This window comes from Triturus cristatus, chromosome 7, assembly GCF_964204655.1.
Source record: "Triturus cristatus chromosome 7, aTriCri1.1, whole genome shotgun sequence".
NCBI classification, from domain to species: domain Eukaryota; kingdom Metazoa; phylum Chordata; class Amphibia; order Caudata; family Salamandridae; genus Triturus; species Triturus cristatus.
In genome coordinates this window covers 493,269,775-493,413,953 of record NC_140590.1, presented here as the reverse complement: position 1 = coordinate 493,413,953, position 144,179 = coordinate 493,269,775, and the positions used below count along the sequence as shown (strand labels likewise).

Sequence of the window (144,179 nt, the reverse complement as noted above, 5' to 3'; positions counted from 1 at the left end):
AATGTTTGATTTGCTCTGCATTCCGTCCATCATCTGTGTGTCTCTTGCTTTCTCGCCCTATGATCGCCGGGTATGCCCAGATGAGGGTCCTGGGCTCACTGTCGCTGGATTCAAGCTAGCCTGGTTGATGAGGGGTGATGCCACAAAACCGGTCCCAGAATGCTTGTTTCCCATCCAGGGAGGACCTGGCATGGCAATTCGGGCTGGACTGTTCCCATGAGGCACAGGGTCAAGACTGATTTGCATATGACTGGGTCTAAACTGGGGTGGCATGGTGAGCAAAAGAACGATGGGTTTAACCCAGATCTATTGACTGGGAGGTGAATGTTTGATTTGCTCTGCATTCCGTCCATCATCTGTGTGCCTCTTGCTTTCTCGCGCTATGATCGCCGGGTATGCCCAGATGAGGGTCCTGGGCTCACTGTCACTAGATTCAAGCTAGCCTGGTTGATGAGGGGTGATGCCCCAAAACCGGTCCCAGAATACTTGTTTCTGGTCCAGGGAGGACCTGGCATGGCAATTCGGGCTTGACTGTTTTTGCATATGGCTGGGTCTAAACTGGAGTGGCATGGTGAGCAAAAGAATGATGGATGTAACCAAATATATGGACTGGGGTGTAAATGTTTGATTTGCTCTGCATTCCGTCCATCTGCTGGTTCTTTCACTGACAAGTGCTATTCATGATTTTGTAAGTTGCTCCTCACTAGACTAGACCCTGTTGCATGATGAGGCCAATCTACTTGGTACACCTTTTTTTTTTACACAGATTTCATTAGCACCTCTGTTTATAGTGCCATAGCAGACTAGAGTGAGGGGAACAAATAGGAAAAAACTACCTTTGTCTGATCTCTTACAATACAGCACATTATAAGTCACTCTAACAATGATAGAATTTACTGCCCTCATCACTTTAGTAGCTCTCTGTTGTCTGTTCCACCTTCATACAACGACCCTCCCCAAATAGGAAGGCTTTCTTGAACTCAGTATTTGAACTCCATAGGACTCAAGATTCATAGAAGTAGTGACTATAAAAGGTGGCTTGGAGTATTAAGTGGGGCATGGGGAAGGGTGTAAACTAAGGAGGATGGGTCATGACAGAAAGAAAAAATAGGTTGGATGGGGGAGAGCCAATCATATGATGTCCATCAAAAGTATTTCAGCAGCGAGCCTGAGAATTTGATGAAGCCTGCTAACATACAATGTAGGTCTGAACACCGCAACTAACTCTGGGCAGTTACAATTCTAAGAAGGCAAAGAGCGCTGCAGTGTCAAGCTGAACGCATGTTCTACGCCCACCCTACTGGTGGACTAGACAGTTGGGTCATGAATCAATCAGTGATCTTGGGCAAATGACATCTCATTCAGGAGGGTGCAAGAGAAAGAGTGTGAGGATCCTTATCTTTTCCTAGAATTGATTAGCCTTCCAGTGCCTCCCACTCCCAATCAAAGCTTTTTCAGATAAAAGCAGCATTGCCAATGTTCCCATTACCACAAACTCTTCCCTCAGCAGTTCCATTCCATCAAGTCTTACCTAAGTGGGACAGGACGCATCAGAAACATGGATTGGCAAGGGCAATAGGTCTCGCCTACGTGAGAGCTACTGGCTTTGCCAATGTCTTTTGGCCATATTGTACAGCAGCATAGCTAAAAGTTAGTGGCAAGGTGTAGAGGAGAGTAAGAGTGGTGTGGCAAAGTGGAGCAGACTACAGTGGCATAGAGTGCAGTAGAATAGAGTGGTGTAGAGATAAGTGGCATGGCATAGAGAGGTATTGTGTGAACTGGTGTCGAGTGAGTTAGAGTGGGTTTCAGTAGAGTAAAGTGGCATAGGGTGGGGTGGAGTGGCTTGGCATCGAGTGCTGTAGAAAGACATTGTGTGGAGTGGCACAGAGTGCCATGAACTGGAGTGGGTTAGAGTGGAATAAAGTGGTGTAGAGTGGCATTGTGAGGCGTGCGGTGGCATAGAGAGGAGGGGCATAGAGAGGGGTAGGGTAAAATGGAGTGGTGTGGAGTAGAGTGGCATAGAATAGTAAAGTTGTGGGTTTAAGTAACTACTTCCTTTTAGCCAGGCCACTTCCAGTATTGTCAATTTTAGACCTTCTTTCCTCAAGATCTCTCCCCTTTCAAGGGGCAAGACTGGTAGCTTCACCCTTAAGCATCTTCATGTACCTTCACCGATAGTTTCACGGGGAATTCCAAGGCTCTCTAGCAAGGGTTCCTCCATTCATGAGTAATTCCCTGCCACTAGACTGGACCTCATAAACACCAACAAAAAAAGTTGTACTTTGTTTTAAACATGTTTTGTCCAATTTCCATTTTTATGAATAATTGCATAAAAAGAGCAAAGCAGAGAAAAACAAATCGCTGCAATAGCAACTACTGACAAACGGTCAGGTGATACCCAGAAGGTTGATTCACTCTTTAACAAATATTGAGGGCTTATCTGTGCATCACTTGACGCATTGGGTTGCCCTCATAAAGCACTCTTAGTCTCAAGCTTTTGCAAATGTAGTCCTAGGATCAGCTTGTATTGCCAATCTTCCATCTTAGGGCTTCTTTTCAGCCCACATCCAGGGGAAGAGCTTCAGAGGACAAGAGTGGTTTCTGAGATGGTGTGGTTGGTTTAATTACAGCATAGGAAACTGGCTTCAAATAACAGGAAAAAAATTGGGGCTTATTTACAAGCCCCTTGCGCCACCGGTACGTCACTTTTTTTTTTTTAACTTCAGTTCAGTTCAGCTTTAAGTGTCGGCTACACATCTGTCCTGTCATTCAGCCAATGAGGAACTGTATTATAAAGTAGACGCCTTCACACTTCTTGTTGTTACAATGTGTATTTATTGTAAGTTGAAAACACAGAGGAACACGGAGCTCCCCCACCAGCCTCCGAGTAACTCTCGCTACAGAACTCTCCTATTAGAATGCTCCTTATTAGAATTCTCAGCATGCGCCACATACCGAGAATTCTACAAGTAAAAATAAGTACAAATCATCATTCATGAGCAAGTAACTACTACACTGATCATGTTCAATTTTGGCCCCCTCACTATTTTTACTTTATAAAGCTACCCTCCTTTTGTTCCACCTTTCGCCATCTTCTAACACAACATGAAAGTATGGGCCACGGAATTTCCTAAGTCGTACCCCCCCTCGTCCAGATCTTATCTTCACTAAATCTCCTTTCATTATGCCACCCTCCAGATTTTTCTTCTCAAGAGGTGTTACTGTCGTTACTGTCTCCCTTTCACCATCTAACACTGGAGTCATTCATCCAAGAAGGATGCATTTTAGTGCTCGCTGTCCTTTCCTTTCCTTGTCGCCAATATTATGAAGTACACGCCTTCATGCTTCTTGTTGTTACGATGTATATTTATTGTAAGTTGAAAACACAGAGCTCCCTCAGCAGCCTCCAAGTAACTTTCACTACAGAACTCTCCCGGTAGAAGCTCCCTATTAGAATTCTCGGCATGCCACACATACCGAGGATTCTACAAGTGAATAAGTACAATATACTGCTTCAGTGTCTTAAATCCTAAGGGAGCCAATCAACCTAAACAATGGTGGGATCAGTGACCCCCCCCCCGCCCCCCCAGCACCCCCATTGGGAAGCAGGGTGTAATTCTTTATTACTAATGGCAAAAGTTACCCTAAACTTTAGGATGCTCAAGGTTATAGTTCTGGGGCACAGCCTCAATTTTGTCAGTCACTTAGAACGTTTATTTGTACAAAAAACACTCTCTGTTTTGGCAAGAGGTGGGTTCTTTTCTTCAGAAGTATGTGGTGGAGGACGTTCGGTTTAGTGCTGGTATTTTCTGGTAGACGAGATATAAAAGAAATGGAAGAGACCAATTTTAGAGCTAAGGTAAATAAACTAATTTGTTGCTCAAGAAATGCTAAAGATGGTGACAGTCCTTTGCTCCCTCTCTCATTTGTGGTTTTTGGGCGACTATTACCTTACGATCAGAAGAGCACATGGCAAGAAACTTTGGTTTATGGAAAGGGGTGGGGTGGGGAGTATATTTCCATTTAAGATTGCCCCTTTTGGCTTGAAATCAGCCGAAGATTTCCATAAAGTGCTCAACAGTAGTGACGGATCATCTCCAAAGGGAGAGTATTCACGGTTACCTTTATCTTTATCTGGACCACTGGCTTTTATCAATGACATAAGAAGGTGAGGTCATTCATCCTCTTCAGGCAATTTTGCTTCTACTGCCTCTGATTTTTTTCATTGGGAAAAAGTCATACCTGATACCTTTGATGAGGGTTCACTTTCTAGGGATATGCTGAAAATGGTATAATTCCTTTCCATAGAAAGTTACTTAATTTCAGGGGAAATTTTGGGGGATCTAGCAAGACAGATGGATTTCCCTGTGTGAGCGGATGTTGCCATCCATTTTTGGATCGGTCATGACCTCCTCCATAATCTACTTTTACAAAGATGGATTCAAAAAAGTAAGATACAATTTTATTTATCACTTACTTCTGCAGGCACAGCAACTGTTCAAGTGGCATTCATACCAAAGACTAACATTCTACTCATGCGCTCTCCTGAGGAGACCCTATAATTTACACCGGGCCAAAACACATCACTCACCACTCACCTAAGGGGAACAACAGTAAGACCCACAACTAATCCAAGCCCTGAAAAGTCTATCACATATTAATTAATCATATGGTTCTCTTACTCTGACTGTTTTGGTCTACAGCCTGGCTTCTTATAACGGTGTATGAATTATGAAAGGAAATTAAAAAAAGACCACGCACCACTGTTATTCAAATTCATCATGTACCGCCTGTAAAGACTAACTCATTGAATTACATTGTTTTTTCAGCTGCACGATTATGCACATGGGTGACGTTCCACACACTTTTCACTTGAAGAAAGCCTAGAAATAAATTGATAATGTTTATGAATGATGTTCTCTGTGACATATCATAAGAATATATAACATATTTAGCAACACAAGTGCATCCAGTGATCCTGTTATTTCCTGCTGAGTGTCTGTCAGCGCGGGGATGCCTCCGGGTAACCATGCGCTCTATAAATGCTCTTTCATTTCCCTGGTTCTAAAATGAAAATGGGAGTGTGGGGGAGTCCCTTTTAAAGGACGGTTTCCCTCACCCACACATAGGTGGCATGCTTCCTCAATGGGTAACCTCCTCACACTGCGAACTTAGTCGCAGCGCGGGCTGCAACCCCCTCACTGAGAGGGAGGTGCTCAGGGATGTTTTGTGATATGCCCAAGAGGTATTCTAAAACCTTTAGATGAGCCAGGCGTGGAGGGAGTGAAAAGGGGAGGTGAAAGTGAGTTAAAACTAACTCCGTGGTATGTCAAAATATTATTTAATAGCACATCCAGAGGTCAGGGTTAAAAGAAATGGGCTATGGCAGGAGAATTCAACCTCTCAGACTCTTGCTGGTCGACATGTTTCAGCCTTTATACCCTCCGTAGAGGTGTAATGGCTTTCTTCGGGACCAAAACGTAAAAACTAAAGTGAAGAACCCACACATACCAAACTTAGTAAATGGCTAGGAAGGCATACAGCCAGATAGTAGGTATTTTAACCATTCGAAAATTCTGCTAGCCAGCGTCTAGCATGAAAAGAGACAAGTGTCAAGACAGAGATAACACATTTCACAAGTACTCTTATCAAATGCCACATGCACATATTCTCGGTGTGTGGACATGAGCCTTTTTAGAGGGCCACCGGTGCAGGGGTTCACCCTTATCTGTCCACTGGTTCTTAAACCAACAAAATAGAGATTGGCACGGAAGCTGTAATATCAAAGAAATACGTTTATTAACCTCTCATGAGTGGGGCTACATCAATACAATACCCTCAGGCCACTGTAGGAGGTAGTCCATAGAATACAGAGGCCATGGGCCTTATATATTCTGTTTACAGCTGAGTAAGCATGGAGACTCAAATTGGAGGTACAGGCATATACAGGAATAGTTATTGACTAACATGGGCATACAGAAATTGCTTGGTCAACAAAGTGGGAGGGGAGATGTACTACTTACTTCAGTTGGAATAGCCTGACAGTTACAGTCTAAGACAGGTGCATTCTAGCAGCTACAGGCCTTTCGGTGCATGCGCAGTGCTCTGGCTCAGTACTGAAGGAGTTAACTATAGTTGATGATTCAAGCAGAATAGAAAATCAGGCCACAGTAAAGATGGAAGAAGCACATGGCTAGCACGTGGCTAACTAAAATGGCTGCCACAACCAAAATGGCTTCAGCTTATGCGAACGGTAATTCCTGCAATTTCCACAGGTGCGGATGTGGCCTTACACAGGGTCAGGATAATCCATTTGTAATGCTTACCCGTATTGTCAGGTGAGCTAATGGCGTCTTACCTCAGCAAACACATTCAAAGAGGCATCCAAATCCTATTAGGAAGAAGTGGGGAAAAAGGTTGACTATAACATACAGTGATACAAATACACAGATATTCAGTTGGCTTTATGTTGATGTGTGAGCCGTTACAAGAGCTACCAGAGTCATCAAGTGATGAAAGGCTACTTTTCCAACTCAATTGGTAAACCTGGCTGTACAGTGAGTGGGATCTTTCTAGCCATTCACCAGAGGTCTGTATGCAGAGAGGTGGCCAATAGAGGTGGCTTCCACCTCAAGGGGGTTAAGTGGGCAGTGGAAATTAACATTCAAGGTCTCTCCCTTAAGTATGTGTAGTTACCTGGTGACAAAAAACAACACTCATAATTGACTCTGAAGTATGCCACACTATTTTGAGAATAAGGCACGCAATACGTTGCAAAACAGTGCATCGCTAAAGCTCAAATGGGGATGGGATATCTTGTGGTGAGGGGGGTTCCTGTACCTGATGTGTGCAAGTGCACCTATTGATAGTGCGAAGGGCTGCGGGTCACAGGATCTTGTAAGGTAGTCAGGCGCTCACGGCTCAATAGGGTGAGCGCCCAGCACGCTGGAAGAGTACCAGCAGCCTTGAAGACTTGCAAGTGCAGCAGTTCTATTGAAGTGGTTGGCCGAAGGCGGAAACCACAAGCCCAAAATCTGCGTGTATTCAGAAGGGCAGTATTATAATGTTATGTCCTACGGCGCTCATGGCTTGGTAGAGCTTGTGGGTGCCGTGCACATGGAAAAGTCCCAACAGGCGTAGGGACTGACTAGTCTGGAGGTTCTCGTAATCACATTGATGAAATTAGTCAAAAGGTCGGATTATCAGGATACGAGATACTCGACCCGCTACAGTGCCTATGGGTACCCTTAAAATGTGGCCATGAGTACATGGATACATCAGGCATCCATACTAACTGAAGGACGTTTGCTCGATGGAGTACGAATGTGTAAAGAAGCTAAGAAATACGCCCCGCAGTCAAACGATAGACAAGTCCTACCTTAGAGATGGCTCCCTCCCACCGATTCCATGCACCTTGGAAGGGACGCCGGTAATGGAGTCAGTCTTGTGTTTTGGCCTCAAGACCAAGGCGTGGCTCTGCCCACCCTCTTACCTGGTGGATCGGAAAAAGTGAAGAGATACTTTGCATGGTACCGGTGAAAAGGGCCTCAGTGGCAATGTTTACAAAACAAAAGTAGAGAAGCCCAGATGTAATTAGTAATTAATAATGCAGAGTGTAGGACCCTAGCAATAGTGAAGATATTAAATGTCGGAACCAGTGGCATATGCAAAATGCAAGGTCTCGACTAGTTTTTTTGAATCTCAAAACTATTGTAATACACTAGCAAGGTGGAAGGTCTTAGCTAGAGTTTTTGAATCTCAAAACTTTATTGAGATACACTTCTCAATATACCTATGTTAGATGTGGAGGTACTATTATCAGCAAAAGCAAGAGCCCTATAGACAGGTCTCGAATGTGATAATGACAGCGGTGAACACTACATTGGTGATGTCCCAACGTATAAACGCCTGTTGCCAGGCTCAGGTGTGGAGTGGTCAAAAGGATTCACTCAGTAAATAGACTTATAATGAAAAGAAAGGAGGGTCGCGTCAAAGTCACTGAAGAACATGTGCCACCTGCGGCCTTTGGAAAAACAGGAGCTAAATGAGCCCTGTATAGGAGGAAGAACCTTATCTCATTGTATCAATTAGAAAACCCGAGTGGGAAAGTAAGATATTGTTATACCAGAAGAACTACTCAGGAATCCAAATGGAGCAGGTTAAGACATCAAACTGCATATCCCATTACGGGGGAGTTAGGCTGAACCAGGAATATCGTCATTTAAGCCCCTGCTGTCAGTACGTAGCCTAAAACCCCAGCGCTGTTCCTTTCTAAAGAGGTATTGGGACATTTTTGCAATGGGATACATGATGTTGGGTTTGTCTAAGACAACCCATGTAAAAATCATTTGCATCGTGCCCCTTTTCCAGGAAGTGTGTGGTAACTTTATCTGCTTTTGCAACGTATTGTGCTTTTGTGTTCCAACATCCGCGTCTTGACCTTCCTCGTGGTCATACCAATATACCTCAGTCTACATGTACAGATGGTGGATCAAGCACTCCGAATTACAATTAGTGTGCTGCCTCAGTTCCCGTGGGCCGCCCGTGCCATTGTCTATCTGAGTGGTATGTGTAGTTTGTGCGCAGACACTGCAGCCTCCACATGGGAAATGCAGTTTGACTGGTTGTAGATTCCAAAGGGTATTTTGTTGGGCTGACCGTTTGCCCCGTGGTCTGGTGTTTACTAATTGGTCCCTGAGGTTGGCAATGCATTCAAAAGCAAACCTGGGTTTTGGTAACACACATGAGCCCTTATTAAGGATTTTCCAATTTTTAGTGACACTTCTGCAGCAGACTGGACTTACTGCTAAATGTTCTGACGCACATCATCCTGTCTGTAGGTTGTTTAACGGGGTGGGCCTCATGATGATTATTTCTTGATCTTTTGATTAGGGAATGAGGATACTGGCGATCAAGGAGTTGGCCTGCCAGGATTGATGCATCGCTTTTAAAATATTTACCGGTTGTTGGAACACAAAAGTCCTCCACATGGTAATGGACGTGCACTCCTGCCTTGAGCGTCCCAACTGTACTGATGTTTGGATCCCTAATGCTAATTTTTGTCATCATAGGCAAACGCATGTGTGCGCGCCATGACATAGGCCTGTCTCACAGTCTTGTCGGACTGGGAGGGCCACCCAAAGCGGTACCCTCATGGTGGTGGCAAGGAGTTAAGCATAAGGAGCACAGCAGTGGCAGCGTACCGGGTAGTGATCAGTAGGAGTGATCAGGTCAGTTTTTTCTGTGTCACTGGAGTGATGCTTACAGGCTCACTCAAAGTTACGATGCGGTGTGCTTAACTCACCCGTAGTCTGCATAGTTTGAGTGTAGTGCTGTGCAGTGCATGTGTGATGTACATGTGCTGGGTGTATGTGTGCCTGTGAACGGTAGACTACAGGAATAATGCAGTACTGTGCAGTGCATGTATGTATGCAGGTTATATGCATGTGAATGGTGCAATACATGAATGATGTAGTGCTGTGCAGTGTGTGTATGTTATATGCAAGTTCTGGGTACATGTGTGCCTGTGAATGGTGTAATATGCGTCAGACTCTTGGTTCCATTTTGGAAGACCCAGGACTGCATGGTGAAACATGAGAACAGGCGGTAGTAGAATATCCTCCACCCCCGGACAGATGTGTATTGCTGCATTCCTGCAACACTGGAGAGAGGGAGAGCCTGACTCCCCCAGTACACTTCAAAGGGTGCTCTTTAATTCAGAGAGAGATCTCAAGGAAGGGGCCTGGGCATATCTCTGGAACAAGATGGGGCTGATAAGAGAATCATAAAGAGTAGGACTGAGGCTCTGGGCTACCCTTTTGATACACATCTCACTGTGGCTGACATCCGGGTGTGAACTCATATCCTATTCACTCCCATGGCCTGTGTTGTGGGGCCTTTGGAGTCACTCCTCAAATGACCAACTGGTTTCTGGAGGAAGAGAGATGTAGAGAAGTTTGCACTTCAAAAAGAAGCACACTCTAAATCACATTTGGTGTCTGTAAATGGACTACAAGAAGGGGGGCTTGAGACCCCAGAAATGGTCAACTATCATGCAGCCAGCTGGACTGTGCGAGGATGTGAAGCTCTGCAAGACCAGGACTGGGGGTCCAAAGCCTGCTTATCTCCCAGCTAGGTGAGGGGATATCACCCAGGGAACCCAAGACCACCTGCTCTGGAGCACCAGACCCTGCCTGCTTGCCGAGACCAGTGTGCCGTGTGAGGAAGAGGAGAGGATTGGAGGGAGCAGAGTCCAGTCGGGAATCCTGTTGAGGGTGTTCCCTTAGCAAGGTGTGAGGAGACAGCTGATGCACTGAACAGGTTGTTGCCAGTGTGCAGTGACCAATCGGCAACCATGCATGCCAGGAGGGGCCTCCGCAAGCAGACTGCCATACTGATTGTACCGGAGCCGGTGTGCAGTGGAAAGCTGGCAACCCTGTATGCCAGGAGGGGCCGTTGTGAAGAGAATGCCATGTTGAGTGGGCATAGCCTGTGTGCAGTGGTGAGCCAATGACCCCGTATGCCAGGTGGGGCTGCTGCGACGAAACCTGCTGTGCCGAATGAGTATGAGCCCTTGATGCCAGAGGGGGCCATCGGGACCAGGCAACAAGTGTGACCAGGTTGGGATCGTCATCAGATGAGAGAGGCAGCCATGGTGATCCCTACAGGTGACTGAGGATCAGCATCAGGACTCCCACTCACCGTGGGAAGGACCAAAGAACTTACCCAACTTGGAGGAGCCATGGAGAACCTCTGGTCACTGCGGGTGCACAACCACGTCTGAGGACCGCTGAGCGCAGCCTGCTTGGGGCATGTACAGAGAACTTACCGGTGACAGCTGCTGCAGCATCTATGGAGGGGCCACGCTCAGGGACTCCGGTAGCTCTGACCCTACAGGTGTGGGAAAGACTGATTCTGGGCCAGTTTGCCCCCTGGGAACATGCTAGCGAGATAGCACTACGGTGCTGGAACACTTTTTACTTTAATACAATTGGGGCGAGACTCCCAAGACACCAACTACTAGTGGGGCTTCACCTGAATGTCTACTTCAGTGAATGGGGAATAACCACTACCACTAGATCAAGGACATGCCTAAGAAAAACACATATTTAGAATTGTGAGTTTGTGTTTTGCCCCCTGTATCTACTCTTCCCCTGACCCACCCTGCAAGAAGTCGTGGACTTCTCAACCCACGCTACTCCTGAGAGTCAAGTGCTGAAGGGGTACTTGTGGCAGTTGCTCAGCATCCATAGAAGGTGGGGCCCCAGGACACCAGTAGTAAAAGGCTTCAACCCCCACGGCTGGGCCCAGTAACCCCCTGCTTGAACAGGATTCAGTCACGTGAAACTTCTTTCAAAAATATATGAATCAATGAATACTCGGTAAATCACTTGACTGATTGCTTTGCTAGCAGGCAAGAATTGTAAAATAATTCTCGTGAGGTACTTTTCATTGTGCAGATTACTGTAGTGGTCCGAAGTCAAAACCATAGGCACCTACCCCTCTCCGTACCAAGAGCTCAGGAATAGGTAGCACAGATCTAGCACCATGCCCATACTTTCATTGTGCGCATATCACAGGTATTACTCGACTGTGAACGTATCCTTGTCAAAGAGCAATACATCCTTGGTATTTACAGTAAAACAACCAATAATCTGATTCCAGTACATTACTGCTGGGATGAAGATATGATTAGGCCTGGGCGGTAAATTCCGTTCCGCTTGCGGAATTTGAGTAATTTCGTGTTCTGCGGAGAACGCGGAATTGGCAAAAATTCCACGATCTGCGGCTCTGCGGAATTTTTGCTTGTTCGCGCTTTCAAAATGCGTGTTCGCAAGATATTTCTCCCCGAGCACGCAAACAGCGTTCGTGAACAGGAAAAAAGCATCGCTAACGGGTGGAAAAAGCAATTCCGCGTGTTCGCTGTACTTTTGCGTGCTCGCGGAGCTTTTCGTAGCGCGACTATGCAAATTCCGCCCACCCCTAGATATGATCTGCTTATCAATCAATCAAAATACTTTTATTCGGCTTTTGTATAAAAGCCAGTTAAAAAGTCCAAATTACATTGTAACGGAAGGATCCCATCCATGAATATCAATGTTCAATGGTTACAATTCATAATAAAATACGAAAAAAAGGACATAAAAACATATCCACATAATATATATAAACAAGCATTTGCAATGCAATAGGTCTCGCATTTTCGTGAGTTTGAGCTATTAGTATTGTAAATGGTAATGCCTTTTATTTTTGTTTTGAAACTCAAAACACAAATAAAAGGCATTGTAATTTACAAAGCCAATAGCTCAAACTTGTGAAAACGCGAGACCTATTGCATTGTAAATACTTGTTCTCTCTGGCAGACAAGGACAACAGTAAAACAGGGTATGTATTTTAACAGCCTCTCGTGCAGCACACAGCTTTCTACCTCTTGAAGCCACCTATTCCCAATGCAATTAACCTTGCGGAGCTGGGGAAAGTGACAGAGGCGCTGGCACCGGCCCTTGGCTTTCATAACCGGCCGCAATGACTTCGACCCACTGGGGAAATGCCCGGCGGAACAAAAGGACAATCCGTCCCTGCCCAACTATAAATAGAGCACTGTTAAAGTGATACGTTTTTAGCATGTCCTGCAGTGCTTAGAAATGAAGGAATATGCATCGCTGTATAGAACAGTAGGTAGAGAGCCTAGGATGCCAATATGCCATTTCAAAGCGCTAAGAGCTCTGCTCACTCTAAAGATAGACCTGGGAGGTTTCCCCACTCTAGAATCGGATGCGTTTGTACGCCAATTCTAACGCAACCTGTATTTTAGTGGTCTAGGGCAATGTCAGCCACAGGCCTTCGGGTCACCAGCCTTTTGACAAAGCTCCCTCTTTCCTTTCAGAACGGCCCATCTCCATGTAACAGATGTAAGTAGCTCCCCTAGAATGGATGGCCTTACAAGGAGTCGCAGCAGAGATGGCGAATATTGAATGGGCATGGAACGTGCAAATTCGATCTTTCTGTGGCAAGAGTTAAGCTTTTGCGTCACTGGTCCCAGCCTCGTGGGCCGCTGGGGAGCATTTGTGAGTTACAAGGGCTGCTCCCGCCTCTGAAGCAGAAGCAGCCCGAGGGATTACCCAAGGCTGTAAATTGATTAAATCATGTGCAGCGGAAGGATTAAAATACAATGTAAATAGTAGATTGCCAATCACATCACCCTTACCTTGGTAGGTCTGCAGAGTTATGGCTCGCCAACGCCCACCCCGCTTCCCCTCAATCACACATTATAATGCAACTTTAATAAACACCAACGCTACTTTTGTACTATACTGGTTTTGCAATGTAATATCATTTATATACCTAAACTTCCGTGTGTTCACGCAAGACCCGACGATGCATTTATAGACCTCGCAGCCTCCTGTGATGGTCACGGCCTTGAGATCGGTTACGCTGCAACCCCTTGCCGCCGGTAACAGAATCTGGCCAGCAGAGGGCGCAGCCGGTCAGGGATTTGGGCCTAAGGGAGGGCTGGGAATGGGCCTTAGAGCCAGAACAGCAGAGGCCACTGCAGGCCAGGTGGAGGTGCATCTGCAAAGCGGTGCTAGGACGGACCCTACTGGGCGTTAAAACAGCAGAGGAAGCTTTCGTTCGGGAGTGAGGGACACTGACGGAGCTGTGTGAGGCTGGCAGAGGAGGGAGCGGCCAACGGGACATCGGCAAGCCGTGCGAGGGTATGGAATTAGAAAGCGGGGAGGGGCGCTCAGGAATGAAGCCCACAGAACCGTATGAGGGCAGCAGGGTTAGACCAGCAGAGGGCACCGCTGGAAGCAGCGGGGGTATCAGTAGAGTAGTGTGAGGGCAGAAGGGCTGTTGGAGAAGACGGTGCTACCAGTCCGGTATGATGGCCTGTGGCCTCAGAGTCTCAGAAATAGAAGAGCAGATTAAGTTTGCAAACCCCTCGCGGTCCGGGCCATAAGGACGGCGTCGTCTGCGTATAATAAGGGCAAACCCCGACGTCCCACCTGGGGGAAATCTGCCTGTGTGTCAATTAAAACTTTCTCCAAATTATTAATATATAAATTAAATAAAAAGGGGGCCAAAATGCATCCCTGTCGGATCCCTCTCTCGATTGGAAATTGACGAGTAACCTTTCAATCTCTTGTGTACCGTACTTCCACTTTGGTATCCCTATGAAGCTCACGTAAAAAATTAGACAATCTCTTTATCTACGCCCATAGTCAATAGGGTCTCCCATAACTGGTTTCTATTTACACGATCAAAAGCAGAGGACAGGTCCATGAAGGCCAAATATATCCTACCTGATCGAGCAATGGAATATTAACTGACAATCATGTATAAATTCAAACATTGGTTGACTGTCGACCTCCCTGGATGAAACCCAAACTGGATATCAGTTTAAATGTTGTTAGCATCCTCCCAGCTAGATAACCTATCCAACAGGATGCATCCCACCAATTTAACAGAAGTGTCAAGCAGCGATATCGGCCTGTAACAGAGGGTGCTGTCCCGGTTTTCTTTTTTGAAAACTGGGACGATGGTAGATATGGACCAAGTACTGGGTGGAACATCCCCGATTACTGCATGAATGACAGAAGTAAGGACGGGTACCCACAATTGCGGGTTAGATATAAAAAGGTCTGGGGGATACCATCAGGGCCTGGTGCCTTATTCCTAGATAAGCCTGCAATACCTTTGCTGACTTCCTCTGCTGTAATAACAAGGACCGACCTCCCTCCACTACTGGAAATGTTGGATTCAGATGGGCTTCTAAACATATCCTGAAATGGAGTCACCCATTCCTCTTCAGCGATGTGTGCATCGAGGGCATGTGCGTGTTCCCCCGCCAAAAAAGGACTGTTGACAACACTCCAAAACTGGGTGCTATTTTTCGAGGTACAGGCCTCGGTGGGCTTAATCCATGCCTCATCCTTAAGCTCGGTCTTACGCCTTACTAGTTCAACTTTATATATACTTCTACACTTACCAGGGCACTGGCCCTGGGTCTAGTCCCCAGGGCCCCCCTCAAGTTCATAGCCACGCGGGGACAGCTATGATCAAACCATCTTATCTCTCGAACTTTTGAGTTCCAAGGCGGCGCCTTCAGCTGGTCCCCAATGGAAAGCGAGATAGCCGAGAATGCTTCTAACACCGCCCCTGCCTCTTGCCGCCCCGTAGTACAGATATCGACTTCCCTCTGGCATTTAATCATGAGAGACTTATAGAAGCAGTCGGGGTAATCTGACCCCACCTTAGCCTTCTACCTTGATCTATTGCCCTTAATGACCCCCTTGAGGCTAAAGTTTGGGATTTTCCAAGTCTTGGCCATACAGTCGAAATACACAGTGAATTATGATCACTAAAAATACTATCATCAATGTTAAAATCCAAAAGAAATTGGAAAAAAGGGATTGAAACAAAGAAAATCTATGAATGTAGCACTACCCCTTCCTATGAAAGTCGGATTAAGGGGGTTCCTTCCATTGACCATCCTACTCATGGACATAGTTAGATTGAACTCGTCTAACAGAGAATTCAGCGTATCTCCCTGCAAGGTGTGTTCAACATGCATGCCCGAGATACGTTTCGGTTAAAATTGCTACTGCTGGGTCCCCACACAGATGTATATTGAAGTCTCCTGCAATCATTAAATAACCATTGTAAGTAGCCTTCGAGGTCACTTTCCTTAAAAGAGATCTCATTCTAGAAATGCTACAGACATTTGAAGAAACAGACACAGCATTATAAAAGTTCAACAGCAACAAATTGGAGGACCCCTGAGAAAAGGATAACGCTTGCAAACAGGGATTGTCGGTACCTAACACACTCATACGACAAGATACATCCAGAGATACATAAATTGCCAGCCCACCCTTAGATCTACCCGCGCGTGAAGGAGTGGCTGGAACACTAAATAACTTAAAACCCACCAGAAAAAAGTTATTGGAATTAGACCACGTCTCATACAGGCAAATCACATGAAAACCTTTTATGTAGGTGATCCATCCGGGGTCGGCAAACTTCCTTGCCAATCCAGCTATGTTCCATGAGATGAATTTGCAAGTGATAGAGATCAGGGTATCTAAAATATGCCCACTACCACGGATAGAGTAATCACACAGTTGCACGCACATACATTCATCATACGCTAGGGCCCATTTCACTAACATACGCTCAAATACTCTACCAGCAATAAACCTGTGGAAAGAAAACACCTAAACACCCTGCATCAATATCAGGTCGATCAGATCTGGTTTAGTGACTGTCCTAATCAATAACATAATCTACACAACATATACAATAATGATCAAAAATATAAACCCAATAATTGACAAGAAAGAAAATTCAACACCATGTTTAAAATTATATTGCTTTATCTAAAATTAGTCAAAGTTAAAATCAATCAGAATAAATCATTTCTCATAATTACCTATTCTAACTAAGTGTCAGAACGGGTCAGGACAAGTCTCTCGGTAAAGTCTTTCAAGACGAAGTCCTCAGCACGATCCTCAGCAACGCAACCTCACGCAGCAAAAGTAAAATGGCAAGTGGCAAAGGGGTGGCCGATCCCTCCCTAAGCTAACAGTTTTTATAATGAAAATTACAATGGAAAGACTCATCAAGTTTGCAAGAATACGCTGAATCACTGAGCAGAGCGAGAAGGAAAGGATGCAACATTGCAACATTTGTGAACCTCCGCTCAGGAAAAATACACATAGCGAAGACTACGGAACAGGAACCAAGAAAATAAAACATGTATCACATTTAATCCGGTTTCTCCTCGGCCATCGAGCCATAGTTCAGAGTTTCCCTCTAAGGCTCCTTTGTCTTTCGAGATTGCCAAGGACACTTTCACTTTTCTTGGAGAACTCCCAAAAACTGCTGCTGTCCTCATGGAAAGTTTTATAGAAGGACCATGGTCTGTCAACTTCAAGACCATTTCCAGCAGGGGTCTCCCTCGTCACGTCTTTCACATATTCACTCGAGGCCAGGCTCTCAAAATTAGCCATCATGGATTAGGCCTCCATAGGCCACAATAGACCATCTCAATTAAAAGAAATAAAAACAACGTTACTACAACATAATGATTAAACAGTGTTAACCCCACTAATACCCTTATGTGTATGCATCTATCTAGCTTTTGCGACATAGGAAAGCATTAATTCAGACAGCGTTTTGTGCTCAAAATAAACAGCACACAGCAACGTTTAAACATGAAAACTTGCACGTTATTTTTTAGAAAACAAAAACAGCACACACATGCTAACCCTCGTGTAACTTTCTCTTATGTTAAGACAAACGAATTGATTAATAAATACACACTTGCACAAGACAAATAATTAATTTGTTATTTATTAATATTTAATAAAACGCATAGACATACTAGAGCTTCAAAAGCCCCTGAATTTTCTAAATGAAAACTCTGCTCCAGCAATCCCCCCTTTGGTGATTTTATCACCAAATAAACCCCCCAAAAAAAAAATTAGTGAAAATTTAGTCCCATTTTAGGAGAAATCAGAAATGTCTTTTCCCCTTACACAACATTAAACACCAGTCACTCTTTCATCATCTCTCTTTGTCTCTAAGTAAACACTCTCCCTCAATTCTTCTAATTCAATCTCTTGAGGTTCTCTTTTCAACTTCTTATTTTTCTTTTCCTTATTCAATTTCTTTTTCCCTCCTCTGTTTTTACAACACACACACACCAATCTTATTATTAATAAAGCCACAATTATACAAGACAAAGGAAACAATATTCTACCTATAATTGTACTACCTATTTTTGCAATAAAATCCTTAACAGCTATCATTTTATTAGCTATTTTAGTCCACAAACTCCCAGCTTCAAGTGGTACTAATTCTTCATGTAAATCAGTAATATTTTTGATATAGACCTTCAGGTCTTTACTTTCGTCAGGAATGTAAGTGCAACAATGTTGAACTTTCAATATTCCACAAACTCCACCCTCCTTGGCCAATAGAATATCAAGGGCAAGTCGATTTTGCATAGACATGGCACGTACGGCACTTAATTCCGTATTTACCAAAAGAAACCCTCCTGCGGTATTTGTCGATAAGCGATCAACCACTGTGGACAGTTTCCGAATTCCATAAGCATTTAAAGAAATTCCCACTGCTGGAATCAAAACCCCAAAAATATCACCCACAATTTCAGACCAAGTTTCTCTCTTAAAACGTGTTAATAAGTTAATATCTTCTACATCTCTTATTTTATCTGTATGAAAAATCTTAGGAAAAACCAGGCCCACATAACACGTGCCATACCAATGGTCAGGCAACTTGTAATAAGCCTTGTTCCCACAAACATAGTACACTCCTGGAAAAATCGTATCTTCTCCACCTCTGAAACCCCAACCTGTCGCAATGAAGTATGTATCATGGCACTCACTAGTTCCCACAAAATATGTATCATATTGGGATTTCCTTCTGGTAATACAAAGTTTACCCTTCTGTGGCACATCTAGAGCTAAAGTTGGACTAGCCCCATTCTTCAACTCTTTTCCCATCTCAATGTCCCAAATTGTTTCACTCTCTTCATATTTTCTCCCTTTCTCATGCATGTTCACTCTCCTTTCTTCTACCATATCCAGGAAAGCTCTCTCCTCTTCTTTCAAACTGCAAGTTAAATTATTCTTAAAAATGTAATCTAATGTTAATCCTTTTCCTTCAATAAAAATTTCACCAAAAGTGTTAGCTTCTTTAGCTGGATTCAGCTCTTTGTTCATTGGCAAATGCCCAAAAATACTATCTCTGTTAGACATCTTATAATCTATTTTCCCTAACAAATAAAAAACACTACTTAAAATACTACAAGAAATACCATATGTAGCTGGTAAATGGTGATAAGTAACACCCTCTGAGACAGATGCAGGTAATTGCATACAGACGTAGCAATCCCTTACTTCCATTGTCTTCACATATTCATATAACAGTTTAGAAAAAACATTACTAGAGAAATTATTAATTGACCTATCTTTGTGTATGTAACTACTACTTCTAATTGGAACTACTTTTTGTGAATTCTTCTCTACATTTGTCACATTTTCTATATTCATTCCAAACTCTACTCTAAAAGTAACTAATAAAACTAAAACACCCCATAGAAGCATTAATAATCCAGTACAACAGCAGCACATTCTACACCACCTCTTAAAGAAGGCACATCTATTTCTATTATCCTCTATGTTAGCCATTTTAGTTTAGCCTCTACTACTCCACTACTGTTTGAACTTCTTCAATTCTTCAGCAATTCTTCAGCTTTCAGTTTATCCAAATGATCTCTTCGTTCACTTGATCCAAGTGAATCCTTCTTTCACTCAGTTTGGATACTTGTCATCCTTTACTTCAATTTCTTCAACATCAAATTGTATCAGATCTCCAACATCAAGATCCTCAGTACTCGACTCTTCTCCAATGTCAGTCAAGAGTACTTTCAGAATTTCACCAGTATCTTCCTCAACCACTTCTCTCAAGACCACTTCCGGATTATCTCGAGTCACTGTTTCTTCTTCTCCTTCTTCAGACAGTGCCACATAAGACCATTCCGGTGATCTGTACTTTTGGTTGGGTCTTCTTACTCTTTTTATTTCCACTGGTTCGTTTGACTCCTTTGATTCTTCTCCTTCAGCTTTTGAACTTTGACTCGAAACTTCATTCACTTGTTCAGCTTTCGATGAATTTGTTCTTATTACTCTGTATCTCAGCCTCTTAACTCTGTTGTTAGGCCAACGATCTCCTCTTAACACCTTTTTCGGCTTTATTTCTTTATTACTCCTTTCTCCAATCCAAGTTCTCTTTCTCAGAACTCGACCCTCTGTTTGTTCATCCTCATCATCTGTTTCAAGTGCCTCTTGTTTCCGTTCTCCAGCAGCTTTCTTCTTCTCCACAGATTTTTTCACCACTGTTTGAGACTTCCCTACTCCTGTCCCTCCTCGGGTCTCCGACACGCAATCTTCTTGCTGTCTACTTGTCCCTTCACCTAGCTCCTCATGAATGTTCCCTACACCTCCTCGGGGGTCTTCCGCAATCTGTCCCTCTCTATCTTCTTCTGACCCTACTTCTTCAAGTATAATCTCAAGTGGTTCTTCAATCTCCTCCTCTTCTGATTCAGGAGTAATCTCTGTGTGATTTCTTTTTTCTTTTCTTTTTCCTTCACTGCTGTTTGAAACTTCAGGCTCTCTTACAGAATCTGATCTTCTCTCTGATACTCGCAGTGATTCTCTTGAAGCTCTCTCTGCTTCTTTTCTCACTGATTCCGTATCATCAGTATCTTCATCATCACTGGAATCTGACTCTTCAAAATACTCTTTTACCAGTCCCTTCTTTCGGGTTTGGAACTCTCAGAGTATGACTTGCATGTACCCAGTGCTTCACTCCAGCACACTTTACTGCAGTCGTTGTAGTCAGAATAACTTGTCTCGGCCTTCCCCACCTTGGAATCAAGCAATTTCTTCTCCTGTGAACTTTTATCCTCACCCAATCTCCTGGACTCAGATCATGGGCTTGCTTCTTCTCAAGTGTGGTAGCTTCTTCTCCAACCTGGTGAAACACAGAATGAACTGCGTCAGCCAGGCCTTTACAGTAATCCAAAATCATGTCATCAGTTATTGTAATCAACTTATTGACAGGCACGAATGCATGGCGCATAGCACGTCCCATGATTATTTCATGCGGGCTCAAACCAGTAGTTCTATCTGGAGTAGATCTCATTGTCATCAGAACTAGAGGCAAAACATCTGGCCATTTCATGCCAGTGGCTAAACACATCTTTCCAATCCTGTTCTTGATTGTGCCATTAATCTGCTCAACCACACCAGAAGCCTCTGGTCGGTATGCACAATGTAGCTTCTGCTGTATTTTCAATGCTTCACAAATCAAACCCATGAGTTCATTTTGAAAGTGTCTACCTCCATCAGACTCAACTGTTACTGGAAACCCGTACCTAGGAATCAACTCCCTCAACAGTAACTTTGCCACTGTTAATCCATCATTTCTTCTAGTCGGGTAAGCTTCCACCCACCTTGAAAACAAACAGACTACCACTAGAACATACCCCAGTCTGTTCACTTGGGGCATCTCAATGAAATCAATCTGCATTCTTGTAAAAGGACCTCCTTCTCTGCCTATTGTTCCCAGACTCACCACCGTCTTTTTCCCAGTGTTAAATTGCTGACAAACTAAACACCTCTGACAGATGCTCTCTGCAATTGTCCTGAACTTTGCATTGTACCAGGTCTGCTTAAACGACCTAACCATCGCGTCTCTCCCCAAATGTCCCTGGCCATGATACATCCTTGCCATTGACGACAAGATAGAGTTAGGCATCACTGGTCTGCCATCTCTGTAGACCCAAACATGGTCTGTTTCTCTTGGAGCACATCCTGCCTTAATCCAATCTTGTTTCTCTTCATCTCCTGCCTCATCTTGTAACTGTTTCACTTCATCCCAAGTCTCTAGGACATTAGTAAACATCACAGAAAGAAAAGACATTTCCCTCTCTCTTTCCCTGTTAATGGACTGATTGGTCTTGGCACAGTACTGTGCAACATCATTAGCGTACCTGTTTCCAATCGTTATAAAATCCTCCCCCTGACCATGGGCAGCACACTTTACAACTGCTAACTCCTTAGGCAGCTGTATCGCCTCAAGCAATTTTCCAATCATTTCAGCATTCTTTATTGGAGTTCCACTCGATGTCAAGAAACCTCTTTGTAGCCAAAGTTGGCCAAAATCATGCACCACTCCAAATCCATACTGACTATCAGTCAACACAGTGGTCCTCAAATCTTTCCCAATCTCACAAGCTTTTGTCAATGCTATTAATTCAGCAACCTGCGCAGATTTCACTCCTTTCAATGGTGACGCTTCCATGACCTCTGAAACTTTGCACACCGCATATGCTGCACATAGCACACCCTCATCATTCCTCAAGCATGATCCATCCACAAACAACACATGGTCATTCTCAGGTAAGGGAATATCCCTTATGTCTGGACTCGGTTTTGTACAGTACTCGAGCACATCCAAACAATCATGATCATCTTCCATTTTCACACCCACATTTTCAATATCCGGTAAAAGTGTCGCTGGATTCACATTCACACATCTCTCGAGAGTCACATTTGATGCACCCAGTATCACTTTTTCGTACTTAGTCAACCGACTATGTGACATGTACTGAGTTCTGCTTCTTGTCAAAAGAATTGCCACATTGTGAGGTACGAATACCCTTACAGGATATCCCATTATAATTCCCTCACTCTGTTCCAGACTCCTGCATGTTGCAGCCACAGATTTCAGACAACCTGGTAAACCCACAGCTACAGGGTCAAGTGTCGATGAGAAGTAAGTAATCCATGTTTCTGAATTAACACTGAAAGTGCACATCCATTTCTTTCACTGCAGTACAGCTCAAATTCTTTCTCATAGTCAGGCATACCCAAAGCTGGAGCCTCACACATTTTACTTTTGAGCTCTTCAAATGCTGCCAATTGTTCTGCATCCAGATCTAATGGATCTGTCATTTCACTTTTTGTCAGCTTAATCAGTGGCTTTGCTATCAGAGAAAAATTAATTATCCACTGACGACAATAACCCACCATACCCAGGAACATTCTCACTTCTCTCTGGGTCTTTGGAGCTTTCATTTCTCTAATTATTCTGATCCTGTCAGTAGTCACTTTTCTCCGACCCTTTTCAATATTGTGTCCAAGATAATGAACCTCTTTCTTGCAAAATTGCAATTTGGCTGGAGATACCTTTAATCCTCCATCTGCCAGATGATTCAGTAAAGCTATGGTATCCACTTCACAAGCATCACGTGTCTTTTTTTTTTTTTTTTTTTTTTTGAAAACCTTTATTGACAGTTCAATAAGAACAAGTATGGGCCTACAACCCCCAGGGCCGGCCGCTAAGCAATCAGAGCAATAACAACAAGTATAAACACAGGCAGCACTTCGGGGAGCAAAATCGTACTGCTAATACTGTGAACAGCGTAAGTAGGGCACCAGGAGAAAGAGGTTTTCATTTTATGATGAAACAAGGCAGAAGGATCAGGTGACAAGCAATTTTAAAAACAACGATCACGGATATGCGGAGTAATGAACGTTAGCGATTTACAGCAATCTATTCGGTCAATGGCGCAAACACAAGAACATCAGGATGGGGAAACACATAGTATACAGTTGCGCCCGCAGTCACCCGCCAGAACTCCCCAAGAACACCCCGGAAGTTGTGGACACATGGAACGGCAACGAGGCATAGCAAAAGGAGGTGTATCACGCTGATCCCAGAAAAGAAAACAAAAAGAATCAGAGAAGAAAAAGGAGGCCATGGAAAAAAAAGATGAAAGAATACAGAATCCCCTCCCCCAACCCCCACCCTGCACCTCTGCAGATGAGTACGGCCCCCCCCCCCCAGCAGTGTGCCTGTCGCCCTGGAACCAGACCCGAAATGTAGGAGAATAGGGAAAAAGAAGTAGGAAAGGACCCCCACCAGACGGGGGGGGTAGAGAAAGTATTTATAAACTGGAGGAGGGCCTTCATAACAGACCCCCGGCTTCTCCCTCCCGCACGGTAAGGTTCCCCTAAAGTGAACAAGGAACAGCACAAAAACAATCTTCTCAAACCTCGATGGGGAACATTATGCACCTATTGTGCCAGTAGTCATGTCAGGAGAGCACACCACCCCAAGCCCGCCCGTCCACTAGGCGACCACCCCCGAGGGGCCAGCCTCATCCCTGACCACTCTTTGGAATTCTGCCCATGCCAACCCCTCGACCCAGCACCATACCCAATGTTCCTAGGCAGAGGAATGTCCAACAACAACAGAGAAGCGACGCACACAGGTGGGGTGGAAGTCTCTGAGCATCAACACAGTCCGCCGCTTGAGGAAACAGGCTTCCCAGTGCTGCCCTAGGATCTGCTCTGCACGCAAGGTTCAGGAAGGCAGAAGCAGCCAAAGCAGACATTAGTTGCTGGAGTTGTCTCTGGGTCGCAGGAGGGCATGCACGGGATGAGGCCACCACATCCCACTCAGGTCCGACGCCTCCGGGACAGATCAGGCCCTCAGAAGGTCGAACACACTGTAGCATACTGGCCGGGGCGTCCAGTCGTGTACTAACCTCAGGGGTGGCCGCCACAGCGTCCTCCTGCGCGCAGTGTGGGTAGACTCTGTGTTCGTGCGGACAGGCGGGCCGCCACTGCCCTAACTCCGACGCCACACCATCGAGCTTACTCCCCAAGATCACGAAACCATGAACCAAGGAGGAGTGAAGAGTACCAATAGCCTCGAGGAGGTCGCCGTACCCCAGCTCAGCTCTCTGTGATCTCGCCGCCACACTCCCAAAAATCGTACGCTCACAGGCCCGCTGCGGCCCAGCGGACAGGATGGTAGGCTTCATCGACCCAAGATGGCCGCCAAGTATGCCCGACCCTCACCGGGGCCGGGACCCCGGGACAAGCGTTGCGATGTCCACGTCGCGGGTGACCGGGTTCCGGGGGCAGGCAAAAAACTATCCGTGGTCACGGGCAACAGTCGTCCCCACCACGGACCAGCTCCCGTAGAAATCCGGGGGCGGCCCGCAATGATCGGGGCAGGATACGGACGGCGGCCGGGCAGCTCACCAGCAAGGCAGGGGCAGCCACCGGAGGATCTAAGATTTGCGCCCCCGGTCATGCACTCGGTCAGCTACACTGGGCAGTAGAAGTGACCACGCCGAAATGTAGGCCGAGTTTGGCACCGCTCCGGTGGGCCGACTCCACCCAGTCACCACCAGCCGCTGTTGTCGCACTGCCACCCGGCCACGGCGTCCACTCGATGTCCCGGCTCCAGGGTCGCACAGGCCGCAAGGTTCAGATGCAGTTTTCTCCGGCGATAGCACTGCTAGAAACCTCGGAGTCACACAGTCGGGAGCCCCTCTCCTTCAGAAACACGACCACGTAGCACAGGTTGAGGATCTCAGGCAGGATATCCGTGCGGGATGCGGAGGTTCACGGAGCCGGGAGTCTACGCTGCCGTCCCGGTCGCCATCTTGGCTCCTCCTCTGCTTCACGTGTCTTTGATGCCACTAGTAGGTCATCAATGTACTGCACTAACACTGAGTTTTCGGGCATAATCAAACTCTCCAACGATTTCTTCAATAACTGATTGAATATCGAAGGACTCTCCGTATACCCCTGTGGGATTCGACACCATGCTAAGATACGCTGGCCAAACCTAAATGCAAAAATCGACTGGCTGTCATGATGCAATGGAATTGAAAAGAACGCATGACACAAATCAATCACTGTATACCACTCAGCATCATGTGGAATTTGATACAGAATCACTGATGGATTTGGCACAATAGGACAACATGCCACCACAATTTGATTAACTTTTCTCAGATCTTGCACGATCCTAAATTTCCATTGGGCTTTTTCAGTCCCATTATCGGTGAATTACACGGACTACTCAATAGTTCTCTCAGAACTCCTTGCTGAATCATTTTCTCAATTATAGGAGTTATCCCTTCAATTATTTCTGGTGTCATTTTGTACTGAGGAATGTTAGGATATGTGATTCCCTCTTTCACTGCAATTTTCACTGGATCTACATTATTCATCAATCCCACATCCTCTCCTGTAAAATCCCAAACTGCTCTTTTCACAGTGTTTCTCAGCTCTTGAGGCAAATCCTCCGGATTAAACACAGCAAATGCACCAATTAACTCACTTTCTCTATTTTCTAGAGTCATTCGGTAGAAAACATCATCATCTGGTGTTTCAAAAGCTATTCCATCTGGTGTACAAAAAATTGTGCAATTCATCTTACACAATAAGTCCCTACCTAACAGGTTCACTGGACTCGTATCACAGACAATAAATCTGTGCATGTCTGAAAATTTCCCTATCTGTACTCTTACTGGTTCAGTAAGACGTGTTCTGATTTGTGTATTGGCTACACCAACTACTTGGATTGCTTCATCCGAGAGAGGAAGATTTCTAACATCTGTTGACCTGACAGTTGATCTTGTCGCACCTGTGTCTACCAAAAAAGTAACACTCTCCTCATTTATTTTCCCATCCACAAATGGTCCTGCCTGGTCTATTTCTAGAGTTGCACCAAGTATGCACTCTTCCTCCTCTCTTCGGCACCGTCAATAATCACCCTCAGACTCACTCCCTTCACTCTTTAACAAGTACTGCTGTACTTTGTTAGAACGTCTTGGTTTGTTTACCTGCTCATCATTGTAGAATCCTGAGTCCTGATTATATTTTTGTACCCCTCTATTCTGCGGCAAGGGCGGTTTTGGCTCTTGACTCTGCTGTCTCACAACTTTGTTGTTGCTGTTGATTATTCCCTTCATTCTGGTTCTGCACCTGTTGATTTAAAGGTTTATTCTCATTACTCACTAATGGTGGATTAGGACATTCAGATCTCCAATGTCCCAGCTGGCCACAGTTGTGACAAGGAAACTTTTTCTTTGCTTCCTCAAGACTTCCTTTCCCTTTTCCTGCATATCTGGGTCTATTTCCTGCATTATTTCCTGGATTATTCGCCTGTTCCACTAACTGTGCTTCCTGTCTTTCTGCAACTTTCACTTGTGCCCACATTGCTTTCTCTTTCAGCTTTCTTTGTTTTGCTTCAATTTCATCACTGAAGTATTTTGCATGTCTCAGAATCTCATCTACTTTTTTACTCTGCCAATCCACTGTGTGCTCACGAATTCTCTCACCAATTTCAGGTCTTAGACCATATACAAATCTGTATACAAAGTGACTCAAATCTTTGTCACCCAGGTGTTCATCTCCACTGAATTGTTTAAATGCCAGTATCAGCCTCTCGTAAAAAGCATGAACTGATTCTTTTGCTTCCTGTTGTGTTCGATCTATCTTAACCCAGTCTGTCTCTTTTGGAGGAACTTTACTCTTCAGGTATACCATCACCTGATCATATTTCCTCATTACCTCTGGATCTGGTGCCCCTGTTCTTGAATCTCTTGGATATTCCTCAGTAGGCCAACTCACAACTATTTTACACTCAGTCCACAAGTCTGCTGAACCAATTATATCAAACAGACTATTCAGGTCAACCCACAGCACTTTTGACAATTTCACAAACCTATCTACCTGCCTATACCACTCGACGGGCTTTTCTCTCAATCGAGGGAAATCATTCGTAAATGATAAAATATCCTGTCTGGTCCATGGAACATGTACATATCCTCCTCCAGGTATTTCTCTCATAGGATAATTATCCACTGGTTTCTCTTTTTCTCTCACTGGAAATGCTGAATAAGTTGTTCTATCTACAGATTCCTCTCTTTTCTTATACCACCTATCCTTCCACTTTTCAACATCACCCCATCTTCGCAATAATGCCACCATTTCTTTAATCTGTCCTGTTCTACCAGAAGCATTCAAATTTTCAATGTCCTTCTCTGTAAAATCCATCCTGTAAGTTCTCTGTAAAGCTTTTACTTTATCAATTACAACTCCTTGTTCATTTGCTATTGCTCTTAGCCTGTCATGTGTATTCCTTGCTCTCCAGGTAACACTTTTGCACATAAACAACAGCTCACCATCATGATGACTCTTCAGGATTTCTGCTGGAACTGTTCCTGTCACAAGCTCTTCTAATTCTATACGTAACCTAGCCACATCAATAACTTGTGAATCCTTATCCTTTTTCTGAAGAACCTTCATCCAATCATTTAAATCATCAACTGTTATTTCAGCAGTTTTTCTCACTGGAACCACTCTTTTCTGCGGTTCTAAAATTGGCATCCCTGAACAACCAGGTTCACTAGTATCCAATAGTTCACTACATGTGTCATGTCTTGTTTGTCTCAGGTCACTTCTTTCTGCTCTTTTATCTGAATCTCCTGAAGGACCAACTGAATTGGTCAGATTATTCCCAACATATGGAATCACCAGTCCATTCTCACCTGCTCTCTGTTTGTCAAACACAGGCATAACTGGACCTATTGTTACAGGCACCGTAACAGCTTCCAGATTCTTCGTTAACTCCCTAATTTTCTCAGTCAGTTCTGTTGTCGTTTTTGCTAACTTTCTGGCATTTTCCTCACTACTTCGATTTTCTCTCTCCCTGAAAGAACTACTACTTCTTGATTCAGGTGTCACTTTTTCTTTTTCAATAATACAGACTGTATCTCTTATCGGAGAAACAACTGGTGTACTCTCATCTGGTTCTGGTCTATATGGAGGTGGTCTCTTGTAAATCATGTCATTTAAGACCTCATCATCATACTCATTAACTCCAACTGCTCCTTCTTCAATTGTTCTCATAGGATATAATCCCTCTGACATATTAACATCTCGCCATCTTTTCATCCGATCATGATGTGTTTCACGATCATGTCTCCTCCCAAACATATTCCTGTAATACCCTCCAGATCTTTGTTTTTCTCGCTCATGAACTTCCTCTTCCCATTCCACTAAAGCCTCGAACTGTGTAGGTCTCGGCTTCGGGTCCAAACGTACCATCTTTTCCCGTAAATTTCTCAACACGGCCAAATTAAATGAACCATGTTCTGGAAATGCTAAAACACCATCTTCTTTAGTATACCTAACCCAATTCTGCAACCATATACAGGTATGTAATCCATATTTCGCAACCATGAAGGATGCAGGTGTTTTCGCTGGAGGTAGCAACTCACCCTCTCTCGTTTTAACCTCTTTATCCTTAGTAAACCACTTTTTAACTTTCCCAAAGAATGTCTTTTTTTTTTTCTCCTCTTGATAATACATTTTAGCGTTTACTAAAACTCTCTACTCTCTCCGTATTATAAATATACAATACGAGCTTTTCAACCAATAGCAGCGCGACTCACACTAACGCACCAATCCTGGAGCGTCTACGTCACTAAACAGCTCTTCCAATCCCTGCGCGACTCACACTAACGCACCAATCCTAGCGCGAACCCTATTCTGATCCACTATCCAATCAGAGCGCGGACTTTCTAACGTCAACAGTCGCTGCAGTTTGTCTCTGTCTTCTGTCACTCGTCTACCCCTCCTTTACAAAATCTCTCAGTAGACTTCGTGTCAAGATTTCTACAAAATCTATTAGTTACAACATAAAAACATCTCCATTGTCTGCCTCGCTAACCACAGAATAGTAAAAGAGAGTCTATTTTCAAGAGTCAACAAACTTTCATACATCTAATAACTGTTTCCTCTAGGACTTATCCAAAGAGTCTTACAATCAATAAATGTATATACATTCACGCACATTCATGCAAGAAAAGTATAGTACATACGCACAGAATCCTGTTCTTGGGAAGCAGCGCACAATCTGTCCCACTACAGAATTATAACACACCTTAACTAAGCAACTTCGCCCAGTTCCTCAAACAAGCTCAGAGAATACCTATTACTCCTCCCGCGATAAGCTTTAACGGAAATCCTTACGGATCCCTGGGACTTAAGACCAGAGTTTCAAAGATAACCTTCACTACGATACACACTCCTTACATACCAGAAATATCTCATAGTAACATACGACGATGTCACTGATTCCGAACCCAGACAATGTGAACGCGCAACTTCAATTGTCACACGTTATTCCTTACAATCCCGTCTTTCCCGAGAGCAGCATATACTTCCCTCTGCCCTACTACGGAACTGTTACAACAGCTTCCAAGTTCCAGAAGCACTACATATAACTCAACATGACGACTTCAACATATAGTATTAGTACATATACCAATATCAACAAAATAAAATCAATAATCAATAAGCTAATGTACAAGCAATCTTATCAGATCAAGACAACCATCAAAACCATCCTCTGCTACCAGGAAATTGATAGAGATCAGGGTATCTAAAATATGCCCACTACCACGGATAGAGTAATCACACAGTTGCACGCACATACATTCATCATACGCTAGGGCCCATTTCACTAACATACGCTCAAATACTCTACCAGCAATAAACCTGTGGAAAGAAAACACCTAAACACCCTGCATCAATATCAGGTCGATCAGATCTGGTTTAGTGACTGTCCTAATCAATAACATAATCTACACAACATATACAATAATGATCAAAAATATAAACCCAATAATTGACAAGAAAGAAAATTCAACACCATGTTTAAAATTATATTGCTTTATCTAAAATTAGTCAAAGTTAAAATCAATCAGAATAAATCATTTCTCATAATTACCTATTCTAACTAAGTGTCAGAACGGGTCAGGACAAGTCTCTCGGTAAAGTCTTTCAAGACGAAGTCCTCAGCACGATCCTCAGCAACGCAACCTCACGCAGCAAAAGTAAAATGGCAAGTGGCAAAGGGGTGGCCGATCCCTCCCTAAGCTAACAGTTTTTATAATGAAAATTACAATGGAAAGACTCATCAAGTTTGCAAGAATACGCTGAATCACTGAGCAGAGCGAGAAGGAAAGGATGCAACATTGCAACATTTGTGAACCTCCGCTCAGGAAAAATACACATAGCGAAGACTACGGAACAGGAACCAAGAAAATAAAACATGTATCACATTTAATCCGGTTTCTCCTCGGCCATCGAGCCATAGTTCAGAGTTTCCCTCTAAGGCTCCTTTGTCTTTCGAGATTGCCAAGGACACTTTCACTTTTCTTGGAGAACTCCCAAAAACTGCTGCTGTCCTCATGGAAAGTTTTATAGAAGGACCATGGTCTGTCAACTTCAAGACCATTTCCAGCAGGGGTCTCCCTCGTCACGTCTTTCACATATTCACTCGAGGCCAGGCTCTCAAAATTAGCCATCATGGATTAGGCCTCCATAGGCCACAATAGACCATCTCAATTAAAAGAAATAAAAACAACGTTACTACAACATAATGATTAAACAGTGTTAACCCCACTAATACCCTTATGTGTATGCATCTATCTAGCTTTTGCGACATAGGAAAGCATTAATTCAGACAGCGTTTTGTGCTCAAAATAAACAGCACACAGCAACGTTTAAACATGAAAACTTGCACGTTATTTTTTAGAAAACAAAAACAGCACACACATGCTAACCCTCGTGTAACTTTCTCTTATGTTAAGACAAACGAATTGATTAATAAATACACACTTGCACAAGACAAATAATTAATTTGTTATTTATTAATATTTAATAAAACGCATAGACATACTAGAGCTTCAAAAGCCCCTGAATTTTCTAAATGAAAACTCTGCTCCAGCACAAGCCTTGCTATCCCCATAAACAGAAGGTAGGGGGCCTAGTACCAGGTGATGCGTGGGTACAGACTCTTTGGGTTCTATACCAAAAATGTCAGTCACAGGAGTCCATGGATTCCAAAGTTGTAGAAAAGTTATGGAGGGGTAAATAAGAGGGTAACATCTGCTGATTCAGCACGTGTCGACCATGAGTAGCCAGTATCCTCCAAGAACCCACCCTGTTGGGCCTTGATGTACTGCTAAGAGATCTATAGAAGTACCCAGTGGTAGAGCCACGATAACGGAGCCAGCCCCTCCTAGGTTGCTCTGTGAGGCTTCATGTATGATTCTCTCCACCAAGTGGGATCTGTTAAAATTAACGATTATACAGTCTCCGCTCATGGCTTTTATGGAACTCCCGACCCAAGAAACGCTGCACACCATATTTATAAATTTCTCCAACCTTAGGCCCAGAGATGTTTTACAGTTCAGCCAATGCAGAACCTGGTTCTTCAATTGGACAAAATCTTCAACGGCACCCATAGAGAGCACTGGGACATTACCGAGAACTATTACGTATGGTGAAGATTCTGGGGGAGGTGTATAGTAGGTAACGTCTGCCTCCGTCTCTCCCACATGCGGTCCGCTATGTTGGCTTCTGAAGCAACCCCCCACTTCTCCCTGGCTCCCCATCTGGTGGTCTGACTGGCCCAGGACCAGCTGTAGGGCCCTGTGGTTTCAATGCAACTGCTCTTCCAAGTGTGTCAGCTTCCCTGGAGTTTAAAACCAACCTGGGCCAGGGAGGGAGGTTGGCACTTATTTGCACCAAAGTTGAGGGTAACCTACACCCACTTGAGCCTTGCTCACATAAGATACTGCTTGCTTGCCAGGGTTCACTTGAAATCCCCCCCCCAACAGTGTTTTGAGGATCTACGTTGCCATCTGGCCTGTGGTTGCGAAGCCTCATCATCTCTTGCTCCATGGTGGCTAGATGTTGTCGGATCGGATCAAGTTTGCGGTCAACATTTGTCATCAAAGAGCCCATCCATAGTTCCATCATGACCTCCATATCTTCTTTGGACAACAGTTGCGGTTTGCTACTGCATGGTCAAGTCCCCTCTACCCTTGAGCGCTTAGGTTTGGCCCCCCATCGATGATGCCTTCCTTTTTACTCAAAGCCCTGCCCTTGTCCTCACTCCCACTGGTTGAACTGTACTCCCCAGGACATTTGTTGGAAAAGGTGGAACAATGAGCTGAGGCCCGGTGATGCCTGCTGTACCTATATTTGCGTTATAAGCCCTAACTGACCCCAACGGTGATCATGGAGTTGATGGGGGAACTTGGTCGATCTGGATATCCTGGGAGAGCTGTAAACACCTACCCCTGGGTATACAAGGAGATAGAAATAGTTCAGGGTACTGGTGAATGTGAAAGCGCGCGGGCTACTTGCTCGATTTCCTTGTCTATAATCCCAGCTGCCCTTGATAAGAACACATCCATTGTTGTAATTGGTGGACCTGGAGGTGCTGCTGTTGGACCCTTACATTTTCCCATAATTCCCCCGAGCAGGATAATCAACAGGCAGCGCAATTGTAAGTGTCTGTTACTGTGGCCACGATCGCACTAGACAGCCAAATAAAACCCAAACACCCCTGGCGGGGGTTCAGACAGTACAGAAATACAAGACGACACCTCCTACCTTCCTGTATCAGTTGAACTTTATGGATGACCACAATACTCCCCTAGCAACACCTTCCTTTAAAGTCCCCAATGATACACCAAGCTCGCTGTAACAGGGCCAAAAGCCAAAGGGGGTGGCCGAGCCCAGCCTCCTTCGGGCTCTGACGGACACACCCGTGCACGTCCAGAGCCCGGTCTGGCTTAATAGCGCCGCCTGGCGCTGACCCAGAGACATAAGAGGCTCCTGCTGCTGGGCAATGGGGGGCGCTGGAGTCCTCAGAAGCGAGTAAAGTGCTGTGTGCTGTAGGCCTGACTACCACCATTAAGTCGTGCGACAACAAAACAACAAAACACTACTCTGTCATCTCCTCTACCATCCGCCAGGTAACACCCCCGCATTCGAAGAACACCTCTCCGATCTGATAACTCAGTGCTCACTCAGAGACTCCAACAACATAATTCTAGGCAACCTCAATCTACACTGGAATGAGGAAAACAACTCATAAATCAAAACCTTAAACGATCTTCTAATCAATAACAACTTCACCCAACACTGCACAAAGGGAACCCACAACAGAGGCTCAATCCTGGATGCCATTATCGCTCAAGCAGACACATTCTCCATCGACCACACCCTGCCTGTTGACTGGTCTGATCACCATATCATTCTATTCCACATCAACCAAACAATCCACCGCCAGCCAAATACGCAGGACCCCCCTCGCTGGACAAGAAATCTAAGGCAGATGTCCCTTACAGACCTAGAAGAAAGGGTAAGCTCCCTCCTCCCCATACACAATGAGGAGCTTTCTACAAATGAACTCATCTCCCACTACAACACCACTATGACTTCCATTATGGACCAAATAGCCCCCCTGAAACTAAAAAGGACCAGAAACATACCATCCAGATCGTGGTTCAACACAGAAATAAACTCCGAAAGAAGAGAACTAAGAGCAGCAGAAAGACTGGCGAAACAGCCCGTCCACAATCCTACGAACTAAACTCAAATCAATACGCGGAAAATTAAAAAAAAAAAACACAAAGAATGAAAAAACCTCCTTCTCCAATGCCCTTGGCAACACGAAAAAAAGGCCCAAAGTACTCTTCAATCTTATCAGGCAACAAACCTCCAAGCCCTCTTTGACACAAGTGGCAGCCTCCAAAGTCCTGTGCGATAACTTTGCCAACTTCTTAAATGACAAAATAACCAAGATAGAACTCTCCTTGGACATTCACCGCAATCCCCCAGACTGGAAATCACTCACAGGGACAAAAGATATCATACCCAAGCACCCCTCATACGTATGGAAATCTTTCAATCCCATCACCGAAACAGAGGTCATTAAAATGATTGCCATAGCTCCAAACCCTCAGCACATGTCCTGGATCCCATACCTGCCCAACTGGCAAAAAAGCTCAAGCTTTCCCTAGCCCCCACATAGGACCAAAATTATAAACCGCTCCCTGGGCACTGGAATCATCCCAGATTGCCTCAAAATTGGCCAAGTAACACCTCTACTGAAAAAAACGGGCTCTGATACAAACGACCTGAATAACTTCAGACCCATTTCCAGCTCCCCTCTCCTAGCGAAAATACTGGAAAAATGTGTCCTCCTCCAGCTCACCCAACACCTAGACAACATCAACCTTCTAAACCCCCACCAATCGGGCTTCAGAAAAGGTTGCAGCACAGAGACGGCGATCCTAAATGTAATAGATGATATGCACAAATCTCTTGATACAGGTCAATGCTGCTTACTCATACTTCTGGACCTATCGGCAGCCTTCGACACGGTTGACCACAAACTACTCACCAAGGCACTGCAAGAAAGGGCTGGAGCGAAGAGGTGGTCCTACAATGGTTCACCTCCTTCTTACAGAACCGCACCCAAAGAATACAAATCTAAAACTTCCTATCAGACCTAACACCCGTCAACAGGAGTGTCCCCCAAGGATCAGTACACTCTCCACAACTATTCAACATCTATATGGAACCCCTTGCCGCCACCTCTATGCAGACGATACCCAGATCTATCTGGAAACCTCCTCCATTGAAGACATTCAGAGACTGAACGATACTCTAAGAGAAGTCCAACAATGGCTATTACGCAACCACTTGAAACTAAACCAAGACAAAACAGAAATCCTCCTCATCTTCAAAAAGGAGATGAACCCCCAAATCACAGAATGGCTAAAAGCTATTGACGCTCTCAACTACAACCCCACACTAGCTGACTCTGTAAAATCACTGGGAATTACCCTGGATCCTAAATTAGAAATGAGCAAACACATCAAGAACACTGCAAAGAGCGCCTTTATCAACCTTACTCTACTTAATAAAATAAAACCCTTCATCCCTCAGAACGACCTCAAACAAGCCACTCAATCCCTGGTGTTGCCTAGACTGGACTACGGAACTGCAACCCTCACTGGAGCAGCAAAATCACACCTAGCTCCCCTCAGATCAACTCTAAATGCAGCAGCCAGAATGGTCACTGGAATAAAGAAATATGAACACATTTCACCGGCACTCAAAGAGCTAAAATAGCTCCCAATCGAAATGCGTACCAACTTTAGAACGGCCTGCCACACCCACAAAGCGCTACACACAGGGAAACCCGCCTACCTGGCCTCCAAACTCTAGAAAGCCGGTTAGACAAGAAGCCTAAGGAGTACCAACGCTCTACTCCTCATCCCTCTGAAAACCCACAAACAAAAACACGCATCTCGTTCCTTCACAGGAAATGCACCCAAAATATGGAACTCCATACCAGTCCATATCAGAACCAACCCCTCTTACCTAGAATTCAAAAGACAGCTCAAAGAGCTCCTCATCAACCGATCTCTCATAAATGGATAGCCTTAGCCAAACCACCGAAGCTTACCCACAGTAGCACATAGTCACCTGTGACATCAAGACATCTACCTCACTTGCCTCATGACCACCTCCTTCCCCTTCCCCCCGGTCTCATCCCGTTAAGACTCATTGTGCTATCTACAACAACAGTACATGAAGCAACATGTGTCAATGTACATATCAATATGATACCATATCCTCCTACAAGTGTCATTTTGTTTATGCGATATTGTTTGATGCTTCTTAAATCTCTGTACATTCTAGAGTGTTAATGTTTACCCTACGTGTGACAATGTTGTAAAGCGCTCCGACACCTTCGGGTCTCGCTAGTGCTATAGAAAACTCTTAAAATAAATAAATAAAATAAATGACCAGGGGCTCAACTTAATTGATTCATGGCATACACTGGCGACCTTATTCAAAAGCCATTGGTATCAAGGTAAGAGGAACTCCTGCCTTGTAACTGCAGAGTGAGGAACTCCTGCCTTGTAACTGCATACTATGGATAAGTGCACCCAGTCAATTGGTTCGAGCACATGCAGAATTTGAATTACATAATGTAACTCAATGAGTGGTGTATCTTTTTCGCACTAGCGCAAGTCTTACGATAGTTAGTCACAGTGGAAGCACTTCGCAACCTGTGTTACACGGTCACACATGCATGAAATGTACTGGTTTACGCTGCAGAGATCTTTCGGCAGCAACAACTCCATGAAAATCTATGACGCGTGGCACGTGGTAATTCAAAACCATTAAGAAGTACCCTGGACGTGGGCTGAAAGGCAGAGTCTTCATCTTCCTTGGCCTGCCCCTGGTAATGCAAGCTCCCTGCTCAACAGTCACCAAAGTTACAAAGATGAAATCAAACGTGAGATACAGCTATTGGTTATTTCTAATGCCAGGAAGCAACTGTAGTAACTTGCATGAAGAACAAACCATAACATTCTAATCATGCTCTTACATCATCAGTGAAGTATGGAATTTCTAAGGGAAAGTGAGCAAGGGGCTATATGGAATTTTGCGACACAAACATGAAAATAAGAAAGCAGAAGAACATAACAGGCGCCGCTCCAGGAATGTCTTCAGTTCCAGTGGGACTAAGTGATGGGTCATCGGTTAGACGTCATCTTCTCCAATGTGCTTCAGTCCTAGTCTAGGTGGCTGGATCTGGTGAATACCGGGTAACAGTGGTCACAGATGCCTCACTGGCAAGTGGAAGAGCTCACCTGGGGAACCTCTTGAACCAGGACCTCGGTTCTTCTCATAAGGCTTTGTATCACGAATATTTTGAAGCTCATGGCCACCATATACACTCTGCATGCCTTTCTCGCAATGTTGCAACGCAATGAGAGGCTGGTGAAAACAGACAATATGGCAGGCCTGTTTCATGTTCACAAGCAAGCAGGGCGAGGCTGATTGTCCTGTCGAGAGAGGCCCAACATTTGCAGCACTGTGCAGGTGGGTATGATGTGAGGTTAACGATTCAGCATCTTCAGAGTGTATGTTTGAACAATATATTGTCCCACCATGTAGTTTACCCCTTGAACAGAATGTGGGTAAATCTGCCTGAAGCTGAGCAGATGAACATTAGAAACTGTCGAGTGTAGATAGTAGTTCCTGATTGGTTAGGTTGTTCAGTTCAGACTTATTTACATACTGTAAGTGGAATCAATTGTCATTTTTCTGCACCCATTGTAACTTTGCAGTATGCCAATTTTTAATTTATTTGATTGTTTTAAAGTGCTCTCGGTTGAGGATGTGAGAGGAAGTGAAAGAAAAGGACAGTTGACTTAGATCAACATTTTTCAAGCTCTGGTCTGGAGACCCCTGGGGGTCCATGAAGTCTGCTCAGGAGGTCCACGACTGCAAAGAAAATCAAATATATCTTTTTTTATAGACATCTTTTATAGGTTTTAATACAATAAGAGTCACAAGTACAAAAACAAGAGCCATCTACAACAATGTGACATAAAGGAGTAGTTAGCACAGTTTGTGACATGCAGCAATACGGGAGTATTACTTCCAAATTAAATTCCTCCATGGGAAATATCTACAAATTTGGACAGGAGTTCTGCCCATACTCCCAAATACACCTTTTCATCACGTCTACATTTTTGTAATCGCACCTCTTCAGCCCATTCAGCCACATCCATTGCCCATCTATCCACACTGGGGCCAGTCGGACCCACCCAGGTAATCGCAGCCAGTCTTTTTGCCAGAAGCAACAACAAGTGTAGGTACTTACCATTTTCCGACCCTTCCGTCGTCTGATATCGCTCCACAGGCAAATAACCGGGTCCGCCAAGACTGGTGCTCCCGCCACAGCAGCCACCATAGTCATTCAGCAGGCATGTACCACTAAGCAGGTCCACTCCAGATATGAGAAAGAAGCCACAGGAGCGGCGGCAGTAATATGTGTGTGCGGTGGAGAAAATTGAAGTGGGTAAGTGTAAGACTAGCTGTACAGGAGATGGACTGAGCCAATGTGCATATCTTATTCCACTACGCATCTTCCAGTTGGGCCCCCAATTTAGTGTTGCAGGCCACCTGGGCACGGAATGGGACGCACACACAATTGGCTGTCATGGCTTTGTAGAAATAGGAGACCAAATGGTCGGCCAGACTCATTCTAGCAGTCCCCGGAAAGTGAGTGATGTGGTCAGAGATTCCAGTAATGATTAAGTGGGGGTCCACAGAACAAAATGTTAAGAGCCACTGACTTACATAGAGTTTGTATGCTTTGATTAAGAGACATGGCATTCCATGGAAATATCTAAGCTCGGCTTGCCACTCAACAGCATTCCCTTCTTGGTACTTTGTTGATATCTTGGCTTAACCCACACCCGCTTTTATAATCTACCCTAATAACCTACAAAGAAGAGAAAACACTGAATTATTGTGATCAATGACCATCCAGCACAGTCCTGACATTCATTCATTCAGCATCCACGAAAAGCTCACCTTAGGGGAAAAACGAGACTAGTTTGTTCATAATTTTTATTTCAAATATAAAAGCGAATATACAAAGTATAAAAAACGCTGTATAAATTATGCCACTACACATAAACAACAAGTGTTGTTGGAAGCAGTCGTACCATTTTTGAAGGTGATCTATTTAGACATAGCAGACGCTTGGCACTGCATCAAACGCAGAACAACAAGGCTGACTGACCGCTACAGTCGCACAATCTGCTCCTTACCCCCACAACTATTCTTGGAACACACAAGGTGCATAGCTTTACACTGGTTTACTTAATACAAACATTACCATTGTAATACATTCCTCAGTGAAAACCAGATCTGGGTGCTAATCCGAATCTAACAAGGGCATGTTGACAATGTGTAGCATACAAGGAAAGAACAATTTTACCTGAGTAGCTTTTGAATCAACAACAACTTTCAGGCACTCTATAGAAGTTCGCACTTGCCTCTAGAAGTTTCTAAGTGAGAGGGTTACAAAGGCGGTGGGAAGAGAAGGTGGGCACTTAAGGTCTAAACAAATTTCGATTTAACTTTTCAATGTCAGTCAGTTCTCCGGAAAAAGTGTGTTAAGATTTTATGGTAAATGGATAGGGAATGGGAGGAGGAAATTGAGGAATAAAAGGACACTTTGTAGAATTGTAAACTTTCCAAAGTTTTCATAACTGCTGTAGTGGGAACTAAACTGATAAAATATAAATAACTATTAGTGCTTATCAGTAAAATACCAGAAATCCATTACAACGTACCAAAGCCTAATAAGGTACCAAAAGTGTACAACAATAGCACCTAAACTGTCTAAATGCCAGTCTCCTTAGATTTCTCTATGGAACCTAGTACAGCACTTGGTATTGGCACTGGCTATACAAAGATTTACTGTACAAACCCTTCGTCCACAGAATCCAAAAGAAAGGACAACTTCAGACACAATGCATTACAATACAGCATTCCCACCCAAATGGAGAGTCACTCACTGGTCCTACACATGATCCTTTTTAGATAATTCACGGATTAAAATAGTCTTTCTGAACACTGCTGCAAAATTATATGAATTCGTACCTCCATTTATACTAAACAGAATGGAAATGTATTTGGACAAGTGACCAAAATCCCATGAAAGTTTTGGCATTATGTGAGGAGCAACCGTGATAAAAAATAAAACAATGCACAAGGATTTGACAAGCACCAGAATAAAAATAGATTAGGTCTAAAGCTACAAAATAAGCAAATCAAAGTTAAATTCTTAATGGGGCAGTAAAAATCTGGGAGAAAGAAAAGCAACCCCATGTACCATATTACATTATTCATTTCTTCTAAAAGTACACATCAGATTGAAAGAAGCGTCTTTTACATGGAAAATCAGTGCGTTCACCCAATCTTCCTTATCACGCTTGCCTCCTCTTTGGTGTCCATCTTTGTTGCTTACTGGTTCCCATGAACCATAAACACTAAAACTATGAAAGAGAATGTATTTACATTGCATGCTGGAAAAGGAAGGCCATGGCATGTGACCTTTTGGGCCACAAACTTTAAATACTGAGAGCCATAGGTACATATTTATAAGGTAGCAAGCAAACCTAGAAGTCATGCAATGTTATGTATTCTTCAGTAAAAAGGATTGGTTAAAGGAGTTCACAAGTAGCATGAAGCCACTTGACAGTACAATGTACAGCACACCGGACATCAGCAACCAGTTTTAGGGCTCTTAAACTAGTGAAGAAACAGTCACTAGAAAAACAAAACTGGGAAGAAACTTTGGGGAGAAGAAGACCTAGGAAACTCCTGAACCGTTTAGAAGTCAGTCTGGGCAACGCATGGTATCTGAATACCTGGTAAGGTACTACAAAGGCCTGCCCAGCAGAAGCCCTCTTTCCTACAAGCTGAAAGACAACTTGGCCAAGGTTTAACTAACTCTACGGGCTCTTTCAAGTGTATTTTTGTTAAAACATTTTCAAAGTACTTTAGCCCTTATTTAGATGGAAGACCAGTGCACAGACCATTCTATGGAACATAGTATCTTGAACTGGAAATCTTTTCAAGTACCATATTTTACCAGCAACAGAATTTAAAGATAGTTTATGGGAAACGCTTTCGTGGACTTAAATCCACTTTTCAAGATCAGAAAAAAACAGACGCCAGCAGGGTGTGGCTGACACAGCAAAATTTAGAAAATACATTGATAAAAAAGAAATGGTGTAGAATGAATCCATTACAGAACTGAACAGACCCTACTATAATTGGATTGGACTCAGGATGCAGATGGTCTGCACCAAGAGCATTGTGTTTAATTAGATGTTGTCGCCTACAGTGTTGATATGTTGGACCCTACAACCTGCACAACTTCCTAATGCAGTAAAATTTATTCTCACAGCAAGAGGTTCGAAGGTAGCCCACTAAAAACTGTAGACGTAGCAAGAGACCTTTAATCCGTGTTGGTTCATCTTCAGAACAAGAAGAGACTTTTGTTTACATTCACTCTGATCATAAAAAGCAAACAGTGGTATACTTGCATTCTCCGTGCACGTTCTCTTGCCTAGAGCAACTTCATGGCCTTAATTCACACATAAAAGAATAACAGGAGGGAAAATGAGTGCACTTTAAATGCATACCCCGTTAAGAGAGAGACGTGCCAGCATGTCTGCAGTGGGGGCTAAAGCAGCCGTGGGAAATATTTGAATACTAGCTCACCAGTGCACATTGTATGAGCAAGGCTTTTTTTCTCCAGGAGGATTTTTGCAGAGGAAACTAGATTAGAGTTTTATCTCATACTCACTCACACTGTAGCCACCCTTCAAAAAGGTAGTTATTAAAAGTTACTTATAAAATAGTTCTGTACTTTAGGGGCTGGCAGAGAATAAAGGAGCACTAATTCTCTACTGCGAAAAATCATGTATTTGCATGTAAGAAAAGTGGGTGCTGAACCCACAGTGTTGCTTTCAGGCCTGGATTAGCTGAAAATATCGCAAGCTTTTCACTGCGACCTGTATGGCAAGTCAAATCATAGGTTTAAAAAAAAAAAAAAGCTTGCTGACTCAACATACGAATGATAGGAACTTTAGCCCGTACACTGGCTGGATATTGCCACGTCCCCGACACAGTTTTCTCCAAATCGGTACCTGGGCTGCTTTCAATGCCATGTGATTCCCGCAGCCATGCATACGTTTGCCATCAGCGAATACTGAAATGCCTGATCTACAAAGACATGCTTTCACCAGTGTTGGGGGCGGAAGCTGCAATGGCAATCCCTTCAGACATTTCAAGCACACATCCCACAAAGGATTACAACATCGCGGAGGTCTCCCAAGCCTGGACTTAGAAAGAAAGGTATTACAAGGCATGCAGTTAGGCTCACAAGTCAGAATAACTCATTTCATACATGGTGTGAGCAAATAACATGTTTTGAAGCCTGTGCCACGGCACCCTGCAAAACAGACGGGGAACACGGTGCTGCCTTGACAGAAAGCTATGGCGCTAGGGGGAATGGACTGCAGTTTGATTCCTATACCTCCAGTCAGTACCAGACAGAGATCTTCCTGCTTCAGAGAGGTCCTCTCTCTTCACCAGCAGGAGAGTCAATAACAGGTCAGTATAGATAAGAAGCATGCTGCAAGGAAGCTGTGAGCCATCACGAAGACAGAAGATCTGTTGACCGGGCGGAGCTGCTGAAAGGGTTAGAGGGCATGGCTTGCTCTGTCGTTCACGCTGCCACTGGTGCAAAGGAGCTCTTCTGATTGTGAATACACAGCAGAAGCTTACACGAGCTGCAAATACGAGGATGATCCGGAGTCTGCCTTTTCCTGGGAAATGGAATGTAAAGGAGTCCTATCAGAGAAGCGGCCTCTACTCCTCCGAGGGCCTCTGTTCAGAGTCGTCACTGTCCTCACTGTCTTGCGAGGGCTCCGGATCACACTTGCCCAAGAGGTCCAACTCCAGGAAGCTACAGATGAGCTTGGCAATGGGTTCCACGTCACTAAAATGCAGATGAAATAAAATAATGGACAGAAAATCAGACTCCGACAGGATTTAATGACATCACCAATACCCGATTTACACCTTACTGCCCCTGTACTACAAGCCTTAGAGACACTCCCACCCAGATGTTCCCCAGTTCTCGCAAGCCTTAGATAGGAGGCACTAGGGAGCTTGGGTTTGGAAATAAATCACCTCCAATCAAGTTATCTGACATTCGTTTCCCTTATGCACCATTACAAACACTTGCAGAAACTAATAGGTGGTGTCCCCGTAGTACCACATACCTCCAGCCTCTTACTTTTGAAGGGTTTTCTACTATTAATTGTTAAAACCGTTTTTGCCTACTTTTTTGCAGAAACTCCGAAACATTTCAAGTTTGTCTGAATTGGCTGCTGACAATGCGGAGACAAACAATTTAGGGACCAAGTACACGCATAACTTATATGAGTTTATTTATGGATTGTCTCAAACAGAAATATTGTGAAGAGCACGTGATCAGGTTAGCTTTTTGAACTTTTAAAGTCAAAAAGCCTCCAAAGCCAAACACGAGCCAGGACATCAATGCTTTATGTTGACATTAAATCAGATTGCTTCATTTGTTACCAGTTTGGGCCTTGTTATTTTGGGACCCCTGGATTGCCTCGGGTGCCCTGCCTTCTGTTTCGATCTCGGATATGAAACAAGTTTGGATGATTCTGCCTGGCACGGACTACCTTTTGTCATGGAAGTAATTTACTTCCAAGATTCACAACATGAAACTATTTCGCATTTCTCAGAACGTGAACTGAGTTCTGAATGGTAGACATGGAATGGACTTAACAGACCATTAACTGAAGCCCTAGCAGGAGGTCTTCACTCACTGGTGTTATTCACAAAAATCAAGAGCAACCCATATGTCCTTGTGAACTGGGTGTTGCTAATAAGCAAATACAGTGTTCACAAGGAACTCATTTACCTAGTTAATACAGTTTCTGCAAGAATTGGTATGACTTGCCTGAATCAATCAGGGACAAAATAACATGCAGAATAGGACCTTAATTCAATTCAGTCAATCAATATTGTATAGATTTATAGATATGGAAGCCCACTTGTCAGATATCAAAACTGTACTCACTTCAGCCAAAATCAGTATAAATTATTTTGCCTTCATAGTATTCAAAGAAAAAAGTCATAGCAGAAATATTCAATTATGTACACCATATACATTTTCACATTCCAACGTGATTTTGTGAACAACCAGTGAAGTGACCATAACCAGACAAGTGATATAAATATAGTGCTAAGAAGGGGGAGGTAGTGGTTATTGGTATTTACACAAAGAGGAGCTCTTGGCAATTATAATACAATCAATTGTTATAAGTATTTTGATTTTCTTAGGCTCTCTCTTTCTACTAGATGACGACGTTTCAACCCTCTCGTGATACGTGGTCTCTTCAGGACAGGAGATCTGGGGACTAATGGAGGACAAGTTTTAGATGAAGCAAAGTGGAGTACAGAGTGTGGGCTTGGTCAACGGGCAATCAGCTTACCAGTTAGACCACAAGGGTGCCGGAAAGTATTAAGTTTCCTAGTTAGATTCTGGGACTTCCCAGTGATGACCAGATGGGGGTGTCAATCCTATTAATGACACATTAATTGGAGATTTCCATCTATACGGTGAAGTGGTTGTGGCACAGTGAATGTGAATCACCTGAGGAGCTATCATGCATTCTTAACTCAACGCTATTATTCTGGTTTAGTCTGCACAGACTGAAGCTGGCAATAAAAGCACATTATAATACGTTTCCAGCCAAACCACCCACCTTGCACTCGCTGCTGGTCATGCCTACAAGTCGTAAATTAGTCACCAAGTTGTATAGGGCAGTGAGGGACGAGAAGGTCAGTGGTACGGATAAAAGCCTTGCACGCTAGAATGACACCTACTCCCCCGCTAACACAATCAGAATGGGAGCATACCTGCAAAATCACTAGCGCCCTCACGCCCAACGGTAATCTGTGCATTATTCATTTTAAATATATTCACCAAAGGTACCACACCACTTAAACTACACAAGTTTGGGCTCTGGGACACTAGCAAATGCAAGTGTTACGGACAGGAGAATGCAGACTTCTGGCACCTGGCCTGGGAATGCGGGCTAGTGTTTAAGTTTTGGGAAGAAGTGGTACGGCGCATACAGTCTATGTCAGAAGTCTCTGCGCATTGTACACCAAAGGTCTGCTTGTTATGCTGCATGCCGCAGCTGAAAGGGACTGTGGGCAGATTTGTAAGAATTGCATTGCTGATGGCGAAACACCAGGTGGCACAGACATGGGAGAGTACTCGTGCCCCACGTAGGGACCATTGGGTTAAGGATCTAGTGTACTGTAAAGAAAACCTTGAACTCTATGCGGAAGAGCTCCCATCGTCTTCCAAACCCAAGGGCAGTTGGGAACCTCTGCGTCATTATCTGAGCTTGCAGACCCAAGAAACGTCAATGAATGATGAAGGTTGATGTTAATGTACATGTATACTCCATGAAATAACATTGTCAATGTAAATACTAGTAGCCCGCTACAACATAAGATGAGGTAGTTCAATCACATGTTGTTTGATGTTTGTTTGATCTTTGTACTGCCTTGCAAGGCATTGATGCTGTTCTTGTTGACCTAAAATTCTAATAAAGAGAATTTAAAAATAAAAAATGAAAGGAGGCATTTGGTACCTTCGGCCACCAAGCACTGCGCTCTGCGTCAGGGGATGCGAGAAGCCAGTTACAAACCGCAGCACGATCAGATATCCCTTTCCAAAGTAGCGCACCTTCTCTTCCTCCACATTCACAGCACGTATCTCACTGAGGCGGACCACAGCTGCCAGGAGACATAGCACAACAGAATGAGAATCACCTCTGGTCGAGGGCAAGAGGCAATGAATTCAAACAGTTCAAGGGTACCCCCACAGTAATCCCAATATATAGCTCAGTCCGAGGAGCACATACCAAAGCAGACATGAGGCATTACTGCATTTTTAACCAAAGACATATCATCACAATCCAATACATAACTAACACCTGTCGAAAATAATAAACTTGAGAGGTTTCAGTCGAATAATACACTGTTTTAGTCTAACCAGGCCTCCCTATTCAGGGTGACGAAATGTAAGGCGTATTTACATTTTAAAAAGTTGATAAGCGAGACATCCTTTAGACTGTTTGGAACGTCCAGTTGACAAAAACGATGGAATGGAATGCGGACTGAGTAATTTACCAGTGTATGAGATTAATTAAGCATTTCATCCATCATTTTAAAAACGTTTTCCAAAGACATCCAGCCCGATACCTCAAACAGCAAATTTGGTACAGAGAGCAAATGCCACACTTATTGCCGTAAAGCATACACTTGGTATGGGTAGCCCCGCCGTCTGGTACACAGGACCAGGAGGTAGCTTGTAGAGTGGAGCTTTGCAAAATGCAAGTATGTCCTCAGGAAATGTGGAAGGGTGAAGTGGCAGTCCACTCCCGTCAAAGACAAGATGATAAAAGTTTGCCTTTGCTACTTCAATGAGCGTTTAGAAAATGGGGCTCTAGATACCGCAGGGTTACCCTCTAGTTACCCCACCAAATTTGGAATGAGGTCCGCGGGGCAAGGTAAAGTTCCTTATCCCCTTAGGATAGAGCCCAATGTGAAGCAGCCTATGTCATCCAAACAAGAGTGCAAAAATCTCTCACAATACGGATACAGTGCAGCATCTCAAAATGAGATACAGTGCTTATGTTGTGCCTAGAGCTTTGCTAGTCCTGGTACTCAGGATACATCTCCTCTGCTCCCCCAGAACAGCTGAGGTACCATAACGCATTGCCAACTATCCTTTATTATGAGAAGTTGTATCTGGATGTGTGCACTGCAAACATACAAAGGTAAAAAGGATACTTCTATGGAGGTTGAGGTCCACATTAACTTACGCAGTTAAAGGTCTAGGGTTACAATTGCAGACACGTGCAGAATGACAGTTACACTCATACATTGACACCAACACATGAGGTATAGGGTACTGGGAACCAAGTATTATTATATAAGTGTCCTGCTAGGATCTCTATGCAACTATTATCTTAGCCTGCAGCAATGCCACAGACTTACACACTAGCAAAAAGAGAAAGTCCAGCAGGGCTGGTTTGCAGACCTCTTCTCTCCCTTCACATTATCAGGGAAGCTATAACAGGAATGACAGACTATCATAGGAATTGGGTTATTTTTGTTTTCCACCTTGGACAGCACCAACCCAGAACAAAGAGGTAGAGCACTGTACCTGCGCCAGATGCACCCACAGAGCTGGTGAACCCACTGGTGAACTTTATGTGTGACCCACTTAGCCTTCTTCCCCCTATTCTCTCGGCACCATGTCGCCCCCTTTCAGTCTAGTTGACTGCTAGGTCTGAGGAGGGACTCACAGGCACATGGGTCCCTTCTTTATCTGATTGATATCCCTACTGATATGCGAATTATAACAAAAATAGTGCTCATTAAAACCAAAATGAGTACATTTTGTTTTTCATTAGTAAAACCAACAATGTTAGGAGCAAGTGTAGTAAAGCAAGTTAAATAATCATAGCAGGAAGAAAGTCCTGAACTGCATTTACTGGAGCGCACAACATACCCGTCTCCTGTCCGCCACGCCACATGGTAAGGAGCTTTTTATACAAGTTAAAATTCTTCAATGTGACTTGCCCACTCTTCTTGTCGAATATTACCTCCTGTAACAGAAAACCACAGAATTATGGTGCTTACGTACAAAATTACATACTGGTTCAATCCATGTCCTTTTCATCTGGAAAGCAAAGAAAGCCGTGAGGTTTTGTTGAGGCAGCTCTCTCATCGCATGTGATTACTGTGTGTGTGGGGCCTCGGGTTTCCACAGAGCCCATACCTCAAACCTGTAATTACACTCAAATCCTCTACCATTACTGGATTATGTACTTATCAATAGCTTCTTTCGTACTCTGTATGATCCGAGGAGGCATATTTAAGAGTAGTTACGAATTTCTTGACTAGAGATACCATGAAAGTAGAGAATTGTGAACCTTACTAAAGACAAGTCAAACGTGTCTCCACTAGATATAATTTTCCTTATAGTGTCTTAAAGTTGGAGGAAGCTGTGAATCCCAGGGTCCCTGCTTCCCGCCCCTTTTCTCTTTCACTGTTGAACCAATCATATAAATTCCTTAAGCAAGGCCTGGATAAAAGCGTTTTTGTGCATATTGCAACTCTCGATCAGAAAAGAAAGTCTGATATATAAATGTTATTCATAGGCTAACAGCGGTCAGTTGTGTCAGGTGGGTCTTACAAACTGGTTATGAAATAATTTCCATAAACTATAAATAAAATTAAAAAAAAATTAAAAAATGTAATAGCACCCTTCTAAAATATTATTCCAAAGTCCTTGGTCCTCAACTGTCTGGTTATGATTATGGTCCATGACAAAGGTGGCTGGCCTGGAAAAAAAATCTCACTGTACTTAAGAGCAGGAATAAGCAAGAATAAGAGAGTGGAACCTCCTAAATGAGAGTCCTGTTCATTTGACTGGCCTAGGGCTGTGTCTACGCTCTGATCCTCCTCAACCTCACTTCACTTCAACTGGTTTGGATTTATTTGCAGTATTGGACAACAATCTACTACTGGTTCACCCCCTTTATAAACAGCAGGACTCACTCCATCAAATTACTATTCCACGTCACAACCTCCTGTTGAGACAGATAAAGGGCTGCACTGATGTCAATGTTCTTCAGTGTGTGCATGGTGACACTCGTATAACATATGAAGCTACAATCTGGACTGACCTATAGCTAGCCAGGTTATTCTATTGCAATGTCAATTCATACATAACACTTCTGATCCACATTAATGCAAGTACTATACCAATCAATGGTGGACAGTTAACTGTAGTTCGTGCATGCTGCATAATAAATTCCTTACACTGCTTAATCCTCTTACACTCACATAAGTCATCTGTGCTATAGGTCTTGTCCATCGTCCAGTAATGTACCAGCTCATAAACCAGGAATCACCAATTGAACAAGCATGGAATAACTGAAGAAAATTTGACACAACAATACTTGAGGAGGGTTACCTTATTTTGTTGGATCCTATTACTATCCACAAGACAGAATGTTGTGTTGCCACTCGAGTGTAGGATTGTTCACCCAGGTAAATTGGTGAAAATAACTGTGCCCTTGTGGGATATATTTTAGGGTCCTCACCCACAGGTACCACCTATGACTTGTTCATCATCGGACCCTCGTCCTGTTCACCTAGTGTGGGGGGATGGGTTCAACATGTTTCCAAGTGGAGTTCCTTGGCTTTGTGGTTTTAGGGATTGTGAGAAGAAATAAAAATTACCTGCTGGATCCTACTACTTTAGGCATTGGAATAGCCCGATACAGAATGCGGGGAGCCGAATAGGTAACGACGCGGGCACTGTCCTTTGACGAAAGTGGGACTATAAGGAGTGCTCTCCCCAGATTAACCTTATTGACTAAATAGGCCAACTACGATCAATGCAAAAGGAAAAAGTCCAAAGTACTGGTCTGTATTATTTGCATGCATTCCTTTCTTAAAAACATTTTTTTTTAAAGTCGGATACACAAGGTGATAAAGGCCAGTTACACTTAGAGACTAGTGCAACAAGCATTAAAAATGCAATTGAGATATTGCATTGCCGTGCCTTTCGGTCGATGATAAAGAACTGCTGGACGCGGCGCTTACAAACGATGAGATAGCATCGGCGATTCGCTCGGTCCGTTCAGGAAAGGCTCTCGGCCCCAACGGCCTTCCGATCGAGCTCTACAAGCTTCGTCCCGATAGGTTGGCACCTCATCTCCGCGAGATGTTTATTGCATCCCGAGAGGCCGGCGCCCTGCCGCGTGATCAACGTCTAGCGACCATTGTGGTGCTCCATAAAGAGGGCAAGCCGCGTGATTGCTGTGCGTCTTATAGGCCCATCTCTCTTCTAAACGCTGAACCCAAGATTCTCGCTAAAGTGCTCGCTAATCGTCTGATTAAAGTCATCGGTGACCTGGTACACCCGGACCAGTCTGGTTTTATTCCGCACCGCAACACCGCGCTGAACCTGCGGCGCCTCCATGGAGTCCTCGCGAGAGTGGACTCTATTCGGGAGCCTGCCATTTTGGCGTCTCTTGACGCCACGATGGCGTTTGACACGCTGGAATGGTCATATCTCTGGGCGGCGCTGGCTAGGTTTGGTTTTGGACCTGGATTCATCGGATAGGTGAAGTTGTTATACGTGGAACCACTGGCGCAGGTGGTGGTGAATGGTAGAGTTTCTGCCCCCTTTTTGCTTGGCAGGGGCACGCGGCAGGGTTGCCCCCTGTCCCCGCTTCTTTTTGCTCTTGCCTTGGAGCCCCTGGCGGCGTGGCTCCGGTGGGAACCCTCCATGGCGGGTATTCGGTGGACACCGACGTTTGAGGATCACGTGTCACTCTACGCAGATGATATTTTGCTCTATCTCACCTCTCCGCGGAAATCGTTGATAGTCTTATTTGATGTATTGAACTCTTTTGGTCGCAATTCAGGGCTTGTCATTAATTGGGTGAAATCCTGTGTTTATGTGCTGGTTGGCGACCCCCCTCTCCTCCCGCATGGCTGTCCAAATTCAGATTTCACATTCTGGATTCAAATATCTAGGTATCCACGTATCCCTCGATCCGGCGGTCCGTTATGCTCTGAATCTGTTGCCCCCGCTCCAGCGGCTGCGGGCCGATGTAGCTCGTTGGCGTAAGCTCCCGCTATCACCGCTTGGCCGGGCAGCCTTATTCAAAATGATGTCTCTTCCACGCTTTCTGTATGCATTGCAGAATACGCTGGACGTGGTGCCCGCCCGATATTTTAGTGAGGTAGAGAGCTTGCAGAGGCAGTTAGATTGGGATGGGAGACCGCGCATTGCTCTCGCTAAATTGACCCTACCGTGGTACGACGGTGGCATAGCTCTCCCTGATATTAGACAATATTATTGGGCGTCCCAGTTGGTGGCGGTGAATCATGGGACATACGGCCCTGCGGTGAACCCCGCGTACGAGATGGATAAGCTACTGTTGCCGGGCAGAGATTTCAATAGGGCGCTTTATTCTACGAAGGGAAGTACTAAATTGACCGGTCCTACGAAAAATGCGGTGCGCGCCTGGCGTTGTGCCACCGCTGCTACGGGATGGACGGGCCGTCTGTCTCGTGCGACTCCACTGTATGCGTCGGACGCGTTGGGAGGTTTATGGCGTTCGAAAGGCTTTGAGAAGTGGGACTTGATCGGAATTAGTCGTGTGGGGGATCTTTGGACGAAGGGCGCTTTTAAATCGTTTGAAACTCTTCAGACGGAATATAAGCTGAGCGATAGGGAGTTCTTTCGTTATGCGCAGATGCGCCATGCGTTACTCTCAGCTTTCCCGAATCCTGCAGTTATCCCCGAGGCCTCCCCGTTGGAAGATAGTCTGCTTGATGGTTACCTGCCAGACAGTACTATTTCCCTGATCTACAAAATACTGATTAATACTCGAGCGGACCTTCTCACACATTTGCGAGAGGTCTGGGTCGCTGATGGCCTAGAGTTGGATGACGAGGACTGGGTCGCGGCCGTAGCCTCACCGAGGGAGGTTGCTATACCGGCCCGCCTTCGATTTGTGCAGTTGAAGATACGACATAGGGTCTATGTCACCGGTCCCCGCTTGCTTCACATGGGTTACACAAGTGATGGTTTATGTCGGCGCGGTTGTGGCTTGCTTGGTACTTTTCTTCATATTCTGTGGGAGTGCCCGAAGGTGATACGTTTCTGGACTGGTGTACATGCAGTGATGGAGGAGGTTACGGGTGTGGCGCTGCTCCCTGAGGCTCGGCGATGTGTGTTGAATGTGTGGGAACCGACTGACTGCGATGTGGCACAAGAACGTTGGGTGACTTTGGGCAACATGATCGCTAAAAGGGACATTGCGCAGCTCTGGGGGTCCGGCCGGCCCCCCACGGTTACGAAATGGAAAGAAAACATGGATTGGTGCATGTTCCGAGAGAAGACGGTTTATGTGGCCAGAGGCAAGCCTAGGGCATGGAGTAAGATGTGGGGTCCCTGGAATTCCTATCGGGGGGATATATGCGCCCCCCCCTTGGTGGTCGCACCAGACGTAACGATGTCCCCTTGACTTTGATGTTCCTGGTCGCTTTGCGGGAGGGATGACCGAGCCTCTTCCTGCCCCCCGTGCCCTTTTTCACGCAAATAAATGTGTAATTGGCTTCGTTGTCGCTGTTGTCCCCCGCCCATGAGAGAGCAAGTCCCTGTTAATGGAGTTCTTTTGCCTGGTGTAAGTTTCTTTTTGTTGTTTTATTTGTAAAAAGTTTATAAGAAACCTTTCTGAAATAGAACTTCAGGGGCTGATGTCCGAGACGGGGGCGGAGGGGAGTGGGTCGGACGGGGAAGTGGTAGTGGGGAGCGGGGAGTAGAAGAGGCGAGACGGCGGGCCCTGACCGCCTACACTCTGAGCTGGGCTAGCTGGAAGGTCCTGTTGGTTTAGGGAGAGGCTGGGCCCCTGTATTGTATTGACCAGGGGGAGGGGACACATCGAAAGTGGGACCAGGGTAGAAGATGGGGGCACACTGACAGAGGGAGGGGGGGTAAGGGACCGGGTGGGAAGGTTGAGCCGTCCTTGGGAGAGTCGGAGATGCTGTTACATGTGGGGTATTTCCTGGACGGGCGGGGATTGAGAGTTGATTGTTGTATTGTTGTGTTGGAAAACAATAAAAAATGTTTCAACAAAAAAAAAAAAAAAAGAAACCTTTCTGAAATACTATGTTCAGTTGTGGGCGGCTGCAGCCGTCAGGTGTGCGGTCCGCTTCGGCTCTTCTAAACTGCTGTATTGTTGTTTTCTCTACATTAGCGGCCGGCCCGGGCGGTTGTAGGCCCATGACTGTCAATATTCGATGTGTAAATAAAGGTTTAAAAAAAAAAAAATGCAATAGTTCTCGCATTTACAAGAGTTTAAGCTATTAACATTGCAAATGGCAATGCCTTTTATTTTTGTTTTTAAAAGATAAACAGCATTGTTATTTACAATGCCAATAGTTTAAACTTGCGTAAATGCGAGGCCCATTGCATTGCAAATGCTTGTCTCGTGCTGGAACCGTAATCCTGCCTTCCTGTCCCTGCCTAGAGGGCAGCTAAGGAATGAGTTTCCCAGAGATACGACCTGATTTATTATGAGGTCTGTGAGCTTGACATGAAGGCCCCTTGATGTTTACAATCCCCAGGGGTCGGGGGGGGGGTTATGGCCCTCACAGATGCCTGCCAGAAGCTTTTTAAATGTTAGCTGTATCTGGGTCTGTGCGCACTCATCATAGGGCCTAAACACCACAGGAGTGTGGGATTCCACATCACTGCTCTTTCATCACTTTCACAGCAGATTACTCATAATCCTCTAGTGACTCTATGAACCTCCCCATGTTAGACAACAAGTCACGATACAGCTGCATGCCCATTGTGCTGTCACCAAGGCATATTTGTTCACGTGACTGTGAATGTGTTTTAAATCACGCAGAGTTCGAATAATTGACTGCCCATTCACACCCAACATTGTGCTCCATAACTTCACAGTACAATGCCCCCCAGCAGGAACACGGGAAGCCCCCAACCACTGCCCTCTCACTCGGGATTTAAGTCAGAATCAAACAGCACCTTGAAGGTGAGGCCATGAGCAGACCTATGGAGTTATAACATCCAGAGATACATTTCATCAGCTCCAACTCAGCGGGCTACTTCACGTGACATGTCTGTCATAAAGAATAGTGACATAGATACAGAGTAGACCTGGCATCCATGAGCATGTTGCTGAACCAGGGATAATAGGAATACATGCACAAAACACACCCTGAGATGGGGCACAAACCCCCAATGTCTAGATGTGCTTCTTAAAGAAGGAAAGGTTCACCTTCTCCCCCACCCCAGGACTGCATCAACCTCCCAGTGTGTTCTTCCTATCACCCGCCCCCGAAGGACCTCTGCATAACCCGAAGACATTGCTCCCTGTATAGCGCCTCCTCATCCCTCCCCAGACAGTGCTTCACCCCAAGTCACCCGGGGCCTAAACGCTGCACTCCCCAGCTGTGGGTATAGCGCCCACCAGTGCCTGGCACTGCAAACCCCCATACTCCTCCACTTCCAGATGTGGCAGGAATGCCGAGGGATTCCTCGGAAGCCCACCCCACCCCTTCCACCTGAGGCCGAAGAGAAATGAGGATAGCGGGACGGGAGAAACCCAGATGTAATTAGCCTCCAGGTGCTGTACACCTTGTCTGTGACCATGGCACCTCCCTTCAACATGTAATGAGACTCGACGCTGCCTCTCGCCAAAGAACAAAGGGCAACCCCTAATAGCGTAATATGGGTAGAGATAAAGGGGAACAATGGAACCAAGCAACAACAGAGTAAACTCTACCCTTGCAATTTAGTGATGTACAGTGTATCATACATAAGGTAAACAGAGAATGACACCCAAGTCAGATTGAAGTATTATGGCATACAAACACTTGAGAACACCCAACTAAATAATACAACTCTTTTATTTATTTCATTTGTTAGTGTCACTTTTTATAGTACATAAATAGAATTTGTTGATTTTTTATACAAAAATGGTCACAATGAACAAAACAAGGTGCATTGTAACAAAATATAAATGAATAAAGGTGTTGAACACACACAGTTAATATCAAAATTTTATACAAAAAGGAATATACCACAGGGAGTAATACAAACAACAGGTTCCCAGACGGGGGAGAAAGGTAAAGGAATATTTTTTGATCAGAACTGCATACACTCAAATTCAAACAGCTCACATTCATACAAAATTACAAAATTCATCCAACAACAGACCAAAAGACTCTTGTGGGCCCAACTCAAGGCAGTAACATCAGAGATCCCACGATATTCCGATGGTTTTTCTGGATAAATGTCGAAACACTTATCTAGGGTACATAATCAATGGGGATGGAGAGGGCCCAGCTAAACAACGCCGACGCGCGTTTCGGTGAGAGAACTCCAGTTCTGGAGTACCACCTTCTTCAGGGCGTAAGAAAAACAAAACCCCCACAGAGTGGGACCTGTTGAAAAATAAGAATAAACATAGACATAGACATATAATGAAACTGAACAAAAAGATGAATCAGGGATATATACAAAGACACAAAAATGTATGCCATATAGCGACCAAAGAGTAATAAACTCCAACATGGGTGTCAGACCCTTGAGGATAAATGCATAAACTAATTTATTTAATACTATTTAAATTAGAAAATGATAAACAGGCACCAGAGCGGTAGTTGAAAGAGTGGAGAACAGTTAAAGAAATGGATGGAAGAAAAAAAGAAAGAAAAGATAAAGGAAGAAAAAAACACTAAAAAAAGACGAATCCAGAGGCATCTATCTAAGTTTTATATGAACAAACTATATAGACTGATGAATAGACATAAATTGGCGCAGGGATATAAATACACATAGGAGCTTACCTGCGTAGGAGTAGGAAAAGGAGCTAAATGTTCTAGGAGTGGCTCAATCAGGCAGATATGGGCATAAAGTGGATTAAACGCTGTCCCCACTTGTCCTATTACTTTGTCCTATTTTCGGTTTGGTAAACAGTGAACAAGTCCAAAAGGAGGTCCTACTGGGATCTAAGATAAGGAAAAAGAACCCAGAAAAACAAGGATGTGAATATGAATGCAGACCCGCTGCAGGTCCTTAATTGGCTGTCGATGAAATAGAGTTAATTCTACATCAAGGCAAGTCTACAAAGAATGAAAAGGGAACAAAGCAATTCACTGGAGAGTGATTTGTGCGATTCGTAGTTGGACACAGGACTGATACATACAAGGAGTTTCTAACTTAAAACCAAAAAAGGTAAACCTGATGGACAAAAGAGCAGCTCACCTGAACCCAGATGGCTGTTCCGCGAGCCCGCTTAAAGGTGCAAACAATAACAAGGTTCAAACGGCATTTTCAAGGTAGCAGGGTCATAAAGGTCCACGGGCCCGTTTCGAAAGGCAAACAGTCGCGGGATACAAGTGGCGTTTTCAAAATACCAAGACCATAAATATCTTTTAACTGAAAAATTCAAACAGAGGAAAAACAGAAAACAGAAATAAGTCAAAGCCAAAAAGGATCCCAGACTAATGCACAAAAGGAGCAGTCGAGCTATAAGAGTAGAACTAACCCAGAGGGCCACACTCGAAGAAAAACCCCTGTCAGTATATTCACACAGAAAATACCTTGATAGTAAAGTTCAGAGTCGGAGCTCGATCAGCCGTAAACCAAATGATGCGACCCCCAAAAGGATGGTTGCGAGGGAGAGTCCATCGCCGAAGTCGCATTTGAATTCTCCAGGTGAGCCCCTCCCACACCGTTAGCGAATCAAGGAAGAAGGCGTTACAGGTAGCACGAATCACGCAAGAAAGGTAACGAGGGAGACTATCACAGAAGCCGAATACGAGTTCTCCCGATAAGCCCCTCCCACATCGTTAGCTAATCAAGGTGGAGGGCGTAACAGATAGGACCCGTGAGCAAAGAGAAAATATACCAAAGCAAATAAGCAGACTGATAACGAAGAAGAAAAAGGAGAAATCAATAAGTATAGACAGGCCTACATGGTTTAACTCTATCGTCATGTATCAAAGGATCCAAAGAACAAAATTAAAAAATATAAAAAAATATATAACTAATCTGCAAAAAAAACGGAAAAATCTAAGGGAAAAACAATAACAAGGGACCAGAATCGCGGACCAAAAAATAGAGGGGTTAGAAACATAAATAAAGAAGTACTGGATAAAAAAGACGACGTCAAAGTAAAACAAATAATCGAGGTCAAGGAAATCAAAGGAGAAGGTATGAAAAGGGAATATAATAAGAGAAAAAGCAGATAAATAATAAATATAAAATTATAAACTAAGAAAGTCATATATAAAATATGAAATCAGAAATCACAAAAATTCTTATAGAATAGCATTTTCCCATGGAAGGGATTCGTTGAGGCCTCTGTTCTTAGAATCAAGGACAAAAATCCAGAAAACTTTGCGTTTTCTACGCAGGTTGTCCGAGTTGGTGCCTTTTTGGACATGCATTTTTTCCAAAATAGTCCATCTTAGATCTTCCTCCTTATGATCCTTCTCTGCCCAATGGCCCACCAGAGGAGCCGCATGCTTGAGCCGTCTGATATTAGATTTGTGCTCACCAATGCGAATTCTAACCTCTCTCTCGAGGTTTCGCCGACATAGGTGAGCGGGCAGGGACATTGGATCGCATAGATACAATTAGATGTCCTGCAGTTGGTCATCTCTTTAAGGACCGCAGTGAAGCCATTCACGCAGAATGAAATACCAATTATGGCATTGGCACAGGCATGGCATGTGCCACATTTATGGTTGCCCCTCACCGGTGATGTTCCTTCAATCGACTTTTGCAGCCATGTTTTCTGGTCAGAGATCTTCGCTTTAACCAGTAAATTTCTGAGGTTCTTGTTTCTGCGGAAGGCAAAAACTGGTTTGGGCAGGGCCAATGATTGTTCGCCCAGATTCAAAAGGTGCCACTCAGAGTTTACAATCTGTCTGATCTTATTATTGAAGGGAGAATGTCTGGTGACACAGACAAGTTTATCCTCCGATTTCTGACATTTGCTCTGAAACATGGAGTCTCGATTGTAGAAACGTGCTCTTTTCATCGAGTTTCTGACCAGCCTGGTAGGATACCCTCTGTCAATGAATTTCTGTTTCATGATCTCTGCATTGTGGAGGTAATCCTTGATGGAGGTACAGTTTCTGCGTGACTTCTGGGATGGAAACTTTCGAAGTGAAGAAGGGTATTTCTGGCAGTCGGTTTAGTGTAGAGGGACACCGAAAGCTTGAATTCATGGTGACCCACCCAGACATCAAGGAATTCAAGCTTTGAAGTGCTAAAATGGGCAGTGAACCTGATGTTACAGTCGGCCGCATTTAGCCATTCAATGTACTCCCTTAAGGAGTCCTGGTCTCCCGTCCAAATGAAAAAAACATCGTCAATGTATCGCGACCAATGTCGTACATTCTCAAAAAATGGTGCAACCTCATTGAAGATGTTAGATTTCTCATAGTCGCCCATGTATAGGCAAGCAATGCTCGGTGCGCAGGCTGCCCCCATGCTAACACCTTGCACTTGCTGATATATCTGCCCGTCAAATTCAAAGAAGTTCTCTTCCAAGACAATTTCTAAGCTTTTGATCATAAAAGTCTTATTGGATAGAGATAAATCAGAGTGGATGATGTTGCTAACTGCTCTACATGCCTCCGTCTGGGGAATATTAGAGTACAAGGATTCAACATCAAGAGTTACTAGAATCTCCCGTTCGTGGTTGTAATCAAGACCCTCAATTTTTGAAATGAAATGTCCTGTGTCTTTCACGTAAGATGACAGGTTGCCCACAAGGGGCTGAAGGAACTTATCAAGATATTTAGATAAAGGCTCCGTGGCAGAACCGATCGTAGAGACGATCGGTCTTAGGGGTGGGTCAAATTGATCTTTATGAGTCTTGGGTAGACCGTAGATGATAGGAATACGGGTATGGGTAGGTGTTAAAAAGAGGGCTTCAGACGTACAGATGTCGCCCCTCTCTACTCCTCGTTCTACCTCCTGCAGGATACGTCTTTTGATCCTAGGTTCAGGATTAAGCATAGTTTTACGGTAATGCCTAGAGGAGCCCAGTAACTCGAGCATCTTTTCCTTGTATCTTTCCGTGTCAAAAAGGACAATACCACCGCCCTTGTCACAAGGTTTGATGGTAAGACTGTTGTCATTTTTAAGGGACATAAGAGCAGAGTTTTCCTCCCTGGAGGTGTTAAAGGGAGGGGCAGGAACAAACTTAATGGATTTCTCAATTTTTCTGATGACAGCTTTCTCAAAGAGGTGAACTTCCGTGCCTAACATATCCAAACCTGGGGTGAAGCTCGAAGGGGGTTTTAATCCCGATCGATTTTCATCGTGATTGTTTGAAAATTTATCCAGGTAGAACTTTTTTAGTCTGATTTTACGGAAAAAGGCATGAATTCAAGCTTTCGTTTACGCAGAAACTGTACCTCCATCAAGGATTACCTCCACAATGCAGAGATCATGAAACAGAAATTCATTGACAGAGGGTATCCTACCAGGCTGGTCAGAAACGCGATGAAAAGAGCACGTTTCTACAATCGAGACTCCATGTTTCAGAGCAAATGTCAGAAATCGGAGGATAAACTTGTCTGTGTCACCAGACATTCTCCCTTCAATAATAAGATCAGACCGATTGTAAACTCTGAGTGGCACCTTTTGAATCTGGGCGAACAATCATTGGCCCTGCCCAAACCAGTTTTTGCCTTCCGCAGAAACAAGAACCTCAGAAATTTACTGGTTAAAGCGAAGATCTCTGACCAGAAAACATGGCTGCAAAAGTCGATTGAAGGAACATCACCGGTGAGGGGCAACCATAAATGTGGCACATGCCATGCCTGTGCCAATGCCATAATTGGTATTTCATTCTGCGTGAATGGCTTCACTGCGGTCCTTAAAGAGATGACCAACTGCAGGACATCTAATTGTATCTATGCGATCCAATGTCCCTGCCCGCTCACCTATGTCGGCGAAACCTCGAGAGAGAGGTTAGAATTCGCATTGGTGAGCACAAATCTAATATCAGACGGCTCAAGCATGCGGCTCCTCTGGTGGGCCATTGGGCAGAGAAGGATCATAAGGAGGAAGATCTAAGATGGACTATTTTGGAAAAAATGCATGTCCAAAAAGGCACCAACTCGGACAACCTGCGTAGAAAACGCAAAGTTTTCTGGATTTTTGTCCTTGATTCTAAGAACAGAGGCCTCAACGAATCCCTTCCATGGGAAAATGCTATTCTATAAGAATTTTCGTGATTTCTGATTTCATATTTTATATATGACTTTCTTAGTTTATAATTTTATATTTATTATTTATCTGCTTTTTCTCTTATTATGTTCCCTTTTCATACCTTCTCCTTTGATTTCCTTGACCTCGATTATTTGTTTTACTTTGACGTCGTCTTTTTTATCCAGTACTTCTTTATTTATGTTTCTAACCCCTCTATTTTTTGGTCCGCGATTCTGGTCCCTTGTTATTGTTTTTCCCTTAGATTTTTCCGTTTTATTTGCAGATTAGTTATATATTTTTTTATATTTTTTTAATTTTGTTCTTTGGATCCTTTGATACACGACGATCGAGTTAAACCATGTAGGCCTGTCTATACTTATTGATTTCTCCTTTTTCTTCTTCGTTATCAGTCTCCTTATTTGCTTTGGTATATTTTCTCTTTGCTCACGGGTCCTATCTGTTACGCCCTCCACCTTGATTAGCTAACGATGTGGGAGGGGCTTATCGGGAGAACTCGTATTCGGCTTCTGTGATAGAGTCTCCCTCGTTACCTTTCTTGCGTGATTCGTGCTACCTGTAACGCCTTCTTCCTTGATTCGCTAACGGTGTGGGAGGGGCTCACCTGGAGAATTCAAATGCGACTTCGGCGATGGACTCTCCCTCGCAACCATCCTTTTGGGGGGTCGCATCATTTGGTTTACAGCTGATCGAGCTCCGACTCTGAACTTTACTATCAAGGTATTTTCTGTGTGAATATACTGACAGGGGTTTTTCTTCGAGTGTGGCCCTCTGGGTTAGTTCTACTCTTATAGCTCGACTGCTCCTTTTGTGCATTAGTCTGGGATCCTTTTTGGCTTGGACTTATTTCTGTTTTCTGTTTTTCCTCTGTTTGAATTTTTCAGCTAAAAGATATTTATGGTCTTGGTATTTTGAAAACGCCACTTGCATCCCGCGACTGTTTGCCTTTCGAAACGGGCCCGTGGACCTTTATGACCCTGCTACCTTGAAAATGCCGTTTGAACCTTGTTATTGTTTGCACCTTTAAGCGGGCTCGCGTAACAGCCATCTGGGTTCAGGTGAGCTGCTCTTTTGTCCATCAGGTTTACCTTTTTTGGTTTTAAGTTAGAAACTCCTTGTATGTATCAGTCCTGTGTCCAATTACGAATCGCACAAATCACTCTCCAGTGAATTGCTTTGTTCCCTTTTCATTCTTTGTAGAATTAACTCTATTTCATCGACAGCCAATTAAGGACCTACAGCGGGTCTGCACTCATATTCACATCCTCGTTTTTCTGGGTTCTTTTTCCTTATCTTAGATCCCAGTAGGACCTCCTTTTGGACTTGTTCACTGTTTACCAAACCGAAAATAGGACAAAGTAATAGGACAAGTGGGGACAGCGTTTAATCCACTTTATGCCCATATCTGCCTGATTGAGCCACTCCTAGAACATTTAGCTCCTTTTCCTACTCCTACGCAGGTAAGCTCCTATGTGTATTTATATCCCTGCGCCAATTTATGTCTATTCATCAGTCTATATAGTTTGTTCATATAAAACTTAGATAGATGCCTCTGGATTCGTCTTTTTTTAGTGTTTTTTTCTTCCTTTATCTTTTCTTTCTTTTTTTCTTCCATCCATTTCTTTAACTGTTCTCCACTCTTTCAACTACCGCTCTGGTGCCTGTTTATCATTTTCTAATTTAAATAGTATTAAATAAATTAGTTTATGCATTTATCCTCAAGGGTCTGACACCCATGTTGGAGTTTATTACTCTTTGGTCGCTATATGGCATACATTTTTGTGTCTTTGTATATATCCCTGATTCATCTTATTGTTCAGTTTCATTATATGTCTATGTCTATGTTTATTCTTATTTTCCAACAGGTCCCACTCTGTGGGGGTTTTGTTTTTCTTACGCCCTGAAGAAGGTGGTACTCCAGAACTGGAGTTGTCTCACCGAAACGCGCGTCGGCGTTGTTTAGCTGGGCCCTCTCCATCCCCATTGATTATGTACCCTAGATAAGTGTTTCGACATTTATCCAGAAAAACCATCGGAATATCGTGGGATCACTGATGTTACTGCCTTGAGTTGGGCCCACAAGAGTCTTTTGGTCTGTTGTTGGATGAATTTTGTAATTTTGTATGAATGTGAGCTGTTTGAATTTGAGTGTATGCAGTTCTGATCAAAAAATATTCCTTTACCTTTCTCCCCTGTCTGGGAACCTGTTGTTTGTATTCCTCCCTGTGGTATATTCCTTTTTGTATAAAATTTTGATATTAACTGTGTGTTCAACACCTTTATTCATTTATATTTTGTTACAATGCACCTTGTGTTTTGTTCATTGTGACCATTTTTGTATAAAAAAATCAACAAATTCTATTTATGTACTATAAAAAGTGACACTAACAAATGAAATAAATAAAAGAGTTGTATTATTTAGTTGGGTGTTCTCAAGTGTTTGTATGCCATAATACTTCAATCTGACTTGGGTGTCATTCTCTGTTTACCTTATGTATGATACACTGTACATCACTAAATTGCAAGGGTAGAGTTTACTCGGTTGTTGCTTGGTTCGACGCTGCCTCTCCCCAGTGTCCCCTACCCCTCCCCCCGGCGCGCCTTCGTCCCCCTCCAACCCCAATCAGTGTGCGTCAGTCTGTCCCAGGACCACCCGCTGCACCACACCCGGACAAAGTCCGCCTCCCCTGACATCTAACAACCTGCCCAGGACCACCGGCTGCCCGTCCACACCGAAAACCGCACCCCATCCCACCGGCCCAAAGTCGACAGTCCCGCCCACAAGGCCCGTCGCCCCCCTGGGGTCCCGATCCCGCCTATTATTGCCTGCTTAACATTCAGATCCTCCTTTCGCAACCTCCACAGTGAGCCTGCAACCCTCTGAGAAACAGTACCCCCTCCCAACCGCTACTCCTGCAACCAACCCCCCCAGGCGCCATGCGACTTTCACACATCACCCACCCATCCAAACCAGCGCCGACACTCCGGCCGTCCCACATCAAATCCTCCGTACTGCCTCTTATCCTCCACAGCTAGCCACATGCCAGCAGGCCGAGCCCAGCCCGGCAAACACATCCATCCTCTCTGAATGGTGCTCAAACCGCCGCCAAGCCTCCTCCCAGCCTTTGCGCATACCCGACCAGCCGGGGAACGCCCACCTCCCCTTCACGCCCCATCCCGCACCCTCCCACGCAGCACTCCGACCCCCAAAACCCACAACGCCCCCCCTCCTACCCTCAGCCGATCGCCCCCGCTTCCTTCACCCAACCATCCCACTCCGCCCACACCCCAGAACAACACCTTTGCCACTCCGTCCGATGGCACCCTGACCCCTTCGGGTAAAGTCCGCGTTAAATAAAAACGCATAAAATAAACTCCTGTGTCGCCCTCCCTTCCCCCTCAAACTCCACCCGCTCCCACGGTTACCCCCCCCTCCCGAATTTTACTCCGTCCTTTAATTTCTTGCACCCATCACGAAAGTCTAGGCGACCACAACGCCAGTCACCGCGGGCATTCCAACACCGCATCAACCCTAGATCGGCAACCAAGCAGCCCACGCCGACCTCCACAGACCCCAGCCACCTGGTGGCTCCATCACCAACACACCCATCCCCACAAATGTGCCATGAGGAGGAAATCCACCCTCGGGCGGGGACCTCGCCAGACGAGCCACAACCGGTGAAAGGTGAGCTAGGCGAATACACCAATACTCAGAAACATCCTGCAACTATTTTTACTTAGCACTTTATTAATGCCCCATAACGTTCTTTTACCATTTCAGTTGGTAATATTAACCCCGCCAGCTGCCCCACATATCCCTCCCACCCTCTCCCCTGGGCAACGGCACCTCATCCCTCCCAAGGCTTACTGCTCCCCGCCCCCCCTCACCTCACTCTGTAGCAGCAGCACGTGTGGTAAACTTTACGATTCACAACCTGGAATGTAGAATGCACAGCATGGCTCGAGCGCATATAAGACACAAGCGCTCGCCATGACGTTTTCGTTTGGCTTTTTCTGCCGTGGCCTCGCCTGCCAAAAGGTTTCTTGTCTTTATGGGGCCATGTGTTTGGCCCCATAAAGATAAGAAACCTTTTGCAACCAACGCAAAGCAGGCGAGGCCGTCCAAATGGGACGGCTCGAAAAGCCAAGCGAAAACGTCACCGGCACCTCTTTCCCAATGGCTGGCCGCCGTTTACCATAGACGTTGACGCCGGCCAATGGGAAAGAGGGGCGGGGCTTAAGGCCCCTTACTGAAAATACCCTGTTAACACTAAATCTCGCCAGCGAGACTGCGCATGCGCGCAGCCTTACGCTAGCGAGACCTAAAAAGGAGGTCCTGAATAAAGCCGACCGACCCACATGGGCGATTCGAACGGCTGAAACAGGTCTACCTCAGATATATAAGGTCACAACTCCCCTATGACATCGCACTCTAATCTAGTCCGCCATTGCAGGTCTCAACTAGCTACATACTAGGACATGTTAAGCAAACACACAAAAAGAAATGAAACGGCAAGCATTAAACACATATCAGAAAACTGCAGTGCCCCATAATCCTATCTGGTTGTGATTATGGGTACCATAACAGGACGTATAAACTGGCTCTGAAACACAAAGCAATGTGCCGTACGTGTTCCAATCTGCTGGTCAAATGTTTAAGGAGCATGAAAAAGAGAGATCACTCGAGTGCCCTCTCCGAAGTTAAGCATTCACATGGACAATAGTACCCATGGAAGACAATTATCTATTGACTACTGCTGAATCCTCCATTATGTGCAGTAGCCAGGAGCAAGTCATTCTCTCCACTGTAAACATCTCAGTGGATTAGTATCGACTCATTGTTCTTAGCCTGCATCGATCTTATTATCCAGTGGACAGCTCAGAGGTAAGCAAAACAGGCCATTTTACACACCACTGTACCCAATGTGTGCATTTGTGCACACCCACACAAAGACATTGTACAGCCCTCAAAATGCAAGATATTCTACTAAGAACCAACTGACTCTCCCATTTCATCCTATCGAAGATCCAAGGAAAACTGCTCTATGCTAGCACTTTGATTAAAAGCTGGATTTTCCAAACTCCTAAATGTCTTCAAACTTCTACCTTGCCTCGCATGCTAGTTTTAGTGCACACCCCCCCCCCCAATCTCCTTTCTGAGCCCTCAACTCCACCCAGACCACCTTTATCATCTTTGCTTGCTGTGAACTTTGCCCCGTCGTTCTTTTGGAAGCATCTGACCGAGCTAACTACGCATCAATACTCACAATACTAGCAATATTGGACATCACTGACACAGCACTAAGTTCATCCTATACCTCTCTGGCCATTCCCTAGCTAATTCTAGGTGTTCTTCTCCCTCCCTGCCAAACTCTTAGTACGTTTCAGTGTCCCCTCGGTTCAATACCGGAAAGCAAACACTACCTCATATACTAATAGCTTAGAGGAACTAGCATTTCCTCACTTGATGTTTTGGCCTTAAAATACCTAGCAGCTACAAAATCACTGGACTGCCCTCCCTCCACTCACGTTAGTTCCCTGCTACCACAGGACCACATACTTTACTCGGCATCCTTACCCCTCTCAATCTCCTATGAATCTTTGAGCTTTCTGCAACTCAAGAAGAAACATAGAAACCTCCATCTCCATCGATACGCTATCAGTCATAAAACATATTTCAGGTGTACTCCAATTATCTTTAATCTCCCTAGACATACCCTCCATCTCTCGCTTCCAGCTTTAATCCAGATTGATCCCAGCAAACAGCAGAGCTCTATTCAGAATACTAAAATGAATGCCCCAGACCGTACGCAGGGCTGCACAGAACACTTTCTCTCGCTTAACAAACCTCCAAAACATGTTGCCTAACCAACCACAAGCCACTAACCACTAACCACCACCTGCCTCATATCCAGACTCGGCACCTTTAGTTATTAGGCTCCAAGCACAAACGTGACTGCTCTGAAAACTCAACTCCCTCTAACAACTGCGACTAACCAACCACTTATGCATAGGCAACGGATGCATATCATTGTTTAATTACATCAAACCAGCACTTCATTTATTGTCTGTAACCGCGCCCCTTTAAATGCCCCCAGCGATGTGGATACTGGCTCAATGTACCTGCTTTGTAATTTTGTACCACAACTCTAATATCTTTATCTGCAATAAACATACAGTCCAAAAGTATTTACAAGCACCAGCAAATGGCAGTGGCAAGCACGGGTCCCCTTTCCCGAAGCATCCAGCAGTCTAAGAGCCACGCACCCCAAAGAACCCTACGATCAGCCCAGCTCTTCTACGCAGTGGTCCCCCGCACCAGAAAGACCAGATTGGGAGGCCACTCCTTCCTCACGGCCAGAGCCTGAAACGCCCTACCACTTCACCTCAGACAGACAACATCACTCCCCATCCATCTTCAAGAGAAACCTTGGCTCTTCGACAGACCCCCTCCTTAATGGACAAGAACTTGCACCTCCCCTCCCCAGCGCCTTGAGACCCTTACGGGTGAGTGGCCGCGCTTTAACAAACACGATTGATTGATAAGAGCCAATTCAGATACCAGGTCAAAATGACGAGATTTGCTACACACTGCTCTTGGTGTCAACCTGTCAGCACAGCTTCATGTGAAAATCTCAGCCTCTAGTCAGGAAACCCATGGTCTCAAATGAATTACCGACAAAACCAGAACCATGAATTTCTTTTGGTTTGCTAGGGATGGGGGAGTAGACCAGCACGTTTATCAGAAAAACAAAAGAAGCAATGGAAACAAAGATAATCAAAATAATACAAAATAATGGTTTCTTGGTAAAATGGTTGAAGATTTGGATGTATTCATTTATAGAAAATATATCCTCAGAGTCTGAGACAACTGAATTTGATTGCGCCCCTGTGGCACACCTACCTCCCATTCCTCCAGGTTCTGGATGGCAACGAAGAGACACCCCGATAGATAGAAGAGCTTCCAGGCCCAGCTGTCTGTAAAATGAAGATGAAATGGGCATGTTGAACCTCTGGCACCATGTTACAAACATAACCTCAATGGGTGGGTGTCAACACTGTGCAGATAAAGACAGCAACTGGTGGGCAGCTGATTCTCAACCGATTTCATTGGGATCAGAAACGAGTAAGTGTTAATGTATAAGGACATATATCTACGGACACTAAGGAGGTTAAGCTGCAGCACTGTTCAATGGACTAGGATGCATGTCTTTCCACTCTAGAGAAGACAGAGCACAAAGATAATTGGACGATAAAAACTAGGCAGCTAAACAATGCAGAATGTGCTATCCTGTATGTCCCCATTCATGCGTCAGGCAGCTGAGGATGGTAGTAAAGAAACCTAGAACTGTCTCTGTACAATTCCGGAGCCACCTGTGCAACATGCATTACTACACAGAGGAACACATGTTTAAATTAGCATACGATTTAGAGGTTTGTAGCTATGTTCGGTATTCCGGGAGAGGGTGGAGACACACTCATTAAGAAGAGATTTTGCTCCACAAAGGAGGTGCCTTAACGGTAAAAAAGTAGCAAAGAGACATTCTACCTACGATTTTCCCACTTAATAAAGCTCTACAAATCTAGGTCTACAATTACATCTAGAACTATCTAAAACAGGCCATCAAAAAGGCGTGCTTGTAGTGATAAGCGTCCGTGTGCGGAGAATGATTTTGCATGACTATCAGGCTTTAATGCACGAGAGTAAACTGGCATTAGTGATGGGCACTCATGGGGCAAGACTGGACCCATCCTGCCAAGTAGGATCACTGGAAAGCTTGTTTAGAAGCTGGTCAAGACCAAGCTAGTCAACTGGGTTTATTGGTAAAAGGAATAATAGCATTGCTTAATGCTCCTGCATTTGCTTCTACGGTTAAGCATAGTACATTATAGCCCCTGACTGAAGTGGCCCAAGCATTATGCAGTATAATAAAAATATATAATGCACGTTTGGTAGACAGGCTAAGCAGAGAAACAAGACTGACATGACATTGCCTGAAAAAATGGATACGGCTGTGGAAAGGGTGGAACATATACAGGGGGGAGCTATGCACTTTACCGCTTATACCACAAGACTCTGAAGGAACGATATGAAGAAGATCTTTGTAATAGAATACTGTGATTTGCATGTGAGGTATTAGGTGCATGTATGTGGCGATACGCTGATGACTGAAGTTGACAACTCAATCGATACAAGTTTTAAAAAACAAGTTGAATGTAAGATGGAATATCTGGCTGTCTATATGATCTAATTATGTGCCTCCTGGTTACTGTTATTTTAATGGAAAAAAAAAAATATATATAAAAAAAAAAAAAGACAGATATGACATAAATGTGGGGGAGAGTCTGGAATAAATGGAACGAGTACAGAGGCCTTCCGTGCACCGCCCCTAGGGCCCAATCCAGACGTGAGGGGTTGAAGGATGGAAATCCTCCTTCTGACCTTTTAAGATGCCAGTATGCCAGGTTCAGAGCCCGATACATGCCAATAGCCTCTTTCATGTGACAACCACTGTGCTTTCAGAACCCAGGCCTATCAGAAAAGATAGCTTAGCTGTAGAAAATTCAGTGTAACCCATAACGCTTAAATGCTTTTATTGGGTTAAAATAGACACTCCTTATTGTGACAGATTTATTTATTGAGGAAGATTATAAAGTAATGCATCCTTTTGCAATGGGCAGCATCTGCAAAATCCATCTGTGATTTAGTACTTGATCTTTTCAGAGTAATAGAAATACTTTCAACTGAACAGTACCAGCACATCTCAGCAACAATGTCATACTTTTAATATAGGAACTCTGAGAAATATGGCCGTCCTGCTGAAGTGTCATAGACTGATGCTGCATGATTGAGTTTGGCCCTAGGGATACAATCTTGTGGATAAGCCACCTTTCTTCGGATTAAGGCGCTGTTCTATAGGGGCATGATCCAGTAGCACACCCCTTCAGTTTGTTCTGTGCGTGTGGGAACGAAGCACTGTTTCATTCCATTGCGTACACCAAGCCCCTATTGTGGGCAAAAAGGTGTTGTACAGTTGGCTCGGTCACTACAACAATCTATCTGATTCCTCTTGAAATAGATGTTCTCATTTGGGTATGTCCTACACCTACAGCCTCGCCCGGATAGAGAGATGCTGCATTGTTGAATCTCTCCCTTTGCCAAGCCCCGGTCCTGAATGAAGAGAGGTGCTAGTTGGATCGGTCCCTACAAGCAGTTGCAGCTGCTGCACATTTCCATGCTCAACAAACAAGAACCATGACCTTTAAACAAAAAGCCAATTGCCAGTGCGTTTTTGGCGTAATGTGCCTGTACAAAGAAGAAATATATGTTTTTAGCCAATATAAAGGATAAACAAAACAGGTGGTTACCTTTTCTGTGCCTTGTCTTGGTACCCCTAAAACAGAGAACAAAGGGCTTCTATTCTCTGTCACCCACTAAGGTCATTTTCCACACTGCACAAAGGCCTAGAGTAGACTATAAAGATAGGACACACTTCCAATAAAATTGCATGCTGTGGCCAAATGCTAAGTCATTTACAGGATTTACTCAGTATATTGGTCATCATGCATTTTCCAAATGTCTCTTTTTTCCACTGCAACATAAGAAAACAAACTTAATTACCTGTAACTGCAGTTATCGAGTATTGGTATTTTTCATAGATTCACATGCTTGAATCATTCCCCATTGTTGAGATGGGAGACTCACAGTACTATAATAAAGCAGTATGTATCACTATTATAGGCTATAATGGCAATGAAAAAGTCAGGTTAATAGCCTATTTACTTCTTTTTATAAAAAAGGAACAATCTTGAACTATAACCCTCTAGAACACTCCCAACAGATACGGAGTCCCTCAGGTTTTCAAGCACAAGTGGTAATAACATCCTTAGCTATAAGGGCAGCCTCTCAGGGGAGGAGGGTGGGTTGCATATAACTTTGAAAGAACCAATACTGGATAACTGCAATTACAGGTAAGTAACTTACCTTCTGAACCAGTATTGGATCCTTCATAGATTCACATGCTTGAATCCGAATAGCAAGCAGTGTTGAGGGTAACTTAAGTATCCTTAGAGGATAGTGGGTAAAACCAATATACTGTTGTAATGGTTCAAATAGAATTAAAATATATCTATACACACACAGATATATATATCATCTAAATCCTATATATCTATATAATCCTAGATATAGAAATTGTAACTATGAATAGGATAGATACAGTCAGACAGACAGACAGACAGACAGACTTTTGTGAGTTCTCCTGCCTCTTATGGCGGGGGGCTCCCGGCGAGGTAGTGAACCTCCGACAAACTCCTCAGTTTTTTTGTGCAAAAACCAATGCCGAGACCAATTTCTTTCAGCGTGGATGTCTTATTTCATACAGCGAAAGCGCCGGACGCGTTTTGGAGCAGGCGCTCCTTGGTCACGGGTCAAACAACGTTACTTGACCCGTGACCAAGGAGCGGCTGCATGTATAAATATTGTAAGTATGATGGAACAATTATGCTTTATATAACTATATTGTAAGAATGTGAACCATGAATAGTTAGATCTATATATACCCCTCTCAGAAATAAAGGCTCATCATATCAGAACAGATACCCTAACCCACCAGTCCTACTACTGCATCCCTGTAGTGTGACGAGTCCAGGCCGTAGCACTGCGCGAATGCGTGGGTACTTTTCCACCCTGCAGTACAGCCGGGCCTATGCAAAGGAATATCTGCCAACAAGGTTGGTATAGACGTATATCGCCGCAGTAGAATGTGCTATAGTTTTCAATGTTGATGTTTGCCAGCGTTGGACTGACAAAGCTGAATTGTTGCGGAAATCCATCTTGCAATGGATGCGCGTCACTGAAATACATGGCGTAGATTACCCTTAGGAAATCAATAGTTCATCTGTTTCGCCATCCATGTTTAGTCCCATATCAACCGAATTGAATGAGGTGGATTGAAGACATTGTTTGATGTTTAAGGTTTGGAGAGAATCTTCGGCTGGTGATGTTGAAGTTGGGAAAAACAAAAAAAGGTACTAAGTATGTCAGGTTTATAAAGGTCAACTTGTGATGTGACCTTGGGATACGTTAGAACTCATTCTGGAAAACACCTCATCGTCAGAGAAAAACGTAAAAAAAAAAAAAAGGCTGCTGGGTTGTAAAAGCCTGTATTTACGGACTCGGCGAGCTGCAGCGAAAACCCCCCGATAATGTGACCTTGCTCTCGAGAGATTCCACGTACACTTTCCGAACAGGTTCAAAAGGTGATTTTAAAAGATGAGAAAGAAGCCGTTTGAGATGCTATTAAGGAAGAAGAGCTCATAGAGGACAGAAAGGTAAAAGAACTACAAAATTAGTGTTTGATTACTCTTATGAGAGAGAGAGAGAGAGAGAGAGAGAGAGAGAGAGAGATAAACGCCTGCATTCAGCAGATGCTGGAAGGGGAACGTCAGCAGACCTCTGCACTGTGTGTGACTGAGTGAGCGATGGAAGAAAATAAATATAGAATTTGCTTCTGTGAAGCTGCCAATGGGTGTAAAATACACTGTTTAATCCCTAAGTGGAATTGTTTGAGAATGTATTTGGATGTTTTGTTAGTAATTTCTGCCCGTGCCGTGGATAGGCTCTGCCTGCGGTCCCGAGGAACGCGTATTACGTTGAACTCGTAGAATTCAGTTCCACTGCACACCCGAGGCGGGAGGCTGGCGGCTGGCCTGGGTGTAGGGCCCGACCATGGTTCAGGGTTCATTGGCGTGGCCGGGCGATGCATGGGATGGGAGTCTGAGAATAGGAATAGCTCCGTTCACTTGTGGTGCTGGTCACCTGGGAGCATTGAGGATGTGGCGAAGTGGTCCGTTTTCCTTTTGGTGGGAAGTTTAGGATGAATGAGAAATTGAGAAAAAAGGTATAAGTCCCGATTATCTGCTCCAAAAAAGGGTTTGCCCTATGACCTTCGGAGCGGGTATGGATAGTCATAGAACCGGCCTTCTCGGAAGAGAACTTGTGGTGGGTTTATCCCAACAAAGTCAAAATAGAAAATGTATACTCCGGATGGATCCAGTTCTCACTTCTAGCGACTGACTTTGGAGCCGCTCAGAGCAAATGCTGAAGTATTGCTTAGTTTAGACACATGTTTGGGTTTCAGAAATATCTTGTGGGTTTTCAGCTAGGTCACAGCTGTGGAGCTTATTGGGAGAGCATACGTGATCGATACACTTGTGTGGGTCGATATAATGCATGCTGGACGTACCGTCAGCATGCACTATATTCAAAAAGTGGGATATTTCAGCAAGAAAACTTGCCAGGTAAGCAAGATTGGTTTCAACTTGAAGCCATTCATGTGTATAGTTTTAAGCATTGCAGACCATGTCTATAGAATCTGCAAGTGTGGAAGATGCACCGTCTGGTCATCCAGAGGGACATCTGCATTTATGACGAAGTTGGCAAACTGGGGAAGGACGTGAAGCCTTTTAGGAAGTGAGAGATTAGGGACCACTACTCTAGCATTACCATCCTCTTAAGGATGATACTTAGGATGTCCTTGAACGATGTGTGTGTTTGTATCTATAGCTCCTGTGGCCATGGTTCCATTCGGAGTCGCGTAAGAGGGACTGGAATGAATGCGAAGGATATAATGCCTAGGAATTACCTGTACAGAAACAGAGCTTTTTTGAGAAATTGGATGTTACATTTTGTAGGGTCCATGGGTGGGGGAGAGAAAGAGAGGGAGAGTTGTAGATTTTCCCGATGGTTAGGAACAGTGACTGGTGAAATCCGTCCATTAACACGAAGATCTTACTTGGTGAAACATGTAGGACAAGGTTTGTAACTTCAGATACTTTCAACTTAGTAAGACCTGTAGCAGCCACTCATCCCATGTTGAGAGGTACGTGATAAGTTCAATGTGTGACAGTAGTTGGCACTGGAGTGAAGGAGCTGGTGAGAATGTGGGCACAGGCGTCCCTTATGTCCAGCTATGTCGTATAGCGTGAGCCGTTGGAAGATAATGGATGTGAGATAGGAACTACACTTGAGGGCTAGGATTGGTCACCATTCTATCCCCCCCCCCCCCCCCCCCCCTCTCCGAAAAACTGAAGTAGAAACCCACTGCTCTATGGGAATCCTTATAATTGTTTCTTGTCAAGCATGTAAAGGGCTTTTTTTCCCTTAATTAAAAAAGAAGGGGAAGATGTGCCCTTGATGTATTGGTCTTTTGAGAAACTCCAGGGAATGGCGTAGGTGACCGGTGTAATACCTATGTTACTGAGTTTATCGATTGCCAAAGGAGAAGATAGTGGGAAACCTGCACACACAGAGAGTAAGTGGGGATTATAAATAGTCTCTCTCCTAATTGAAGAGAATGGTGATGCCCGTGCTCATGGAAAAGGGTAATCTCTGACGTGAAAGGTGTCAAGGGATGTGGCTGTGTCTGTTACCGTGTAAACAGAGGAAGGTTTGGTGCATGATGCCCAGGATGTTGGACTACAGTTTGAGGCGTAAAAGACTCCCTCTCTTCCGTCTCGAGATTACGGATGCTGACAGAATGCTGTAGAAGCGATGGCCGTCATACAAAGAAAGCGTTCAGAGGAGGTTTTAAAAATTCTTTAAGCCCCCCGATGGTTGACATTGAAGCATAGAGTATTAGAGCACATAGTTCGGACCACAATTGTGGATGATAATCGACCCAAACCGGAAAGAGCTTTAGCTAAAAAATAAAGTATTAGCCGATGTCACGGAAAACCTTTTGCGTAAAGTGTCTAGGTGATTATCCGAATAATCTGGAATATATATTCTGGTTTAGAGTTATTCTCTAGAAGGGCCGCTGTACTTTTATTCACAGCATTACAGTTGCCACCGTGGCTGGGTTCCACAAAATTCTTACGCCCTCTTCCCAAACATAATCGACTATGGATATAACAGTTTGACAGTCATAGGCAGTTGGAAACTTTAACAATCACCTTCATGAGGTTATTTTAGAACCTCCAGTATAGAGCCTCAGAGGCGAGTCCACTGGGTGTGGAACTGGTGGAGATTGGATAGTAGGTAGTTATCAGTCGCATTCGGGAATGGATGGATCATAGTAATATGGACCCCTTTTGTGATCGTCATGTGATGACGTGGGACCACCCCCTGTAGACTGTGTAACCCCAGATGGAGGCGTCTTGGAGATGGGGTGATGGAATACCATGTGCAGTAATATAAGTGGGTCCTGTGAAACATCTTTGATTGATAAGGAGATTTTTCAGGGGAAAGCTGAATGCAGTGCCCCATTATTAGAAATGATGCAGTCACGTTTCTGGCCTTTGAGGACACCGCAGGGGTCGGCACCTCCAAGGAGCTATGGATAGCCCCACCCTGAGAGAAGCCTCTTGGGGATTATGGTGTGCACCCTGTCAGGTAATTATTCCTAATATTTTCTGACTTAACATTATGTGCAATACCGAGATTCTATGGACTGTCCCCCAAATGGATCATCATTTGCCTAGTCCTGTATCAACGGTCTCGAGGACGACCACCGTCAAAGACTGCCAGAGATGACGTCGAGGACCACTGGCAACAACGACAATGCTGCCAGCAGTGATTACGCAGACCAATCATTAACGATGGGCCAGTCATCGACAACTTTGTGACGATGCAGCCGTCATCGACAGACGCCCAAAGAGACGTAGAGAAAGCCTTTTTGTACGGGATGCTGTTGCAGGTGTAGATAGCATAGACGATGTTGACACTGTTGACGTCATTGTAAACACCAAGATAGTCGACAGTGGAATTGTTGGGGACAAGGTGGTTGTTGTTGTGGCAGTGTAGGCTTTAGCTTTGGGCTTTGCCATCGACAAAGTTGTAGAGGAGATGAAGAGCAAGCTCCATTGTACACCGAAATATATGCAAGTTCCTGACGAGAATATTCTGTGCTTCTCCTTTTTGAACTGCCCTTTCTGGACTCAGAGTGAGTCTTTAATATGGATGTCTTGGGAACATCTTGGTTGCCTTGCTGCCTTTACGAGACCATCTGAGAGGTGGAAGAAGTCCTCCAGAGCCGCTTTAAGTCAGGACAGCAGCTTTTCCAGTAAATTGAGGACAACAGTAATAAATTCAATCTTGTTGAGAAATATCTGTAAAAAGAGATCTCCTCCCACAACAGCCATAGGGTCTAAAGGGCTCTTTTATAGGCGTTTCAGGTGTGGTAGTAATTGGAATTATAATAATAAGTATCATTTTAATTGCAGTACCCTTTTTTTAACCAAACCAGTTGGTAGATAACTGAGCAGCCCTCAGGGAGACTCCCTGCACACAACGTGCAGTAAAAAATCTGAGGGGCTCAGCCTCGGTTGAGTGTGCTCTACAGGGTGCGTTAGCTTGATTGGTTATAGTTCAAGTTTGGTCCTTTTTTTAATAAAAGGAAGTAAATAGGCTATTAAACTGACTTCTTCATTGCCATTATTGCCTAAAACAGTGATACATACTTCTTTCTTATGGGACTCCCACTTCGATGACGGGGAATGAGTCAAGCAGGTGAATCTATGAAAGATCCAATATTGGATAAGAAACAATCTTAACAAGTTACAACCCTTTGTAGCAACGACAGCAATCACTGGCAAAGCCAATATGTCTTATCCATGGGCGAGCCACTGACTTTGGCAATCGGGTGGGAGTGGCCATGGGGGGGGGGGGGTAGAAGAAGAAACAGACGAGTGGGTAGAAGAAACAGAGACAAGAGGGTGGGTGAATAAGAAGAAGAAACAGACGAGAGGGCAGGTGAGGGGGAAGATTAAACAGGGAGGGAAGGGCGGGTGGGAGGAGACAAAAAACAAGGGCTGTGGTAGGGGAGAAGACAAAAAAGAGATGGGGTTGGTGGGAGAAAGAGAAGAAACAGGGATAGGGTGCTGGTGGGAAGGGGAGAAGAAACAGGGACAGGCAAAAAAACAGAGGCGTGAGCTACTGCTGGACTACTTTAAGCACTGATGCCAGAAATAAAATAGAGGAGGTTGTTCCCGCAGAGGCAAGTCTTCAACATGTACAAAATGCTCCTTGTTGGTTCAGGGCTTGCACAGATCGGCCGGTGTCCTTGTGCACCAGACGGTGGTACACTGAGATCTGCTGGTGCCGGCATGATGCAGATGGGACTTGCACACATCCTCCTGTAGCAGCAGCATGCAAGTTTGGATGACCTGAAGTGTTCTTGCTCTCCCGTGTGCAAGTCATAAGGGGCCTTGCAGGGGGCGGAGTGCACCAGGATTGACCAAGAATTAAATTCTTTGGATGGTGAACATGGGCCTCCGCAATCCACTGAACAGAGCAGAAGTGGGTGTTTGGACAATGCAAGAGCGTGTGGACCGAGGAGCACCCAGGCACGGAATGACTCCGAGTTCTCTGCTGAAACAGCAGCCTGTCCAAGGCATATGGACAGTGCTCTGCCCAGGGATACACAGCAGGCTACCTTACCCACAACATAGCTGGGGTGGAGTCAAGACAACACAGAAAGCGGGCACGTGGCGTAAGGGTCGGAGCAGCCAACTTTTGACCGAGTTTGAGTCTTGGCTCTACATCCTGTGATTCTGGGCGAATCACTTGATTGCCCCCATGCCCAATATACAAATGTGTCCTTGTGTAATGAAACTGGTGCTCATGTAAAGTGCTCCAGTACCTTTGGGTCGAGTTTGTGCTACAAAAAGAAAAAAAAAAAAAAAAAAAAAAAAGGAGCGAGAAGGGAACACAGACAACCAGGAGAGAACCAGCTGAAAAAGATGCACTCTGGTAGGGTGCTCAAACACAACGAAAAAAGTTGTCCATAAACAAATCTTCATTGGATGGACACAAGTAATACATCTATGCTCCAGGGAAGAGAGAAACGCATGAAAAATAAGGAAGCCTAAAGCAGCTGGTCAAGCAAAAGGAAGCAAGTGACAGTGAAGCAAACCAGTGGTACGCAATGGGAAGTCTTAGCCCTCTGATAGAAAACAAAATGTCTCGAAGAGACTGGGCATGCCCTGTCTAGACAAGACCTAAAAAGCATAGAGGCATTTACAATTCAACAAAAATGAGGTGGATTTAGATGAGCATTAGATGTGGTCTCCCTGAACTGAAAGAAAAGACTTCTCTGCCAAGGGTGGGCTAAGAGCGAAAGAGCTCAATGAACAGGCATCGAGGAAAGCTGAATTGATGGGTGGGAAGGAATGTTGGGCAGCTAAATCTCTCCCTAATGAGCATACATTCTTAATGGATGTGAGGGGAGGGGATACATGCTTCCTGCACCTCTTATCTGACCGTGACAAGAAACTAGATTAATAACAATTTAGCAGAGGATTGCTTGCTTTTTTTCAATTGGTGTCATTGAAGGGGTGTTATAACTAGTAAGTGATTCTGTATTATGGAAAATCACAGATCAGCTATAAGGTGTGCAAGCCTGCAGGGGAACCAAGAGATTGCCCCAACAGACCACTCCTGGAATGCTGTTAGACAAGATATCAAAGACAAATCATATGTTATGCCTAGTCCTGAAGCCTTTCAGTTTCCTTAGGGGCCCATCAGCATCTCGAGCAGAATCATATCTGCGGGATCACACCTACTCGTGAACTTTATGATTCAACCCAGTCACAAAATGTATCAGTGCAACGTATAAGGGATAAGAAGAGATGCCTCACCTGAGCTGTACACTGCAGCAGCAACCCCGACTGAGGCGATCCCTGTGAAAGAAAGCAAAGCAAAGGGCATAAGCTTCAGAGGTATCAAAGTAGCATGGCCAATTAAGAAGCTGACCTTGTATAAATGCAACAGGTAATAACATAGGAACATTGCCTATGCAGCACAGAAAGGCAAATGTTGGCATCTTAGAAACATTGCAAATAAGAGGTTTTATTTTTACCTACCACAGTGATACTCATTACACCCATATCATCGCTATAAAAAAACTAAATGGACCTGCTGGGCTTCCAATTTATGACCACCAAGCAGTACACAACTTTGCTTCAAAGCATTTTTCAGTCAAGTTTTGGATTTAATTGTAAGTCTACTGAATATCAGGGAAAGCTACTGTGACCAAGGCAACACCTGTTGCCTTGATTTTATTAACTCTTTTGGCCACATTTGACAACAACCACAAGGTGCTCAACAACAGTATGGCATCTTTAGTAACTGTTATATCTAGGTTTACTTACCTCTTCTCTACGAACTCATACTTACCAAATCGTGAAAGGAAACAAAGTGTCAGGGACCCCAACAGTCAGAAGGATCACCATTATAATGCAATGACCCTGCTCACCTACAGGTAAATGACACTCGGATCCGCCTTATGTCCGTGGACAACTCTTGCAACTTACTGAATGTGTGACACTGCCTATCAAAAGTCGACCACCAGAAGTCTATCACTGAATGATGCAGAAAAAATGATTATGAATACAACTGAATTCCTACCTGTAAACCCAGTCTGCTGTTTTTGCTCTTACCTAGTCTCTGGAATCCACCCCCCAATCAGTGCTCTATATGGCAAAAGACCACAAACTTAGTGTGTTGTTCAATAGTGAGCTCTTCTTTAAAATCCATACAAATATGGTCTCCAAATCTCTCTTTCACCACTTATGTCTGCTAAGACAAGTTTCCCCACTTCACCGAAAAGAAAATTACCTACATCCTTGCTGACATTGTCTCTTGCCATGATCACTGCAATGGGCAGACACCACAACAACTTAGTTTCTAACAAACATGCTGTTCTGTCTCTGTGTGGCCTAAACTAAAATCCACATCACTCCTTCCCTGAAGTCTCTCCACTAGCTCCAAATAAAGGAACTAGTGAATATCAATTTGTCTCACGAAAAACAGTTTTATATGGTAGATCATCGGCATACCTGGAAAAACTGCTCATCTTTTATCTTCCAACAAGAAACCTAAAGACTGCCAATCAAATCACTGCTCATTTAATGATCCACTAACAGATACTTGGAGAAAGAATCCAACATTTGTACGGCTCATCTCTTTGGAGCTCCCCACAGTGCAGAGATGTAATACCTTCTCAAATTCAAAATGTCCCCAAAAATACAACCTCTTCAAGTAGACACATGGTTAGCACATTCCCTTGTGCAGTCTTCAAAGTTCCTTTCTATAAACCGACCCTTGCTGGTAAATGCCAAAAATTATCAAATATTCATGTTCCTAGGCCTTGTTCGAATCCAACTTGTTGATTCTTCAACACGTTTTTTTCATGGTTTTATCAGTATGTATTTATCTTGTATTGTATTTTACTGGCAAACTATCCAACACTGTTGGCTGAATGCAAGTAATTAATCAAAAACTTTGAACCAGTGTCCCATATATATGAAACTGATCTCAAACGTGATCTAGGGTTACTGCAAGGTGATTTTTAGAGCTTTACAAAAACCACAAATAAGGTAAATGCTTCAAAAGATGGCTGGCCGCTGGAAGCAAAGCCCCACCTAGCTCAGATGAGCAATATGGCTACCTAGGTGCCTATATAACTTTGAAACACAGTAAAAAAACTGTTTTGGCAGATAAAACACAAACCTTTTTTAATAATAAGGTATCTCTTCTAAATTATCTTGCTTTTATACCCAATGAAATTTCATGTGTTCAGGTTAATTAGTCTTCTTGCCAACAGTCATCTCAAAGTATCTCTGTACTTGAGAAGCTGCCCTCTTTTTTTTATAAACAGAATTTATTGGCATTTAATATCAAGCTGAATCATTTTACATCCTAAAACACAAATATTCTGGACTTGTCCAGAGGCAAAATATCCTATAACCCAGGTCGTGCTCCCTTCTTTCAGAGTCCGTTTTCCTGTCATCCCCTCTTGGTGCCTAACGAGATATGCCCCTTTTTTACCCCCCTTCTTTCCCCCACCCACCCACCCAAACTATTAACTGGATCCCCCCTCCCTAACCCGCACTGCTGTCTTCAGTTATTACCATAGCTCGAAAGGATCCCTCCTTGTGGCAGACCGTGTAAGAAATTCTGCCGCAGGTATCCTCCGGTCGGTAGCTACCCGTCCGTGGGAGAATGATACATGTCCACCCTTATTCTGGATCCTCTGTGTAATCTCTCCCTGTCTCCGGAGAAGCTGCCCTCTTGTTTGGTTCACCGAGGACAAGGTGGTTAGCCTGTGCTCTGTGTTGAGAACATAGATAAGATGTTGCTATACCTAGCTAAAAGTGACAGAGCCAACTCCCTTCTGTTCTGCATTTGACAGAATGGAATGGCCCTTCCCCCTTGAGCTGTTGTGGAGTTTCTGGTTTTACTGGTCACATTGATGAAGGATTGAGGACACTAAAGTGCTAAAGGCACCAGAGATACACATGGCACAGCTGCCCTTTATCGCCCCTACTGATCCTGGCAATAGAGCCTTTGGCTTTCACTAGTCTTGACAATCAACTAATTAAGGACATAACTTGCAATATGAACATCTTATTTTTCATATAGTGCCTCATACCATAGCTCTGTCTTTTCTAAGCATTCTAATAGTAAGTGTTACTATTTCCCAATTCAATGGTACTCCTTTAACTGTCAAACATGTTGTTTTTGACAAGATTCAAAGTTGTGATCTTCCGTTCATGGCAGATGTCAGAAGAGACCAAAACAAATGGAGCGTATATTGCGTTACAAACACGTCGCACAGCAAAGAAAATGTAGAAGAATCCTATAATCTTCAATATTTCATTTATTTCAAGATTTTTTCAACCATAATTAATTCATCCAGTTCATCACATCTTTCTTCCGTTTTTATGAGAACTTTCATAAATCCCATATTTTTCAAATGATAGGGAAATGCCTGTAATCTTTTACAGGGGAGGGCTGGCAAAAAAAGTTAACAGGTGCAGTTGAAGGCCTACTTTGTCTCCCTTTACAGGGTAAAGCAGTCTTAGGGGTCAAAGGACAGTTGCAAAGGATGATGGGGACATCTCTAGTTCTTGGGATGCTTTGAAGCATCTGTTAGGAAGATAAACATAGCAAAGTGACTTTCGTCACAGCTTAGTTTCTTGGTACTTGTGTGTGTACAAGGGTGTTTAGAGGAAGAAACAAGGTTGGCAGAAGCAAATCAGGAAAAAGTTGGCCAGCTCTTCTGGAAGGGGAAATTCAGCACACTCGAGGATTTCAAGGAGGTAACGGGCAGGGGATAGGATACTGCCAGTCTTTCTCCAGGTAGCACTTCTAATGTCTGGGCAGTGAGGATATCATTTTAAAAGGGAGCAGACACAATTTGAAAATGTATTAATGAACCATACATGGCTCAGCCAGGGGGCTAATATTGGAACTGAATAGCTACCACTACCCAGCTACGAGACCCCTCCATTAAAATATACACTTGATTGGCAAGGCAAGAGAGCTGGAAATCACAGACAAACTGTAAACTTTGTCAAGCAGATGACAATCAGCATTCCCACAATATGGAACCAGGGGATTTAAACTCTTTTACTAGTTTCATTATTGATCAAAACCGCCATGATGTGTCAGAGTTTCTTAATTATCCATTGTAAGTCGTGTAGATCAGAAGGTACCTAGGACCATTTTAGATTGTGCTGCCTGAACATACACAGAGCTTTCGGCAAAGCTAAAAGTCAAGGCAATGGTGCTAATCATTCAACATCCCAATGACAGGTACAGCCGGTTAACACATATACATATATCCCATTATCTATTATTATGGCTGTCCTTGTACAACTGGTTTTGCTGTCATGTTTCAATCTCATGTGCTCTGTATATGCATGCAGCTCTTACTCGCCAGGCTAGTGGTAAATTTTCTGGCCCTGATGGTCTAGCTGCAAACGTATTTAAGTTGCACATCCAAAGTCAAAAGAAGCTTTAGTCGATTGTAAAATTGCGCAATCATAAAAGCAGTACATACATCGATATAATCAAAATGACAATATAAAATAGTATAGCTCCATAGGTATCGATCATATATGAAAGTTAAAATGACAAATATAAATCGGGAATACAGAATTGACATCCACTGTTAATTAAAAACACTAGGCTCTTCCTGTAGGCGACCGTCCTTTTAAAAAACATCACAACTTTCCAGATCATATCAGCATTGTCCAGGGTTTACAGTGCGATATACGCAGGGCGACAAGTCCCAAGTCCCATCATTTTTAACATTGGTCGAATCCACACTTTTCCAATTTCAGAGTAAAAACCACAAAAAAAGATAACATGGATGGTGGATTGACATAAGCTATCATCACAAGGACAAGCTATCAAAGTGAAACTCCAATTATTCATATTAGGAAAGCTGGTGAGTCTTTGAAATATACCAAGTCGAAATCTTCTTAATAAAAACCTATCAAACCCTGCTGGAACTATGTCTAGGTAAGGCTGTATTTTAAAAACGCTTAAAATCATTTGGTTATCCAATACTGAGGGTTTAGAAATTTCCGTCGTCAGCCTTATCATTTCCAGAAATGCAATGCCTTCTTTTTTTTAGTTCCTTCCTGCTTACTGAGTGCAAGGATTCTGGGTCAGTAAAATATTCAGGATGGCCCAGATTATGCATAAAATTAGAAACATAATAAATCCAGGGAATCCTTAGATCTTTTTCCAATTTTAAAATATCCTTTAAGACATCCCTATTTAATGTGGGTTCTTCTTTAATCCATACACGGTGCTGGCTCAAGTTTAATCATGTCAGTCAGATATGTTAATCCCAATTCTGCATGACCGATGTAAGCAGGTGTTGTTCTTGGTACAGATAATAAATATCTTAAAAATGTATTTTCCACTACTTGTAAGGAGTTAGTATTTGTAATACCCCAGATTCCAGACCCATAGGTTGCGGTGGAAATACATTTTGCCTGGTAAATTTGTAGAAGTTCCAGTGGTGGTCGTAACCCTAATCTTTTCGAAAACTGGGAGAGTGCGGATATAGTGTTAATAAAACTAAGTGTTTTAAATCTTATAGCCTGTGCCCACATGTCCTCTTGGTGGAACATAACACCCAGATATGAAAAAGTTTTTGTTATGTCAATCTTTTGATCCGCAATAAACACTTCCCAACATTTTTTCCTCCCCACCCCACAGCTCATAACATAGGTCTTGGACGTGTTCACGGTAAGACCCAAGTCCCGCATAAAATCGTTAAAACCGTTCAAAACTCTCTGTAAACCGACTTGGGTTCTAGACATTAAAACCACGTCGTCGGCGTATAAAAGGGCAGGGATTGGGCGACCATTAATCTTAGGGAACTCAACCTTTTGCTCAAGTAATGCGCCCTCCAGATCATTTATGTACAAGCTAAAAGAAAAATGGTGCGAGGACACATCCTTGTCGGACGCCCCTGCGGATTGGGATTGGAGATGTGGCCCCACCCTTAACATCAAAGCGGACTCTGGTTTGGGTATTAGAGTAAAACCGCCATCAAAAGTAAATAATTTGATGATCCACACCTATCCTTTCTAAAATCTCCCACAATTTAATATGTCGTACCGAGTCGAAAGCTGCTGTCAAATATACAAAGGCTCAAAAAAAGTTACCCTTTTTCACACGAACATATTTTCACACCAATAAGGCAAGATTAAGAGACTGCTCAATAGTGCCCACTCCTTCGCGAAAGCCATACTGCAAATCGGATAGAATCTTATTATCAGATGCCCAGGCTTTTAGTCTTACTAAAATTACACGACCTAAGATTTTTATCATTGAGTCGAGTAATGAAATGGGCCTGTATCTTCTAGGGTCTTGACGGTTTCCTTTTTTAAAAATGGGAACTATAATTGAATCTGTCCAGGTTGCTGGAAATGGAGCGTGGCAACTAGCATTCGCTACTTGCGTAACGATCAGGCCCCAAAGAGATAAATTTGACTTAAAGAGATCACTGGGGACACCATCTGGTCCGGGTGCCTTTCCTCACGGGTATTAGAGATTGCCGTCACCACCTCGTCTAGGGTGAATTTAAGGTCAATATTAAGTGGTTTATTCCTTAATAAGGTGTCATTGTCAGGCCGATCTATCCCCCTGAAGGCCTCTGTGAAATGCCCAATCCACTGTTTCTCTGAGATGGCAATCTCAATGGAAGGACCCCCGTCTGGTTTCAAACAAGCATTTACAATGCAATGGTCTCGGCATTGTTAAAGTTAGAGCTATTGGCATTGCTCATGACATCATTTTTGTTTATGTTTTTGTTTTTAAAACATTTAAAGAAACGGCATTGTTATTTACAATGTCAATAGCTTAATCTCTCTCAAATGGTGCGTTTCAGTAAATGCAGCCTGCTACACTCTTAACAATTACATTGAGCTCCACCGCAAAGATCACCCCCTGAGCAGGTCACCTCTTCAGCTTTAAGAATACAGATTGGCCTATGTGTTCCGCTGTCAATAACTGTACTAAGCGCAGGGCTTTAAGTGGGCCAGGTCCTGCCGGTGGTCAGCACAAGTAGTTTTAAAAAGCTGAGGCTGAGGCGAGGCTATCGGGCTCTCCATGTTTGCCCTCACCATCAGGGTGAAACAAAATCATAACTCTGCAGCAGGAACATCCTTCACTGTCTGTGATTTAACATCAAAGAGACTTGTTATAGTTCTTCCACAGCCTCATCCTTTCAGAACTGAAGCATTTTCAACATTATATACAACGAAGCCATAGTTGTTCCTTATTTATCTTATGCAACTAACAACCATTGACAAAAGCAATAGTCATGGCTTGTTGTAGGTGTAAGTTACATGTTGAATTATATATATAGATACAATTAAAAAAGAGACAAAATACTAGTCGGGAAGCACAATATGCTAAGCACAGATGAGGGGCGGGTTTATAGTTTTCTTTTTTGGGTTTCATTATTTTACTGTTCTATAGGAAAATGATAATGTAGTATTCTCATGTTGTATTTTAATGTACTATGTTGTCTTGTTCCTAGCTGCTCAGTCTGTGTGAGTGTTCTGTGCGGAATGTTGGTGTGTGGGCTATGAGTGGAATGTTGGAGTGACTGGTGTCAGTGATGACAGTTGGTGGGTGGGGCTGAGCAGCTAGCAGGCTGCTCCTGGTGGGGCTGCTGATGAAGACTTACAGACTATTATACATAGGTCTTATGCTACTTGTTACTTATTTCAATAAACCTACTTGAGCCTCATCATACAGCGTGGACTACATTACTACAACTTGTGCTATGAAATCTGAGCTGAAGTGGAGTGTGAAGCACATTCAACTTATTTGCTGAAATGTAGACTGTATTATATTAAAAGAGGTGAATGTGTTACTTAAACCCATTGTCTTCCATACTAATAATGTCTGCTCCCATGTATAACGTAACCGGAGACTGAACCTGAGACTTCCAGACTGGCGATGGGTTATAATTCAAGCTTTTGAATCCGAAATATGCCAGCTATGGAGAACTGTAGTTCCAGGGAGAAAACGTAACAACTCTGCCAGTGTATGAGGGATGTCTAAGCTTTGTGGGATGTTCCAGGAACGTATGACTCGTGTTTTGTTTGTGTCTGTGTGTTTGGAATGCCTCTGCAACGGTGGTCTGATATATGCTTTTCCTCTTCTGCCGAAATGCTGCATTGTGCCAGATAACCTTTTCGTCGCTGTTTTCAGCACGTGTCTTGTGTGTCCACCAGATGGTGCTGATGTACAGCTTATTTGTTGCAGTGTCCTGCTGTTTCGCGAACCACCGTCGAGGGTTTCAGTCTGGTGATGGTTTTCTTCATTCAGTGCAGGGCCCTTTGTTACCCAGAATTATCGAAGTGCCAGTTATTCGTAAATCCTGACGGTTGAAGCCGTGTTGAGCATAGGTATAAACGTGTTATGTAGTGAAAGCTTAGATTGGCATGCCGTGATTGTATGCCGTGGTGTAGGTGCACAGCCACTGCTAATATCACTACTGCACCTCTGCCTCCGCGCATAGATGTGTCTTATCCTGCCTTAGCTTTCATTCTCTGTTTGCTTGGAGAAGCTGAGGCGCAGTGGGTAGATCCACAGCCCCTTTGCTCTTGGCCTTTGGAAAATCTGTTTCAGCTCATGGAAAAAGAAATCTTTAGTGGGCCAATGAGCGACCTCTCGTCTGAACTCCCCCCCCCCACCCCCCCCCCCCCCCCAGATTAACTCCTCGCAAACACCAACATCCCCGATTTACTCCACTGGCCATGCAACAAATGCACTGAATTGCGAACATTGACTATTTTCTAGCCGAGCACTAGCATGGCTCACTCTTTCAGGCGAGCACACATTGTACTGGCGAAACGGACGATGCCAGGCGTTGCTTTTGCCCGCAGACTTCAGGCACCAAAGATATCTATTCCTATTTTTCATAGCCGTTGGTTTTAATGTCCTGTAGCACCCGCTCTGTGCAGACACCACTGCCTTTCTCCGAGGCGAAGCAGAAATGCCTCGGAGAAAGGCAGCGGCGGTTTCGGATTCGGGGGCGTGTTTTTCTTTTTCGCTCCTCTGGCCATTGGCTGGAGGAGATAATCAGAAAAGTAGCAAAAAACACGCCCCGAATCCGAAAAGGACGGGGCCTGTTCGGAGAGACAAACCTCTTCTCCAATGGCTGGCCAGCATTCAAGAGGCCAGCAAATGGAGAAGAGGGGAGAAGAGGGGCGGGTTCAAGCCCCTCTTCTCCAAAACATTAAATCTCCGGACTTCCGGTTCTGCCTTCGGCAGACCGGATGGTCCCTCGACCTAAAAAGGAGCTTTTACTGCCTTCCAGAAGGCACTGCTATACCTACTTAAGGCAGCCGAATGGAGGGACTCCCAGGCTTCCCTTTTAAGGCTATCTCTTTCGCCTTAATTGCTAGTTTATACGTTCTCCTTGCCACCCTATTGGCCTCACAATCTCTCAGGATAGTGTGAAGAATCTTTTTTAAGTTTGTGTGTGCTTTCGTGCATTGTGAGTCAAACCAACCCGTTAGTTTTGCCTTCCTGGCCTTGTGAACAGAAAGGACTTCTCTCACAGTGCTAGATATTGACTCAGAAGCCTCTAAAATGCTACTTGGGCCAGCTAGATTGCTAGTACAAGTATCAAATTCATCTTTGCAATTAGTCACCACCATTTTTTAAACACGACCAGGATCAATCATAGCCCATTTCAAAGCATAACCATTCGTTCTATCCAGTGCAAGTGACTCCAAAGGCAATGGAGCAATATTATCCCTATTTTAACTTTTTAAACATCCTTTAAATGTTGTACACAGTGGAAAATGGTCACTCAATGATATATCTCCGATGTGAAATAATCTAACCTGAGCGGCATAGAGGTTTGACAGCAATAAAAAAAAATCAATTGTAGAGTATAAATCCCGCCCATTAAAAGTATACCCCATAGATACTGGTTCCAGGCACATTTCATTTACAAAGCCTCAGTTCAGGGTGCATAACAACTGATTTAGACGCTCCCCGACTTTTGAATGTGTAAAATGCGTGCCACTGAGCCTTTCCTCCACATTGAATCCACACACATTTGAATCATCAGTGGGACATAAACCACAGTTAAAACCTCCTGCGAAGAGGATCCTGGTGTCCGAGACACTTTTATGCCAGAGGGATTGAACATTTATTAATTCGTTAAAAACAGCTTCTACATCAAGCGTGGCAATATTGTTGTACAAATTAATCAAAATTATTGATCGCTTGCTGTCTGTCTTAATAATTTGAAAAAAGCATGGTCTAGCCTAGATTCTATTTTACTAAAATTCAGAGTATTTGCAATATAAGTACAAAGGCCTCCCTTTAGTCTACCTCCTTTACTATCTCTTGCCTCGGTGTGTAAGGTTCTATACCCGTTAATATGTAGTGGATCTCTAGCCCATGTCTCTTGAAGGCAGAGAATATCCTGACTTTAAATGAAATCGCACCAAATTGGATTAAACATTTTTTGGTGTAATCCTGCTACATTCCATGAGACAAGTTTACAGAGGGTTTCCTCTCCAATATTGTCCTGGATATACATTGGTAATTGTGACGAAGCAAAGTTGTTATCAAGGTGCGTTACAGGTTGCATAACTTTTACGCTTGTGACTCCTTCTAATATAGTTAACTGGGTGGCACAGGGCAGTGATAAATGATTGTAGTCTCTATCGGACAGCCCTTGCAGAGGAGCTCCATGACTGGAAGTGATGTCACAGTTAAGCCAGCTTTCTACAATAAAGGAATTAACAGCGTCGTCAGAGATAGATGGTTCATGCATGCTGCTTTTAGAGCCTTGGGCTAGGATAGGCAAGTATTCTTTATACGATACACTAGGAGCTTGATCAAATGGTCAATCAATTGCGTCTAGGGACTCAAATACTTCAAAACGATTGCTGGTTGGCACGATGTAATGAGAAGAACTACTATTGGAGAAAAGAGGCTGTTGAAAATAAGACTGGTCATCAGTCAAGGGGTTATAACAAAAAACCCAGAGGGAGGATATTAATACCATTTATGTTAATCTCGCCAGTTCCTGCTCTATCAAGAATGTGCCATACTAGATTTGGTGATCTAAATGATAAAACAATACAGTCTCCTTACAATCGTTTGTTTGACTTTCCAACCCATGAGACTCGTCTTGCCATTTTGAATTCACTAAAAACGAGCGTTATTTAGCCCTGTTCTAGTATTAAGAAAATGACAATCTTTATTGCGTAGAGTTGACCAATGTTCAAAATCATTACCAAGCACTGGAGGGACATTTGCTAAAACTACTGTATACGGGGTTGCTTCAGGGGGGAGATTTAGGACAATATTGGGCGAGGCTTCATAAGCCCTACACTGCTTGTTTGCAACAGAACCTAAATCTACTTTCGTGTTCCCCTGAGCTCTTCCCCCCGCCCCCATATTGTGCGTAACTGGGTTTTGTGATGTTACAGGTCAAATCAATGGGAAGTTATGTGCCCGGTCAGTCTGAATAGACTGAGTGTGTGCACTTGTCAAAGGATCAGTGCTTGAGTTAGAGGGCAATTGGGTCATCGTGGCTTGGCTACAGGTCTGACTACATTTGGGATTTGGGCAATAAGTTGTAGTGACTATACCCTTATACCTAATGCCGTTCCCTCTAAGGAACATAGGCCCAACACCTTTGCCATTATTATCGCCAACAACAGAACTAGCTAATTGAGGTGGGGCTGCTAACCTTTCAAGTAAAATTAATCTTTATTCAATGCTGCCCAACTGCTGTATCACAGGGGCAAGGTTACTGTATCAGTAACCCCAAACGTTTACAAAGATCGTCCTCACTTGACCGAGCAGTATTACAAGTCCCACCATTATTCGCCGTGGCATTGCTGGGGAATGATGACATAGAAGAGCAGGCTTTGTTATTCGTTACCGGGGAGGTTATTCTGGGAACAGCTTTATGTGTTGCTCGTTGATTTGGTTTCTGTACCACACATCTTTTCTTTCTGGTTCCCTGATTTAGTCCCTTCTTGCCTCCCTGGTTTTTCGTTGCTTTCTGGCCTCTAGTACTAACACCAGTACTCTGTGTCTCCCGCTCTTGCTCGATAATGAGACTCCTGTCCTAAGCCGACAGGTTAGGGTTCTTATTGCTGATGGATCCCAGTGAGTCAGCAGTGCTATCAGTCGGTCGAGGGACGATGGGAGTTTCTGGGCCATTACTCAAGGCATTGACTGTACAATTATCAGGCTGACGTGCATAAAGAGATTGCGGGTCCAGGGATAGCCTCCGTTCAGTTAATGCAATCTCGTGCATCAGGGCAGACTCAGCGCGCACAAGAAAAGCGGATAGGGTCCCTGCCACCCCTGAGCCCGCCCCCACTTTGCGACTATTCATTTGGGTGAGTACAGTCACAGTTTACTTAATACTTACTCCGCTCGATACGATTACAGCCCGTGGCTGCAAGGAATGCGGATGTTAGAGGGCTAGCCCAGCCCAGACTCTTTCAGGCGCAGAAGGGCCCGCCCTTGGTCCGTGCTGCGTCCTGCGCCGCGGTGGGAGAGGCTCCGCTGTAAGCCCGTTGGCCACGCCTCCCTCTCACTCGCGGCAGCTGCGAGATGAAGCGGTGCACTCTGGGGGTTGAAGTCCTCCCCAGAGTGTATGGAGCAGCGCGGGTGCCGCTGGAATGGCGACGCAGCCCCTGGGATCCTCGACCCACCAGGAGCCCTCCAGGAGGCAGTCACGGCAATGCGGGCAGCAGGTATGGACAACAAACAAGCAGTTAAGTTCCCCATCCATTTTGTAATGGGTTCTGCCCATTTAATCCACCAGGATGGTTTGCTTTTGATCGCCAGGTTTTTGGACCTTTACTGTGGATAAATCTTACCACCCGAGTCACACTCACAGTAATTTCATGGTAAATGGAGTGAGCATGTCTACTGCTTGTCTACTGTATAAGATAAGGTTGTTGCTGCACAGGTAGGATAAGGGGCGCAGGGCTGGTTACATCGAAACACGAGTGCGCATTTGTGTGCAGATGTGTGTAGGCTGCAAATGAGAGACTACTGTTGTGAGCAGCCTGGTAGCTGCACAAAGGTAACCTGCCTATGGTAGTTTAAAACTGCAAATTCAACCTGTCAAAATACCCTTTTTGACAGTCCTAAACCTTCCTTTAAATATTAATATCATCACTAAGTAGGTCATCTTGTTTATAAATGCAGGGTGTATGGGATTAAAAGGCAAGATATGTAAAAGTTAATGTTGACCATATCCGTACAGTGAAATATCTCCAAAAGCTATTTTCACAGTAACAAGGCTGGCTGCTTCTATACGGAAAACACTAGACTAAATGGTTATAAATGCTAAATTCCGATTGGTAATAGGTAGAGGGAAGAAAAAAAAGAAAAATGAAAAAAAAAACATCAAGGACTCGCCGTTATAGTTATCCAATCAAATTTATTGGGGAAATAACATTTTGTCTACCTATTAAGCAACAGATACTTTTAACAAGTTAGCATTTTCCTGCCTAAAGCTTGTAAGCATTCAACTGTCACCTGGCTGTCACCCTGTGGTGGGATGTGGATTGCTTCCAGAGGACAAAGAGCTATGGGTGCGGGCGGCGCAGGCCTTCCCCTGGACAGAATTGCTTGAGGGCTGTGCCCAACGACTAGTTACACTTCAAACGGACTTAACCTATCACAAGCATGGGTATTCGACACCAGGCCTGCCACTGCCTTTGTCCATCTAGTAGGCTTGGCTCCAAAACCAGTGCGCGAGGGGGTAGGGGGGCTCTTCCCAAGAACCTATTTGGAGTAACCACTTCGCTTGTGGCCCATTATCCATTGACACACCTCTGGGTGGGCAATGGACAATATTAGATTGTGCCAGAATTCTGTGCAGGAGGGTTGGGACAAGGGTAGAGGGATGATGTAGCATCCTAGTATTGGTCAGGGGTGCCTGACATCTACAACTTTCCACCCACACTTCTAAACCCCTGCATAAGGGAGGGACAGGGAGTAAGACACTGGACCTACATGGCGACGACAACAGAATCATGGACAGCTGGAAGGGAAAGCCATCTGATGGCCCCTCATGGACTAAGGACTTGGCCTACAGCTGACTACAGGACCAGATGCGTTTTTCCATGGGCAGTGATGCTGGTCCCTTTGTGCCCCCTGAAGACCAGTTTGGGTAAGGCTTAGACTCCACTGCACCCCAGGTGCCCTTCAAAATGCCAGGATGCCAAGGGGACTGTACAGGGCAAAGCAGAGGAGAAGGCTAGTGCAGGGAGCCAGTGAAACCAGCTCCTCGTAAAGTGTGTCCCTTTACAGGCCAGGAATCCTACTGAAAATACTCGCCACCAGAAGCAAAATGTGCCCAAGATCAAGAAAATCAAACAAAAGCAGCCAGAGTTATGCACCTTATAAGAGTGACCATTTTAACCTTCCGACAAAGAGCAATGGAGCGTGCGGGCCTCCACCACCACTTTCAAGATTTTCCCCAGGGAGGGCCAAGCCCCCCGCGGTCAGCACAAACCCCTATTTACATTTCAAATGGTGAGGGAACATGTGATCCAGAATGCCCTGCAAGGGATTATTTGCATAGCTTTCTTTCCTTATGCTTTTCCTTAAAGAGAGGTAGGAGCAACCCACAACAATCTGCAAAAATGCTCTGTCTGCTGCAGGAGTTGCAGCCGAACTCCTCTCCTGCCCCCAGTGATATTTAGAAACATAACCCCCGAATAAGGTGATCCTTATTTGAAGCACTCCCAGAGCTGGAGCTTTTGCCCTAGTGGTTGGTCCTAGTGGTAGCTGCACGGAATGTGACCTGATGAGTGTGAAGAATAACTGACTCATGCCATTGTGCTTTCAATGATTTATTTAAAATATACAATACATTGACAATTTTAATGGCTGCATTTAAAGGTGATTATTGGTATTATGGCGATTTGTAACACGCAATTATAATGGTTATTAATATGGTGACCCTTGACAAAGCCAATAGGCCTGCTGTATTCCAAATGACACCCCCTTACATTGTGATGTTGCATCTGATATAGGTGGGATATTATGTTTTTTTAATTTGGAAGGAAGAGAGAGACAGAGACAGAGACAGAGACAGAGACAGAGACAGAGACAGAGACAGAGACAGAGACAGAGACAGAGACAGAGACAGAGACAGAGACAGAGAGAGAGAGAGAGAGAGAGAGAGAGATATCGGTTCGATCCTCATAGTGTGGGTTAACCTTGACAGAACCATACAAACACTATCTTTGTGAGGATCGGTGCGTTATGAGGACCGGTCCAGTAGTGATGTGTTTATATACTTTCGAGCGAGTGTATCAAAAAAACTAAAAAAGTGCAGTTAGACTTGCTTTATAGCCTACCCTATTATCATCCCGGTACTGGCGTTGTGGGTAGGTGAATCGCCGCGGTCCCCTGCTGGACTTGACATGACTTGTTAACTTGTCCTGAGATCCCTTGTACCGGAAGAGGTGCCATTCTTTTAAGGAGGGAGGTTACCGAACAGCACTACTGGAAAGAGAGGTTGTAATGTTCCTTTTGGTAGTTAGCCATCAGCTGCACCATTTAGTGTAGATAGATTTAAGTTTACATTTTATTAGGTCCTGAAGAATTGCCATGGTATTTTGTAACCAACAGGCAAGAAACATGTTGACCCCACGAGATGAGCATAGCTTCAACTGAACCCTCACATCTGGGGAGCTGCCACTCTACACGTTTTTAATAAGGTAGATTACCATCCTGAATAAACAATATTTGGACTATCTAACCTTTAACACCCACTGCACTCCACCTTATCTACACTTTCACGGCCCACACACCCCACCTCATCATACGGCTTAAGGAACAAAAGATCTCCGAGAAAGAGCCCCTTCGTGGGTGCCCGTCGGGTATTGCACCGCCGACCTGACGAGGAGCAGGTCCAAATGATGAAGCAGGACACCTAGCTTGCTGGGTGTGTGAGGACCCTAGTTCCGCCACAGCGGGATTCCTCTCTCCCCCCTACACACCCCCTCTCCTTCCTGTTTCTTAAAACCTCCACACCACAACTAACCTTAATTGGTTGTTGGCCTTGGCCTTTTGTCGTTCTCTAGGTAGAATCCTTTTAGAGGAACAGCATCCACATTTGCTTTATTGATCTGACTGGGTATTGTTGCTGGACCTCTTTAAAAAGCCCTCTAGTCCCCTCCTTTGATAAACAACTTAATCTTGACAGAACCATACAAACACTATCTTTGTGAGGATCGGTGCGTTATGAGGACCGGTCCAGTAGTAATGTGTTTATATACTTTCGAGCGAGTGTATCAAAAAAACTAAAAGTGCAGTTAGACTTGCTTTATAACCTACCCTATTATCAAAGCGCACGTGGAGCCCTAACTGGATAATGATTTATTGAGTGTTGTTGCGTGCCAGTGGATGGGGAGCTCACACCACTTCCCCCATAGTAGGGATTGGACTATTCTACTTCGTTATCATGGGAGAGTCAAGTCCTACAATGGGATACTTGGATCCCAGTAAGAAAACAAACGAGGACCCTTTACTCGTGCTGGTGTCACATCCTGCACAACTAATAACCCAATTTCTGACAATAGACCCTGACTCCTGGCAATCTTTGGGGAGGGTAAAGCCAGGATGATGGATCAATCCAGCATGAGAAGAAGTAGTCCTCACCTTGCAGTTTAATCTAGAGAAGACTGATTTTAGCCAGCGTTATCACAACTAAATTATTACCACATATTTCAACCCTAGCCAATAAGAACCAATCTGGTTTGGTGCCAGGCCAATCTACTAACTTCAACCTTTAGCGACTGTTCGAATTCATGTCAAATGTAAATCTTGATCTGAATAATGTTGCAGTAATTTAAGAGGAGGATAAAGCCTTCGCATTCCTTACATTCATTGGAAAAATTCATGTTGGGTGGAACTATACATGTGATTGACATTCTCTATTCGCTTCCTCATTTCTTACTATTGAGATAATCTCTTTGCAGTTTATATTTGAAAGAAATAAGCAGAAAAGGGGTGCCCACACTCACTTTGCACTATAAAAGTGTTTCTGAAAGGGGTTCCCCTATCTCCAATTGGTTTTAGAGTAGGATACTACTAGGTGTTATGATCCACCAGACACATGCAGACAAAGGGCTAAAACTGGACAGACAGAGTGTATCTCTGTATGTCAATGTTATGCTTTCATGTGCCAAGAATATACGAACAATCCATATGTGGCTAATCCACAGATGATTCCCAAGGCAACTGCTTTCAGTCCACTACCGTGCAGAAAGTGGGGCGCTAAAGGGCGCCAAGCAAGATGGCCGCACTTGTGTGAGGCTCTTGCTGTTCGGGGGACCATCCTTTCTATATCCTTGCCATCCTGGCCCAAAAACCTTTCTAAATACGGTTCTGATCCCGCTGGCACGGCTGTGCGGCTGTTGCCACCCACAGAAAAGAAATTTGCATCTGGGATTACCGACCTTGAGTGCCGAGCCTGTGAGGCCGCGTTTCCAGTGATGGCGGCTGTGAGCGCTTCTTGAAAGCGCAGACGGGTCCTGCCTGAACTTGCTGCCTGCTGCATTGCCGCCGCTGGGAGGACAGACGTGTGGGGGCTGAGCGGAGATTCTCCTCGCTGTGGCCGCTGTTACTGATCAGTCCTGCCGCCACCCCTGACCCCGGCCTACTGCGATCCCGAGCGTGGCGGCTGGGGAGAGTGCCGGAGGCTGGGCGAGCCCAGCAGCAGGCTCGTAGACATCCGGCGGCGGTGGAGCGGAGACGCCGTCCTGCTGCTGAGCTTGGGGTAAGTGTCCCTATCTGAGAGCCCCGGAGCTGCGGGACGGCCGCTGGAGCACTGGGTTTCTACCAGAGCTCTTGAGGGAGGTAACAGACTTGGCTGCCCGGGGCTCCTTAGTGACGCGGCCTGGTGTGGTGGGCCGGCGCGGATCGGGTGAGGCCTAGACGAGTGAGACGCCCGGGCCTCGCCGAGGGATTACGCCGGTTGGGATCCTGCTGAGTGCGGAGGCTGCGGGGGCTGCCGGGGCTGCCGGATCACTCGGGGGCGGTCTCGCTGCACTTGCCCCCTGCTACGACACCGGGGGGCGGTAAAGCTGCGCCTGATTCACCCCTGGGCCTCGGAGGGCTGTGCATGCTGCTGCTGATGGGACTGATGCCAGACTGGGGTTTGTGACTGCGCTGCTACCGCTTGGATCACCGAGCCCAGTGTAATACTGCATGGTAGGGCTCATTTGAGAGAACATATACGCCCCACGGGCCCCAGCTGTTTCCTGCGTCTTGGAGTGTGTGGATGCCTGGACTGGCATGGGGGCCCAGTACTATCTGCCCGGCAGCACCCTGAAGGGATCTGAGCTTCTGGGGGACGACCATTCCTGGGGCGCTGTTGACTGGACACACAGAGGGGCTCATTATGTTACTTAGCTATATGGCCAGGTGAGCAATAGCGAAGCGCCTACGTTACTGCAGAATTTGCACCAGCCCGCTTCCCTATCTAACTGGAGTTCTGGTCCTGCCATCCCTCGGGGAATATGTTGAGCCCCCGGTGCCCCGCAGAGTTGCATGACACCTCACCGGGCCGCAATGGGGAAACCAGACGGTAAGCAGTTGAAGCTTACATTTGACACCCGGAAAAATACCCGAGCGCAATCGGAACCAGATGGAGACCCTGCTGAGGCTCTGGTCCCATCGACGGTGGACCTGAAAGAGTTGCTACTGGTCATGCAGTCAAGTCTGACATCCATAGGGTCTAAAATGGATTTCATGACGCCCTGATTGGAAGGCCTTACACAGAGGGCGGATAAGCTCGATGACCGATTTACCGAAGCAGAGAGAAAAATATCGGACCTGGAGGATACCTGCACTGCTGCCACTAGCCGTGCCTCAGAGATGGACAAAGTGATGAGAGTGATGGCCGCTAAAAATGAGGCGATGCAAACGCGCTCGCGGAGGAACAACCTCCGCATTCTAGGTGTGTTGGAGACAGCCACTGGGAAGATGGAGGAATACGTTGAATGGCTGATCACACTCTTCGGCAGAGGGGAGTTTTCCACGGTCTTCGTGGTGGAATGCGCACATCGGTCGCTGGCGAACCGCCCTCCTCCTGAGGCTCCACCACGCCCAATTATTGCCAAACTGTTGAACTATCGCGATAGGGCTCTTGCGCTACGATTGCCCAGAGAGAGGGGCCGCCTACAGCACAAGGGGATGGAGATTTCCCTCTACCCAGACTTTACTATGGCTGTGCAAGAACAGAGACGTAAATTTATTCCAGTTAAAAAGAAGCTTCAGCAGCTTAACATACCATATGCTATGTTATTTCCAGCCCGCCTGAAGGTCACCTCCCAAGGCCGACAACACTTCTTTACCAACCCACAGCACGCCCAGGACTTCATCAAGACGCTGCCATGACCAACTGGGAACCGTCCGTCCCAGGAGCGGCAGGAGGAGGAAAACAGAGGCACACCAGACATCGAGTAACATCATCTCACGTAGTCGGTGATGCCCCCATCCAGGTTATCTATTGCGCTAACTGAACAGCTGAAGCCCTCGTGCTCATGGGGATTGGTGACGGCATCATCATGACTCTGTATTCTTACAAAGGCCTTACTTTTGCATGAGAAATTGCCGCACTGCTTCGCCGGACAAGCCTAGTGAATACTGGATTATCATGTTGGCTAGGTGCGGTTGATTCACACTCAGATATGTAGAATTTACCTGCCACCCACGGCCTGGATGCAAGTCTGCTCACGGGCGAAGTGTGAGGCGCAAGGAACAGTAACAATCCGTAACTAAAATGAAACTATTTTAGGTTGGAACCACCTTAGTACACTTGCGCTGCCTCCAATAATGCATTGCTTCTTATGAATTAGCTGTGAACAATCCGGTGGGACACACCTACTGATAAGCCGAGATGGACTAATGATCTTCTACCCGAACACCCTCGCGAGGAGCACCTGGTCGCCCTCTGGCTGCCGCCCACCAGGTGAACCCTAATATTAGACTTTTAATAAAATGTTGGGGAAAGTATCTACCCGTCCCCAGTTGGGACTAGGGATTGAGGGGGTGGAGGGGAGGGGGGGGGGAAGTATTTGGTACGGCAGGTTAGGGTTGCTGTTGTGGGCTGGGGGAGGGACCACGATCGGTTTTTCAGTTTATTTTCTGGTTCGGCACTGTGCTCGTTGCATATAGGGATGAGTTCTCATGGTGTGCTGTACACTATGCTTTACCAAACGTCACTACTACCCGTGTGAAATCACGCCCTGATAAACTTCAGTATACCTTTTTAACATGGAATGTACGAGGCTTAAGCAATCCCCGTAAATGCTGTCATATACTTGCATACCTTGATCGCTATAATGTTCAATGTGCTATGCTGCAAGAAACACATTTATCCCCCAACTCATTCCCCACTTTTGCCAAGCGCTGGGCGGCCCACAGAGGTTTCTCTTGCTACTCCTCCTACGACCGGGGCACTTGCATCCTGGTCAAGCATACACTCCCGTATACCCCCATTGGATGCTACGTTGACCCGCAAGGGCGATACACCATTCTGTGGGGAAGATTAGTCGGGCAAACTGTCACACTGATATCTTGTTATGGTCCAAATACGGATGACCCAGAGTTTTTTCGGATATTGTGGGGGAAGGTACAGGATATAGGCACGACACATCTAATATGGGGGCAGATTTTAATGTAACAATCAATCCACATCTGGATAGGTCCCACCCACAATCACATCATTATACAGCTGCGCAGTCAGCCCTTAAACACATAGTCGAGGAACATGCTCTCACAGATCCCTGGAGGACACATTACCCACTGACTCGCCAGGGCTCCTGCTACTCTTCGGCCTATGCTTCCTGGTCGTGCATTGATTACTGGCTTGTCGATCGGGGACTGGCACTTTGGGTATCGCATACGTCTTACCTCCCCCGCACATACTCTAACCACTCTCCTGTACAGCTAACACTTACCCCGGTGCAAGAGGAATCTCCATATCTTTCCTTGCACCTCAACCCGCAGTCGCTCCTGGAAGATTGTATTTAAAGCTGAACTCGAACAAGAGATATCAGAGTTCTTTGCCCGTAATACTGGCTCTGTCCCCCAATACTCTACCCTTTCGGAGGCTTTTAAAGTGACCATCCGTGGAATCTGCATAGCGAAAAGTGGAGGGGTTATAAAAGATATTCATAATACGCTTCGCAGGATAGAATCAGAAATAAAGAGTATCGAACTGGCCATTCAAACCGCACCTTCGCCGTCATTGCGAGCACATTTGCGTACACTGATTACAGACTATCAAGATACTGCTGAGTGGGAATGCAAATTTAGGGGTAAATATCATAAAGCCTGCTGTTACGGAGAGGGCAAGCGACCTGGGCCTCCTCTATCCGACCTTCACGGTTTGCCAATACTGTCGCAGAAATTGTCGAGGAGGACGGGTTAACACATAGGAGTCCCTCAGATATACTAGAGGCGTTTAAAATGTTTTTACACAACGCTGTATTCTACGCATCGTCAGGCTCCGGTAGACTTCGCTTCATTTTTTGAGGATACAGCTATAGCTTGGCTGGGTGATGGCCAGAGAGAGTTCCTCTTGGCCCACCATAAGGATGAGGAAATGATCTCCGCTATTATGCAATTACAATCTGGCAAGGCTCCGGGCCCTGGCGGCCTAACGGATGAGTTTAATAAATTATAGCGACACCTCATTATCCCGATATTGCGGTATGTATTCGAAGAGGTCAGGGAAACCGGTATCCTGCCCCGATCGATGCGCGAGGCACTTATAATATCACTACCTAAGCCAGGTCTCTCTTATTAATGTCAATGCTAAAATCCTCTCCAAACTTGTCGCTAATCGTATTAGTCCTCTTATGCCGGTGATGGTCCTCCCGGATCAATCCGGGTTTGTCCCGACAAGGAGCATGGCCCACAACCTGCGTACCTTATTCGCGCTTCTCCATGACATAGATCCAGAAGCGGACGCGGCGGCCATTTTCCTTGTAGCCACTAAGGCATTTGACTCCCTGGAGTGGGACTACCTCTCGTTCGTTCTGGTGCACATGGGATTTCCCTCCCCTTTCCTTGCCTGGATTAATCTGCTGTATACGGGACTCCGAGCCACCGTAATGGTGAATGGGATGCATTCCTCTTCTTTTTCGCTGACCAGGGGCACTAGGCAAGAATGCCCAATTTTCCCTCTTTTATTCGCTCTTGCCATCGAACCCCTTGCCGCAAAAATACGACAACATCATCGTGAATATGCGATCATATACCCAGAAAGGCAGATCCTTATTTCATTATATGCGGATGATATTACTTTATACCTGCGTCAGCCGGAAATAAGCTTGAATCCAATATTGAGGCTCTTTATTCTATTCGGGGAGATATTCGGAGTCAACATTAATTGGGGCAAGTCCCAAATTTATCCCCCAACTGCCTCCACTGCTAAATTCCAACACGATTTTCCCCTCAAGTGGTGTGACACCACCCTCACCTATTTGGGGATCATACTCTCTCGCAATCGTGAAGAACTCATGAGGGACAACTATGGGCGGGCGCTAGATTCTATTACTGACAAAGTTACTGGCTGGATCGCGATGCCCTTGTCAATGGCTGGCAGAGCAGCGTTAATCAAAATGGTTATCTTGCCCAAACTTTTGTATTTATTTGTAAATATCCCATATGCCCCCAGCCGTCACTTCTTCTCAGAGATTAGGACCCAACTAATACGACTTGTGTGGGGGGGGGCAAGCAAGCCAGATTAAAATGGGATGTTCTCACGCGCCCTTTCGATGCAGGTGGGTTCTCGGTACCGGATGTCGAATTGTACTTTAGTTGTGCACAGGCACATTATGCCGCGTACTGGATGAAACCCCCCCCTTTTATGCCCCATCTGGTGATAGAGTATGGTTATATGACCCCCATACCAGGCACGGCCTGAGTGGTTCAGAGATCCCGCGACACCTTGTGCACACTACCGTTCAGTCCACGGTTAGTGCGTGGCATGACCTTGCCAAGGCAACTCACTGCACTTTACTATATTCCCCGCTCCTGCCTCATTCTGGACGACAGGACCTCCCGGTTACGCAGGAAGGTGGTTGCCGCCGGCTCCTCCGTAAACTCTCTATTCATACTTGGGGACACCACTATACAAGGGGGAAGTTTAAGGCCAAGACTTCTTCAAAGATATCAATCCCACCCCACTGGAACGCTTTTATTATATTAGATTCCTCACAACTGCCACACCTACGTTCCCTCTTGAGCTTCAGGTTATGCTCCCATTGCATGTTTTATTGCAACAGGAGGCCCCCGCCCACGTGCTCTCGTTTCTGTTTAGTACTGTACAAACTAATGGGGAGTATGGGGTCCCTCTAGCTCGCACCAGATGGGAGGAGGAACTGGAACACCCCCTCACGGAGGAATAATGGACATACTGCTGTAAGCAGACTGGAGTGATCTCTGCCAGCAGTAGGTTTAGAATACATTACAAATATATTCATGGATTATATTACACACCAGCGCTAATGTATCGGTTGAAGATCCGAGATAACGACTGCTGTGATAGGTGTGGCCGGGAGGGGGCGGACTTTAAGCATTTAGCTTGGGATTGTTTGCTCATACATAGCTACTGGGGAGAGGTACTTGCTGCATTGGACCTCATGACAGGCCTACATATTCCCAAAGATCCCCTGACTGCCCTGCTGGGCTATACTGCCTCTGTCGCTGCCAAAATACGTAAATACACCTCCCTGCGCTGCTTCTTGCCAAAAGGAGAATTGCCTGCAAATGGGGAAGGGGTAGAGCGCCGAAATTCAAGGCTTGGATTCAGGATCTTATTTATTGTCAGCAGCAACTCCACACATATGCAGATCTTCAACCCCCCTCATCACGTCCAGCAGACATATGGGCCCCCTTGCAAACCTATTTATTGGAACATCCCATCGATACAGGACGCGGAAACCACACGAGAATTGAATACAAGCCATCTGTAGAATTTGCTTGAGCCTGCACACACTGCATACGGTAGAGTAGGGGATAAAACGGGGCGGCGCTCCTGAAATGATTGGTTAAAAAGCCTCGTCACCTTAGCCACACCCTCTTAGAGCACAGTGCCTTAGTGGAACCATTCCATGGTTATGTTCTTGTTGATGTACTTCTCAACTGCTTGCACAGATGTCACTGCCTACATAATTTAAAATCTCCATCAACGCGGCCGGCCCGGAAGGGTTGTAGGCGGCTTGCTGTGTATCCCTTTTCCCTTCCTGTATTGAACAATCATTTGCATTTTTGAACTGTTGCCTTGCTGGCCAGATAGTGGTTGTAGGCAGTATGCTAAGCTGTATACCTTATCCTCTTTATTGCACTTCATAAAGGTTTTAATTAAAAAAAAACTTTTTTAAACTTCCGTGCAGAAAAGCAAAAGGTGGAACCTCTCACACTCCCATTAATAAATACTGACCACACCAACGATACTATCCTTATTAGGTTAAATGATTGAAGTGCATACGATGGGCAGTTGCACTCATTTGTATAGCAATAACTATTCATATGTCTTAGGGGCATTGGAGTATAGGGTGGACTGCTCAGACCCATATCTTTAATTGATAATTGAGAATGTCTCTAGAGTAAAAACATTTTCCATAGGGCTTGTGTGTTTTGATGATCCCTATTGTCCCTCTAGCATACTTTTTAATAAACTGTCTAAAAGGGGTCGGAGGGCTAATTGTGTATGTTATGACATGAGATCCTGACTACCAGTGAGGGTTTTATGCCCATACATGCAGTAGTAATTTACTTGACCTCACGAGAAAACATAGCCAGGAACTTGTGAATGTAGTCCTGGAGAGGGCTGTGGGGTTCCCAACCCCTTTGAACATGTGCCTGAATGGCTCCCGTCCAAGTGCCTTAGGAGTTTTTATTTGTTATAGTCCACACAACTGGCTTAATCACAAAGAGATTACAGTCTACTAATCTCTTTCTTTAGCATATACCACCCACAGCCTTAAGTCTTTCTTCCAATAACTAAAACAACGATGTGGAGGGGTTGTGACCGTATCTCATGAAAGATACTTTAGTGGAGCATAAGTTTCTTTCTGAAGAGACAGTTATTAAGATGGTCTGTACTCCAACGACAGTAATATTTTGGAATAACAATAATGAAGACGAAACTCCAGCCCAATTTTTCAGAACTTGAAAAGTACGTTTTATTTTCCCAATCACGTTCAAGAGCCGCAAATAAATGTAGTGTTGTGCCTGCACTGCATTACGAAATTGAAGGAGAACAAACTCGTTATGTGCCTCCAAAGCCCTGTTACTCATGGTTAAGAAGTATCGACTGAAGCTTGGTGTGCTCTTACAGGTGTGATGTGGTGCTCTACATTGTATATCACACAGTAGAAGTACACACCATTGCTATGCAAAATATGCATACACACATGCTAGGTTACACAAAATGGATATAAACTTCATGAAAATCAGTCATAGATGTAAAAAAGCTCTTTTGTACTTTTTTTATGTACACTTTCTTACAGGAGGAGGCCAAGGCATATCCAACATCCTGTATGGTGAAATGCAGAGCACTCTGATACCCTTTCATCAAATCCGTATTTCAATTGCACTACCTATATATGCTAGAAAAGACTTCCTGAGGGATTAAGCCTCTGCTGACATTTGAAGATGTTACTAAGGGTAGGACAATTATTGTTAAAGGCTATTGCTTTCAATGTCGTTTACACAAACTCTAGAGAAACAGGTTTAATTGCATGCTGCAGTTCCTCACTGTAGATTACTTCAGGTCTTAAAAGAAGAATCACCCTTGCCTTACCGACAAGGAGGGACCAGGAGCGGATGCTGGGAGCTCTTTTCAGATGCAGGACACTGCCTGTGTGGCTCTCCACCTGCATGTACATCTTCTGCAAACTAGGCAAACCTGATGAAAGAACAAAATCAATTTAGTTTGTGCAGCATACATTTCCATAAACCCTATATAACATCATACTGCAGAACTTAAAACAACACAAATCATTGAGGCACATGGGCTAAACAGTGAGCTCCCTGATGAGCTTACAGTAATACAAGAGCAACAACCATCTTACATAACTGATAGTGAATCTCCATTAGAGCAACAAGGCATACAGACACAGTGGGCAAGCGGGCCCGGAACTCACTGCAGGACGTGTATGAAGCTAGTCATACAGACAAACAAAGAGGGTGAATCCCTTGAAGTGTACTGTAAAGCATCAAACATGGACAGTGTGTGACAATGCTCGAAGTGGATTTTACTATCAGGCAAAACATGCTCGAGCTCATAGTATCAAGGCATGCATGGGCTCACAGTAGCAAGTCACAAGCACAAAACTGAGCGGGGCCGCCATAGAGAGCATAGACTTACAAAAGTCATAAAACCTAAAGAACTAAAGGCGTTTCATATACAGCTTACTGTGACAAATAAGAGGCACGGGATGAAGCATGTAAGCTCCCAGTGAGGTCATTCGGTTTTAGTGGGCTAAAGGGAGATTCGGAAGAGCTTTGTTGGTACAAAAGTATCCTGCTTGGCAAGTTTCTGAAAGTGGAAGATAGGGAGAGCATGTTGGGAGTAGATAACTAGGTCAGGCAGATTGAAGATGCAAGAAAAAAGAAGACCTCTGTTTTAGTGGTGCTTGATATGAGAGAACAGAGAACCAACACGTGACAGATAGTTGTAAGGCAGTATGAGGTGTGAAACTTGGAACAACTGGTGAAAACAGGGCAAGAATATAAGATGTGTGTGCATCAGCACAGCAGTTGTGGGAGAAGCCAAATACAGAGATGGAGCAGAGTCTGAAGAGGGGGGAATCAAGGAGAAGATTAGAATATAGAGAAGCAGGTGCACAGGAGACCTGGTCAGGTTCTGAACCCATAATTGCAAAGAAGAGACAAAAAGCAAGCAGAGCAGAATGATCCACAGTGTTGAAAGATATAGGAAAACCGAGGTGATGGGAGAGGGGTGGGAGGTCAAGAAAAGAAATTTAGAGGCAAATGGGGTGAGGGAAGGCAATGAAAATGGCAAAAGCAAAAGCGCATTCTCAAGGGAGTGGAGAGTCTGGAACCAATATTGTAAGATAATATGTAAATTTAGAAAGAAGAGGAAGCAAGTCTTTTGAAGAAGAAAACATGAGCGACAGTTGGCCGGAGTCAAAGGATCTGCTAACGGAAGGGGTGAAGGAGACTACAGTCAACTTAAGGAAGGATGGATAGGAGCAAGGAATGGCTGAGGAGTTCTTTGGGGCATGACAAGACCTAGGATATGGCAAGGGGTTTGTTCAGTTTGGGACTGTATAGATCAGATAGTAAATTGGTGTAAATCTAGAGAATGGGAAAGAATTAAGGATAGGGGTGTAACGGTGAGTGACGTAAGACTGACACCTGGATATCATATAAATCTGTGTGCTTTTTGAAAATTATTGGATAGCGTAATTTGCAATATCATTATCAGGATAATGATTTTCTAGTAGGTGAGAGAACATTGACTATACTTGGAAGTGAGGAAGTCTTGGAAGTTGGCTGATTTGGAAGTCTCATTGACCACAGTAAGGAATAGCTTGTGTGGGTTTGGAGATGTTCTAGTTTTCTTGTCTTTCGCCATATGTGATGGTAGCTGCACACAGAGTTTTTAAGGGTGTGTATTATAAGGTAATCCATAGCTGGGGTACAGGGTAAAGAGACCCGGAGAGTAGTGGGCTTCAAATGCTGGTTAAAGAGTAGGTTGGCTGGTATTGTAGCAAGCATATTATGCCAATATCATTTGTCAAGTTACATAGGATTTAAAGACTACCCTATAGGGGAATGGGAGTGGGTAATAATTCCCCTACTCTGGACATTTAGTCACAAATATTGCATTTGTAAGAGCAAGAAGCTACTAACACTGATCAAAACATCATAGCACTTGAACACTTCTTTGGAGTTGGGAGTGGAGTGTAAAAAAAAAAAAAAAAAAACTGCCTGCGAGTCAAGAGAGTTGGATGTCATTTGCTCGTTGTTAGAGAGAATGGCAAAAGAGAAAAAAGATGCCAAACAGACAAAGGGAAAAGGAAATTGAAGAGAAGAGAGATGGGATTGATGGAGCAGGGATTCGCAAAAAGAAACCCGCTTGTATGGAGTACCCCTGTAAAACGTACTAATTTTAAGCAGTAAATAGTAATAACATGCAGTTACACACCACACATGGGGAATTTGCTTTGCAATATGCATGGAATTAATCCTAACAATACGTAAATAACCAAATGTGAAATAATAATGTGTGTAGAACGTGTTATGAATGTTTCTCATGGCATATTGCATGAATATGTTGTAAAAAGCATGACATGTGTTGCTGTGTCATAATAATTAATTCAGTTTTCCTGCTTTTGCTATGCTAGGTTAACTGTTAACATTGGCTAGAGAAAAGGTGGGTGGTTAACAGTGAAAAATATCATTACCACATTACTAATAAATGTCTGCTTTCTTTTCTTTTAGTAAATGGTTGAATCTCCATTTTGCGTTAAGTTAGCTGAACTGAAATGAATAAAACTTGCAGCGTGTACAAACCACGTGATTGAGTGGCTGGAATGCTGAACAAGCTGAAAGAGCATGATACGGTGAAGGACAGGACGCTTGACGTGCAGCCAACTCAGTTTATTCGTGTGAAAAACCCACAAGATGTTAAATGTATAACAATTGTCCTTAACTTGATACTTTATTCTCATGAGAGAACAGGGACGTATACTGAATATGTGGGAACGAAATCTTAACAATGGGGTAGTTAATAGAAGTACGACTTAATGATAGGGTGACCATCCGCCCCTCGTTTTAACCAGGTTCAGGTTTCATATGTCTTTATTTTGACTTAATATCATAAAAGACGGTACACACAAGGACAATAATATATACATACATTACATTGCATTAAAACACGCCTATATGCAGCATTTTAAAAAAAACATTAAACAAAATATTATAGACTGGATATATGAAGAACCCTTGTATTACGACAAAACAAAACAATCAGGCTACCTGGAAATGTCTGGCTCTAATGACCCAAGCCCACCCAAGGAACTTTGCAACACCTACTACCACAGTCTCCGAGGTATTGGTTTGCAGAGTCCACAAGGCCTCTGAGCTCCTTCTCAATTTCAGCATTTGACAGATGGACCTAATCCATCAATGCCTAGGTGCATGATAGGCAAAAGAAAAGAAGTGCCCCACACTCTCCTTGTGGTCACTACACCAAGGACAAAATTCATTTGAACCAGACCAATTCCTAGAAAAAGACCTTACAGGTAGGGACCCAACTCTAAACTGATGGTATAATTTTTTATCCAGACTCTTAGTAATAGTGCCCCAATAGTTTTCCAAAGAGGAATCGGTTTTAAATACCAAAAATCTACCTGTTAGGGTAGCAGCACCTGACCGTGCAACAGAAAGGGATCTGACAGAAGAAGCCCAATAAAGTGCTTTAAAATCTTGTTTAGGGGGAATACATTAGAACCCGGGGAAACCCAGAGTTGACTAAGACCCATATCTTCCAAAATTAGTTTCACCTCACGTAGCCATGGTATAGTCGCAGAGCCCAGAGATGATCTAACTTCCGCCAATTCGCTGGCAAAAAGACTGAGATCCGGCGACGTCCAGAGCCGTCTCCACAGTGCGACTAACCGATATCGAGCCATCTCATTAATGGGCTTACAGCCCATATCTAATAAGAGGGGTTTAATCGGTGTGGATTGGGGGAGTCCTACCAGTTTGCGCATAAATTTGTTCTGGACTTTTACCAAGGGGGTTAAATCCATATACCCCCACAAGTCAGCCCCATACAAAATGGCAGAGCTAATTTTGGCCTCATAGATCTTAAGTACAGGTGTGACCCGTTTAGTTAAGGACATTTTTTGCTCCTGGATTAGACAGCCCGAGAGGCGGGCAAATCTTAATTGAAGGGCTTCAACCTGGGGTTTCCAACGTAGGCGATAGTCGAAGGTTACTCCAAGGTAGGTCATAAGTTCCACTTGTTCAAGACTTACGCCATTCATACTAATGTGGCTTTTAATGGGGCGATTTTTCGTTAAGACCATAAATTTGGTCTTGCTCACATTCATTTGCAGATTATTAACTTGACAAAACTCCTCAAACCTATTTATTGCTATTTGCAGCCCCCTTCGTGTCTTTGAGAGGAATAAAGTATCATCTGCAAAGATGAGCATAGGGATTCTTGTCCCACCCAATATAGGAGCATCAGTCGGGGTGTTATCAAAAAACTTCACCATCTGCTCAATAAACAATAAAAAAAAGGGTGGGTGCCAGAACGCACCCCTGGCGAACACCTCGCGTTACGGGGAAACTATTTGTCACCTGTCCTTGGGCTCCCCACCTCACCCTGGCAAAGTTGCCCTCATGCAATCTAATAATAAGTTCAAGGAGATCCAACGGCATCCCTAAATTACCCAAGACTGCCCACAGTTTTGCCCTAGGCACAAGATCAAAAGCGGACTTAAGGTCCACAAAGGCGGCATAAATGGACCCTCCGCCCAACAGCACCACCCACCTCGTTTTAACCAATCCCGTAGCTAGAATGGGTGATTTTAGCAACTTTAATGGGATGGCATGTATAGTAAGGGTATAAAGAATAGGTGATTTAGGGGTGGGGCCTGAGAAGTGAGGGCGGCAGATGCGGCTGCTGTCTTAGAGAGAGAGAGTGCGCTGCTGATTATCGGGTTGCAGAGAGGCCTAGATGTTCCAGTCCTATCTTTGTCCTGATCTTAGAGTCCTTGATCCCTGACTCTCTGTCTGGGGGTCCCATGCCGCTACCTAGGCCTGGGTGGTGGTTTTCCTCGTTCTCATTCCTTAGGTTGGTATCTTTGATAACTTGAAGTTATTATCCTTGTACATATGTCTCTTCATCTATCCTTCCGAATTGATTAATGCTCATGTCTGATGTCCCTTCATTCAACCTATGTTTCCTGAGATTAATTATTTGCTGATGGTTTAGAGTGTATTTTCTCTCATGAGGTATTTTTTTAATTAATGCATTTGAGTTAGATCAAATTTAACACGATGCAAACAAAGTTTCTGTGGTTATTTTAGTTTGTCTATATTTGAGTAACTGTTGCCTTCAATTTTTTAACTAATTGGTCCATCGACGAAGAAGATGGAAATTTGAACCATAGGGTTTTATTGAGAAAATTGAGAACTCTCAAACTATTAAACTGCTGAGCATGACGTAGTATTGAATTCGCAAACTTGACACCAGCGCAACAGGGACATGGATGTGTATGGGCTAAAGTTAAATGAAATAATTGAAATGACCATCCCTGTCCAAATTATTGGGTCCACGCTGGATCAGGTGCATACCTATTTATTACCAACACTTGGTTGGGCATTGAGAACCTTTCCTTTCTCCCAACTCCCTGCTAGCCAACTCTGGTGACAATTTCTAAGATGTTCAAAGACAAGACCACTTTGCCAATGAGATCAAACATGTGTGCTGTTGCTACCAAAAACAATAGTCACATTATGGGTCAATACAGACACACTCATTTAAAAAGAATTCCTAAACCTGTAACTGCAACCGACCAGTTCACGGGCCACAACCAGCCTAATGTGGACGCTAAGCTATCAGTTACAGCAGCATTGTCTGCACACATTATTATTCACTGGACTTGCTACAAAATCCAGCCTCTGTGGCATAATTTACAGAATTCAACAACATTTTTAGCTCCAATGTATCCCAAAATGCTACAAACTTTATCACGCTCTGTGCTGACACTCTGCAACTGGCTATTTTAAAATTTTAATGCGCGTGAATCACCCTGGGAGGGGTATCTTGGTGCAGCTCAGAGTCCCAGGCAATAAACAAAACATCTAGACCATAACAGCTCAGTCTTCAGAAGTTTTCTACATTTGAGGGGATCAGTACATTTCCGCATGTGTAAAGGTAAATGATTCCAATACAAAGGGGCAAGATAAGAGAAAGATCTGCCACCTGAGCAAGATTTTCTAAACCATGGTACAGTAAGCAAAGCTTTTCTGTTGATCTTAAAAGTCTGCATGGCTGGTAGGGTGGAAGCTATAAAAAACAAGTATTGGCATAGCCAATAGGTCTCACCTTTGGGACCTTAATATTTGGCCATGTAGCACATCGATAATACGATAACAAGTAAAGGCGCTCTTAAAGTGGAAGAGGCAGTGATCAGAAAGTGAAAGCAGCCCCGTTCACAAACAATTAAGGCGCACTTAAATGCTAAAGCAGCGTCCTTCACAAACAAGGTGCACAAGGTGAAAGCGGCGCCATCACATATAATAAAGGAGTGAGGCCATGCTGTGTGGTAAAGCGTGGTGCTCACCTCTGCCACTTCTTAAATTTCGATTGATGTTTGCCTGAAAGCTTGGCGGAAGAGCGGCGTCTTCCGGGTTTTGCTAGATTTCCTGTAGGCAGCCTCGTACTGATGACGCAAAAGCAGCGAGTGTCCAAGGGTAGAGCTTTCAGGGTGTAGTGATCTTACAAAGCTTTTGTGTATTAAGGGCAATGACTCCGGGCGGTGCATGTGTCTCTGGGCTGTAGGAGAGTTTGGAGACGTGCCCAGCGGTGGGTGGCGTTTCATCACAGATTACAGCCTTATGGGCTAGGCCGAGCCCTTTAAGTCTACTCCTTTTAGCATCTTGCTGCATATAGACTCTTTGTTGCCGCTGCTGATGTGACCAGTTCAGGGCCATTGCATTCCTCGAATGGTTACACTACGCAGTTGCCTTTGTGATGTGGAAAAGATGTTTCTTTCTGCACGCAGCGAGTGCAGATTTGTCAACCACAGGAGCATCGTCCCCATTGGGGCAGAGGCTTTACAATGAAGGCTTCCCGACCTCTTATCGCCATTACGTCTCTGCACAGTTTTAACTCACCTTCGCGCTCATCACAAACTGAAGGCAGACCAGGTTAAAGCCACTTGGCTTCTTTTAACTTGCAGCAATTTAAAAACAAGCTGCTAATTAAAACAAAGCAGCCAAACCAGCTGTGTGGGAGAGATCGGTGGGAGGGGGTGCAAACATGGAGCATGTGTTTATGTAAGCCAAATGAAGCGCGTCCGAAATGTGCTCAAGACAAATTGTGGGGGCGGGCACAGGAATGCAGAAGTCTCCCTGTGTGCGCCGCTGCTCGCTCACGAGAACTAGGCCATGGAAGTCTCTTAGAAGTCTGAAGTGATTCCAAGAGGCCCTCACCTAGAGCAGCCCATGCGCACTGTTCTAGGCAAGACCTAAAGATAGGTAGGGCAGTTGCCGTTTAGAGATTTGTGTGTGAAGCAACAGATTTTAACAAGCATTTGCAATGCAATAGGTCTTGCAATTGCGAGATTTTGAGCTATTGGCATTGTGAATGACAATGCCTTGTATCGGTGTTTGAAAAACCTGCAATAATAAAATACATTGTCATTAATTAATAGCTCAAAATCTCGCAATTGTGAGACCTATTGCATTGTAAATGCTTGTTTGGATAGAGGAGGGATGGCCAGATTGTGGCGGGTGTGGGTGGTGTGAAACAAGAGGTAACAAGATGGGGCGGGGGCCTGAGGCACATAAGCTCATGTTCATGGCTCCTCCAAGTGTGCTCTACCCCTGCACAGCTTATGGGACTATAGGAAAGAGAATCTGGGGACATGCATATCATAGAATTGTCTATCAGTAGAGAATGTTTTTCCCTGTGAGGATCAGGGTGATATGTCAGTCCACTTGAGTATTACTCTCGTTGTCCATTTGATGCCATTTAGAACTGGGTTCTCGTTAGAACTTAATTTGCAGAAAAATACATGCGGCACCCAAAGCTCAGCTCAGAAGCCCATGGTTAGCACTGGCGCACAAAAATCAAGACTGCATAGTCTCCAATCCACCTCATGCCCCGTTTAATCCACTACCAGATACTCCCTGCCCCTTTTTCTCCCTCTTACAGGTTCCTGCTTTCTCCCTTTGTGACATTTTTTCCATCTTTCTCCTTCTTTTACTTTGTGTGTTTACCCTTTCTTCTTGTCGTTTTCCCGTTCTTATTGTCAGGTAATGTCCGATGATGAAAAATGGGGCCTGTGGGCCCCACCTTTACAAATCAAGCGCTGGTTCTCGCTCAGACACCTTGGTGAAAAAGACCCTGTTATTCAGAGTTACCAATCTCTAACTCTATATGGTTTTACCTAATGGTCCCTGCAGCACACCTTATAGAAGCATGAGGATTTTATGTGCCTCTCTTCAGTGACAGCCAAGTGCGATTTCCATCACAGCAGCACTGGTGAATCAGCAGTATTTAAGCATGCACACTCCAGGACAAATCATGTCAGCAAACACAGAGACCTGCTTTATTTTGTCACTTAGCCTTGTTGCAGAGGAGCGACCATCTAATCGTCTCCACAGCCAGGTAGAGGGAAGCATGGGGTCAATAACCAGAGCATCCTCAGTAGATAACAGCCTGGAGATCGATTCTTCAACAACCACAATATAATCTGCAACAATGACCCCGAAAACACCACAGATTGACACAAAGGAGCGGCTGGTCAAAGTGCCTTCTGCAAAGTACGCAGTCCTTGAACAGGATTACATTCTGGCGCTGCATCCCCCGAGCTTCTTCAAGGCGGGGTCTGCGGTATCTGCCTTGGTCTCCACTTTCAGCGACACCGAAAACACAACATAAAATAATAATGTCACGCACAATGCAGCTACCTCATAAAAACTGAGCTGACTCGAGGTTTCATTGCAGACTATCAATAATAAATGGGTTGTCAGCTTCTGCGCTCGTTCTTGTGATTCTCCCTCCGCCTCTGCTGGGAACACTCCCATAGGGCTTCTGAGGAAAAAGGCTGGCAAAATAGATATATGTTTATTTTAAAAAGCAATTTCATCGCATATTTTAGGAGGCAAGCATAAACCGCGAGGCCAAAGACTGCACGCAAAGCACATGCATGTAAAAGACACACCTTTTGTACCCACACCCGAGGCAGCTGCGCGGCGCATTCTTGGCTTTACCTGCAGTCTTAACGAGAAGCAAGAGCAGGGCAGCAGGCAGGCCACTCCTCTACTCTAACGCCGAGGCTCTCGGTCATGCTGCCGGCTCCGGAACCCTCTCAAGGTTATTATCCCACAGCATCCTGCAGCGCTTTATGAAGGGCGGCCGGGGCACGGCGCAGTCCGCACTGCAGGCTTATGCTGAGCACTCGGAGACAGACCGCAGGTGCCTGCCTATGCAGAGTTCTCCAGCCGCAGACATCCAAAGTAAAACACGCGCGGCTGCAAAAGCGAACGCGCTAAGGCCATGTGCTCAAACGCAAGAGACGCCGTACACGTGCACATCTCCTGTCCCCCTTCGCAAACCAAGTCGACAAAAATAGATCTCGCTAAGGCGAGCAACGCATGCGCTGCGTCGCTAGGCGACACCTAAAAATGGTTCTTTTGCAGATGGGAAGCCAATGAAGCGAGTGAAAAAGAGCTGAGAATGCCATCCTAGATGGGAAATTCTGAAAGAGACAAGCTACTGTATTTTGGAAAACTTTGTTTTGTTAGCAGCATCTCATTAATGGAAGCCAGTAGGGCATTGCAGTAATCCAGGCAACTAATAACCAATGCTTGGACCAAGGTTTTCCACAAATAAAGCGGAAGTACAGGAAAAACTCTTCGCAACAGTCACATCACATAAAAACAGGTGCCAGTAATAGCCAAAACCCATTCTTGCATGGTTAGCAACTGATCAAGGCAAACCGAACACCCAGGTTTTTAACAGCCACGATGGGAATTGGCACCGAACCCAATTCAGAAGGCCACGAAGCGGAGGTCCAGAGTTATTGGGTCCTGCCAAACGGCATAATCTCGGTTTTGCTGGGATCCAACTGGAGACAGTTTTCGGTCAACCAGGCCACAATGGCTTGCATCCCAGTTGCAAAAAGTGATTTCAGGATATTCAGATCTTTATCGAATCAGACTATAAACTGTATATCATCAGCATGTGAAAGATGTTCGAATCCAAAAGCTCTGACGATTTTGGCAAAGGGAGGGGGGGGGGATACATAGATGTTATCTTGCTCAATTGTGCACGATTTATAAGGGCCCAGGTCTGAGTTCTGCTAGATAATAAATCAGAGCACCACTGTAGAGCCGTACCATGAATGCCTATTGCCTGCAGCCTTTGGAGCAACCTAGGATGGGACACAGTATCAAATGCTGTAGACAAGTCCAACAGCGCAAGAAATTTTGGAGTATTATCATCAAGAGAACATCTTATATGATCAGTGACCGCAGTAAGCGTTATTTCGTACTGTGCATAGGTCAGAACCCAGACTGCGATGGGTACAATACCTTGTTTGATTCTAGGTACTCCATGAGTTGATTGCTTATTTGGCCCTTCCAACAGCTTGCTCAATAAGGGAAGCAGATAGATAGGTCTATAGTTGGAAAGATACATAGGTGGTAAATTGGCCTTCTTCTGAATAGGTATGACCTGTGCTGCTTTCCAAGCTACGGGGATTTTCCCAGAGCTAAACAGATAAATTGCGGAAAGAGCAGATAGCAGAAGCTAGCGGATTAGACAATGCCGCAGAGATCAGACCAGGAGTGATGTCTAAAGGAGACCCACATTTGGCAGATGCTAACGCTTTCTGAATAGAATCAGGCTTAAGTAGTTTGAAATTGTCTAAGGTGCTAGAACTTTGGAAAGGCTACAGACTGAAATTAGACCCCAAGATCTCTTGCTTATCTAGTCTGGGGAAGTTTCTGTAAATCATATTTATTTTCTCTTCAAAGTGATTAGCAAGGGAGTCACAGAGCTTGTGACAGTTGAATGTCAGAGGAAAAGCATGAGGGTTTATGAAAGCATTAAGGACTTTAAATAACTCTTCCTAGGACTTAACCGCCTGAATGGTTTGAAGAAAGATATGTGGCTTCCGAGCTTTTTTAATATTACTATGATACAGTATTAAGGATGCTTTGTAAACCTTCTTATCCATCAAGTTGTTGGACTGGCGCCATTTCCTCTCACGTTTGTTGCACAGGGCCTTTTCAGTTCGCAATTCTGGTGTATACCAAGGTGCATGTGTCCTGTATTTAGATGTAGAACAGGTTTTCAAATCGGAATGATAATCTGATAATGCTTTATCCACATCTGCATCATCAGTTGTTATCCTAAAGTCAAACTATTTGGCAAAGGTGTCCAGAATCACTTTGCGCCTGTATCGCATCAGATTTTTCATGGCCTTCTTAGTGTGTTCTGGCCCATTTTTCATTGAGATTTGAAACCAAATCAAGAAATGTTCCGTCCGTAATAGAAGTGGAGGGTCCTCACAGGATAAAGAGCGCAACTTTCTGGTTTAGACCCAACGTAGTTAGGTCAGAAAGGAGTTGGCTGTCTTCATATTTAGTGGAGCTTCCCTGTGAAAGTTAAAATCTCCCAATAAGAGAAATTGTTTAGATGCTAGAACATGTGTGGAAATGAATTCAGTGAGTTGACTGAAATCTCTTGTGGGTCCAGGGGGCGATAAACAAGAGAACCACTCCAACAATCTGTAAGGGACATTTCTATCTTGAAAACACATATCCCCGCCTAGTCTGCTAGTAAAGTCTCTATAAATGAGACTTTCACTGTGTCTTCAAAACTGATAGCAGTACCGCCACATAACCTGCCCTCTCTGTCTCATCTCAGCATGCGATCGTTTTCTGGGAGAGCTAGCGCAATGGCAGGTGCAGTAGTGGAGTACAACCAGGTTTCAGTTAGAAAGACATTCTCAGGTGCTACTGAGGACAGCAAATCTCAGAATTCAATAGCATGTTTTGGTAACCTTACAGTTATTGCTAGCAGTATTCATGAATTAAACTTGAATTATAGGAGTTGCACCTTTACTCATCCAGTTAGTGCCAACAATTTATGAATATAACATGAGTTTTGTCTGTAGCATGAAAAAATCCCCATGTTTGAACATGTAAATATAACTGGGTGGAAAGATTAATAGCTTCTTTGTCATGAAAATGTGTTGCTTCATTGTTCATGCAAATTGATGTATCATCGACTCTGTTCTCAAAGCAGCAGTCAATAAAAAAACAAGCATTGGCATAGCCAATAGCTCTCGCCTTGTTGGACATTATAAGCGTTTAGCCATGCAGCAGTTGATGTTGCACCAAGGATATTGTGCTGCATAATTAAACACTTATAAGATCCCAAAGGCGATACCTATTGGCTATGCCAATGCTTGTTTTTTAAAATGTGTGGAGGGATGCACATTTTGCCACTTTGCAAATGTCCACCTCTGGCACACCTCTACACACAAGGTCGTAGTGGAAGACTTTTTCTGGTGGAATGGGCCCCGATTGCCCCAGGCTGTTCTTTCTTTGCTGGTGAGTAACAATCCTTGTGCACAGTATAATCCAGTAGGAAAAGTGTTCTCTTTTGAATCACCGTGCTTTACTTCTTGCCAGTGTACCCGACAAAGAGCTGATCATCCGATATAATCACTTTCGTACAGATATTGTAATAGCTTACCACCGGCCTGAGGCCCAGCCTATCAACGACTCCTCCTCCTTGGTGGGGTGGGGCTTTGGATAGACGTTGGGCAATTGTCCCAAATGAGATGTAGTAACCAACTTAGGTAAGAATGGCATTTTAGTTTGCAGTTAGAGCTTGTCTGGAAAGAAGCATATAAAAGGTGGACGAACACTCAGGGCATGTATCTCGCTAATACAAGGAGCAGAGGTAACTGCAACCAAAAATATTAACTTCAAAGTAAGTAACCCACACTGGCAACTATACAGAGGCTCCAACCAGCACTCATTGAGAACGTCAACACTAAATTCAGGTCCCATGGAGGCTTTCCAAATGGAACTAGTGGAAACTAATTTATCAAACCCTTAAAAACGTGTCAACCACTGGGGATTTGAACAAGGATCTTTGGCCCTGGAGAGAGAATGAAAAGGGCTGACAAACCCCCAATATAATCCTCGATTATGCCAACTGCACAAATTTGCTGACTCTCGGACAAAGTGAACTGTGTGTGGGAAGTTAGCCGAGGTCACTTTCCCGAGATCAATGTGCCTGCCTGTACACCTGGCTATAAATGTATTCCATCTCCCAGAATAAACCGACTAAGTAGAGGGGCGCAAGATAATAGGATCACACGGACCACCCCAGTGGAAGCTTAAAGAACTTCAATGTTTTACTGTCTTTTTATATTATTGTAAATTATTGATATACAATAAACATACTGTTGACACTGATGACTACGTGAAGGTCTGACATGTCTTAATATTTAAGACCACAGACTGTGTACTAAACCACAGAATGTGTACTTTGAGTCCCCAATTCGCTATAAAGGAACTCCTGACACCACCTTCACAGGTTGCTTGCTCTCTTGTCAATATGAGAAAATAAATTCCATTGTTGGGTGCAGCCTCGATTGACGAAGAGGTTATAAAACAGAATCCAAAGAAAGCATAAAAAATACAAAAGCTCACGGGAAAAAAAAAAAGTTATTTACACAAGAGAAAGCTATGAACCAACGGCATAGAATAGGAAGAAGACAAGTCACTCCGTTCTCCAGGTTGCCGTTGGAATGTTGGTTCAAGACCTTGACATGGACCACATGGATGAAGAGGCTAACTAAGATGACGCAGTTATGGGTGATCTCTTGGCTACTCTCAGTCTCGGAACTGAATATCTGAGAACCCTGTAACAGGATTGATATGTGCACATTAGGGGATGTTTGAGTGTCCCCACACATCAAACTGCATGCAGATTTGTACACTTCGTCTGATGTGCATAAAATAAAATTTTCCAATTCGTCATGCTCTCGAGCCATGTAAGGAGAGCCTAAACCCCATTACAGAGTTCAACGCAACTTGAATGTCTGCTGGTTTTCGATGTGACAGAGAATAAGTGAGTGTTGAGACCCATTTAAGATGCAGAGAAAAGAAAAAGATACTCTGTGGAAACGGCAGGAGTGAATGGTGATTTGTTGAGACCACAATGGTTGCCAGGACACTAGGAATCTGTAAGGCTGTAACCGCTCTAATTTAAATATTTTCATCGGATTTAATATACCCCAGAAATAATGTATAAAATGAAGAGTTTCCCACTGAAGCCTGTACTGGATGGTGCTTGCAGACGGGAATGTTTCCCGCTTATTGAGATGCATTGGTTTAGACAGAGACCATGCGCCACATATACGTTTGTTAGCCCGATCAAGTTTGATGCTTAGCGTACTTATTTGTCAAAAATCTCGGCTGGGATGATTCGGAGACAAATTACTGCTGCATGTTGGACGTTTGGTGTGGTTAAAAGAGGCACAGGAGCTAACCAGCTGCACCAATGAGATTGAGTGGCTTCCATGCAATGAACGCTATGTCTTAGCTAAGGAATCTATTGAAGGAACCCATGGAGGCCAGGTAAAGTACATGATAATTTGGGGTATAGGGGTTAGAATATTTTCAAGACTATCACTCACTATGTGATTAATGTTCGCAGAGATATGGACAGCATATATAGGTTGTTGATGCTTTTAATCAAGCTGTATAGTGAAGTCGTTAATATGGATGCAAGGCTATTTGTACTACTGTTGTTGTGCGCAGCCTATTGCTCTTTCAAAACAATAAAAATAATAACAAGCCTGGGAGTTGTGCGTGCGTGCGCAGTCTGCTCTGTTTTGAAGCACTGCACTCGTGCTTGTGGCGCACCCTCTGCTCGCTCCCGCAAGCTGGATGCCGCCACAAGCACGAGTGTGTGCGCCCAAAAAAGGAGCAGAAAGACGGCTAAAGGTCCTCCTATGCAGCACATGAGCGCTGCGTAGGCAAGACCTAAAAAGGGCACACAAAAAAACTAAACTTACAGAAAATCCCAACATTTTACCTCAGATTTTTATTGACTGAATATAGTGTTATTAATCTGTAAAACTGTTTCATACAAAAGCATTGATAAAACCAGATAAATTCCCATTCTTAAAAACGTTTTTTTTTTTTTTAAATACAGATAGGAGATACTTCTCTTTTAAAGAATCTGGCATCTTAAATCTTACAGTTAGATGTGGAGTGTAAAATACTATTATGCAAGGAAGTTTTTAATGTAAGGATGCATTTCAAAGGCGAATAGTGTAGCTAGAAGGTAATAAGAAGACGGTAGGCCAATTTTAAAACATAACTGTGATACACGGAATAAAAAGAGGCACTACATGAGGTGGGCATTTGTAGGCTTGTTTCTCCGGAGTGTGAGACAGTAGTTTTGTACAAACGATGTACTTTCAAGGTTAGAAGGGACAGCGGTAATAAAATGGTGTCTGGGCCACAATCCACGACAAATCAATTATTAGTGATTAACATTTTCAGTGGGACCTGTAAACATTTATTTCTCAAGAAATCCTTGTTTTGTGCAGCATTGGGATTCCTTTTGTATCAACGTGTGTTAAAATGTTACAACGAAAAAAGAGCTACAGAAAGTGCCATATAATGCTGCATAACGCACTTCTTGCCACATAATCTGCATTCAAGTCATGTCTTAAAGCGCAAATTAGAATAAACAAAAAAATACAAGCTCTCTGTGCCAAAGTCAGTTCCAAGGAAAAGACACAAATCCTATGAGATAAATAAAAAGTACATCAAAGATAGAATATAGAAACAAAATATTGCTTAATATGGGCAAATACATAAATGTAGGCAATACTGCGTCTGTGAAATTCCAGATGAATAAATAGGAGTACGTTGAGCACATGCTCTAGTGAGGTGCACGTAACCGCCTTTACCAGAGGTTTAAACTTCTGATCAGGCCAAATATCCGTTAATTAAGCTCGTGGAGGCAATTCAGTTTGTAGTCTGCGCTGACAAATGATCAATATTTTATAAGCAGCGTCACCCTGTGGGTTAGACTGCAGTGGTCCGACCACACACGTGTACTGACTGCTCCATTATTTGAAGGACGTTAAATACGGCTTTCTATAGATTTCTGGACTCTGTAGGTTTTTAAGTGGTGTTCTGTGATGGATTCTCCGGCCGACCCCACGGGCTTCAAGTGTAAGTATTTCCGGGCACGCCATCGCAGGCCTTTTGAGAGCACATAGAGAGAGAGATGTGTGGTACATTAGCTTGGCCGCATCAGAAAAGAGCAGCCAAGTTCAGCTCACAAGGGAATGAAGCTGTGCTGCATATGCAGACTGCGCTGAGATATCAAAATAATATTCAAGTACAAAAGACTGTCATTTCACACACCCCGGATATAAAATAACACTACACACAAATTAAAACAATACAAGGTATGTGTAAAAACTTACGAAAAAGTAAAAGAAGTGCTCAATACAGATTCGAGTGAAAGTGTTTCTCAGTTTGACATGTGCTTTCAGCAAACAACTCGACAAGGCGACGGAGAGTGCCATTATGGAAACCTTTGACAAATTGAATGGCATGTGTGCAAGGGTGTTTATAGTGCTGTGCCAGATGCTGGGGGGTGTAGGCCATTTAAACAAAGGCATGCTCAGCAGATTTAGCACAATTTAAAAGCGGCTGGATTCACACGCATTCTTTTAATGTATAGAGCTGCAGCGTGCAGTGGGAAAGAGACATAAGAAAATTCTGGAGTGGTGTTGGGGGGGCTAATGCCTCTGTGAGAGTCCCGGCAAGACACCATCTGTGTTTGCAAGCATGTTTTACTCTCTATCATTTACATGATTTACTCTCTACCCATACACGTTCTTCGTATTTTTGCATGTCTTATCATTTGCATGTAGATATATAGATCTATCATGGCAGATAAGCATTGCCTGGTGTCTGATTTAGGTCGCTTTTAATTTTATTAATTGTCTCTCCTTTATCATTTGGAGGTGGTCCCGAGTTCTCTGTGTAGAGCAAATGTGCATGCATACAGTTTTAGAAGGAGGTAGTTGGAGAACACGAACAGCTTTCTCTACTTGACCAAAACAATTTGGTTTCAAGTAATGACGATCCGATGTATTTTTGTTCAATGTTTTATACTTGACTTGCCTCAGACACCTGTTTTGTTAAAGTATGGATACTTGTTGAGGTCAGGGATAACAGCGCTCCATAAAAATCTCAGGTGTCTAACATAGGTTTGAAAGGGTGGGAACTATTCAGAGGTGGAACATGCTTTAATTACTCTGAATGGAATTTAAGTAGTCAATTACGATTCACCGGAAAAACGGCTTTGGACTAGCCCTTCTATATCTATGCTGAACACCCAAAACCAATCTTATGTTCGACTCTGGTGAAAGTTCAATATAGTATTGTTTGGGTATGGCTTGTAAAATACGACATAACCATAGCAACAACCTCTCTCTCTCTCTTATTCCTTTATCTCCTGGGTTTTTCGAGCATTCTTCTTGCGGTATTCAGTGACTAAGAAAAGACCTTCCTCCATAACAAGCAGAGATGTGGCCTAGCAGGTAGAGCTGCCAGCTTTGGAAATGTAGAACCAGCTTCGAATCCTGGTCTCTGTGCCATCGTGGGATTCTTGGAAAGCCACTTAACCTTGCTGTAACATTTGGTACTCATGTAAAATGTAAAGCACTCTAATGCCCTTGGGTCAAGGTTGTGCTAAAATTTTAAAAAGTAACAGTGGTTCTATATACCATGTTTGTATGTGTGTACTCTACTGCTGTTTGTGGTACCCTTTAATCTTGATTTGTGATGTTGGTATGGCATACAAGTGTTGTGCCCGTTTTCACATTTTCCTCGAATACAGTTTCACACTCTAAAATTTATAAGCAAACAATGTCTTCCCTGAGATTTTTGTTCTTCCACATTGACAGTTCAGAGTACTTGCACCTACACTCGGGAACTGGCTCTGTGCTCATGCACCATGACCCTCCCCCTAAAGCTTAGGGGGAGGGTCACGGTGCATGAGCGCAGTGCCTAAACTCATGCACCCCAGATGTCCTTCAGCTTCACCCTTGCCCTCTCCCCCATACAGTTATAGGTTCTTCTTTCTCAGATATCAAAAACAACAGCAAACAATAAGTGATGTAATGGAATTCTTAAAAACACCTTCAAGCTCCAAATCTATCAATAGGCATAAAGAAAACAAATAAGCAGCTTTCATAGCGGCCCAGGCTTGCACAAGGCCCATTTAGTCACTGCTGTTAATATTTTTAGGTCTCGCCTACGCAGCGCGCATGCGCCGCTTAGGAGGGGACCTCTTGGAATGAATCAGCTTTTTTGCTCAAAACCGTGCACGCTTTGAATTGCAACGCGTGCACGTCTGGCATTTCCCTTATGGGAGCGAACGGCGCCATCTGTTAGCAATTACCGTGCTCGCTCCCGCAAGGTAAACGCTGCGTGTCCCTGCTCTCTGCCGCACTCCACCCCACCCCTCCACTTGTTTACCGAGTGTCAGTTAACCCGCGGGCTACGCCGAGAGCGAGACGCATTTGTCCTTGTTTTATTCTGTTTGCAGTTTTGAATAGTGAAAACTCGACTCAAAGGAATTTACACGAGCAGCAGTTACAAAGGTTGCATGTGTTTTTTTGGCAGTAAGTAATTTACTCCAAATTACAGGATGTTCAGTCGACGCAGATACTCGAATCTAATTCACGAGTTCCAAAGTCGGCAGCCCTGGCTTTCTGCTGGTCTTTCTGTGCTCCGCGGTCCGTAAAAAAATTGTAGTCCTGCATCTATGTTTGTATAATGCCCATTTTTAGGTCGAGCCTACAGCAGCACATGCGCTGTTGCTCGACTTTTAGTAAGTGGGATTTAAAAGTGCTTCCCACTGGCTTTTGCTGGCCTAATGCTTGCATTCACGCGAGCGTGAACGTGCACAGCTGCCAGCTTGCTGATTACTTTCACTTTGGGCGCTGCTGCGCGCACACCACTCGCGTGTTTGCCAGCACGCGCGCGCAAACAACACCCTCCGCCTCTCTCACTCCCGCAGCAGCCCCAATCTTTGTATTCCCCACGACCAATGCTTGTCTACTTCTCTACTTCACTCTCGGCCTCTCTTTTAAGCTTACTGGTTACTCTACCTCACCTTTCACCTCCTCGTTCTCCCCTTTACACTTTACCTTTTTTTCTGCCTTACTACTTTCTTTATCTGAACATCTTTCTCTACCACTTCTCATTTTGTCCCTATATAGGGCTCCCGCCTATACTTAGCTCATTGTCACCTCACTACCTGTCTTCACCATCTGTCTCTCAAACTACCTCCCTCTCTATACTATTCCATCTGCCTTATCCCAAAACCAACATCTCCATCCAAACACAAAATGGCTTTAACACTGCTTCCTAAAGCATTCTTTTAGTACTGTTTTGCTGGAGGACACCAAGTAGCATTGTCTTTTAAATGTCTTTTTCCTGCACTCGTTAATGAAAGTTTAGCATATCTTTCAATATTGCTTGACAACACAGGGGCGTGAATTTGCAGAAAATGCTTTTAAAGTTGTTCTCGAAAGGGACCCTCAAAATACTTTTTGCCTAGGCGACACAAACATCCGTAAGTTGGCACAGCTCTTAAGGTCCTACCCGTGGGACGTTCAGCCTATATTCCTTACTCCAAAGCTCCCAGAAGCCCATCCCTTGATTGTGACAAGTTGAGCTCTGCCCCTTCTGAGTATTTGTGAAGGCACACCTTTGTACGTCACCAGCTGCTTCATTTACTGCAGCTCTCCAATTGAAACTGAAACGTTTTGAAAACTGGAGAGCCGATCATACTCGTAGAATTTACCTGCGCTTTGTCATGATTCTGGTCAAAATCTCTTTAGAGCCTTTCATCTTTTAGGGACAAGTCTGCATTTGTGGTCGAGAATGCATCTGCTTGTCTGTACTGCTGCCGGTTGTCAAGGTGTGTGAAACTCCAAAACCAATTTTTATCCTTCACAGGTTTGCCATAATGTTTCGTTTCCAATTTGCAAAAACAATTTTTTCCATTTCGTTTTATTTCAGTTTAATTGAACGTGACTGTCTCATTGTTTTTCTTGGTGGTGTTTCATTAAGCTCCTGTATGACTAGGTGTATCTTTTTTAGTAATGCATGCATTTCCTTTGCCTCTGATTTCTCAAGTGGTAGTTGGAAAATTGAAAACACTGGTGAACTTTAAATTGTATCAAACTAGGACCATTCATTATATGTAACTATTCATGCATATTACTGTATTGTTCGTTTCGGTATACAAGTAGCCTTACATGCGTGCAGCATTGGTCCTCCCAAGCGATACCTACTCTTTTCATGGGAGGGGAGATTAGTCCTGTGGCACATGTTGTCTTTGCGTTATGTTAAGCTTGTTCACAAAGGCGTGGACCGAGGTGTCATTAACTATATAAGCGCCATTCAACCCAACACCCCAAGGAGACGGGTCTTTTATGTTATTAAGCACCTCACCATATGTGACTGTGAGGATATCTGGGAGTCCTGAAATCCCAGAACTCGTGGGTTTTATACCTCAGTGGCCTCAGCAACCCCCCTTCCTGTGGTGGGTTAGCACAACCCTCCGCTTCCGGCAGGTGCCGGTTTTAGTAGCCACTCCGGTCCTAGCTCTTGTGTGCAGCTCACAGAGGAGGCGGCAGCTTGTTAAAGCGCTTGTGTGTGGTGTGTGATGGCAGGTGCCAATCTCGAACAAGAAACCATGCGGGATGAAGCCCTATGTTTATCTTTTGCGACGCTACTATTTATAGGTTTTACATTAATGGACATTGCACTTATATCATACATCGTTTTCAACAATAAAATGGTTGCAAATTACCTTTAACTATTTATTCTTTTTTTTTGCAGATGGTTCAGCGCTGGGGTGAATGTTATCCAAAAAGAACAAGCATTGGCATAGCCAATATGTCTCGCCTTTGGGACCTTATAAGTGTTTAGTTATCCAGCACAATATCCTTGGTGCAACAACATCAAGTGTTGCATGGCTAAACACTTATAAGGTCCCAAAGGCGAGACCTATTGGCTAGTCCAATGCTGGTTTGTTTTGTTTTCTAAAGCTGCCCACCCACGCGTAGAAGCATTACTCTCATCGCCACCTGTATCCAACTTTAAAAAGTTCTATGGTGGCTATGGCCTGCAACGTGATATCCTTCCACAAGACACGTTAATTCTTAAAAATCATCAAAATTAGAAGTTACTGACTTTCTAAAACAGGTTAACCTAGGATCCGTATCGGAATCGCACGGATACAAGACTGTCCTCGATGCAAATGTTTGTCCCTGAAATGTTCCCCTGAGAGAGGAGGTGTGAAAGTGCGCGCGCATGATCGATTACCGTGCAGAGTCCTTAGAAACACACTGCTCACCTGAGACTATGGACCGGGTGGTTCCTCTTCCACGGCTCCAGCTCGCTCAATGGAAACATCGCCGGCCAGCCCAGCAACAGCTCCCCTCCACCCTAGGTGAGGCCAGTCCCATCACACCAGGTGAGGCCAGTCCCATCACACCTCGAGTCAAATCCATCCACCGAGGGGTGTATGCTCGCCTGTTCCTCCCCCACCACCTTCCATGAGTGAGGAGTTCCGGCGTCCGCCGCTTCTTTCTCAAACTCGGCGCTAGTGTGGGCGTGGTGAGGAGGTTCGCCCCGGCGCCAGAGAGGCTTCTCTCGACTCGTGCCTTCTGCCCTCCCCGTGCCACCTCCCCTCCTCTGCAGGGATAGGATTTCAGCTACTCCTTTGCCCGCTCCCCAGCGAAATCTGTCCTCCTGCACAGTTCTTACAAGTTCTTGCTGCAGCAGAGACGATGCACACTGCTTGCTACCCTACCTATTTCCGCAGGGCAGTCCTCCCACTCACCACATCAGGCAATGAATGCACAATGTGCTGCCCCGTCTTCCAAAACCACCCACACCCATCTCTACTTTCTCGCACCCACAAAATTCTTTCACTCGCTCCTGTGAATTCTTTACCACCATTTGATGGCACCCTGCCTCCTATGTGGTCTGTCCTCTCCACTCGCAAATATCTGGCTACTGTTCTATTATTTCGGGGCTGTGTCTCGTTTTTTAATCCCTCTGCCCCACACACATCTTCCTTCATATAGGAAAAATAACCTCATGCCATAATTACCCTTGCCTTCAGACCTCCTGCAAACACCTAAAAAAGTTACCACCCTTCCTACAGCCCTTTGTTGTAAATATTTAATATCTTTAATGTACTTACCGATCCTCCTCTCATGTATTAGCCCTTCCTTTGTGTCCGTTCCCCATTCTTTCTTTGGAATACTCGTTGTGTTCTAAGTGCTCGTTTCTAATCCAAGCTGCATTCCAGACTAGTCAGTTGGTGTCTGGTCAGCTGGTGTGGTGTACGCTTTGTCTGTGCTCCAGTAATAAACATCCTGTTTACTGTGGAAAGGCTCCTGCGTTGTTACTACAACCCTCTACATCATTTTGGCGACGATTTCATGTGCTGAACGGACAAGAATGTGAGCCTTCATCAGAGCAGACATCCCACAAGCGACACCCTCCACAAGAATCCACGGCGTACCGCACTACCGGTGATTTCCTGAGACTACGATTCAGATCCACGCATCCCGCGAAAATTATATGAAGAAAGAACGAGATTGCGGAGCTGTGCTGACGTCACCCGGCAAACCGTGAGTCAGTCACTGTGCGTTTGTCACCCGCATGCGCAAATCCATTACGTGTTGAACGTTTCTAGGCAGCAGCGTTCCCCGGCGTCAGTGTTTCCTAGTATCATCCTATCTCTGCATTCCAGCTCACCGCGTAACCACACAACGTGATGACGTCTCCCCACTATGTCTAGCGGCCATTTTGGATCAGGAAATTTCATAGTCGTAACTGTGTACACTCATTTTGGCCGCAACACTGTTCTCAGCGGAGTTTCTGGACATTGTTATTAACTAGCGCATATTCATACAATAGCGATGCGCGCACCATGGGAAAAATAAATAAACATTCACTCAACACGAAGTGGAACGAAGTATACAAAGGACATCATACAAACTACCAACGTCAAACAGACTCTTCTGCAAGTGCTACATTCATGAGTGTTACCCTCACATGGTGATACACTTACCATTGAAAAAAAAAGTAAAGCAAAGAAAAAGAAGCGTTATTACAACAACAAAAAAAAATACAATTTCAGTCCAACAATAGTTGACATACAAACTTTCTTGCCAAACTTTCCAGAATATTTTGTCTCGTTTTGCTAAACAACACCATGACTCAACAATCAAATCAACAAGTCACAGTGTCATTACCTCCTCAATTTCTCAGTGAACCAGGCACACCGTCAATCTCGTGGGAAGACTGGATACTCATGTTTGACAACTATTTAGACGCTTTGGATGGGCAAGAGTTTTCCGCTAAACGCAAAAAAGCGATATTACTAAGCGCTTTAGGTAAAGAAGGTCAACGTGAATTTCAGTATCTTCCCCAAGCGTTGCAAGCCAGCGGACAGCCTATTCCAAATGAGTATAAGGAGGCCATAACGAGACTTGAAGTAAGGTTTGGCAAGGAAGAAAATCTCGTCATAAACAGATATAAATTTTACACTCAAACAGCGTTCTGAGGAATCGATTGATGATTTTGTAGCACGCCTTAGAAAATTATCTGTCAAATGCAATTTCGGATCAATGAGTGACGAGCGGATACGTGATCAGCTAATAGTACAGTGCAACAATGGGAAAATTCAAGAGAGATTATGGGCAGCCAAGAATTCGTCCTTGAAATTAGTTATAGATTTAGAGAAAGTTGTGGAAGAATCAGAAAAATGCATGAAAGAGTTGGAAAAATATAGTTCACAACAAGTTTCAGTTTCGGTTGTGTCCGAGAAATCTAAGAATGAGTGTGAGACAGGAAATGAAGAAGCGGTTGGTATAGTAAAGTCTAAAGGGAAAAATCCCTTAAAGAAAAGTAATTTTGTAAAATATCCCAACACTAGATTTTGTTCCAGATGCGGTAGTAATAGCCATAGCTCAGACGCAAAATTTTGTTTCGCGAATAACAAGGAGTATCTCAAGTGTGGGAGGTTGGGTCATTTCTCAAGAATGTACAGGAGTAAAGGTAATACTAATGTGGCTGTCATTGAAGATAAACCCATAGAAGTGAGACAGGAAAAGGACAAAATTGTGATTGTGGATGATTGTGACATCAATAATTGCAATGAAAAAAGGGAAAAAAGACCTAAAGCAGAGTTTCTGGTCAATAGTCGCACAGTAACTCTGATGGTTGACACAGGTTGAAGACACACTATCATTCCTGAGTCTCTATTCAAGGAGGAGTGGTGTGACACAGTCTTGAAGGAGAGTGATATCTCTCCAACTGGGTACCAAGGTGAGAGTATAGAATTGTTAGGGTACTTTGATGCAGACATTCATTTCAAAGACAGGTCAATCAAAGGGAAGATATATGTTGCCATAGATGGACCACCAATTCTTGGTTGGATCCATCAATACGATTTACATATAATAGCAAATCCGAGAGCACCCAACCAAGTAATGGTAATAGATGACCACACTCTTAGCAACATACTGTATTATGCAAGAAATGTGTTTAGAGATGAATTAGGAGAATTAAAGGGGTATGTTCACAAGATTGTTATAAAGAATGGCACCATCCCGGTACAACACAAAGTAAGAAGAATTCCACTATCAGTCAAAGATGAGGTTAAAAAGGTAAATAATGAAATGTTACAGGGTGGCGTCATTGAACCGGTTGAGGCTTCTTCGTGGGTGTCTCCGGTCGTCATCACGCAGAAGGCTGATGGCAAAATTAGGTTCTGTGTGGACTTAAGGTCTCTAAATAAATATGTGGTGGCAGACACTTTTCCCCTTCCCAACATAGGAGAGTTGGTCTCCACTCTACAAAGGGCGAAGTTCTTCACGAAATTAGATTTGAAGAGCGCTTATCATCAGATCCATCTCCATAACGATTCAAAACATTTACCAGCATTCATAACCACAGAGGGTACGTTTCAGTTCACGAGACTCCCTTTTGGTTTAATCTCTGCTGCTAGTGTCTTTCAACGCATGGTCACAGAGATTTTTAAAGGAATAAAGAAAGCTGTGTTTTTTCAAGATGATATACTTGTGTTTGGTGATACTATCTCAGAACACAATTTGGTGCTCAAAAACGTGTTGCAAAGAATAGATGAAGCTGGCTTGACTCTACGCAAAGAGAAATGCTGTTTCCTTGTTCAACACATAGAGTACTTATGCTATGAGATTTCAGCTCAGGGAGTCAAACCAAAGAAAAATCTCTTAGAGGCCATAAATCTGGCTCCATGTCCCACAGACAAGGAACAACTTCGGTCATTCATTGGGCTTATAGAGTTTTATTCTAAATTCGTGAAGAACTTCTCAGACAAAACATTGACATTGTTGCTCAAAAAAGGGGTATAATTTTGTTGGAATGATAACCACGCTGAATGCTTCAATTCGATAAAAAAAGAATTGTGTGAGGCTAAGGTCTTGACTCCCTTTGATATCAGGCGTACTTCTGTATTGATGGTGGATGCTAGTGCCACAGGCATAGGGGCAATCCTTTTACAGAAATGTCATGAAGGAGAGAAGACTATTGCATTTGCGTCACGCACCCTCTCTTCTGAGAAAAACTATTCAGTAATAGAAAGAGAGGCATTAGCTGCTGCCTGGGGAGTACAATATTTTCGGACATATTTGTGGGGTACAGAATTACAACTCAAAACTGACCACAAACCCTTGTTAAAAGTTTTGTCGCCAGGTGGGGCTGGGAAAGGCTAACCAAGATTGGCAAGATTAGCATCTAGACTCCAAGAATATCAGTACAACATTTCTTATATTCAAGGTTGACGCAATATACAAGCCGATTGCCTCTCAAGACTCCCAATCAATCAGAGTAGAGAACACACCGAAAGTTTTTTTATGTGCATACTGATGGGGCTGTGGCCATTATTCATGATGTGGTAGCTCTAAGTGATGGTAGTTTTACCAAGGATGAATGGCTTGCCGCAATGGAAAAAGATGTAGTTCTTACCAAGGTCATTGAGCTAGTAAAATTAGGATCCAGGCGGGAAAGCTGTGTCCAGCCCCCAGTGCGACCGTTTCTTAAAGTTTTGGATGAATTATCAACTTGTGGTGATAGTATTCTAATGAGAGGTGACAGGTATATTCCGCCATGTAACTTAAGACAAAAACTTTTGCAACTGGCTCATGAAGGCCATTTAGGGCAAACACTCACAACGTAGACTCAAGGTAGATTTCTGGTGGCCAGCCATGGATGCTCAAGTAGCATCCTGGGTAGAATATTGCCCTGTTTGTAGAGATAGTGAAAAGAGACTCAAAGTTGGCTCTAGTTCAATGCTGAGCCACATTGTCACTCCAGGTTTACCGTGGCATAGCGTATGTCTTGATTTCATTGGTCCGATGGATGAACTACCATTCAGTCAACGTTTCACCATAGTTATTGTTGATGTTTATTCCATATGGCTTGCAGTGGAATTTGTTAAAGACATAACCACTATACAATTCCTTAAAAGTATATTCCTTAATGAGGGTTATCCTTCAGTACTAATCACGGATAATGGCACTCAGCTTACCTCTCAGAAAATGTGTTTATTCTTATCCGGTTGTGGGGTGACTCACCACCGTACTTCTCTCTATAACCCACAAGCTAATGGTGTGTGTGAGAGGGCTAACAGAGTGGTTAAAGGAATTATTCAAACGACATGTGCTTCGGGAGGGTTTGCCAATGAGATGGTCAAAGATATGGTGTGGGCCTACCAGACCACTGTTCATAAAGAAGATAGTAAATCTCCTTTTGAGCTCATGCGTGGCAGACGCCCTGACACTAAGCTTGTGCCCTCCTGGATTAAAAATTGTCTTGTTGAAGGTACTCATTCTGAGTCGGGTGGCTACGCCTCTAAAACAATTTCTGTAGGTGACTTGGTTAAAGTTAAACCAGGTATAGTGACCAAAGGTCTTTCCAAATTTAGAGGTCCACATTTGGTTAAGAACATTTTTCCACACTATGTTGTACTTGACAATGATGAGAAGTGGAATCTTCGCAGGGTAGTGCTTTATCGCAAGTCCACATCTTCCAGTGACATCTATAAGTCAGTAAAAACTGCTCAACCCAGTAGTGGTTCCTTGCTATCTACCCCGGAGTTTTCTACCTCTTCTCCGGATGTAATTCGTTGTAGGGAGGAAGGTGGTGGTGATGCCTCTAACTCCAATGATGTGCAGAGTCAAGTTCCTCATAATAATGCTTCTCATCAATCTGATGGAACTAGAGTTGTGAGATCTCGCAGACCTCCTGTCTATCTGAATGATTACTTATGTTAATGTTTCTGATGTGTACTTTCTCTATGGTAGTTTTAAGTGTTTGAATTTTTAGGGAAGAAGATGTGTTGTAAATATTTAATATCTTTAATGTACTTACCGATCTTCCTCTCATGTATTAGCCATTACTTTGTGTCCGTTCCCCATTCTTTCCTTGGAATACTCGTAGTGTTCTAAGTGCTCGTGTCTAATCCAAGCTGCATTCCAGACTAGTCAGTTGGTGTCTGGTCAGCTGGTGTGGTGTACGCTTTGGTTGTGCTCCAGTAATAAATATCCTGTTTACTGTGGAAAGGCTCCAGCGTTGTTACTACAACCCTCTACATCACCCGTCTGTTCAACTGGACTCCAACAACACCACCTGCTTCTGTAATAAATCCCAAGGCATGCCACATCACCTTCAACATACAGGTTTTATCCCGAAACACACGTTCACCGCAATTGTCTTTATACTCTCTTAAAGAATCTCAAATTACTATTAAAAGCGGACACAATCACCCCTCCTTTATTTCTTCTACGTACATTCGACCAAAACCACTCCCTTAATATTCACAGCCTGCCACCAACACTTCATCACACAAAGTGTGTGTGTGCGTGTGCGTGTGTGTGTGTGTGTGTGTTCCTAGCACGTTTTTTCTTCTAGTTCTACTGACCTCAGCCGCTTCAGCGCCATGTCTAGGAATCTCTCTCTTTGTACAGACCCTTATCAGGCCCCACTGCACTCTGGATCACAATGGAAAGTTTCTTTCTGGAAGAGCAACCACAAGCAGGTGAGCTCTTCTCAACTCCTCAGAAGTCGAGCCTCTTGCAGAAAGTCTGCCCAGCAGGCAATTCTTTTTTTAAGACTGGCTACGATATGCATGTTGATCCCCAAGGAAGGAAACGGGCAGCATGAGTTTTGGAAAAAATCGCTGGAAGCATAAGTTCAAGTCCAAGCTGGACACTTCTCTACAGTACTCACACATTCAGGAATCCTTCTGTGGAACAAACAGGGACATCTTCTGTTCTTATTCAGATCTAGGCAATGTCTCTTCTGCTAGTAGTCTAAACAGGGTCTTTTAAAGGCTAAACCAGTCATTCTTTACCGTAGAGCCATATCCAATACTAAGACGTCATTTCCTGTTGACACCTGTGACAGCCATAAAACTAGTCCAGAGGTCAATGCACTTAAAAGCAACATGATGCTTGCCTTCCTCTGCTGTGTGAAACTCTTTCTTGGCATTCAGCCACATTCCTGGTCCTCCAAATTCAGGTAATTGTACTTGGGAGGAAAGATCTTCCCCTCAGCCTCACTTGATGAAGGCCTCCTGTCGTGCCTTGTTCTGTTGCTCTGGGTGGACAAATTTGAATGGGAAAGCGTGGCAAGCTGTATTTGGCTTTTATAGATTTTAGTTCTGCTTTCGACTGTCAATAGGTTTAAATTGTTTAGTATCACAAAGCTATAATGATTGGGTTGGGCGGCAAGTAATAGAAATGTAATCAGTCTTTTCAGTCCAGAAAATGTATATGCTACAAGGACATTACTTTAAATGTTTATAGGTTTAATCACATTTTATACAGTATGATTATGTTTACAGCAGAGACCACTGGTGGAAAACAAGGCATCTGAAATCACATGATATGTTGATGAGTAAGTGGACTTTATATATCCTTCATTACTATTTTTCATACCTGTACTTTGTGCAAGGAAGATGCACACAGACGGCTTGCTTCTCAAAATAACAGGTATTTATTTAGTTAAGGATTTTGTTAAGAGCTGCTTTACTAGTTCTTGTTAACCTCAGAGCATCTTGGTGGGAAAAATACACAAAACTGCAGAAGCTTAGTCGTCCTGAAAGGGCAGGTACCAATCAACCAGTCATCTGTAGGAGTGAGTTCCGCCGGTGATACCACTCATACATGAAGGATAAAGTAATAGTCATAACACCTTAGAAGAAAGCCAACAAAGTTAAGATAGCCTGAAGGGAAAACCAATAGCTGGTCCACAGCCAGGCAGTAATGACAATTTCAAAATAAAAATAGTCCTTTTAAAAAAAGGGACATGTGGTTGGCCCTGTTTAGCAGGCAACTGCAGAGATTAAAACATCAGATGGCCATAACAAAAAACTCGGCAAAAATATGAATTCCCATACAGCTACACACTCTTACAAAATTGTGACCCCCAACATGTTGCTGCAATTGCTGTTTTATCATGCACATGCCATTTATTTACTGCCATCACAGTAAACTGTCTTACTGGCCTAAGGCATTCCCCTTAGTCATAATCATCACTGATACTTTCTCCACCTCAACATGTGCTGAGGTGCACCCTGTAAGAAACTGGATTACTAGCTGAGAAGGGTGAAAGCCTCACTCCAATAATGAACACAATTCTTGTCAGCATAAACTACAAGAGTTACTAAATAACCCTGTGCTTAACCCTCTGGTGGCTTGGCACACACGCAGTAACGCGTAATCTAGTGGCAATGTGCAAAGTATTCAAGCAGCACTCAAACAGTAATAAGAAAAACACAACACAAATCCCAAACCAATTTAGAAAATTTAGTACAATTTAATAAATTAAAATGACTCCAAAACAACAAGCAGCATTGACATAGCCAAGGTCTCGCCTTTGGGACCTTACAAGTATGTAATTATGCAGCACAATATCCTTGGTGCAACATCAACTGTTGCATGGCTAAACACTTATAATGTCCCAAAGGCGAGACCTATTGGCTACGCCAATGCTGGTTTTTCCTGAACCTGGCACGGAATCTGATATAGTCTATGCAGGCCAGGGTTGATTCGTGGCATTAAGGAGAGGTGTCATCTGTCGGGTGTGCACAGTGTCTCTGGCAGTGCTTTCTCTGGCACGGAGGTGGGCCAGAACAGCACCAGGAGATCCCCCATGCACCCTGAAGACTCTCAGATCACATTACTGTGATTGTAGTAACACTGGGCCGAGGGTGCAGGTACACACCATACGGGAACATTTGGACATAGAATGTGCACAAACACGCTGCGCGTCCTGCCCTGGGAAAATGAATTAGCCAATGGGAAGTAGATACCCATGAACTAGAAAACTGCTGGGAATGCACAGTGGTGAGAGGCCCTCTGATTAGCTAATTGCATCATGGTCCCTGCAGCCAGAATCCGCACCTCAATCAACTTATCAGCACTGTCCTTTGCCAGCAAGGAGGCTTGGTCATTTCTTTTTGCGGGTCAGGCCTCAATGTAAATAAGTGAGCTGCAACAGGACAGCTATAATCAACGTGGTTTAAGTGGTCTTGGCTCCTTCACCATTAGATCAGGCGAGTAGATGTTCCGTTTCCTATCATGGCATTGCTTTTACCACCTCTGAGCCTAGGGAGTCGCAAAAGCAGTGCCCCGGGGTCGCAAACAGCAAACCAGAGGCAGCAAGTGCGACCCCTGGCAACCCCTAAATGACGTCCATGGTGTGGTTTCTAAACTTCATAGTACTCAATTACTCAAGTTTGAAACGAGAAAATCTGGGTTATTCAAGCAATGAATGTGTAGATTAGGCATATTTCTACAGCAGATGTGTTGGCTCCTTAACTACCTTACAAGAAACCGGAACTTGTTTCACTTATTACTAAATGAGCTCAGTTCTTAGAATTTCTGAGTGCGACTTGCTACTGTGATTCTAGCAGTCCCTATATTTCAGAATGAGGTGAATTATTGGAATCATGTGGATTTGTAGGTAGAGGGATACCAGTGAATGCTTCATATCAAGATGGAGGTGCATTGCCAACACGCCTTCTTAATAGGAAAATGCTAGTGCATGATGCAAGACAGAGCAGAGGTGTACTGGAGTGTTGTGGATATTTAGGCACTGTGACAAAATGCAGTAGCAAACAATTGTAAGGGGCCCAGCAGAGGTTTGTGGAGGTCTCATTTCTGGAATAGAAATTCCCACTATTACCTAGGATTGAGATCTTCTGTAAAAACCTTTTGATATCTCGGTAATTGGAAACCACAGCATCAGGCAATCCAAGTAAGGTGCACCGTGGAACCTCTATAGAGGCCTCAGAACAAGTGAATTAGTGCGTGAGATGATCAGGGTAGTGGTGCCCTCTGTGAGCTCTCGATGTCTCAGTGCATGTATAAAACAAGATTAGAGATGTGCTGAAAGAACTTGACAAACATCCTTATCCGTGAATATCGGTGCATTATGCAATCCAAGAGGTCCACTGAATAAGGAATGCCATGAAAATGCAATTAATTGGCGAGTTGCTACATTCAATATTTTGAGTCAAATGCATGATGCAGGTTAGAATAGAATCCCATTTTGAATGCTCTTTTTTGTGCTTTGTGGTGAAACACCAGTGGATCTTTGCGTGATGACTGCGTAATAAGTTGATGTGCTGTTGGGACAGCAATGGTGGACTACAGTTTAAACATTGTACTATGTTGTGTCTGTGGTGACATCAGACTAAGATGTTCTGTTGGGTCTCTGAGGGATAGTTGTCTCAGGAGAGGATGTGCTGTTGAAGTAGCCCTGCTTTGCCAACTAAAGGATTTAATGCAACGTTGTGTGGATGTGACAAGACGTCTGTATGAGGTGTTCTGTTCGAGCTGGGAAAAAGTATACTGTACTAGAGGAGTCTGAATAAGATACTCTGTTGACTGCTAGTTGTTATCTGCTCAGGGGACAGAAGTGGATTATGAAGTCTCTGTGGAAAACTTGGTGGCTTTATTTATTCGCATTCTGCTAATGTTTTGTCATTGCGAGAAAAATGACAAGAATACTAACATCACATTCTCTGTAAAAGTAACATAAAAAAGTAAATGACCAACTGAAATCAATAGGAGAATGTAAAAATAGTGGTGATGAGCAGAAAAACAAAAAAAAAAAGCCATCTCTTACAGGGGGCGTGTGAAAGAGGATGAGTAAGGGATGACAGACTGGTTCAATAACTTGCATGAATAAATCTTAATTATTGGATGATGGGGCAGTTAGTTATCAATGATGCCAATCACATGTGAGATTAAAAAGCAGGAGGATCTTTCTATCCAATGGTCCTGGGACCATGGGATCAGACTAGGTTGGAGGTAGGTGAGGAGAAGACAGGAAAATAATTAATATTTTATAGGAGTTCAACGTGAAAGTGCAGCAATCCAAACTGTTATAGATACTTGTGAGAACTGTCAGAGATTCACACCAAAGGTAAGGGGTGAAAGTTGGTGACAAGCAGACTTGGTTATCATCTTCAAATAGATGATAGGAGAACTCAAAAGAGGACATTACATCACTAAGAGAGGAGACAATGAGACTGGGCCCAAGGACTGGACTTTAAAAGAATGCAATGGGAAGTAGATTCTTCTGGGGAAGAAAGCAACCCAAAGAAAAGGAAACTGAGCAGTCAGAAAGATGAGAATTAGTTTATGACTAAACCCAATAATATCAAGTTTAGCAAGAGTTGAAATATGAAGTGATAACCAATACTGAACACTGTGGATAATTTGATGAAAAGAAGACTGTTGAAAGTTAACTGTGGTAGCAGAAGTAATGACGTTAGCCACATGGAAGGGAGCAATTTCAATTGAGTGAAGAGCTTGAAAGCCTCAGTGACGGGGATTGAACAAAGTATGCACATGGCCAAAGAAGATTTGGCTGCACAGGCCATCAGCCAAACTCCCGGAAGCAGACAACCACAACTCTAGAAGGAGTTTGCCAAACTCAGCTGATTTTATAATTTTGACAACTCAGGAAGAGCTACTGGACACATAGGGATCTGGGATTTGTAAATCAGGAAAAGGTTTGCAAACCCTGTAAAATATGTTTTCAACTATTACTTTTAAAGACAAGGGATCCCCCCTTTATCCGCCCCCCCCCAACATGAGCCTGGACAGTGAGGGTGTGGTGTACCGAGTAGAATCACCCTTTTGTTTTTATTTTTCACAAGACAGAACAGTGCGTGATGCTAGGTAATTGCAGCTGCAAACAAAATTAATCTACAATAGCCAAATATGCAGCAAGAAAGGGCATATTATGCATGACGATGCCGCCCACTTTGTTGCAGTATTAGTTCTTTTTTTGTCATTTTTTAGACATGTTAACACTACCTGGGCAAAGGTTTCACCTCATTAGTATTAGTTTAATGCAATGATACTCAAAGTAGGGCCCGGGGACCGCATGCGGCCCTCCTGACCTCTACATAACGGCCCCCCTGGGCAGCAGCAGCACTGTGCTGCTGTTTACTCGACTCAGCACTAACATGGAAAAAAATGTTAAATATACAGCAAGCACTTATTTAAAGGTTAATTGCAGTTAGGAAAGGAAGTAACTTGGCCCTTAACGCTAGGAACACCTTCATTTTTAAAGACAGCCACTAGATATACATGCATTTGCTTCCCCTACATCCATTTTTAATCCCCGCTGGCATCAGTGCGGCCCTCGTCCCAACCCGCCCGTCTTGCCAGCCGCAACTGCATGTGCCAACAACATTACGGGCCTTCACGCCGCTCATTAAAGCTAAATAATATTAGTTATTGACTGGTGCTGCTGCTGGGAATACAATAATGTTATAATCTAAAGCCCCCGACACTTTAAATGGACATTAGAAAAAGACAGATAGCACTCGTTGTCTGCAGCAGTGTGCATTGTCCTTGTGTCCATTAGTACAGTAAGATTCACAGCGAGTGCATTCATTGGAGACCACTTTGGCTTTTCCGGGAGGCTCCTCTAAATTAAAAAAACTATATTACTTCATGGAACCATCTGAAGCTCGAGTGACATGGGGTTTGGCAGGCCGAGCTGATGTAATTTCCTGGAGAAGTGGTTAAGTTAAGCTTTGGACATATTTAAAGGTGCATGATCAGGTTTCAGTTTTAATATCTCTTTAGGTTTTGTGGCAAGTCTTAGGCAGTGTAGACATTTTCAGCTAGTGTGGTCAGTTTCAAATTCTGGCGACTTTTGAGTAGCGTGGTTAATGTCACATATTGTGGACCCTTTCAGTTAGTGTGGGCAGTTCTGGCAACTGTGCTAAGTACCAGTTTCATGGTCAAGTTCAGTATTGTGTTTAGGTTCATGCAGTGTGGTCGATTTTTGTAGCATGGTCACTAACAGGCAATCTGGTTAGTTTAAGGCATAGTGTTCAGTTTTAGGGTGCGTGGTCAAGTGCTATAGTCAGTTTCAGGTACAGTAAAACATTGTGATTAATTACAGTAATTGCGATTGTTCGAGTTATTGTAGTCTGTTGTAACGTAACATAAAATTTTTAAAATTAATTTCTTATAGCGGAGTTGGTTTCTCATGAACCCAAGTGCGCGTGGCATGTTGACAGACAGTGGGGCTCTCAAGGTGTGACAGCAATTTCACCCAGGCGCCTGCAGCATATTAAAAATGCAGTAAGGGCCATGATGGGGTGAGAAAGGTCAATACAGTGAAGTGCATGCAGCAAGAGTTCGTAGAACTGAGATCACTGCTTGACGAGGCACAGCAAATCGCTCATGTGCGTGCAGCTGACAAACAAGGAGTAAGGCTCATTAAAAAGAGAGGTACAGCAGTGTACTCAAGTGCGTGCAGACGGCATACAGGGAAGGAAGATCATTACCTTGAGAGGTACAGCCACCCACTCAAGTGCATGCTGCAGCGCATGCAGGTATACTCGGAGTGGAGGTTAGTAAAGGGTAAGGTACAACAATGAACTCAAGTGCACGCAGTAGGTGTACAAGGAGTCAAGATCACTTAAGGGTAGAATAGAGTAGTGCACAGCGCTGGCATACAAGGAGAGAGGATCACTGAAGGGTGAGGTACAGCAGTGCACTCAAGTGCAGAGCGCTAGCATACAAGCAGTGAGGATCACTGAAGGGTGGGGGCGCTAGCATACAAGCAATGAGGATCACTGAAGGGTGGGGTACAGCAGTGCACTCAAGTGCACAGCTCCAGTATACAGGGAGTGAAGATCACTGCTTAATAAGCCTTGCTTTATCGCTGCATTAATTTGCTTTAAAATGCACTATTCGCCAATCTTTTTTAAATTTCTTTCTCAGGAGAGGGACTCTCCCTAGACCCCAGGTTTGTCCATTGAACTTGTTCACATCGCTAACTAGTGTTTTCTATTGGGAAGGGTAGAGCCAAAGCAGTTTTTTTTTGTGGAACTTTTATTCAAATTCAATACAAATCTGCATTTGTTATTGTATAATCGTAATGTCATTTCCGTACAGTCACTTGTTAAACATTACTGCTTGAAACATAATTAATTCACAACCTTACATATCTTCCCCGAATAACTATCCTCTTCTGGGGGCAAGCAGATGTTTCCTCTGTGCACGTTCCACTTTCCCCACATCCTAGCCCATTTGCGAGGGCATTTCCTATTTATGAACGTGGCCTTCTCTGCCACCATGACCATATCCATGTCCCTACACCACTGTAATATTGTTGGTACCGTTCCTACACCCCACTTTTGCGCTATGTTCCGTTTAGCTATCGTCATGCCAGTCGTGGCCAATAGGCGTTGAGCATGTGTAAGATCCGTCGGCCCCCAGACATTAAGAATGCAGCACTTAGGCTCAAGCGGGACCTGTTTCTCGGTGACGTCTGCTATTGTGCCTACCACTTCCTCCCAGTATGGCGCTAGTTTGGGGCATTCCCATAATGTGTGATAATAGGTTCCTATGTCCTCGCAGAGACGCAGACAACTTGGGTCAGGGGCCCTTCCCATCTTATGTAATACCGTTCTTGTGTAATAGGTCCTGTGTATTATTTTGAACTGCACCAGACGCAGCCTAGAGGAGGTTGCCACCTCTTTGGGCGAGGCTAGCGCCTCGCGCCAGTCAGGGTCGTCCATGTCTCCCACTTCGGACTGCCAAAGTTCCCCGAGTCGGGCGAGTGGGTCCGGTTGGTTGTTAATGATTTTTTTTATATTTCAGTGAAGTCGCTTTTTTATGGAGATTGTCGGTGAGTAGTCGGTATTCTAAGGGGGGGGGGGGGGGGGGGGACTCCGGAAGTTTCTCATCTGGGAGAGGGCTGTTTCAATTGCATGTTTAATTTGCAAATATCTTAACCATTCGCCAGGAGCCATTGAGTACTGTTCCTGCAGATGGGTGAAACTGACAACCTGCCCATTATGCCAAAGACCCCCCGGCCGGGAGATGCCGATAAGATCCCACTTCTGAAACCCTTTGCTATTGCCTAATTTGCGTGTGTGTTTCATAAGTTTGTCAGTCCAACCCAAGTGTCTGTTCACTGTGTGCCAGATGTAGATGGTGTGCGATGCTGGGCCTATAAGGCTACGGGCTTTTGAGCCAAAGCAGTCATGCTTAGTACCCTAGCCCTCTTCAGAAGTCAGACTTGCTTGGCAACCCAGAAATAATGTATGAATTTTCTTTTATGAATGCCTAGAAGAACTGAATTTTTAGTCCATTTATCACAGAAATAGTGCTGAAAATCGCACCAAAAAGATGCCAATTTAAAAAAAAAAAAATCTTCATGGGGGGAGAACCCCCCCGAATTCCCCTTATTGTCTTCAGGATCACTCGCATACGTGGATTGGTTCTGCTTACACCTCACCAGTTTCAAATACCACCAGCCGCCACTGCCAGTTAACTTATCAAGCCATATATATATATTTCTTATTTATCCACATTAGACACGCACACAACACAGACGCAAGGCACAGAGTTGGTTAAGCATTGCAATCTCAACAGCAGACCCACCTCAACAAACTACTGATCATTCAGCGTAAGTTAATGTTAACATACCAAATTCACAACATTACATCAAAGTACAAATGGGCTAACGAGGAATCGTAAACGAGCAGTCACAGTTGAGTATAATACAACCATGCACGCCAGCAGAACGAAACAAATTGCTAAATTATTTTGCACACACATAGCTACAGATAACTTGCTACGCAGATCTATGAAAGAAGTTACCCAATACCGGCCATATCAAACAATGAAATCGTCAGTCCTAACCTAGCCATACACTACATGTGGGGTTAATTCCTAAAAAAAAAATTAAAGCATCCAATACAACCACACTTAATGTACACAGTGAACCGTGATGCGGGACCGTGTAAATAGAAATGCTAGAAACAAATGCTCGTAACATAAATGTTGTAGCCCGGCGTCAGCTTTTCGTGAATATTAAAGTGCACGTTCCCTGAGGATAACTCTTTCCAGGTACTGCATCACAGAGGGCTGTAATACTTACCTGTTCAATATAATTTCTTTATTTTTAAGATTCGAGGTACAAAAGGAAAGAAGGAACGTCTCCAACGTTCGCCAGACATATCGAAATGGCAGACTGCCTATGAAACGTTGGTGGATTGAAATCTACGCTTAAAAACTGTAGACATGTTGTAATACTCCCCCTGGCTGCACCTCTTATTACCAAGAATAGGCGATGCGGATTATATTATGGAAAGTGCATTTCCTCTCCGCTGAGCGATTTAAAAAGCGGAAGTGCCGCATCAGCTAGCAGATGCTCAGCATAAGCAAGAGCCGAGGGCGGCTGGGTGTTGCTCCATCCGAAACCGGGGAGGGGGGGTAAAGACTACCAGGTCGAAGCTGAGGAGAGCTGGGATGGTTAGAAAGCTAAAGATGGGTGGGAGGTTGGAGGCTGTACCTGATGTAACTATGCTCTCAATGACGTGACTGTGTTAGACTTGACTTTCCCCGGATAAAACTATTATGTGTTAATATTGGCAGTGCTAGGAGACACGGGCTATTAAAGGGGCTGAAAGAAGCTTTGGCGGGGCTGAGGAGGATGTGCTGACGATGAATGAATGTGGTTGGGTTGTCCTAGACGTCACAGAAGCGGTGTTCGGGGATTCGGGAGCTATGCTGAGTTTGAGAGACTTTAGAGAACTTTGCCTGCGGAAGGGAGATTTTGGTTATGCCTGAAAATGTGCACAGTGTGCGGGGGTGGAACTGGATTAGATCACTTTACCTGACTCCCGGGAAGACTCCTCTTTTCTCTGCAAATACAGAACGCACGGGTGGAACTGGACTAGATCACCTTACCTGACTCCCGGGAAGACTCCTCTTTTCGCTGCAAATACAGAACGCACACCACAGTTTGCCAGGACTGACACAGTACTGATGGAAGAGTGAAGCCACAACTGAATGACTTCCTCTTCTTGCACCATCGAGACTATAAGAAGCTAGAGCGTCTGTTTCAAGAGTACATAGAGAGAGAAGAAAGACTTACAGTACAATAGAATCCTCGTTCGAAAGAAGTGCATGATGTGTCTGTAACCAGACATTATATGAGCTGAAAAGGGCGTGCACTTTAGGGTGAATAGATTGCAGAGCAGATGTTTACTAGGCAGTCACATCTTGGGCTTTAATAATATTACCTTGTTTCATCCAACAGTAAGCCAGCCTAAATGTGCGCTCTGCTGGAATCTATGCAACCAAATAGTTCATGGCATGGGAGGGTATTTGCTCTGTTTTTAATTGGCTAAGGAACAGAACTAGTCTGTAACAGAAACCCTGGAACTTACAGGACAGCTGTGACAGGGCTCGTCCAGTACCTATAGTGCCAATATCGGCAACAGTACTCAGTTATCATGCTGCAAAATACATCAATAAACCACACGACACCTTGTTAGTGGAGAAAATTGCTGCAGGTTTATTTACATAACAAATATGCCAACATGGTGGGTTATCTTACGGGCGATCCCAGGGCAGGCCAACCCTTATGCCGCCTGCCCGCCTGATGAGCCAAATTACACCGTGGCAGTCGCCAATCGGTGCTTACCACTTATTGGGAGGGGCCACCCCTCCCATCAGTGGACCACCAGTCTAAAAGGTGGGCGGAGCATTCCAGGCAGCCCCAGGTTGCTCAGACCCACAACCGCCTGTAGGACTAACGGGGCGCCGTAGTTCTTCCAGGGGACAACGCTAAGACATCCTTGAGCATCCTTGGCTTAGCACCCTTGTTGTGCTGCTGCATAAAGTACCAATCGGTATCTTGCAGACTCTGGATCGCCCCGTAACTCATCCTGCAACACAAAACAATAGGTTAGATATTTACCCCCCCCCCAATCCTCATATTTGTCCGTCCGCAGGGTACGCGGTGGGGCAGGAAAGGCGAGACGGGCAGCGGCCAAGAGACTGCCCAGTGGGCGGGGGACAGTATATGTACCCCTGTCCCCCTCCCACTATCGGAAGTGGCCGGCCGGAAGTCCCCCTGGTCCCACGCCCAGGGAGCCTAGTCGGCAGACTCCAGTGCCTTCCTGTGGCACTAAGGCGGCCGCCCTGTTGAGGGTCCCCTACGTGGCCCCCCGGGCAGCCTTGGCATAGTGCCAATATCGGCAACAGTACTCAGTTATCATGCAGGAAAATACATCAATAAACCATAGGACACCTTGTTAGTGGAGAAAATTGCTGCAGGTTTATTTGCATAACAAATATGCCAACATGGTGGGTTATCTTACGGGCGATCCCAGGGCAGGCCAACCCTTATGCCGCCTGCCCGCCTGATGAGCCAAATTACACCGTGGCCGTCGCCAATCGGTGCTTACCACTTATTGGGCGGGGCCACCCCTCCCATCAGTGGACCACCAGTCCACTCCCTTACTCACGCCCCCCAAAAGGTGGGCAGAGCGTTCCAGGCAGCCCCCGGTTGCTCAGTCCCACAACCGCCCGTAGGACTAACGGGGCACCGTAGTTCTTCCAGGGGACAACGCTAAGACATCCCTGGGTATCCTTGGCTTAGCACCCTTGTTGTGCTGCTGCATAAAGTACCAATCGGTATCTTGCAGACTCTGGATCGCCCTGTAACTCCTCCAGGGCTCTGGGAGTGGCCCCCGTCACAACCAGGGCCCCCCCACCAAGGCATATATTCCTACTTACATCCTGATGCTTCCAAGGCCTCCCCCAGGTCTAGTAAGAATAAGTCCATGCCCAACCCTGAGAGGTGCACCCCATCCACCTCCCAGCATTCCGTGTACTTGGCATGGAGTAAACCATGTCTGAGAAAGCCAAATCCCCTTTGCTCCATGAATTTACGCATGGCGCTGTTTAGTTTCCTACGTGATGTCTCAATGGCGTCCCCAGATCGAGCTCCTTTCCAAACTGCCCGTGGTGTAATTTCTGACCACCACAGTTCACATGGCCCCAGTAGATTACTCAATTGACACATGGTGTCTCTCATATCTTGGAGCAGTACTCTCCTACCCAGTGCAGTCAGGTCATTCCCTCCCAAATGTATGACCAGCATGTGAGGTGGAGCAACCCCACCCCCAAGTCTCTGCTGCAGCTTCCTCGTCAGTTCGCTCCAACGCATCCCCGGGTAACCCAGCCACGTTATCTCAGTGGTGGAGAAGCCATGTCGCCATTTTCTGAACTCAGCCCACCGTGCCACTCTTGTGATGCTTGAATGGCCAATTACCCACACTTTGGTTCCTGGTAAATAAAGAGATGCTGTGTTTGAAAAAACATTTATTGTAAATGAAAAAACACACTGCTAATCTACAATTGCACATCACAACACAACACTGCAACATCACGTGGGGACTCGGGCCAAAGCTGTGTGTCTTTATAAACATCAATGCACGTTGGGGCTGTGGGCCTGAAAGCCCTCTCGCCACACCCTCCCGCCTAAGGCCTTATGTATCGCTTGTAGCATTGAGACTCCCAGCGCCCTACTTGCTTAATTCTCTCTGGCGGCATCCCTGAAAGGAAGGCTGTGGTTGCTGCCCCGATCCTGAAGGAGTGGCTACTGAATCTCTTGCCCCCCTCTGTCTGCCCAGACAATCGTAAGCATGCCTGCATAATGTGGTCTACTTGGAACTTCGTAACTGGAGACCCGTTCTCGTGCACAAGGAGGTACCCCGCAAACCCCGGGCGGAAGGCCAAATAAGCCTTGACCCATAGCAAAGGACAATATCTGTCATCTCCCAACCCCTGTAACAGGACCACTCTCCCTTGCCCTGCTTGATCAGTTTTAGACTGCCTCACCACTATCCTGAGACAAGCCGTGTCAATGTCAACATCTTTGATATTCAAAGCTACCCCGGAGGTGTCCTGCTTGGATCGCGCCACCAGCTCCTCAATCCTAAAGGCCCCAAAGAAGGCCAGCGCAAAAC

At 44.4% G+C, this 144,179-nt stretch overlaps 1 protein-coding gene across 2 annotated transcripts; it reads right to left on the bottom strand.

Annotated features, from left to right (window-relative positions):
- Positions 1 to 38,700: 38,700 nt before the first annotated feature.
- Positions 38,701 to 141,250, bottom strand: CYBC1 (cytochrome b-245 chaperone 1). 2 transcript variants are annotated; one of them, XM_085616855.1, is made up of 7 exons: positions 141,109 to 141,250; positions 102,756 to 102,860; positions 77,239 to 77,280; positions 66,503 to 66,576; positions 47,299 to 47,395; positions 45,371 to 45,515; positions 38,701 to 42,666 (listed from the first exon to the last, which is right to left on the bottom strand). In XM_085616855.1, exons 2-7 carry the CDS (start codon positions 102,838 to 102,840, stop codon positions 42,537 to 42,539), a joined length of 573 nt encoding a protein of 190 aa, XP_085472981.1. In that variant the 5' UTR covers positions 102,841 to 102,860; positions 141,109 to 141,250; the 3' UTR covers positions 38,701 to 42,536. The 2 variants fall into 2 exon arrangements, with proteins under 2 accessions (XP_085472981.1, XP_085472982.1); XM_085616856.1 differs by lacking the exon at positions 141,109 to 141,250 and adding an exon at positions 141,035 to 141,075.
- Between the last annotated feature and the right edge of the window lie 2,929 nt (positions 141,251 to 144,179).

Bases quoted from the DNA above. Each gene is read 5' to 3' on its own strand.
- CYBC1 (XM_085616855.1), bottom strand. From the start codon at position 102,840: ATGTACATGCAGGTGGAGAGCCACACAGGCAGTGTCCTGCATCTGAAA. The intron at 47,396-66,502 runs GTAGGTGTGCCA...TTTCTGTTACAG, and splicing joins AGAACCTGGAGGAATGGGAG to GAGGTAATATTCGACAAGAA. The intron at 45,516-47,298 runs GTATGTTGTGCG...GTCTCCTGGCAG, and splicing joins GCGTGGCGGACAGGAGACGG to CTGTGGTCCGCCTCAGTGAG.